This window comes from Enhydra lutris, unplaced genomic scaffold (genome assembly GCF_002288905.1).
Source record: "Enhydra lutris kenyoni isolate GAN:26980312 unplaced genomic scaffold, ASM228890v2 scaffoldscaffold14, whole genome shotgun sequence".
NCBI classification, from domain to species: Eukaryota; Metazoa; Chordata; class Mammalia; order Carnivora; family Mustelidae; genus Enhydra; species Enhydra lutris.
In genome coordinates, this window is record NW_019154098.1 from 43,832,611 (window position 1) to 43,976,789 (window position 144,179).

The 144,179-nt window shown below is 35.1% G+C and overlaps 1 protein-coding gene across 2 annotated transcripts; it reads left to right on the forward strand.

Moving 5' to 3' along the window:
• The first annotated feature begins 12,063 nt into the window (after positions 1–12,063).
• LOC111146803 (triple QxxK/R motif containing) lies at positions 12,064–112,103 on the forward strand. 2 transcript variants are annotated; one of them, XM_022502490.1, is made up of 5 exons: positions 12,093–12,182; positions 22,534–22,693; positions 64,040–64,121; positions 105,193–105,278; positions 110,997–112,103. In XM_022502490.1, exons 3-5 carry the CDS (start codon positions 64,061–64,063, stop codon positions 111,108–111,110), a joined length of 261 nt encoding a protein of 86 aa, XP_022358198.1. In that variant the 5' UTR covers positions 12,093–12,182; positions 22,534–22,693; positions 64,040–64,060; the 3' UTR covers positions 111,111–112,103. The 2 variants fall into 2 exon arrangements, with proteins under 2 accessions (XP_022358199.1, XP_022358198.1); XM_022502491.1 differs by lacking the exon at positions 22,534–22,693 and having other exon boundaries at positions 12,064–12,182.
• The last annotated feature ends 32,076 nt before the right edge of the window (positions 112,104–144,179 follow it).

Here is a 144,179-nt window from a genome sequence, read left to right on the forward strand (position 1 = left end):
ATTTGCCAGGTATTCCAAGAAATAGGAAAATATGACTCATACAATGAAAAAAAAATATCAGTCAATAGTAACAGATCCAGAAGGGACACAGATGATAAAGTTAGTAGAAAAGAATGATGAAAGTTCTTATAATTATCTTCTAAATAATAAAGAAAGTAGAGGAAAGGAGGAATCTGTGAGGAAAAGAAATGAATGATATAGAAGAAGTTATCAAATTGAACTTCTAGATATAGGAAGAAATTTCTGATATGAAAAATATATTGGATGGGATTAACAACAAAAAAAATAAATGACTTGAATATAATGGAATGGAGCAATACAAACAAAGGTATATAAGAGAGAAAAAATATAGAAAAATATAAACAGGTCAAATAATCTAATGTGTATGTGTTTTGGGTCCTTCAAGGCGACAAAGAGTGGGAGGATAGAAAAAATATTTGAAGCAAAAATGACTGAAAATTTTCCAAATTTAACAAAAATAATTAAAAAAAATATATAGGTCCAAGAAACTCAACAAACCACAAACAAAAGAAACATGAAGAAATCTACATCATAACATATAATCAAATTGCTTAAAGGGACTGATAAAGGGAAAATCTTAAAAGCAATCAAAGAGAAAAGAATCGTAACTTATAGAAGAACAGATATAAAATCATAGTGGATAGCAGACTTCTTATTGTAAATAACACAAAGGAGAAGAAAGTGGGGTAATATCCTTGAAATACTGAAATGAAAATCACCAACCTGGACTTCTATACCCAGCAACAATGCCTTAAAACGTGAAGACAAAATAAAGGCTTACTCAGTCATACAAAAGAAATCATTACTAGAGGCACCATAAAAAATGTTCAAGGAAGTCCTTCAAGCAGAAAGAAAATAATACGCAGTGGAAACATGCATCCACAAAAGGAGTAAACAACACCATAAATTATAAATATGTAAGTAAAGATAAAAGACCTTTTTTCATGCTTTAAAATTATTTCTAAAGGAAAATTAGTATAGAAAAAGAGTAACATAGGGATGCACTCATAACATATATAGAAGTAAAGTGCATGACCATTACAAAAGGCCTGAGAAATGGAAGTACATTGTTTTAAGTTTCTTTTACTTTATGTAAAATAATATAATTTCCTATCGGCAGAAATTGAGGAGGCCATAAGAGCAAACCACTTGGAGCAATACATGTTGTATAACCAGGTATCCTTGGTCAGTTGCTGATAAGCACCCACTGAAATTATACAATTCATATGTCATAGCTCATACATGCATATGCATTTTGTTCTTGCCAAAACAGTAGTAACACAGCACAAAACTAACTCAATTGTTCTTATTTCACTCCTTTATTTTTTTTTAAAGATATTATTTATTTGATAGAGACAGACATAAAGAGAGGAAACACAAGCAGAGAGAGAGGGAGAGTGAAAAACAGGCTTCCTGCCGAGCAGGGAGCCCTATGCGGGGCTCTATCCCAGGACCCTGGGATCATGACTTGAGCCAAAGGCAGACACTTCACTACTAAACCACAGACACCCCTGTTTCACTTCTTTATATGTGATCATTCTACCAATACACTATTGGTATTGCTAGTGACTTTCATAACATACTTACCTTGTATTTTGTGTCATGTTGAACTCCCACACATCATAATCCACTAGAATTCTGTGCTCACAGGGCATCCTGAACTCTACATGCAATGGGATGCCAATATGGTGGCAAATTCGTCTACTGTGTACATCTCTGTTCATGCACATCCTCTGTTATCCAATAAGACTCCCTTTACAAAAGACAAGTTCAAAGATAAAATTATTAAGAATCTCGTGGTGGCAACAGTATAGCATTTACCAAACACAGGGCCCTTCTGAGCCTGGGGTCCTTTGGACTCACATAGTTCTCATGCCATGAAGCTGACCTTGAGTGATACATTCTAGAGCTCAATAAAAATTAAGGGGAAATATTGGGTTTTGCTTGAGTTTTTGGACTGCTTGGCTTACCACTTGTTGGGACAGGCCTTATCCATTCTCTTAGTTCATTTCCCTGTCTCTTTGGCCCAGGGATAGAAGATGGTGTTGTTACCCTCCTGTTTGGGGTCATTATCATGTGGCCTGGTGCCAAAAGATGAAGAAAGTTTTTGGTTCCCAATGACCCACTGAAGCCCTGTGCATGGCCCACTGTTTACCTGGGCCAGAAGCCAGGGCTTTGGCTGCACCTGGTAGGATAGTGGGAAAGTCCCTGGGGTTAATGTCAATACTGAAAATTATCTAATTCATTACACCAATAGGAAAAGTTGAAAAACATGATCATTTCTAATATGCAGAAATATATTTGATAAAGCCAATATTCACCTAGGATTTTTTTTTTTTTTTTTAATCTTTAAAACCTAGATGTAAAAGGGAACTTCCTTATCCTGGTAGAGAATGCCATAAAAAAAGTTCACAGCTAAGAAATACTTAATGATAAAATTGATATAAAAATGTTGGGGTTCAGAGTAAATGGTCAAGAAAGAATTCTTGAGGTGTTTTCAGTGCAAAAAGGTGGTTTTATGAAAGCATGGGGACAGGATGCGTGGGCAAAAAAAAATGCACCAGGGTTGTGAGGAGTGTCTTGTGTTGTATAGTTTCTAGTTAGGAGGAGGTTAGGGATAGGGTAAGTCTCCAAGGAATCTGGAAACAAAGTTTCTAGGACCTTGAGGGGCTAGCTGTTGTTTAGAAAAAGGTCATTTACTACTGTCTAATGAAACCTTAGTCATGAGATCCTTCAGATAAATATCAGCTTGGAGAATGATTGCTAACATATATCTTAGGAGATACAAAAAAGGAAGCTTCCAAAGGAATTTGTTATGTTAAAGGAGACTTAAAGGATACTGGAGGCTGAACTAATGCTAAGCTAGAGTATTAGCATTGAGGCAGTTGATTTCCTAGAGCAAGGCCACTCTGCCTGTCTCAAGGATTTGTCAATGGGCTATAAGTTGTAAGGAAATTTATTTTTTTTTCTTTTTCCTTTGCTCCCCACATCAAAAATGTTTAAAGATTTCCTTAGAATACAGAGAAGATAAGAATGCCAACCATCATCACTTCTATTCAACATTGTAGCATAATAAATAATAAATATTGAAAAGAAGAAACAGTCATTATGTACCAAATGATTATTTAAGACAAAATAAAAATTCACATATCAATATGAACTTCTGCTTCCTGCCATGACAGAATAATCAGTGCCAGACTAGTCCTTCTACCTTACAGCTGGACAAAATATAGGAAGTAATATTTTTCAGGCTTGGGCAAGAGTTAGCACATGTCTGTGATTCCTTAAAGAAGGGAAACACTGAACATGAGCCCCAGGTTCACTGCAGTTCTCTGTCTGAAGCCAATTTTCTGATCACAGCATAAGGAGTTGAAGCACAAGCAAAGTACATCAGTTTCACAGATCAGTAGAGGCAGATGTTAGTGTCTGAGGTTGTCAAAACAGCTGGAATCTGCAGGGCAGGATATTGGCGAGCAGAAAGATGCTAATTAGGAAGGATCCAAAAGTCTGTTTGGGGGTTTCCTACAAAGTCCTTGGCCAAGGAATAGGCTGGGCATATGTAACAAAAGACATTGCAAGGCTTACCAAAGACCAGTGGCTATGAGACTGGGAGAAGAATAAAGCTATTACAGATTGATGAGAGCTGAGAGATGAAATTTCAGCCCAAGTAGAATGAAGAAACCTCAGTAATACTTCAGGAATAAAACTGAGACAGCAGAACAACCCCAACTTAGGTACAAGGGCCATATCCTAAAGTAAGAACGATTCTGGATCTATGCAAACAGAGCTTAAAACCAAGCCTAGACAAGAACAGGAGGGGAAATAGAGTTTGGAATTTGAGGATAGCCAATGCAAAGGGTCTTGGGAATCATCTTGGAATTTTCACTAATCCACCTTCACATAGTATAAAACTAAGCTTAGACAAATGCAAGGTGATTGGATATAACTGAACTTGCTGCTAATAAAAAACAAACAAACAAACAAACAAAAAACCACTTTTCAGAGGAATTTAACATCCTACAGGCCCCTACATTGTATCATCCACAATGTTCAGTATTCAATAAAAAGTTACCAGATATGCAAAGAAACAGGAAAATATGACCAACAGCGAAGAAAATAGCAGTCAATAAAAACTGATCCTGAGAAGGCCTAGATGTTTTAATTATTAGGTAAAGTGTTTGAAACAAATATTATAAACATGTTCAAGGACTTAAAGGGAAATGCAGCTTTAATGAGTGAAGAGTTAAGGAATCTCAGTAGGTAGAAATATAACAAATATAAATAGAAATATAACAAACATTTAAATGGGTATTCTAAAAATTTTGTAATAACTGAATTGAAAAAGTAACTGAATAAGCTTAAGGGCATATTAAAAACAACAGAAGTGGGGGCGCCTGGGTGGCTCAGTGGGTTAAACGTATGCCTTTAGCTCAGGTCACGGTCTCAAAGTCCTGGGAGCAAGTCCCATATCAGGCTCTCTGCTTAGGAGGGAGCCTGCTTCCCCTTCTCTCTCTGCCTGCCTCTCTGCCTACTTGTGATCTCTCTCTGTCAAATAAATAAATAAAATCTTAAAACAAAACAACACACACAACAAGAACAAGGAGTAAAGTTTTAAACATCACCAGAGCCCCAGTGATCTCGGTGATACATTATCATTCATGTAACTGGGATTAAAGAATGAAAGAGGAGATGGTAAGTACTCTTATCGGGTGAGCACTGCATACTGTATATAATTGTCAAATCGCTATGTTATATACCTGAGACCAATATAATATTGTCTATCAACTGTACTTCAATAAAAGATAAAAATAAGAATGAAAGAAGAATTACAATGGGCCAGAAAAGTTAATTGAAAAATTATAGCCGAAAACTTCCCAAATAATACAAAGCCTTTGCTTATAAATCCCAGTTCAGCAAAATCAAATTAAGATAAATACAAAGGGAAACACATGTACACATCTAGACACACAATAGTCACAAGGCTGAAAAACAAGGATAGCATCTTGAAAGCAGTCAGGTGGGGGGACAAAAGACAGATTGCAAACAGGTACAGTAAGATAAATAATAACCTCACAAAAGGAACCTGGTGGCAAGAGGACAACTGAATGACATATTTAAAGTGTTCAAAGAAAAATTACTTTTACCCTGAATTCTAAGTAATATTCAAAAAGGAGAGAGGAGACAGACATTTTCAGATAAACAAAAACTGAGAAAAAAATATCACCAATTAACCTGAACTACTAAAAAATACTAATTCTTAATACCATTTATTGAAAAGGCTTCTTTCCCCATTGCATATTCTTGACTCCTTTGTTGTAAATTAATTGACCTAATACACATGGTGTTTTTATGTCTGGATCTCTATGTTGTTCCTTTGATCTATGTATCTGTTTTTATAACAATTGTTTTAATTATTATAGCTTTGTAATATAGTTTGAATTCAGGGAGCATGATGCTTTCAGCTTTGTTTTTCTTTCTCAAGATTGCTTTGGCTAAATGTAAATTGGTGTAGTCACTATGGAAAACACCATGCAATGTTCCTCAAAAACCTAAAAATAGAACTACCATACGATCCAGCAATTCCACTTTTGGGTATTTATCTGAAGAAAATGAAAACACTAATTCAAAAAGATATATACACCCCAATGTTCATTGCAGCATTATTTATAATAATCAAGATATGGAAACAACCTAAGTGTCCATTGATGAAAGGATAAAGAAATTGTGATATATATATATACACACACACACACACACACATACATACATATATTATACATAATATATATAATGTGCATATATATACATATATATGTGCATATATAATGCATTATATTATATATAAAATATATAGTGGAATATTACTCAACCATAAAAAAGAATGAAATGTTGCCATTTGTGAAAACATGGATGGACCTTAAGGGCATTATGCTAAGTGAAATAAGTTGGAGAAAGACAAATACCATATTATCTCTCTTATATCTGATATCTAAAAAGAGAAAAGAACAAAGAAAAACAAAACAAACAAACAACCCCTGCTCCCAAAATAAAACAATACGAAAACAAGCTCATAGATACGGAGAACAGTTTGGTGGTTGCCAGAGGCAGGGTCGGGGGTAGGAAAAAATGTGCTCTAATTGCATTTTTGATCCAGCATCTATATCTATACCTATATCTCTATCTAAAAATTGGATTTTCTCTTTTATTTATTCATTACCATTTTTGAAGTTCTACCTAGGAGCTTCCCAACAGTGAGCTAAGCACTATACAGTATTGAAGAGGGATGAATCTTACAGTATTAGATTAGGGAAGATGGATGCTAATTAAAACACAAAAATATACAATAAGCTTTAATGGCTTTTTAAGATAATTGTTAAAAATTTAATCTCTCTGAGCCTCAATTTCTTTATTTCTGAAGATGATGCAGGATAAGATAGTAAATGTAACTTCAGATTAATGTTGCAAGGAATAATTGAAATGTGTAGACATGTTTGTTGAGTCCAAAGAAAATGTTCAAAAGTAAAAATGAATATATGCATATGTATGTGTTTATTTGTATTCATTCTTATTTGAAGTATATGCACATATATATGTGTGCAATAACAGAATCATTTATAATCTCATACTTTGTGTGAAAGGAAACTTGAAAGTTGTAGAGGATAGAAAAAACTACTAATTCTATAATACAAAGGGAATTGATATTATTGGTGACATAGAAAAGAAAAGTGCTAGAGATGGTAAATACATAAGTAAATATAAAAGACAATTCTCTTTGTTTTCTTTAAAAAAAGCTAACTATTTAGGTCAAAAGCAAATACTTTTTAAGTTGAGGTTTTATAATGTATTTAAAAGAAACATATATAACAATAATACTAAAGATGAAGTGGGAGCAGATGAATGGAATTATACTGTCATAAGGTTCTGGCATCTGCGAAGTGTGATGTATGAATGGGAATGTGTGCGAAATGTGCAATTGTGAACTCCAGCTCTCGGGTGCTTGGAGGAGAGGAGAAAACTAGGGACAGTGTGAAGGAGGGGGATAGAGGGATCACTCTTAAATATATAATACTGTATGGATATAATACTGATGAATCTTAGCAATAATTTAAGGATACATATTATTAATTCAAAAATTATAGAACACTACATCAAACAATTGCAGAAAACACATTCTGCTCAAGTACGCTGGGAACAATCATTGAGATAAACCATATGGCCAGCTATAAAATAAGTCTTTATAGTAATTTTATTCAGTAATTTTCAGAAGTTTGAAATCTTAGAGTATGTTCTTTAACAACAATGGAATTAAATTAAATGTCAATAATAAATAAGATATTTGGAAAACCCCCAAATACTTGGACTCAAAAAACACATTCAAAATAAATAACCCAATGATAAAACTCACAGAAATTTAAAAATATTTTCACATGAATGCTAATTAAAACACAACATGTCAAAATTTATGGGCTATTACTAAAGCAGTCTTTAGAAGTAATTTCCTAGCTTTAAATGCCTACAATTTTAAAGGATAACAATTTAAATCAATGATCTTACTTTCTACTAAGTATACAGAAGAATAAAATTAAGTTGGTAGAAAAAAGAAATAATGAAGAAAAACAGAAATTGTTGAAATAGAAAGCAAATATGAGAAAGTTAACAAAGTCGAAATTTGGTTTTCTGGAAAGATCAATACATTTGAATCTCACAAATACTTCTGTTAGGAGGGCAAAATAGTACAACACCTTGGGGAAAAAATTTAGCATTATATTTTCATTTAGAATGTGCCATGCTTTACAAATCTGTGATGCTACTCATAGTCATAAACCAAAGAGAAAGTCTTATAAAATCTACACCAGGAAACTTACATAAGACGGTTTATAACCACCTTATTTATTATAGAACAAACCTAGGAAGAGCCCCAAAGCCCTACAATAGAAGAAGAGATTGTGGCATATTCATACATTAGAATATTACATGGAACTAAATTAATCACAACTATGCAGAACAATTAATTTAATCAAAAATTTCTTGAGTGTACATTAGGTGCTTGGCACTGATCTCAGCACTTGGCATACATAAGTTAAAAACTGACAGGATCTCTACCCTTGAGCAATTCACATTCTTGAGGTAGAGAAAGATAATAAGTAGATCATACAGCAAATAGGTAAATTATGTATAAAGTACAATAAAAAGTGATGAATGACAATAAGCAAAAGAACATGTTAAGTATTGGTAAGTGGGCTCTGGAATACTTGAGTTAGAGAAGCTGGGGGTTAAGATATAGGGGGAGCATAGGAAGATTGCTGTTATCAGTGTGACATTAAATAAATATAATATTGATAAGTCTTAGCAATGGTGAGTGACAAGAGTACATTGAAATGCTGTGCCTCAATTCTGTCCTGTAGCAGTGAAAACTATGAAACCTTCATTTGCTCCATTCTCTGGATGTGAGGAATTCAGAAGCCTTGTTTTGAGAGTGAGGGGGCATGAGATCAAAGCAGTTTTGATTAATGATTCACCTCCTGAATTATAAGGGGGCTATCAACTGAAAAAAGTTCGTTACTATTATGTGTACACTTAAGAAGAGAAAAAAAAATGCTGTCAGTGAATTATTTGTAAACTATCTTGTTTTTAGAATGTTTACAGTCATTATCACATTGGATTAAATTTCAATAAACTGAAAAAAAAAGTAAATCTGAACATTTTCAACTGGCTACCTTTTATCTACATGTTTCTACATCTTCATTTGCCAGTTAAAGAAATAGCTAGCAGCTATACGTTTGAAATTATATCCTCAAAATATTTGTAATATGTGATCCATCTTTCTTCCATGCGCATGAAATAATTCTTGTATCATCTGAAGAATATTTTGAGATATAATTTTATTTCAGATTTCAGAGACAATCTTGCATTGAAGTAATCAAAAATCAAACAAATACAGAAATATGTATTTAATAATGTATGTCAGTTCTTCCCAGGGAGTTCATTCTATATATGTGCTATATAGCTATAATTTCAAATATTATACAAATTAATGAAAAAAATTTTTTTGATTATTAATTTTCTGAATTTTGCAAAGGAAGTTTTTCCTTAAGAAAAGCATATCCATTTTCAAGGTTTTATTAAGTGGTTTCAATATAGTACTATGGGCTAAAACCAATATTTTTAGGCACAGACTTTGGGGATCACAGGGATTTCTTAAAAGAATTCACATGAAAAATAATTTCTTTACATGTTTTAAACAAAATTCACCCTAAATGCCTCCTTATATTCTAAGATGACTGAACAGAAAGAGTAATATGCATATTTGACCTATTACACAGTCATTTTCCAGTTACCAAGAGAGCTAATTTGGATATTTAAACTTAAAAATTTAAGGCAAAGGACTGCTGAAAAATATTAAATAATTTGATATTATATTTCTTATTTTAATATACCCAGTGAATTTCATATATTTTGACAGAATCGTAATTTCTGCAAATGATCCAAATTGGTACCCCCAAATTTCAAGCTATATGCATATTCATCTAGACCAAAGTGTTAGAACATATAATTATTAGATTCTAATTTACATTTCAACTTATCGCAAATTTAAATATAGCACGCCTGTCATTACATGGTAAAGAACTCTGAGAAACAAACTGAGGGTTTCAGAGGGGAGGAGCGTGGGGGGTTGGGTAAGCCTGGTGGTGGGTATTACAGAAGGCACATACTGCATGGAGCACTGAGTGTGGTGCATAAACAATGAATCTTGGAACACTGAAAAAAAAATTATAAAATAAAACTAAAAAAAAAAAAAAGAAATAAGCATATTCATAACATACATATGGATGCTTTAATTTTACATTAGTCACTGACTTCTTGTTCAATATCCCTAAGATACATTTTATTTCATATTAGGTTAGTTTGTACTTCATAATTTCTTCTAATGTATATTGGTGCCTATGGGGAAATTTCAAATTATATATGTTCCAAGTATTGGAGCAGAAGCATAAGTTAAAAAATAAACAACTGAAGCATGGATAACATGAGGCTCTCCTACTCCAAAGTGGAGAAGTTAACTAGAAAATTATTTTTTGGAGTTTAACTATTTGGATAAATACTTGCAAAACTACTTTGTAATAGTCTTACTCATATAGGGTAAGTTGGCTACTGCTCATTTTATAAAATAGTAAAGTGCTTGCAGAACAACTCACCAGGACAAGCTATTTCAAAAGAAAATGTTCAAGATAAGAAATTGAGTGGCAGAGACTCATTATTCATTGTTCTAACCTTATTTCCTCATTGCAGACAGAGTTTTGATATGTATTCTTATGTATATGTAGCACAGTAATTTCTACTGGGTGTTTAACTAGATACCAAGGTGTAGAGTTCCATAAATTTGAATGTATGCTTCAAACATCTGGAGCTATACATATGGGAAATATACAGCTGTGTTTATTTCAATGATTACACATTTACATGCATACAATACATTTATTTAAATGTATAATCTCCTATATATGTGAGAATATTTAAACAAATGCATTTGCTGTACTTACTTGAATATGCAATTGAAAAAGGATTCAAATAAATAATTCACCACTTTTATTTAAATCTTACAGTATTTATTTATATAACATACTTATTAATATACAATCATAGCTCTTTCTTTTTAGTCTAAAACAAATATTTTTAAAAGATTAAAGAAACATAATGGTGATCATGAGTCATACAAATCAAGAAATTTTGTGGAGAGTTATTTATAGTTAGTGAGCTTTCAGAAGAATTTGAAAATTCAGCAGGACAAGAGAATAAAATCATTTGCAATTGGAATGTGTCTTTTATCCCAACAATTTTATCATAGTATAGTGGACATTTTTAATTGAATCTCAAAGCACTTGTCCAGAAATACCGTTTTGTTTTTTCTGTTATTATGACTACTGTATCGGACAAGATAAACACTTCTGGGTATTGGCTTAATATAGAAGGAAAAAAGAGTTGCACTATTTTAAAACCACACGCATACAAATCTGGTTAAGAGTATTAAGATAATCTCATTTAACTCTACCTTTATTTCTAGGAGAGGAACTGGAGACCAGCAAATGATTTAGGAGAAAAGAAAATAAAATTACATTTTGGATTCAATTCCTGGTCCTGATATCCTGAGAGATTTCAGAGACCTTCTAGTTAGTCTATTTATACTTGTCTCAGTCCTTCTTTATTCTGTGTGCTATTTCCCTTCTCAAGGGCTTTTTTTTTTTTTTTTTTTTTTGGAAACTAGGATGGGCTGGCCTACAGGAAAATGACTTACACTAGAGCAAGGGAAAAATTGAAAAATTAAATTGGAAATCGCCTAATTTTAAGAAAGAATTTTATATTCAATTCGCCACAGTAAAAAATAATGACTACAGGCACTTTTCATTTGTTGAATGATTGAATAAATGTAACCTATCTGAGCCTCAGTTTCATTGTTCATAGGCCTTGGATAATAACAGCTCTGTTGGGTGTTGAGAGGAGTAAGGGATTATAAGGTATAAATCATTCAACTGTTAAATGCTTTCCAAAAATATTATCTTAATATTTCATTCCCATTTCGTAGACGTGAAAACTGAATACCTGGACATACCTCCAAAGTTTTATTGTTGCTCATGATTCAGGAATCACTTTTCCTAGGTTAATTAATCTGTGAAAAACTTCAATCTGCAAACAACGTTGTTTTCAGAGATAGTTCATGCTTCCTTCCTCCAAGGTATGCTTCCCGGAGAGTGGGGATGGGGAATGTGTGTATTAGGTGAGAAGCCTTCAACAATCAAAAGAACGTACTCTCGTGTTTTATATTTCTCAAACGAGTTATAGTCCTTATTTCTAATTTCTGGGGTCACCTCGTAAATCAAGTATGGGAGTTTGGGACTCCACGCTGGAGGAAGAAGAGGCCGCAGGGCGGGCTCCTCGGCGTCCGAGATCCGCGCACAGGCGGGAGAGAGACTGACCAATCGGAGCGCGGGCTGGGGACTGGTCGCGTCCTTTTCCTCCGAGCCCCGCCTCTTTTCGTACAGCCCGTTGGGATTAGGGGTGTGCGGCCGGCTCGTCCCGCCCCTGCCTCTGAGTGACAGGACCGTGGACAGCAACATTTCCAGCTAGACCCGAAGTTTGTCGGCCCTTGCCTTGGCTGAGCTGAGGTGTGTGTGTCCGGCGAGGGCGAGGGGGCTGGGGAGGCCCTGCCAGGGAAGCTCGGGGTCAGGGACTGAAAGCGGGCGCACGGCCTTAGCGAGCCCCCAAAGCGTTTAGGAGATGGTAGTTCCGCTCCTGAGAGCGGCACTTGGGCGGGCCGTGTGGAGGGAGGCTCTGGAAGAGGGGGAACCCGAAGCCCGGGAAACCCAGTAGGTACGGTAATAACTTAAGGACCCCTTCTGGCGAACAGGACGCTCGCGGTGGGGGTGGGGATGGCGGGTCTGGTGTTGGGGTGCGGGGTGGGCGTGGCCGCCGCTGTTGCTAAGGAACGCGCGGTTCCCGCCCTGCCAGCGTGTCCGGCTGGGGCACTGGGCCCTGGAAATTTTAGTCCCGCCCACCTCCCTAGACCGACCTCTCACTTGGCTAGGGATTGGCTCCCTTGTGCTGTCAGTTAATTAGCGTTCGTTTATTTTACTGTCTAGCTCTCCCGCTCGGTAGTTGTCTGGCGTCCCTCCCCAGTATTACCCTTCTCCGTACTTTCCCCGCCTTTCCTTCTTAATAAGCATCTGCAGACCAAAACAGGCAGCGTGAGGTGGCTTTATTTGCACGGAGGAGGGGGCGCCGGAGTGGGATGGGGAGAGGATCTTTGCTTGGTTCTTGGTGAATCCCTGAACCCACAAAGTGTTGGTGTCCATGTGGATGGCTAGGGAAAGGTGGATAGGAGATCTAGTCTTTTCCACCTAGAATTCTTTTTCTCACTGGTGCCCGTTTGAGCACAATGAGCAGCTCAGGAAGTTTAGGCTGTTCATTTTTGGACAGGCTTCAATACATGATCTCCATGTCTTCTGTGGAGAGTGGGTAATATTAAGCTTTATGTAAAGCCCCTTGGCTTCACTGACCCACCTTCAATGATTAACTGTAAGATGGTAACCACAGAAAACCACTTCAGATCTCTTTGCTCATACCAGTTGGCCCCAAATGATTCAGCAGAACAAACATTCCAGAGAGAAAACACAAAAGGAGCTAAAAATCTGCTTTTACTTCCTTCTGCTAGGTTTACTGTATAAATCCCCAAGAAGGAAGCTTGTACTGCTTGATAACACTGGGGAGAACGTTGACCTATAAGTCAGAAAACAGGCAGGGTTAGGAAATACTGTCCTTGGGCAATAACTTTCATAACTTTTCTCATCTATAAAGTGGGGCTTCTGTGCCCTTTGTTCCTAAAGAGTAAGAAGGGATAATTGATTATGAAAGTATTATTAATGATCTACACAGATATAAAATGTTACTGATTACATTTTATCTTTTTGTCTGTATAATCTGAATTTGTAAACACAGAAGTATGATTATTCAGCTTAAATATTTTCAGACATCCTTTGTAACTTATCATTGGAACTACTCTGGGTCTGTAGTTCCCTCCTTTATGTTAATGATTCTGTAATAGTTCTGGTTACATAGCACCTTAAATGTTTTGTGTGACATCCCTCTCCCCCCTTACTTGACATCACTGGTTTTTCAAAGTATACACATAGCCTGAAAGGATTGGGAAAGATTACCTTCTAATCCAAAGATAAATGACCTCTTTGGTGCCATATACCACTTTGAGAAGCCAAGGAAAGCTGTTGACTCTCCCCTTAGAGAAAGACACAGTTGGAAGCCCAAGTGGTCCTGGATTAAGATCCTATTTTGGATCAACTTCTTGAGGGATAAGGAAATTACTCTCCTCCTTGCCTCATCTCAAAGAGAGAGTGAGTATATAGTTGGGAAAAAAATTGGGTCTTTTTCCTTTCTTCCACAATGCATTTACCATAGTTTAATTCAGAATCTTAAGCCAATCCTTTCTTTTTTTAAACTATTTAATAAACAGGAACTACCAATAGATTGTTGCTGTCGTTTCAAAACCATGTAAGCTGTAATTTTTTTCAAATACCTTTTGATCATTCTCTTAAAGGATATTCTTGTACTTACACCAGTGGAAAGAGAAATTATTGTCAAATATTTTGAGAAAATGTGAAATGGTATTTTTGAGATTAACATTAAATACATAAACTTTCTCTTCTATCAAAGTCCATTTTGGACAAAGAAAAACTGATTATGTTTAGCATATGCCACTTGAATACCATAACCTGACTCCTAGACTCCTTTCTACAACTTAAGTGAGTCATCTTTTGTACTATTTTAATTTCTTGTGGCTAAAAAATATTGTGGTTGGTTCCACTGTGGCTCTTTTCTTGATTTCTGTATTTAAATAAAAGGCTATAAATGAGGTTACTTTGTTTGCTGAATTTTCTTATCGAGGTTTATCAATAAAGTGGACATCTGTAGTAGATATTTTCATTAGGGAAAACACTGGAAAAAGAAAATATATATTGCTTTTGTAATAAACATAAGAGTATATAGGAGCACTTGTTTTCTTTATTAGCATTTATAATTTCATTTGAATTGTTCAGTATTTGATTATCCTTTCTTAACTCCATTTCTGGTGGAGAAGCTGGTATAAAGACAAATGGATTAGAGAAAGCATTCTAATGAAATTAAAGTTTTTAGGGCCTCAGTAAATAATAGCTTTTTTTCTCTCTTGAATTTGTTAACAGGTGGAGTTTACAATATCAGCTTCATTACTAAATAGCTGATTGGGCATAATAATTTCAATAGGAGAATAGAAATGAATACTAGTACTTCCTGTCCCTTTCTACCTCCGCTTCTTTTCTCAGAACCTAGACTTCAATGAGAGAAAATTTCAGTTTGCAGAAAAGATGCACTTACCCAGAATTACTGATAGGCATGGCCCAGGGAGGAGAGTGAAGTAAAAGAAGGAAAACCTCTAGCATTTACAGATTTGCAGTAGTTACTATCTACCCATTGGAGTAATATGGACCAATGGATTTGAGTCATCAATCAGATAACTCTCCTCTTGGGAAGCTGCAAGTAGGGAGTGGGATCTGAGGCCAGGACTGTTAACCTAGTGTTCTGATTTTCTACCCTGGGTGATCCCTTTGGGTCATTTGAAATACGCAGAGGTGTTTTTAAATTATTACTATGTGTTTGAAAGCTCCTGGCTTTTGGGACCCTGTGTAATATAGAGGTACAGCTCAATGAAGAATTTTCTTCCTCCCCTCCAATGCCAGAAATACCTCCTTTGAGAACCACTGTTCCAGTGAAGTTCCTCCACATGGAAACATGAGGCTAGGCCAGATTTCTCCCGAGTCTTTGTTCCTCTGTATTCACATTTTTGATATCAATAGATTTAGCTCTAAGTGTGAAGGTTTTAATAAAAATATTGCTTAGAAATTGTCATTTTTTGGTATTCTCCCAGAATGTCCAAAACAATATTAATGCAAAGTAGTGATGCATATTTTATAATATTTGATATCCTCAAGACATATCTAACTGAACAAATAAGGATCATAGATTCCTAGAGCTAATTCTTTTCACACCTCTTACATCCATACCTGTTAAGTATCTTTGCAACAACAGAGTGAAATAGGTATACAGTTTCATGAAAAAGAAAAAATGATTTCTTAGCCTCCTAATTTGGGAATGTTAAACAATAGAAAGATAAATACTCTGTACTCAGAGGTTTAACAAATTCTGTTTTGTTGAATCAGAAGGTGGAGACAGTTGCATAAGTGAGAGGATCTTATCAGTTTCATGGTTTTCAAGCCACTGAACATGGAGAATGACAACAGGATTAAAAAGATGCTTAGTTCTTCTATAGAAGTATTATGTAGTGGATGCTTGGGTGGCTCAGTTGGTTAAGCGACTGCCTTCGGCTCAGGTCATGATCCCAGAGTTCTGGGATCAAGTCCTATGTCAGGCTTCCACCTCCATGGGCAGTCTGCTTCTCTGTCTGACCTTCTCCCTTCTCGTGCTTCTCTCACTCTCTTTCAAATAAATAAAGAAAATTTTTTTTAAAAAAGGAGTATTATATAGTGATATAGTTGCAAAATTAGCAGACCAATTAGACTGATCAACTTAAAATTTTGGCAAAGAAAAAAGGAAGATGGTTAAACCGAAAAAACATTTTATCATAGATATTAAAAATATTCGAATATTCTAGGATGTAGAATAATAAATTATATGGGTACCTGTGACAAAGTCCTACTTGTGGATTATAGTTTATATCTACACTAGATAGAAGGTACACTGGACTGAAAGGTTTTGGCTTAGCTCCAGCAGTAGAAACATTATTTTGGATGGAGTGGGGGGTGGTTTATAATGTTTCAGGCATCAAGTTCCTTATAACTGAATATATACAGTTGAAGATTTATGAGGTTCTTCCATTTTTATGAAGAATGTGCTTGAACATTATAATACATTCTCATTATTCACAGTGGTTCAGTATAGCACTGAATCTCTCTGGGCAGGGGCATATCAGATTTTTTTAAGGATGGAAAAGTATAATTTTAAAAAGAACCAGTTTCTGATTCCATTTTGTCATTTCCTAGGTGTCCATTCTCTGCCTCCTCTCCTCTCCTCAACATCTCCACCCCACCCCCCATACATACATATATACATTTGGAAAAGACTCGACTAGGTAGAAATGATCTGTATAGTCTCATTCAATGCCAAAATATTCTGGATAGATTTAGCATTTGAAATGAATAGAGTAGAATATAAAAGCCCCACAAATCCAAGGAAGAGTTAATCATAAGATTCAGTGAAATACCTGTGAAAATCAAGAATTTTAAGCTACAGAAGAACATTTGAGGAAATTCTTTGACATCTAATACAAGAATTCATGGCCTCTATGGATAGGAGAACTCCATATAAAAAGGACAGACAATGATTAAGTGACAGTAGAAAGATAAAAAGGTAAAACAAAAAGATGAGGAAGAAACTAAAAATGAGAACTCTATTAATTTATATTCTTGCTTTAACAAACTGCCACAAACTTAGTGACTTTAAAAAGCACAAATTCGGGGCACCTGGGTAGCTCAGTGGTTAAAGCCTCTGCCTTCGGCTCAGGTCATGATCTCCGGGTCCTGGGATCAAGCCCCACATTGGGCTCTCTGCTCAGCGGGGAGCCTGCTTCCCCTTCTCTCTCTCTCTGCCTACCTCTCTGCCTACTTGTGATCTCTGTCAAATAAATACATGAAATCTTAAAAAAAAAAAAAACAAAACCAAAAAAAACCCCCAAAACCCCCACAAATTCATTATCTTATAGATCTGTGTAGTTCAGAAGTCTGACATAGTTCTCAATGGGCTGAAATCAAGGTATCACTAGGGCTGCATTCCTTTCTGGAGGCTCTGGGAGGGGATCTGTTTACTCGGAAAAAATATATACTTAAACCATTCATCAGCTGACTATGATCCATGGGCTACCCAAATCTGGCTCACTGCTGTTTTTTATGACCCGTGAACTAAGAATAGTTTTTGCTTTTAAATGGTTGGAAAAAACAAACAATATTTTGTGGTGTAAACATGGATTTTAAATTTTGTTTACAAATAAAGTTTTATTGGGACACACCTACACATATGTTTACATATTGTATGTGGTGCTTAAACTGCAGTGTTGAGTAGTTGCAGCAGATAAGCAAATGTGTGGGTGTGTTGCTTTGTATTGCTCAGAGCACTACAAATTGATGCGACACAGTTATAATTTGATTTTCCCTCAACCTTCAAAGCCTAAAAATTTATGATCTGGTGTTTTATAGGAAAAGTTTGCAATTCTTGCCCTAAACTATAAACTTTAGTGTATAAGATTGGAATTTTCTTTTTATTTCAAGGTACCCAAATTTACTTAGTAATTGCTTTGCAGTGTTCTACTCCCCCCTCCCCGCCCCCGCTTTTCTTGGTCTTATATGGACTGGGGTTAAAAATAAGTCTATTATTCTTTATATTTAATCATACAAAATTTCTTTTCTTCATCTCTGTGCCATAAATGAAGCATACTCATGTAAAGATTTTAGAATTTCATTTCCAAAGACTTTCAGTTAATTATTGCAGTATTGTAAGAAATAGTAATACTTTATGTATACCAAAAATCTGTGTATAGAGATAAGCATGTACTGTATTAAGTTACGTATCAATCAGTTAATCAGCAAAGATCTGTTTGTCAGACATAGGTGAATTATATAGGGGGAGTGGCTTTGAAAGGTTTTGAAGGATGCCTGTGAATTTAAGGTAGGTAAGGCTGGGGCTAAAGTAACATCAAGGCAAAGAGAACAAGATTTGTAAAGCTACTAAGCTGTCAATAGGATCACATAGATGGGAAATGAAAGAAATTCAGTGGCTGGAACACAGAAAAGTGGCTGGAGTGGAGGCAATAAAGACCTGCTGGCCCAGGCCGAGATGGCTGTTTTATATGCCATACAAAGCAATTTTCATCTTATAGGCAGTGAGGATCCATTTTAGATTTTTATACTGTAAAGCCCATGTGATTGGATCGGTATTTTAGAATAATGATTCTTAAATTTTCAAATATAGCACTCCCTAAATTTTTTTAATGCTATGAATATACCATCATGGAACAGAAGTTGCATTGGGATATACCCTCGCATGTCGTATTTATAACAACATTTTCCTTGAGGGAGGATATATAGATAATCCTCTAATTATTGTAGAAACTTAAATGGTACATAAATTTTGTGAGCAGACTCTTAAATAAACTGAAATAATTTTAAGATTTCAAAAGATTAAGAAGTTACCTATAATGTAAAAAATATAATCTGGCCTCTCCTGGGTACACAGAACTACTTTAAAACCAAACACAATATATATGTTTGCACACTGCACCAGTGTTATATATGGCTTATAAAAAGTTGAGATAGACGTTTAGTTATGGACCACTTTAACACATTTGGATTTTCTTTTCTTAGATATTTAAAAAACAATGTTTAATGCTTAGTGTTTCTTCAAATAAAATTAGTGTATTTTGAATGCCTCTAAAGAATTGGACTAAAACTGTATCTCACTTTAAACATTGATTTAGATATATAATAAAAATAGTATTCCAGGTAATATTTTCTCACATTTATATAGACTTTTATATTTGCCACATTATTTTCATAAAAATGATCTCATTTCATTCTTACAATAATCTCTGATATATATGAGTTCTTTACTCCATTTTATAGATTTGAAGTCTATATCTCAGAGGGATGATCTGAACATACTCTTCACTGTAGAGGAAAGTGAGTATGCTCTATGATTAGATAGATTTGCATTCAAATCTGTGCCCTTTTCTTTGTTAACTGTGTGTGCTTAGAAAAGTCACTTAATTGTTAGGAAACTCAGCTTTACCAGTTGGAGTTAATTGTACTTGTCCCACAGGAATGTTATGAGCATTTCTTTCTGATAATACATGTGACATGTAATGCACAGTAAATGGAAACTGCTGATATGATTATTGTTGCTAATATTAATCATCATCATTAATAAGGGCCCAATACCCATTATTCACATTTTCAAAACCCAAAACTTATTTAAAAAAAAAGGTTTTGCAAAATAAATTTTTCTCCAAGTATTACATAAACTCAGTTGAGACAAAACTGCATTTAAAATGACATGGAACTATTTATGTAGTGTTTACTTTTCTAGTCATTGTCAATAGTGATAAGATTCTGCTATGAAGTATTAATATGCTGTCCCTACATTCCTCTAGGATTGTTTTGTAATTACAGTAAATGAGACATATTACCTCTCTGTAATCTAAAAACCTTTAAGACACAACTGGCCCAAACATTTTAGATAAGGACTACAGATATATATTATTATAATTCTTTTATTTTAATAACCTTATTGAGATGTAGTTTACAACCATTAAATTTATTATTTTAAAATGTACAATTCAGAAGTTTTGTAGCATATTCACAAAGCTGTACAACCATCACCACTATGTAATTTTAGAATATTTTCATAACCTCAAGAAAGAAACCCTGTACCCATTATCAGTCATGCCCCATCTCTTCTGCTCTCACTCCCAGCCTTACCTAACTGTTAACCTGTTTTCTGTCTCTATAGATTTTCTCATTCTGGACATTTCATATAAAGAGAACAATAAGAATGGTGTATTAACTGGACTTTTGTGACTGGCTTCTTTCATTTAGAATAATGTTTTCAAGGTTCACCCATGGTGTCACATGTATCAATATTTCATTCCTTTTTTGGTGGAATAATACTCTATGGAATGGTTATATCACATTTTATTTATCTGTTTTTTGGCTAGAAGAATATGCTGCTATGAACATTTATGTGCAAGTTTTTATGTGGACATGTGTTTTCATTTCTCTTGGGTAAATACCTAGGAGTGGAAATGCTGGGTCATATGGTTACTCTATGATTTTGGGGGGAACTGCCAAAGTATTTTGAAGATGGCTGTGCACCATTTTACTTTTCCACCAGCAGGGTATGAAGATTCTAGTTTCTCTACATCCTCACTAACACGTCTTATTGTCTGTCTAGTGAAGTGGTATCTCACTGTGGTTTTGATTTGAATTTCCCTAGTGACGAATGAAATCTACTGTCTTTTCATGTGCTTATTGGCAATTTGTTTTTATTCTTTGAAGAAATATCTATTTAAGTCCTTTGCCTTCTAAAATTTGGATTATTTGCATTTTTTACTGTTGAATTGTAGGAGTTCTTCATTCTGGGTATAAAACCCATATCAGATATGTGATTTGCAAATATTTTCTCCTGTTCTCTGGGTTGTCTTTTCACTTCCTTGGTCATGTACTTTGGAGCACTAAGGTTTTTCTTAATTCTGATGAAGTCCAATGTACCTATTTTTTCTTTTGTTGCTTGTATGTTTGGTGTTATGTCTAAGAAACTATTGCCTAACCCAAGGTCATGAAGTTTTACTCCTCCATTTTCTTCTAAGCCTTTTATAATTTCAGTATTTACCTCTAGGTCTGTGATTCATTTAAGTTAAATTTTGTGTATGGTAAAACAGGACTTTGATGTAGGAAAGATGTTAAGGTTCAGAGCCAACAGCCAAGAAAGAATTCTTGAGATGTCTTTGGTCCAAAAAGGTGGTTTCATTAAAGCACAGGGATAAGGAACTGTGTTTTCAGAAATGGCTGCACTGGGGTCATGAAGAGTGGCTGATTATATACCAACTTTCAAGTTGGGAGGGGTTCGGGATAATGTTATCCCTTTTTGGATTTCCAGGACCTTGAGGGGACTAGCTGTTGTTGGGAAGAGGTCATTTATTATTGTCTGTCAGTGGGTAATAAGCTTGGGGGATGATTGCCAACATGCATCTTGGAGGGGGAGGCGATGATAGAGAGAAAAGATGTTTCCAAAGAGATTTTTATGTGTTAAAGTAGACTTGCAGGATCCTGAGGGTCAGATTAAGATTGCCTTTAGCCCTTAGCAAAGTATTAACATCGAGGCAGTTGAGTCCTTAGAGGAATGTCACTCTGCCTTTTTCAAGGACTTGGCAGTGGGCTGTAGATAGTAAGGAAATTTAGTTTTTCTTTTTGCCTTTGTTTCCCATGTCAGACTTCAATTTTATTCTTTTGCAGCACCATTTTTAAAAGACTATGCTTTTGTATTATCACGCTTTAGCTGGATTATTATCACTATTTAAAAACAGCCTAAAGGTTGCAAGCTATTTTTAATGATATGATTAGAATTAGTGAAACTTGTGTTCTCAAATGCTTGGGGTTAAATTTTGAGTTGGTGTTACTATTATGAGACAATGGTTTGGAACCATTGTCTTACATAGATAAGAGTATCTATATAAGGGCAATTGCAATATAAAACTAGAGATAAGTTCAGTGCCTGGCACATAATAGGTATTCAGTAAATATTTGTTGAACAAAAATGAATAAATCATCTATTATCTGATTGTTTCCTTTCTTGCTTTTTAATGGCATTTAGTTTAGAAAGTAACATATTTAAGCAATTATGGTTAAATAAAATTATTTTTATAGGTTGACCCTGTATAAATTACTAACAGAGAACAAATTCAAATTGGTCTCTTTATATTCCTATTCAATTCTAAAATATAGTGAATACATCTCTAACTACCTTTTAGATAATTACTATACAATGAACCATTCTTAAAGTGTGATCTGCAGAAATAATGTTACTATTTATTACAGTGGAAAGGGGGTCTTTAATTAAATAAATTTTAGACACATTGGGTCAAGTAAATTTAAATAGGCTTCTCTATTACAGGATTTCTCAGAGCCTTGTTTTTGAAGGTATGCTTTGTGAAAAAAGAGCATGATATGCAACATTTTCTGAGTATATTTGACCAGAGAAACTTAATTCAAGTGAATGTGTAACAGACTTAGCAAACCAAGAAACACCTCTTAGAAAATGCTACCACAGTGATTTTATTTTGTAGGCATTAGGGCACTGGAGATCATCCATTTATAATGTTTCTATATACTCTACTTTGAATTCCAGTAAGAAAAAGCAACCAAGAGCATTGTTATTGGTATCTGGAATTGAATTTGCCAGGAATGCAAGTGCAGCTTCCTCGGTAAAGATCTTGCCTTTGGAAACGTCTTACCCCTTGGCAGCTCTCCAGAGTTCAGACTTGGCAGCATCAAGGACACAACACAAGGTGTGTTTATTTGATTTAACATTTGGCAAAAGGTGTTTTGACTTGTGTTTTTTTTTTTTTCACTTGTTTTTTTTTTTTTTTTTTTGGGTTTTGTTTTGTTTTGGTTTGTTTGCTTCTGGCAATGAACTTGAGTTTGGAATGTAGTTTTTATAGAAGGCAGTATTACAATGGGAGGATGATTTTATTTTTATTTGTTTTGTATTTGGGCAAATCCAAATAAAGAGAGCAAGATCCCTAGAGCTATAAATCTATATCTGATTTTTTAAATCATTTAGTTTTATTGTCTACTAGGATTTGTTTCTACTTTAAGCACTTGATCTCTCTCTCTCTCTCTCTTTTTGTACTTGATCTCTCTTATGTTTGATACACTATGATACTTTGGCACATTACTATATTTTGGTAGTTATATATGGATTATAATCAATATCTCTGTATAGTAAGTAATAAGCAGATTGAGATCATCATAAAATGTCATTCAATGTCATTTTTAACCTTTCTTGATTAATTGGTGTATCTGTGTTTCACCTGTTTTGTGGGAGAGGAAATATGTTATATAATCAAAGAATATGGGCCCCCATTATATCTCTGACCTTATCCTCTGCTATCCTCTTCCACCTCTTCCTCCACGCAGAACTTTTCAATGGCTTTCTGTTTCATTCAAGATAAAAGCTAAAAGCTCTTAAACTGGCCTCTTCAAGAGATGGTTCCTTGTTACTGCTCTAATTTCATCTCTAATCACTCACTTGCCCAACCATACTGGCTCCTTTGTTGTTCTTTGAACATGCTAGGCATGTTTCCCCTCAGGATTTTTATACCATTCTCTCTACTGAATGCTCTTCCCTAGATATCTGTATAGCACATTGTTTACTTTCCTTTGGGTCTTTATTACAAGATCACCTCGTCACCATCCACATATCTCTGCTCTATATTTTCTACTTAGCATTTATCGCTATATAATAAACTATATATTTTATACTTACTTGTCTTGCTTATTGTCATTATCCTTCACAGGAAAATCATGTCCTATGAGGGCAGATGGCTTTTTTTTTTTTTTTTTTTTTTTTTTTGCTTTGGTATTACTCTATCTCTAGCAACTAGAGTAGTTCTTGGTTCTTGATAAGTGAATGAATGAATTACCAGTTAACTTAGCAAACGTCTCAGTGTTTCACTTACCATGAGTGAGGCACTTGTGCTAATTGGTAACCCTACATGTGGTGTCCAAATGGAGCATCTCTTCATTGGATGGGGGGTAATGATCAGGTAGAAGCTGTAGTGCAGGGGGTGAAAGAGTTCACCTGAGGCGGAACAAAGGAGACAGAAGTTTATTGAATATACTGCAAGGGAGAGAGATGGGCAGAATGGTAGAGGAAAGGCTGTCTGCAATGAGGTGGTGGGTGGAGGCTGTTTATTTAAAGGGGGAAGGTGAGGCGGTATAATCACCTATGGAATTCTCCTTTTTGGTTATCTGTGCCTAATTGTAAGTAGCCTATTGTTCAGTTAGGGCCTATGGATATTTTGAGGTAGGCTCTTGATGGGCCTTTTTCTATATTCCATTGCTCAAGCCTGTTTGCCTAAAAGCTGCCTCTGCAATACAGAGATGAAAAACACAGTTCCTGCCCTTCTAAGGACTGTTTGAAGGGAGATGGATGGTTATAGCAGCCATCTTACTACAGTGTTGTGCTGTAATGAGGTATGAATACAAAGCTATCATCATTTGGAGAAACAGCATTTGAGTCAGACTGTGTTGGGCTCATGGAAGCCTTCCTGAGAAAGGTAACCTATTTTTTTTTTTTTTTTTTTTTTTAATCAGCTGGAATAGCCTAGGTTATGCTGTAGGAACAAACAAGCCCAATTCACAGTGTCCTAACACAACAAATGTTTATTTCTCACAGAGACTACATGTCTAAAATCTGTTAGTAGGAAAGCTCATATACTTCCATGATCCAGATGCAGCAATGGGAAGAGAGTGGTTAATTATGCACTGGCATTTAGAGTTTTATTGGTCAAAACAAATTTCAAAAGGGGGACTGTGAAGTGCAATATCGTCTCTACCCAGAGGGAGAGGAAAACTGGAAGATATGTGAGTAGAATTAATGACTACTGTTATACTTTTCTACTGTCTTAAAGGAGTATAAGATAATCCAGGTAAAGAGAAAGTATTTCAGAGAAAGGAAGAGCATGGGCAAAGGCAGTAAGCTGTTACGTAGTGTGGTAATTTCAGGGAACTGTATGTAATTCAAAGTAGTTAAAGCACAGTGTTGGTGTGGGATAAAGATAGGTTAAAGAGATTGGGGGGAGAATGGGGGTTTGATTACACCAAACTATGGAATTAGAACTCCATCCTGAAGCACATAAGGAAACACTGAAGGATATAATATACTTCAGGGGAGTTTTCTTGATTAAACTTAATTGACAAAAGATTATTCTGGAAGCAGTATGGGGGATGGTTTGAGGGGAGCAAGACCAGAGACAGTAAGACCAATTATGATACTAACGCAATAATGCTGGTGAGACTGCAGATGAATGCAATGACAGAGAAAATGGTAAAGGAGCGGAACAAAGGGTAAAAGGGCAGGAAAAGTGTATATACATGGAGGTGGACTCCAGGGCAGAGGGGAGCCTTGGTGGAAGACAGGACACTTCATCCACTGAGATTATAGTAGAGGTAATGGCATGAACAGTGTTTGTACCTTAGCGTATGTGTGGATTTATGTGTGTTTAATGTGTGTGAGAGAGTAAGTTAGAATAAGCTAGCAAGTGAGCAATTCTTACCTAGTGATCTATATATTCTTTGTGACTTGGGAAACCAGCTCATATGCCTAGAATAGAATGAAGGTGGGTGGAAGACTTCAGGAGAGCCCTACAAATTGTAATGGCTACTGAGTCAAATGGGACATACAGCCAACTTGAGGCAGAGATGTTGCTGGGAAGTGTTATGCACTTGTTAAAAATCAGATTATACACTTTACTACAGAAATTGCTTTGGGAAGCTCGGTTGCTTTTTCTTTAAATTGTTTAGAATTCAGTAATAATTTAAAAATATACACTTGAAAAAGCTTTTGTGTATGCAGCTTCCATTAGAGGGACTCAAGAGATACAATCTAGTTCCAGTCCCCAAATTTTGGTTAATGTGATAATAAGGACCCAATTATTTCATAACAGAAGGAATACAAATTTCTAAAACTAGTGAGGTAGTTATCCAGTGCTTTTATAAAATCATTCTTTTATGATATGCTTTCAAATAAAGTAGTAAATGTGACAGTAAAGTTTAATTTTTTTAAAGAAGACCGAGAAATGATTGGAATACCTGTGATATTTTTCTTAAAGGTTTTAGAAGACATTGCTTGGAAAGTTCTATGATTTAAAGGATATTCTAAAATCATGTTTCTTGTTTCCCATGTATATTAGGACCATGGTTAAAATATTTGGGATGCTGGGATGCCTGGGTGACTCCCAGTCAGTTGAGCATCTGACTTTGGCTTGGGTCATGATCTTGGGGTCCTGGGATGGAGCCCCAGAGTGGGCTCCCTGCTCGGCTGGGAGCCTGCTTCTCCTTTTCCCTGTGCCTCTACTCCTGCTTGTGCTCTCTCTCTTTGTGTCAAATGAATAGGTAAATAAATCTCCAAAAAAAAAAAAAAAAAGAAAATATTTAGGATGCTACATTTATTATTACAAATTGAAGTTTTGAGACCTTGATGAAAGAATCAGTTTTATCTAATATCATACTATTTCCCTAGAGAACCATACTGACCTGCTCAATGCATGTGGTGGGAATACAGATACATATGGATATAGATATATAAAATTTTTTTTAGATATATAAATTTTATATATGTAAACTTGTACAACTTAGTACAACTCCTGAGGAGAGAATAACAAAGAATTGATGGGAATGTTGACCTGAGAAGATTTTTTTCTTAGATTGGAGGGTAATTAGGAACTCTTGACAAAGATTAGAGATAACAGTTATTAGTTTTAAAACTGGGGACTAGTGTTTAAGCCTATTTGTTTGTTTGTTTGTTTGTTTAGGAGCCTGCCATTTTCCAAAGTATTTTTTTTTTTTTAAGATTTTATTTATTTGTCAGAGAGAGAGAGTACACACAAGCAGGCAGAGAGGCAGGCAGAGAGAGAGGAGGAAGCAGGCTCCCTGCCAAGCAAGGAGCCCGATGCAGGACTCGATCCCAGGACCCCAGGATCATGATCTGAGCCGAAGGCAGCGGCCCTACCAACTGAGCCACCCAGACATCCCTCCAAAGTATTTTTGAGTACTTATACTGTAAGCATGAAAGTGGTACTATCTTACTCCAGAATTTCCAATACTTGCTAACAGTAAGGGGCACCTGGGTGGCTCAGTGGGTTAAAGCCTCTGCCTTCGGCTCAGGTCATGATCCCAGGGTCCTGGGATCGAGCCCCATATCAGGCTCTCTGCCTGGCAGGGAGCCTGCTTCCTTCTCTCTCTCTGCCTGCTTCTCTGCCTACTTGTGATCTCTCTCTGTCAAATAAATAAATAAAATCTTCAAAAAAAAAAAGTGCATATGTAATTTGGCATCTTAAAAGTAAATCCAAAGATACTTTTGTTGAAGCCACTTAGCTGATAGTAGAGGATAGTTAGGAGACCAAATAGTAGCAGAAAAGTATACAATTTATATGTAATTAAGTTAATACAGAAAAGTATACAATTTATATGTAATTAATAGTATATTCTGAGATCATTCTTATACTCTAAGAACCTTAACTATAAAGGAGCTCATTTACTTTTTAAATGAATGTAAGGTCATCAAGTTCAGATTGTTTTTGTTTGTTTATTTGTTTATAAAAGCCATTTGGACTGTGTGGCCCCTCAGCAATGAGTAACTGATTAAACCAGCATGATGTAATGATACTAATAATATTTAATGAACACTTACTATGTGAGAAGCACCATGTTAAGTACTTAATATATTTAGCTATTTAATTTAGTGCTCACAATAGCAGTATGGGATAGGTATTCTTACTGTGCCCATTTAAAAAATGGCGAATGAGCTTAGCTTGGTAAACAACTAAAAAGTGATAGAACCAGAAAGGAAGTGAATTAAAATAGAGAAGAGTTAACCCACCTTTTATCAGTCTCATATTCCTATAAGAGAGAATTTATAGTAATATTTTAAAACTCAAAGCATTTTTAATTGTCTATGATAATGAACCATAAAATATGGATGATTTAACTTAATGTAACTGTCTTCTGAAAAATGTTTGCTCAAAAACATGTGTGCCACCATTTTCTAATTGTTTTGGATTCTTAATATATAAAAACAAAGATCCCTACTCTTGTGGTACTATGTTCTAGTGGATGGAATTCAGAAAATAAACAATAGACTACATTTAATATGAAAAAGCCTTTTTAATATTTTTAAATAGTTGGTAGATCTAAAGTAAAATAACTTTTCTTTTGCAACACTGATAATCTAATTGTTCACATCATTTGTAGTGCCTACATCAAATCATGAAAAGGATGAAATATTGATATAAAATGGTCATTTATGTTAAATAATTAATTTGAGATTAAATATTATTGACCATTATTTTGAAGACATCTCTTCCTCTCCTCCCTTCTTATACACTGAAGATGCAGCATTCCAAGAAAGCAATTAATTGTCTTTTGTCATTTGTAAAAGAACTTTGTTTTGTGTAATTAAAGATCTGGGTGGTCTATGGCTAAAATGGAATGAAAGTGAATTAAAAAAAGTCTTTGGACATATTTTTCCTATGAAGGACACAGTTAAGTGTAGTCTTAGTACCTTAAAATAACAGGAAATGCTCATGATTGAAGATTCAATTTTGCTCTTTTTGTTCAGCTATATCAGGGTGTCTTTATATGTGTATGAGAAAAAGAGGAATGGAGAGAATAAATATGGGAATGAATTATGTCAGGGCTTCCTAGGTGCCTTTGTTACAGTAGCTTTTCAGAATCCTACCACTGTAATTCCAGAAATTGACTAAACATTTACATATATTGTTAAAATAGAGGACGCTATTTCTCTCTGTCTTGGGTTTCTTCTACTTTCTCTTAAGTGATCTTAGTATCCTATACAGGATCTTCCTTTATGTATGCATCTCCGGTAGACCACTCTGCACTGCTTTGTTTGGTAGGCTATCTTTCATTAATTCTCTCTTATGAATGCTTTAAGGAGTTAAATAATGGATACGGTTTATGGACTTCATTATTGAAGTAGTAATGATGTGGTACAGTGAAAAATTAAAATGTTCAATCACAAGGTCATTAACAAAGAATGAAAAATAATTAAGGGCAAAAGAATAAAGACAGTTTTAAGATAAAATCCAAACTCGCATATAAGACCACTGTGTTGAGAAAGACATTGGAAAGATTTTTGCAGAGGATAGAATCTGTATTAAAAGAAAAGTCCAGTTCTGTTAGTAACTAGATTTTTGTATAGAAGAGATAACAAAAGTCTTTGGCATAGGCTGTAAAAAGGTTTTGGAAAAAAGTAGAGGTAACAAAAGTGACAAGTGTAATTAAAAAATGAACAGTAAGGAGTATGATGCATTAAGGAGAAATATGGTCCTATCAGAAATTATGATTATGGCCAATAAATGTGAAAAAGTTTGAGAACGTTTGTTTCTTTATTAATTGCTTTAGATACTTTATTCATAGATTAAGAGTTGCTTACTTTCATGAAATCCCATTTCCTGATCTGAGCTAAACAGGGCAAGTTTAAAGGCAGGGCTCAGAAGAGTTCATAGCCTTTTTACTACATTCATTTTTAAATGCCTTATTTGAAAGAGGATGTCCTAGTTTATGATTTTCATATTTTTTTCCCTTTTAGAAAGAGGCAGATGGTATGAAAACTGGACTCCCTTATTTAAAGGGAATGTTGATATTTATAACCAAGCTTATCTCCAGCAAGATTTGTTTTTTGCAGCTGTTCCAGGTTGGAAAAAAATATTATATTAAAGCCCTGGCTTGTTTTTCTTTCCATATTTGGGGGGGGAATCTTCAGAATGTGAAAAAGTGATGTTTGATTTTAAACATGAATGCAATGTAAACTGTGATTTTTTCCTTCTATATGTGAATTTTCTGTTTGTATGCTGTGATGATATTACTCTTTTTGTTTCACTGATCTTTTTCCTAGATACATCACACTTGAAAAATAATTTACTCATCGTTTTCATATCATCAAAGTATTCTAGGAAGTATAGTAGATTTTTATTGAGAGTTAGCCTATTTTATTAAACAAACCATTTTCTAACTTTGTATTTTGGTATTTTAGTCATTTTCTTTCTGCCCAGAGCATCTTTTTCACTGGGAAGTTAAGGGTTTTTTGTTTTGTTTTGTTTTGTTTTAATAGTTATGTTATTTAATATCAGACATATATTTTTCTTTTTAATTTTCTGTTCTTTGCTTCTGTTTTTAATAGAAGCTGCTGGACATTTCTGTGGACGTAGTTTAGTAAGGTTTTTAAAAATAATTTAATTGAAAATTAATTTTATTTTATACTTAAACTTAATACATGGAGCTATTTGGGTGCATGATAACACTAGAATGAATATCTATGCTTGTACACACATAAAGTCTTTGTACATATTTATTCTGTATATGCACCCACACATACACGTTTTTTCATAAAGAAGGGTGTTTTTGTAGTAAATATATTGATTTATTGTGAATAAATGTGATTACTGATTTATGTAGAGATAATTTATACATCCTGCTTGTCAAATTAAAGCAAACCCCACTATTTATCTTGAATATGAAATTTTATGCAAATTATGATTGTCAGACTTGTATATTTTTTCTTTTTAATAATTGAAACCAACATTTTTATTTAAAAGTTTTTATTGCTTGGGGCACCTGGGTGGCTCAGTTGGTTAAGCATTGGACTCTAGATTTGGGCTCAGCTCATGATCTCAGGATGGTAGGATAGAGCCCTGTACCAGGCTTTGTGCTCAGCATGGAGTCTGCTTGTCCGTCTCCCTCTTCTCCTCTATCCCTCACCCCTTGGTCGTTCTCTCTCTCTCAAATAAATAAATAAAGTAATAAAGTAAATCTTTAAAAAAAATTTTATTTCCTGTCTTTCAGCACTTACAATTAAACTATTTTAACATCATGAAGACTAGCATATTGCTAAATCTTTGAAATAAACCATTATTAGTATAGTTTATTTCCAGAGATTATCTGTTTTTCTGAGTAAACCCTTTAAACTTCAATCTTTTTTTTTTTTTTTAAGATTTTATTTATTTATTTGTCAGGGACAGAGGGAGAGCACACAGGCAGACAGAGAGGCAGGCAGAGGCAGAGGGAGAAGCAGGCTCCCTGCCGAGCAAGGAGCCTAATGTGGGACTCGATCCCAGGACGCTGGGGTCATGACCTGAGCCGGAGGCAGCCGCTTAACCAACTGAGCCACCCAGGCGTCCCTAAACTTCAATCTTTAATTCAAAAAATTATCACTCTCTCTCTCTTTAATTACATAGAACATGAATACCTTTAATTGATTTTATCCGTTCAGTTTATTACACATCTTTTATTATTCCCTTAGTCTTTATAATGATACTCAGAGTTAAAAGTGTAAAGTGAAGGATATGGGAATTTTTTGTTGGTTATCGCTTCTATCTTTTTTATAAGGAATGCTTTTCATGTTCATTGCACAAACGTCATTCTTTCCTTGCTTGAGTGTTTGCCTAAGGTAGGTTTAGTAAAAATTTAAATGCAATTCTCAAAACAAAAACAAATCAACATGAAGCACTTAATGAAAGGTGCTAGCATTCTGTTGCTCTGTCTTCTCACCATGTAACAAAGCAAGTGATTCTATAGAAGGTATGAAACTGTGCAAGTAAAAATCATGCACATTACTGTTCCCTGTTTTCTTGTGATTGCTGCATGTTCTCAGTGGATACCTATATGAGTGAGCATTTAAGGACCATGTGACTGGAGTCATCTATATTCATTTTCTATTTCTTTAGCCAAGAGATCCAAAGTATGTTTTTCAAATTATTTAAAAATAATAAAGATGAAAAGATATTTTTTCAATCAATACCTTACATATCTGAAGACATATAAGTTCAGATATAAAGATCTGGGGCAGAAATAAAATGAACTTTTTTATTATATGACATGGCTGAAGGAGATGCTGTGTTTAGTAATTTAAATGTAGATGTAATGGTGTATAAAAGAAAATGAAATAAAATATATTTATAAACTATATTAAAATAATTTAATTTTTAATCAGAAAACATTTATGTATTTCCTGTGCTTGTGACCTTTTATTATGAACATCAGTGATCATTATTCTATTTGTTCACAGGGGCAAATAGCAAATTACTGACAATAATCATTCTCTTTTGGAAATATCTTCTAGAGGACCTGATTCAGAGGTAAAATGTTAACTTACTGAAGGAGGATTTTATCAACACTGTTGAAAATTAGCCAGTGGGAAAGAGAGAAAACTTGCAGACTACTAATGCCATTTTATAGGAGAATAAAAATTGATTCTAAAATAGAAGCCTCTAAGACATATGTTAAAATAGTGACATTTTAACTTACTAATAAGAATATCGTTTAAGAAAGGATTTAACATTCTTTTGTCTTTAAAAATAATTGCTAGTAATAGCCTGCATAGCTATGTTTAACTGATTCAATAATTAGATATCAGATGACCCATTTCCAGGTATATATTAATTAATTTTTTATTGCTGCATAGCCGATTACCATGAACTTGGGGACTTAAAGCAACAATCATTTATTAGCTCCCAGTTTTGTAGGTCAGAAGTCCAGTGTGGCCTGGCTGGGTTCTCTGCTCAGGGTCTTACAAACCTGAAATCATACCAGGGTGTTCAAGGATCTGTGAAAGAATCTTCATCTAAAATCAGATATGTCGTTGGCTGAATCTAGTTTCTTGTGGTTGTAGGACTGAAATCCTCCTTTCCTCTTAGCTCCTTTAAGCCACTCATATGTCTTGCCACATGGCCCTATCCAGCAGTGGAGAATTTCTCAGGCATCAAATCCCTTTTAGTTTGAATCTCTCTAACTTCTCTGACCTCTAAACCAAGATTTAAAGTGCTCTTATTATTAGATGAGTCCCAGTTTGAAAATATCCCTATTTTAAAGTCAGCTGATATAGACATTAATTAAATCTGTGAAACTTCTTTTGGTATTTAATTTAACATAATCATAGAAGTTATATTTCATCATATTCACAGATTCTGCCCATACTCAAACTTTGATTTACTCTGTTCTCAAGATCACCTCATTATTTTTGTAGCTAATATGAGGTCTTTCTTGCTATACCCACTTAACATTTTTGTATTTACATTTGACATACGGCTTCCTCATCTCTGCAACTATTATCATAGGTTTTTTTTTTTAAGATTTTATTTATTTATTTGACAGACAGAGATCACAAGTAGGCAGAAAGGCAGGCAGAGAGAGAGGAAGGGAAGTAGGCCCCCTGTTGAGCAGAGAGCCTGACACCACCGGGCTCAATCCCAGGACCCCGGGATCATGACCTGAGCCTAAGGCAGAGGCTTTAACCCACTGAGCCACCCAGGTGCCCCATCATAGTTTTTTCTTATCTGCATTTAGAACAGGATAGACATAGGGAATCCACACACTGAGACTCCTATTTTTGAAAAGCAGCTTGTGAATTTCTAGGCAAAGTTACTGTGGGTCTCTGACATTCACAACTGTTTTTAAGAAATCACACAGTATCCCAGTTAATCACAAGAAGCTGTAATATATTTAGGAATTGATGTGACAGGAATATAATAATGAATTATAAGGTCATCAGATTTCGATGTATAAGTTAAGCTTGGGTACAATACTAGGGGGATATAACAAACAAACAAACAAACAAACACAAAAAACCAGTATAAAGAAAGACAAATACAAGGTGGTTACTGGGCTGGCCACAGCTGCATCAGAAAACATAGACTTTTGTTTAGTCAAGTGGGAAATCTCCAGACGTGCTGTACAGAACCAATTACAGCTGATTCTTGAACAACATAGGTTTGAACTGTGTATTTAAAATATGTGGATTTTTTTTTCAATAAATATAGTATTTTTTGTAGCTTTATGGTAAGAATACAGTATATAACACATATAACATAGAAAATATGTGTTAATTGACTGTTTATACTGTTTATTTTATTGGCAAGGCTTCCATTCAACTATTAACTCTTAGTAGTTAAGTTTTGGGGGAATTAAAAGTTATACATGGATTTTTGACTGTGGGTTGGCATCCCTAACCCCTGTGTTGTTCAAAGGTCAATGTATCTGAACTGAGAAAGAAAGAAATTTATCTACCTGCATCTTCCTATCTTTTGTTTCCCATTGGTCAAAGCTCATCTCATGGTATGTTATTGTCCTTGTACTTTTCAGATCATTGTTGGGGAAGTCAAATCTCACAATGTGTACTCTGTGGCTTCATTAGACTCTTGGAAGTGGTGGGAGGAGCCAGGCTTCCTGTGGGTGTAGGATTATGAATGTCTGTGACCGTGGAGGTAGTAGTGGAAGCTGTAATTTACCATTACACCTAGAGGAATTCAAGACAGACAGTGGTGTTAGAAGATGAGTTGAAGGTAATGGCTGGTGTTGACCATTGAGCAAGGACTGAGGCTATAGTAGGCAGTGAATATGGAGAAGTATGTAAGTTGGGTCTAAGGATAATTTATAGCAATTGCATCTGGATAACATCTTTAACAATTCTTTATCATGTAAAGGTGACTTTGATAGAACCTAAGCCACAGTTTGAACTCATTGAATGTTTGTAAAGTTTAATCTTTAGGTAATGTATTCTCCTTGGTTCTTAGAGTCTCTTCAAAATTTGGAATTTTTTTTTTTTTTTTTACTGACAGGGAAATAACTCAATCAAAATTAACATAAGAAACAATAGCTATCCTTCCTTTGGATACCTTTGTTAATTGAGTCTTAGAGTTGTACTGAAGAGCATTGATCATATGGATGTGTTGCTTTTCAAATGTGAGTATTCAACCAGGTCAGTATTCTTTACTAGTGTAGACAAAAGCCAGTTGTCTATATTTCACAGTTACAGCAGAATTCAGATTAGAATTATATTACAAATATTACAAAAATATTTTCTTACTGTCATTTATTTTGTTGTCATTGTTAGCAAGATCAGGGTAGGGTGGAACTCAGGTTCTCTGATAAGGCTAGTTGAACTGTCCAAAGAACCCCGTCTAGGATAAAACATAAACAGACACCTAAGCACATCAAAATTAAATTGTTGAAAACAGGGATAAAAGAAATCTAAAATAGTCACAGCAGGGGATTTATGTGAAGTAAAGAAAAAAATTAATTTAAAGAATGTTCAATACTATGCCAACTAGAAGACAAAGGAGTGACATTTTTCAAATACCAAGAAAAAAATAGAGTTCTATACCCAGCAAAAATATTCTTCAAACATGAAAGACAAAACAAATACTTATGTATCTAAAAAAACAGCTGAGAGAATTTGTTGCCAAAAACTTACACTGCAAGAAATGTTAAAGGAAGTTCTTCAGAAAAAAGGAAAATTAAACATCAATCTATAAATGAATAAAGAGAACTGGAAATAGAAAATATGTTTTGATAAATATGAAAAACATTTTTCTCATTTTTAAAAATTTGGAAAAATATATTTGTTTGTTTAAAGCAAATATATTGGCTATGGCTTATTTATTATACATGTAGATGTAACATGTGACATGATAATGTCCCAAAGGATTGGGGAAGGGAAATGGAAGTTTACTGTAGTAGTAGCAGATTATTTGAAGATAGACTGTGACAAGCAATATATGGACATTATAAATTCTAGAGTGACCATTAAAAATACAAAACAAAAAGGAATAACTGCAAATTAAAAGGGAAAATAGAATAGAATACTAAAATATGTTCAATTAATTGCAAAGCAGAAAGTAAAGAACAAGGAAAAGAATAGAACAAATAGAAAATAAATTACATGATAGTAGATATAAACACAAACACAATTCCATTAAATAAAGTGATTCTCACACTCCATTTATATATATATTTATTTATTTATGAATAAATAAAATGATTTATTTATTTAATTGAGAGGGGAAAGGGGCAGAGGGAGAGAGAAACTCAAATAGACTCTGTGCCAAGTGAGGAGCTTGATGTGAGACTCAAGTTCATGACCCTGAGATAATGAGCTGAGCCAAACCACTCAGTTGCTTAACCAACTGTGCCACCCAGGTTCCCCCTTAACACTCTGTTTAAGCCAAATATTTTCAGACTGGGTAAAAAAGCAAGACCCAACTGTATGCTATGTACAGATCGATCCAATTAAATACCTCTGTGCAAGCAATCTCAGTTGTATGTCTTTCTTGTTTCCACCAGATAACCAAAGAATTTGATATTTTGATGTTTATTATTAGGAAGCATGAAAATGTATATTATATATATTGTATATTTTCCCTAAGTAGTATCAGCTATTAATTTGAATTTTTTTTTTTTTATCCATTTGAGAGAGAGAGAGAGAGAGAGAGCATGGGCAGTGGGGTGGGGCAGTGGGAGAGGGAGAAGTAGACTCCCCACTGAGCAGGGAGCCCTACTTGGGGTTCTATCCAAGGACACTGAGATCATGACCTGAGCCGAAGCAGATCCTTAACTGACTGAGCCACCTGGGCGCCCCTTGAATGTTTTAAAACCTTATGTAATTTATCTCTGTCCACAGATTTTTTAAAAAGATTTTATTTATTTATTTATTTTAGAGAGAAAGAGAGAGTGAATGGGAAGTGAGGGGAGCAGAGAGGGAGGGAGAGGTAGGGAGAAAGAATCCCAAGCAGACCCTGTACTGAATGCAGAGCCCCAAGTGGGATAGATCCCACAACCTGAGCCAAAATCAAGAAGGGGGGGCTCAACACACTGAACCATCCAACCATCCAAGTGCCCTTCATTGCCTACACTTTTTTTTTTTTTAAAGATTTTATTTATTTATTTGACAGGCAGAGATCACAAGTAGGCAGAGAGGCAGGCAGAGAGAGAGAGGAGGAAGCAGGCTCCCTGTTGAGCAGGAAGCCCGACGTGGGGCTCGATCCTAGGACCCTGGGATCATGACCTGAGCCAAAGGCAGTGGCTTTAACCCACTGAGCCACCCAGGCGCCCCATCATTGCCTACACATTTTAACCTCATTATATTTCACTGATGAATGAATTGTGATGTACATACAGGACTTTGGATTTTTTTTCCAAGTTTTTAAAATTTTTGCTATCATTAAATAGCTTTTTGAATGTTTTGTTTACATAGAGGATGTTTCACTAGTTCATATAACTAGCAGTGAAACTGATGTTTTTGACACATACATATTTTAGATTTTATTGCATATTTTGTAGCTCTCCTCAAAATGCCCATTAACTACTGCTCTTATTTTATTGTAATAATCTATTCTCTTAAAAAAGTTATGCATATATTTTATATGTATTCATGGTATTTATAGATGTTTAAACATTTTTATTGCTATAGTAATTTATGATTTTTGTATATAGACTTTATAAATTGTAACTTTGCTGAGCTCTTATGAAAAAATCTTATACTGATTCTAATAATTTGTTTGTGTCATATTATTTGTGATATATTATTTGTGAATCATAGTCATAACTTTTTTTTTTCTTTCAATTCCTATGTCCTGTCTCCCCTTGTCTTACTATATTACCTGGATTTCTGATTATAGTGATTGTCTTGTTCATGATTTTTCACAATTAAGGATAATCTTTTCTTTTTCTGTTTGCTACCATCAACAATGTAAGAAGGATCTTTTCTATTGCTATTTCCCTCCTGCTTTGTCTCTTTTCTCTCCTCCTTCCCTTCTTTTCTACTTGGTCTCACTCTTTAAGAATCAATGGATATTGCATATAACTTTTTTCATGTATCTGTTGAGGACTTCCAGTTTTTTTCAGCTGAAATCAGTTAACATGGAGAATATTACTAATGTATTATCTAGTGTTAAACTATCTTTCCATTTTTGCTATTAGCCCAGCTCTATTGTGGTAAACATTGTTATATGATTATATGCACATATTGTATTTATTTTCCAATATTATACTTAGGATTTTTATCTCTCTGTTTATAAGTGAGTTTGACCTATGATTTCTCGTTCTCATAATGTCCTTGCCTTGGTGTCATTGTAAGGATTTGTTAGCCTCATGAAATGAGTTGAGCAGTGTTGTACCTATTTGTATTTTTCAAAATAGCTTATCATTCTATGTGTCTGATACAGCTTGTTTATATGGATTATCTGTCTCTTGAATGGTTAATAGAATTTACCTTTAAAACTATCTAGGGGCACCTTGGTGGCTCAGTGGGTTAATTAAGCTTCTGCCTTTAGTTCAGGTCATGATCTCAGATCTCATGATCTCAGGTCCTGGGACTGAGACCTGAATCCAGCTCTCTGCTGGGCGGGGAGCCTGCTTTCCCCTTTCTCTCTGCCTGCCTCTCTGCCTACTTGTGATCTCTGTCTGTCAAATAAATAAATAAAATCTTTAAAGAAAAAACAAACAAACAAACAGACAAAACCCTATCTAGTCTTGTTGCTTTTGTTTTATGTGTATATCTTTTAATTTTTAAGGGTAGATTTTAAACACTGATTGATTCTTTTAAATGACTTTTATTCTATTCAATTTTATGCTACCTTGACCTTCTTGAACTGGTATTAGTGATATTTTATCTTAATTTTTAAATTTATTTACAAGAAATTTTTTTACAGTATCCTCTTCTTAATTAATAGTAATAGTTGCTGAATGTTTAGCCATGTTCCCTTATATATTTCTAATACTTTTGTATCTTTTTTCTTGTTCTATCACAAGAGTTTGTTTCATGTTTTTATTTTTCGAAAGCTTTTGTCTATGTGGATCATCTTATCTCTTTTGTGTCTTTGTTTCATTGTTTATTGGTCTTAGCTTATTTTATCACTTGTTGTAATTTGGGAGACTTTTTTACTCCTTTTTTTCCCTAATATTTTCTTTTTAGTTCTCTTTTTTCAGTCTCTTGTCTATTTAAAGTTCTTTCTTCTTAAGTATTATATTAGCTGAATCCTTTATGTTTTGTATAAAACATTTCATTGATGTATAATACATAAATTATAAATACATAATATATAAAGCAACACAGCACAAGAGTGTTAGATGTTCAGTTTTCATAAAGACTCATGTAAACAAAACCCTATGAATGTTTTTATTTTATTTTAATTTTAGTTTTTCTTTTCAGTGTTCCAGAATTCATTGTTTATGCACCACACCCAGTGCTCCATGCAATGTATGCCCTCCATAATACCTACCACCAGTCTCACCCACCCTCCCCGCCCCTGTCCCCTCCAAAACTCTCAGTTTGTTTCTCAGAGTTCACAATCTCATGGTTTTCTCCCCTTCCAATTTCCCCCAACTCACTTCTCTCTATCTACCAATGTCTTCCATGTTATTCCTTATGCGCCACAAGTGAGTGAAACCATATGATAATTGACTCTCAGAACCCTATAAATGTTTAATCTCAATAATCTATAACATTGCTGGAATGTAAAGTCTTTTATTGCTTTTTAACCATTCTAAATCTATATCTTCCATATTTTCACTTTGATAGCTTTTCTTTATTTCTTTTTTGTGAAACTGAATGCTCTTAGGTCAACTATCAAGCAACACTTTAACATCTTTTTTTTTTTTTTAAAGATTTTATTTATTTATTTGTCAGAGAGAGAGAGAGAGAGAATGAGCACAGGCAGACAGAGTGGCAGAGGGAGAAGCAGGCTCCCCACAGAGCAAAGAGCCCGATGCAGGACTCGATCCTAGGATGCTGGGGTCATGACCTGAGCCAAAGGCAGCCGCTCAACCAACTGAGCCACCCCGGCATCCCACTTTAACATCTTTTTAAATGAAATGCTTTATAAAAGGCAATACAGGGACACCTGGATAGCTCAGTCAGTTAAGCCTTGAGCTCTTGGTTTTGGTTCAGGTCATAATCTCATGGGTCATGGGCTAGAGCTCTGTGGTGTGGCTCCACATTCAGCAGGAAGTCTGCCTCGGGGGTTCTTTCCTTCTGCCCCCACTCTCATTCTCTCTCTCTCTCTCTCTGGAATAAATAAGTTAATCTTTTTTTTTTTTTTTAAAGATTTTATTTATTTATTTGAGACAGAGATCACAAGTAGGCAGAGAGGCAGGCGGAGAGAAAGGTGGAGGCAGGCTCCCTGCGGAGCAGAGAGCCCGATGCGGGGCTCGATCCCAGGACCCTGGGATCATGACCTGAGCTGAAGGCAGTGGCTTAACCCACTGAGCCACCCAGATGCCCCAATAAGTTAATCTTAAAAGAAAAACAAAGTATTATGTACTTGATAGAATAGGAATTAAGGAATAAGCAGTGGAAGATAGATCCCAGTACAAAGTAGAATTTATGATTTTCTTATTTGTGTTTTGATTCATATCTGGGGTATTTTTTCTCTATCAATAGATTGCTATAAAAACATATAAATGTACTTTTAGGGGTATCTGGGTGGCACAGTTGGTTAAGCATCCAGCTCTTGGTTTTGGCTCAGGTCATGATCTCACTGTCATGAGATTGAGCCCCACATTGTGCTCTGCGCTCAGCATGGAATCTGCTTAAGATTCTCCCTCCCTTTGTCTCCCCCCCATCTCTCTTTCTCTAAATCTCTCAAAATTTAAAATAAATCTTTTAAAAAGAATAAATTTACTTTTGCATTTTTGTAAAATGCATACTTGTTTCTATGTAGCAGAATTATATTAGTTAATAACCCAGTGCTTCTCCCCATTAACCTATTTTCTCAGTTTTTAAACTCAATTCTTTTTATTGTATTTTTCTGGCAGTATAGTTTGGTGGTTTTAAAAATGAGCAATTTGCATCATTGTTTATAAATACAAGTTTTAATAATACAATCTGTTTGGAAACTACCAGTCTGAGAAATCCTTATATTAGTAAAATGGTAATGATATAATCACGTGAGACATCAATATAATGAATGCATTTAATGCAACTTCTATGAAATTGGGTGTGTACTAGTTATTTTTATACTTTTGACACTTATTTACTAATAAAGCTATTTTTTAGTAAGTCATACAGAATTATGAAACTATTAGAAACAAAAAAACCATAAAGAGCATTCTGATGGTTGCCTTGAGATGTTTATTTCCTCTTATATACTCAGATAAACTTTACCTCAGTGAACATATCTTTCATTGGTTTTAAAAGATATGTTTAAAAATATGTAGTATTATTATTGGGCCTCTCTAATTTGTTTGTTTCTAAGATTTGTTTCTAGGCATGAAAATGATTATCCTTAACCTGATACATATGATCATGTACACTAGTTTGTCTTAATTTGAAGGAAATTTAGGAATCATTTAAGAAGGGAAATAGCATGGTTTTGTCAAGGCCATGCAATTTTTTTTTTTTTTAAAAGACTGGGCTCAACTCAAGTTTTGTTTGTTCTGGTCTGGTATATTAACATTGATGTTTCTTAGAAACTATCCATGTAGCAAACTAGAATTTTCTTTTCCAGTTTGCTTTTCCTAAAGTAGTTAGCCAAAGAGAAGGAGAGAGAAAGAAAAATCTAGGTGATTTTTTTTGAAGTTTTTAAAACCTTTCTATTTTTGAAATATAGTTAACATACAATGTTATGTTAGTTTTACTTGTACAATATAGTGATTTGGCAGTTCTATGCAATATATAGTACTCACTATGATAAGTGTAGGTACTGTCTGTCACCATATACTGTTATTATAATGCTATGGACTATATTCCCTATGCTGTATTTTCCTCCTCATGACTTAATTATTTTATAATTGGATGTTTGTATCTCTCAATTTCCTCTATCTATTTTGCCCGTGCCCCCTTTTCTCTGCAAATAACTGTTTGTTCTCTTTATCTATGAGCTGGTTTCTGTTTTTTTTTTTTTTTTTTTTTTGTTTTTTTTGTTTCTTTTGTTTGTTTTTTTTTTAGATTCTACATATAAGTGAAGTCATATTTTTGCTCTTAAGTGACTTTTCCCAGGATGTTTTTCTTGAATTTGAAAACCTAATTACTTGAAATAGGTAATATACATGGAAATGACTAATAATTAGCATAAGTGATAATTGCCAAAAATAATTGCCACAAACTAAAAGAAAACTTAATAAATGGGAGAAGATATTTGCCAATGACATATCCAATAAAGTGTTAGTATCCAAAATATATAAAGAACTTATACAACTCAACACCCAAAAAACAAATAAGACATAAACAGACATTTCTCCAAAGAAGACATATAGATGGCCAACGGACGTATGAAAAGATGCTTAACATCACTCATAATCAGAGAAATGCCAATCAATACTACAGTGAGATATCACCTCACACCTATCAGAGTGGCTAAAATAAAAAACACAAAAAACAAGTGTTGGTAAGGATGGGGAGAAATAGGAACCCTCTTGTACTGTTGGTGGGAATGTAAAGTGGTATAGCCACTGTGGAAAACAGTATGGAGATTCCTCAAAAAATTAAAAATAGAACTACCCTATGATTCAGTGATTGTACTACTGGATAGTTAACAAAAAAAGTATAAAAACGCTAATTCAAAGGATGGTATGCACCCCTATGTTTATAGTAGCTTTATTTACAATAGCCAAATTATGGAAGCAGCTCAGATATCCATGAATAAATGAATGGATAATGAAGAAGTGGTATGTATATACAAATGGGACATTATTCAGCCATAAAAAAAGAAAGAGATCTTGCCATTTGCAATAATATGGATGGAACTACAGATTATAATGCTAAGAAAAGTAAGTCATTCGGGGAAAGAAATACCATATGATTTCACTCATATGTGGAATTTAAGCAACTAAACAAGTGAGCAAAGGGAAAAAAGAGAGAGAGAAACCAAAAATCAGACTCTGAATTATAAAGCACAAACTGATGGTTACCGGAGGAGAGGTGGTTAGGAGCGTGGGTAAAATAGGTGATGGGGATTAAAAAGTACATTTTTGATGAGCACTGACTATCAGTAGGGGATTGTTGAATCACTATATTATACACCTAAAATAATATAGCACTGTATGTTAACTATACTGAAATTAAAATAAAAGACTTAATGAAAAGAAGTATGAAAACTATCATTTTCCAATTTTAGAATAAGTGATGAATCCATATATATACAAGTAATTGCACAATGTAGATCTTTATAGATCTTGAATGTTAGCAATTCAATATATGCAATCTATTTCTTTTTTTATGGTGAATCTTATATGTACATTGAAATAACACTTTTAGTTGTCTATTTAGAATTCCATTAATCCTTATCTTCAAAGAACCTTGATTTTATTACACTAACTATTTCTCCCATATGCAAACATATGCTTATGAGAAGATGGCCATCTTTAGGGATAAGCCTAGTTGTTTTAAGAGCAGTCTCATTTTTCTTGCCATAGAGTGGAGCACTTGTCTGTAAGGCATAAAGTAATGTGACTGACATCTGTGGGGTATTTGATATTTGAGATTACTATTACTCTCAAGTTGGTCTACATTAGCATAGGTTAGTTACTTATTAGATTTAGTTCAAATGAGCTTTTGTATATTGTTTCTTAGGTGATCTACAAGTTAAAAATCTTAGGTATTAACTTTTTATTATAAAATGTTAAACAAAAAATTAAATATGACAAATTTCCTTGATAGTAATGCTGATAGGTTTGTCACTGTTAGAAAAGAAAGTTACAAATATAAATGTAGAAAGGGAAAAACTACAATGAATTGTGCGGCATTGGGTTGGAAGTTGGAAGCACTGACTTCATGCCAATATGTATGTTCCCTAGCTCTGTGCACTGACAAGCTTAGAAACGGTATCACTCGTTAGCAAGGAACATATCCTGTCCCCAGATCTTGATGTCTAAATACTGTTCTTCACTGAAAGGTAACTGGGCTCATGGGAGAAATGACAGATTCCAGGGCAGGATCAAGGAGAGTATATAAGATGAACCTTGAATATTTTCTTGTGCCAGAAAATAACAGGTGTTTAAAAAATGATGGCAATATGTCAAAACGATATAAACCACTTAAAGGACCTTTCATTGGCTAAACCCAGGACAACCTGAGCATCAAAATAAACAAATGATATATATGAATTTTGACCTGTTGAACAAAATAGCAATTTACAAGTGAATATATACTGCTATAAACACAGAAATGAATAAATAAATAGGGAGAAGGAAATACTTTTTAATACCATAGAATATGAGCTAATAAATGTAGAAGGAATGATGAAATTAGAAAATCATTTGACAACTCTATGAGTATAATTAATTCAGCATGAAGCATCAATAAATCCTAAACTAGTAGTTGCAAATTTGAGGAAGAACAGGATATTTATATAATTTCAAAGTACTCCCAACCAAATACTTATTAATTACAGAGAGGAAAAAACTAAATTCACAGTGGGGAAATCAGGCAGATTATCACCTTAATCAAGTGATCAAAGTTAACACTACCAATTGAGGAAAAGATGCAATGAGAAGAAAACAACACTGCTTCTGTGACATTCCTTGAGTTTAGTTAAAAAATAAAATAAATAATAAATAAATTTTTTAGTTAAAAAATGTTTTTTCTAGAACATAGGAAAAAACAAGTCAGTCATTGGGACAAATGAGAAATTCACATTGGTCATACTCAGAAGAATGCTGGATGTATGATCAAAGAAGCCAGGGCTAGGGATATAGGTCCTTGATACATATATTCAAAGGAATGAGGTACCCAAGGTGAACACATGTGGAATGGATGAACTATGGGGAGCACCAGTGTTTAATAGGCAAACTGAGGAAGAGTGCATATGAAGATGGTCAAGAGGAAATTAAGATGGAAAGGGGGAGAATTGGGACAGTGCTAGTTGGGAAATCAACAACTTAGTTTCAAGACCAAATACTCAGTAGTGCCATATGTCACAGAGAGATTCATAAATGAGGACAGTTTGTCTCACAGTATAATCCGATATGTGGTATTGCCGTATCTGCAGCAAGTATTGTCTAAAATAATAATTTGTTTCCTTAAATGGAAGTTTTCCAGAAGATGTCCCTTTCCTTCCTTCTACTGCAACACCTAATGAATGACAAAATTAGTTGAGGTACAGTGTGTTGTGAATTGTACTTGTGTTCTTTGTAGTTAGGGCAAGAGTATATTGGGGCAGGAGTTGGCCCAGAGCAGTCCTGGTTTATACTTGCTGTCCTGGTGTCACAGGATACTTTCACTCTCGAAGTGTTCTGGCTTGGATGGTGAATTATATGATCATCCTATACTAGGTCTCTGTTGCCAGAATATTCCTTTCCTATCTGAAGCTGGGGAGCTGATAAGCATGTCTCTTAGCCAGTTCTTAACATCTTTTATTCATCAACCATATGCTTGCTTATTCATTTCCCTTAAAATTCTTCTAAATCAGCTTTCTAATAAACCTTCTCTTTCACCAAACTTTACATGAAATGGAGGCTTCATGAGATGATAATATGCAAAATGTGAAAAGTTGGTCAAGTAACAATGGAAATGACATATTCAAGTTCTATTTAAGAGATCGATAAGGCACATGTAGAGACTCAGAAAAGCTTTTCAGTAGACTTCCCAAAGTTGTTATATATTGTCCTAAAATGACCATATTTGGGGAACTTGGTTCACATTTGCTTCAATGTAAAATACATGCAAACTAAGAAAAATAAAAACTTTTAACTTCAAATAACTCAGACTTGGTTATTGTGATTTTGTTAGAGTTAGAGTGTATTAGAACGTTTCATCTACACTGAACACAGGTATATTATTTGGATGTTCCCAGTGAAATGTGTTTAAACATTTGGGCTAAATAGAAAAAAATATATACTTTTTGTCAGTAAACCTTTGTCTCTGGTAACTTATTGAAAGTTCTGAATCATAAGAATTCACTAATATCACTTGAGAACCAAGAAAAGGGAGTTTGTATTGAGAAATTATGATAAAATAGATAATATCTGTTTACTTAGGAATTACAGAGATAAGAATAGATGCCATCTGAGATGTTTGCATCTAGAAATTATTGTTTTCCTTCATCCTTTAGCCACCAGTTTTTGGTACCATCTGGATAGAATAAAACTTTTTATTATCTGTATGATAATTGAAACAATCTTGGGTTTCATATAATTCTCTTAAAATAACCAGTTTAAAGGGATTATAAGTATTGAAATATCAAGGCTTGTGACCTTTAGATCTATAATCCTATTTTCAATTACTCTTTGTCTCATCAGAAGAAACAGTCTGAAGGTGTATTAGTTAGCAGCCAAAATAGACACGAAACTGCCTTTTCTCTACCTCAGGATCATTGAAGCCAAACATAAACTTTCTCCTTCTCATTCCTCGTGACTCATTAAGCTCTTAGCGTGCAGTAGTACATGCTGCCGGCCTTACTGGTTTTATACTAGAATTGTAGATGTCTTGGCTTTTTCAGTATGGTTGGATATGTGTCTCTTCTTCTGCCATCACTTTGTAATTAGTAAAACAGGGTTTGCTGTTCTATTTATTTGATACCATATTATTGTAACCTTAGAAATTTTTGACAGTGCAGTTGACATAATAAAATCCTTTATTTCACTTGATCTTAGCTGAAATGCTGAGAAAGGATTATATAAAATTTTTTATTTGAAAGATACTTTAATTTTTATTACTAATGACCCTTTATTGACCATTAAAAGTTATATTGTAGATCAATCCTTGTTTAATTAACCTATCTCCTTTTGCAAATATAATGCAAAAAATTAACTGAAGTACGTTTCCCATTTTGCTGAATTTAAACTCTGTAAAAGTAATGATCATTTTCCAATTAGGAACATGGTCACTTACTTGGTAGAAATTCTCTCCTTCTCACATTTGAAGTGTTTATTCCTTTGATATTCATGCAAAGTTCAGAATTTAAAAAATAATAATTCCATGGGACCCTGCTACTGTAGCACCCCTTCCCCCAGGGATGAGCATTGTTGATGGTACACGCAAGGCAGCTTTTTGTCTATTCTGGGCTGTATAAATTTAATGTGTTGTTTTCAAGTATGTCATGTGTCCAGATGCCACAACAATCTGTGCATTAAAAATGCATTAAAATAAAAGTAAGTAAAATATTTGTGGGTATTTTTTGATGGAGGCCAGGGAATTAGTGATACAATTATGTTTAGATAAACCAATTCTTTGAGGTTTCAGGAAAAACAAGAGCCTTGATTTCTTTTTCTTTCTTTCTTTCTTTTTTTGTAAAGATGTTATTTATTTATTTGACAGACAGAGATCAGGAAGGCAGAGAGGCAGGCAGAGAGAGAGAGAGAAGCAGGCTCCCCACTGAGCAGAGAGCCTGATATGGGGCTCCATCCCAGGACCCTGAGATCATGACCTGAGCCGAAGGCAGAGGCTTAACAAACCCAGTCACCCAGGTGCCCCAAATCCTTGTTTTCTTACAGCAATTATAAACATTTTATAATGTATATTTATAACACTCCCCTACCCTCATCACTTACCCCTTATTTTTTTCTCCCTATTATTACTGCTTATATTACCTATTTCTGCTAATGACATACCATGTTTCTAGCTGAATATTTTGCCAAGTGTGGTTCATGTACCACCTGAGATTGAAAATGTTGGCAGGGGGTTGGTGCTTGTTAAAAATTCAGTTTCTTTGGTCTTTCCCCAACCTTACCGACTGGGTATCTTTGAATAATGAGTCCTAGGACTTTGTATCTTAATTATCATTGTAGTTTAAAAGCACTGTTATCTTCAGCTTTTCCTCTGCCTCATACCCTGTTTCTGCTCTTCCCAAATTCTGAAACGTCAATCACCAAATGTCTCTTCCTTTCTACTAAGTATTGCTCTCTTAGTAGATTGCCTTTGGAAAGTACCTAGATTTGTTTTAAGCTTGTTAATTACCTTCTAACCTTCTAGTCTTTCATAAACATACTAAAAAGTATCTGATTTGATTACCTCATTGCCCAATACCCTCTATGGTTTCCTGTTGAATTTAGAAAAAGTCTGCAGTTTCAGCTGATTTTTTTAAATCTTTTTTTTTTAATTTATTTTCAGCATAACAGTATTCATTGTTTTTGTACCACACCCAGTGCTCCATGCAATCCGTGCCCTCTCTAATACCCACCACCTGGTTCCCCCAACCTCCCACCCCACCACCTCTTCAAACCCTTCAGATTGTTTTTCAGAGTCCATAGTCTCTCATTGTTCACCTCCCCTTCCAATTTCCCCCAACTCCCTTCTCCTAACTCCCCATGTCCTCCATGCTATTTGTTATGCTCCACAAATAAGTGAAACCATATGATAGTTGACTCTCTCTGCTTGACTTATTTCACTCAGCATAATCTCTTCCAGTCCCGTCCATGTTGCTACAAAAGTTGGGTATTCATCCTTTCTCATGGAGGCACAATACTCCATAGTGTATATGGACCACATCTTCCTTATCCATTCGTCCGTTGAAGGGCATCTTGGTTCTTTCCACAGTTTGGCAACCGTGGCCATTGCTGCTATAAACATTGGGGTACAGATGGCCCTTCTTTTCACTACATCTGTATCTTTGGGGTAAATACCCAGTAGTGCAATTGCAGGGTCATAGAGAAGCTCTATTTTTAATTTCTTGAGAAATCTCCACACTGTTCTCCAAAGAGGCTGCACCAACTTGCATTCCCACCAACAGTGTAAGAGGGTTCCCCTTTCTCCACATCCCCTCCAACACATGTTGTTTCCTGTCTTGCTAATTTTGGCCATTCTAACTGGTGTAAGGTGGTATCTCAATGTGGTTTTAATTTGAATCTCCCTGATGGCTAGTGATGATGAACATTTTTTCATGTGTCTGATAGCCATTTGTATGTCTTCATTGGAGAAGTGTCTGTTCATATCTTCTGCCCATTTTTTGATATGATTATCTGTTTTGTGTATGTTGAGTTTGAGGAGTTCTTTATAGATCCTGGATATCAATCTTTTGTCTGTACTGTCATTTGCAAATATCTTCTCCCATTCCGTGGGTTGCCTCTTTGTTTTCTTGACTGTTTCCTTTGCTGTGCAGAAGCTTTTGATTTTGATGAAGTCCCAAAAGTTTATTTTGGCTTTTGTTTCCTTTGCCTTTGGAGACATATCTTGAAAGAAGTTGCTGTGGCTGATATCGAAGAGATTACTGCCTATGTTCTCCTCTAGGATTCTGATGGATTCCTGTCTCACGTTGAGGTCTTTTATCCATTTTGAGTTTATCTTTATGTACAGTGTAAGAGAAAGGGCGAGTTTCATTCTTCTACATATAGCTGCCCAGTTTTCCCAGCACCATTTATTGAAGAGACTGTCTTTTTTCCACTGTATATTTTTTCCTGTTTTGTCAAAGATTAACTGACCATAGAGTTGAGGGTCCATATCTGGGCTCTCTACTCTGTTCCACTGGTCTATGTGTCTGTTTTTATGCCAGTACCATGCTGTCTTGGTGATCACAGCTTTGTAGTAAAGCTTGAAATCAGGTAACATGATGCCCCCAGTTTTATTTTTGTTTTTCAACATTTCCTTAGCGATTCGGGGTCTCTTCTGGTTCCATACAAATTTTTGGATTATTTGCTCCAGCTCTTTGAAGAATACCGGTGGAATTTGGATCGGAATGGCATTAAAAGTATAGATTGCTCTAGGCAGTATAGACATTTTAACAATGTTTATTCTTCCGATCCAAGAGCATGGAATGGTCTTCCATCTTTTTGTGTCTTCTCCAATTTCTTTCATGAGTGTTCTGTAGTTCCTCAAGTACAGATCCTTTACCTCTTTGGTTAGGTTTATTCCCAGGTATCTTATGGTTCTTGGTGCTATAGTAAATGGAATTGATTCTCTAATTTCCCTTTCTGTATTTTCATTGTTAGTGTATAAGAAAGCCACTGATTTCTGTACATTGACTTTGTATCCTGCCACGTTACTGAATTGCTGTATGAGTTCTAGTAGTTTTGGGGTGGAGTCTTTTGGGTTTTCCATATAAAGAATCATGTCATCTGACGAAGAGAGAGAGTTTGACTTCTTCATTGACAATTTGGATACCTTTTATTTCTCTTTGTTGTCTGATTGCCGTTGCTAGGACTTCTAATACTATGTTGAACAAGAGTGGTGAGAGTGGGCATCCTTGTCGTGTTCCTGATCTCAACGGGAAGGCTGCAAGCTTTTTCCCATTGAGAATGATATTTGCTGTGGGTTTTTCATAGATAGATTTGATGAAGTTCAGGAATGTTCCCTCTATACCTATACTTGGAAGTGTTTTAATCAGGAACGGATGCTGGATTTTGTCAAATGCTTTTTCTGCATTAATTGAGAGGACCGTGTGGTTCTTCTCTCTTCTCTTATTGATTTGTTCTATCACATTGATTGATTTGCGAATGTTGAACCATCCTTGTAGCCCAGGAATGAATCCTACCTGGTCATGGTGGATAATCTTTTTAATGTGCTGTTGGATCCTGTTTGCTAGGATCTTGTTGAGAATCTTAGCATCCATATTCATCAGTGATATTGGTCTGAAATTCTCCTTTTTGGTAGGGTCTTTGCCTGGTTTAGGGATCAGGGTAATGCTGGCTTCATAGAAAGAGTCTGGAAGTTTTCCTTCTGCTTCAATTTTTTGAAACAGCTTCAGGAGAATAGGTGTTATTTCTTCTTTGAAAGTTTGGTAGAATTCCCCAGGGAATCTTTCACGTCCTGGGCTCTTGTTTTTTGGGAGGTTTTTGATCACTGCTTCAATCTCGTTACTAGATATCGGTCTATTTAGGTTGTTGATTTCTTCCTGGTTCAATTTTGGGAGTTTATAGTTTTTCAGGAATGCATCCATTTCATCTAGGTTGCTTAGCTTATTGGCATATAACTGTTGATAATAACTTCTGATGATTGTTTTTACTTCCTTGGTGTTAGTTGTGATCTCCCCCTTTTCATTCATAATTTTATTAATTTGGGCTTTCTCTCTTTTCTTTTGGATTAGTGTGGCCAATGGTTTATTGATCTTATTGATTCTTTCAAAAAACCAGCTTCTAGTTTCATTGATACGTTCTACTGTATCTCTGGTTTCTACCTCATTGATCTCAGCTCTAATCTTGATTATTTCCCTTCTTATGTGTGGAGTTGGTTTGATTTGTTGTTGATTCTCCAGTTCTTTAAGGTGTAGAGACAGCTGCTGTGTTCTGGATTTTTCAATTTTTTTGAGGGAGGCTTGGATGGCTATGTATTTCCCCCTTAGGACCGCCTTTGCTGTATCCCATAGGTTTTGGACCGAGGTGTCTTCATTTTCATTGGTTTCCATGAATTGTTTGAGTTCTTCTTTGATATCCTGGTTGATCCAAGCATTCTTAAGCAAGGTGGTCTTTAGCTTCCAGGTGTTTGAGTTCCTTCTGAACTTTTACTTGTGATTGAGCTCCATTTTCAAAGCATTGTGATCTGAGAATATGCAGGGAATAATCTCAGTCTTTTGGTATCAGTTGAGTCCTGATTTGTGACCCAGTATGTGGTCTATTCTTGAGAAGGTTCCATGTGCACTTGAGAAGAATGAGTATTCTGTTGTTTTAGGGTGGAATGTTCTGTATATATCAATGAGGTCCATCTGGTCCAATGTATCATTTGATGCTCTTGTTTCTTTTTTTTTTTTTTTTTTTTAAAGATTTTTTATTTATTTGACAGACAGATCACAAGTAGGCAGAAAGGCAGGCAGAGAGAGAGAGGAGGAGGAGGCAGGCTCTCTGCTGAGCAGAGAGCCCGATGTGAGGCTCGATCCCAGGACCCTGGGATCATGACCTGAGCCGAAGGCAGAGGCTTTAACCACTGAGCCACCCAGGTGCCCCAATGCTCTTGTTTCTTTATTGATTTTCTGCTTCGATGATCTATTTCTGAGAGAGGCGTGTTAAGATCTCCTACTATTAATGTATTCATATCAATATGACTCTTTATTTTGATTAACAGTTTTCTTATGTAATTGGCTGCTCCCATATTGGGGGCATAGATATTTACAGTTGTTAGATCATCTTGTTGGATAGTCCCTTTAAGAATTATGTAGTGTCCTTCTGTATCTCTGACTATAGTCTTTAGTTTAAAATCTAATTTATCTGATATGAGAATCGCTACCCCAGCCTTCTTTTGAGGCCCATTGGCATGAAAGATGCTTCTCCATCCCTTCACTTTCAGTCTGGGTGTAACTTGAGGTTCGAAATGGGTCTCTTGTAGACAACATATGGATGGGTCCTGTCGTTTTATCCAATCTGCAACCCTGTGCCATTTTATGGGCGCATTTAGGCCATTCACATTGAGAGTGATTATTGATAGATACGTTTTTATTGACATCGTGTTACCTTTGAAGTCTTTCTTTCTGTAGATTGTCTCTATATTTCTGTTCAATGCTATTCTTAGGATTTTTCCTCTTTTATAGAACCCCCCTTAATATTTCCTGCAGTGTTGGCTTGGTGGTTGCATAGTCTTTTAAGCCTTGCCGGTCTTGGAAACTCTTTATCTCTCCACCTATTTTGAATGTCAGTCTTGCTGGATAAAGTATTCTTGGCTGCATGTTCTTCTCATTTAGTGCCCTGAATATATCTTGCCAGTCCTTCTGGCTTGCCAGGTCTCTGTGGACAGGTCTGACGTTATTCTGATGGGCTTTCCTCTGTACGTAAGGAGCTTCTTTGTCCTAGCAGCTTTCAAGAGATTATACCTACAATTATGATTCCTCAATTTGACTATCAGGTGCCTTGATGTTTTTCTGGAATCTATAATCTTGGGTGGAGACCGTTCGGCCTCTAGTACACGAGTGCTGGTTCCATTCGCGAGATTGGGAAAATTTTCATGAAGAACTTGTTCCATTATATCTTCTAGACTTCTTTCTTTCTCCTCCCCTTCAGGGATTCCAATAATTCTGACATTGGAACGTTTCATGATGTCATTTATTTCCCTGATTCTGTTTTCATGGTTTCTAAGCTGTTTGTTCCAGGCTTCCTCTTGATCCTTTCTCTCTATCTGTTTGTCCTCCAGATCACTAATTCTAACTTCTGTCTCAGTTACCCTATCTTTGAGAGAATTTAGATTAAATTGGAACTCATTGAGAGCATTGTGAACCTCAGCCCTGGTAACTTTTAGCTCTGCCCTAACATTGTGAACATCCTGTCTGGTCACTTTCAGCTCAGCCCTAATCAATTCCGTTTGGTCATCCATGGCTTTCTCCTACCTAGCTATTGCCTGGATAATTGTTAGCCTGAATTCTCTTTCCTACATATTGTCTATGTTGATAGCCATTAGCTCTGTTGCAGAAGGTCCATCTTCTGTATTTTTCTTCTGTTGGGCATTCCTCCTCCTAGTCATTTTGGTGAGAGATGACTGAACAGATGTAGCTGGTTGTATCGACCGTGGTGCAGTCTGGGTGCACCCTGGAACACTTCTGAGCAATCAGGATTCCCCACCCAAATGAGAGAAAAAAGAAAAGAAAAAGAAAAAAAAAAAAGAGAGAGAGAGAGAGACAGGAAAGACAGGGAAGATGAAAGAGAAGGCTCAGCCCAAATGGGCCCCCAGGTAAGATTTATGAGGTATACAAACAAAAACAGACAAACAAAAAGACTGATAAAAGTATATAACAAGAGGAAAAAAAAATATATGCAAATGAAGGAAGAACCTTGTCGAAAAGAACCCCAAGTGTAAGATTTATATACTAATCAGGACAAACACAAAAACACAGAAACACTGGTGGAAGAAAAAGATGGAAGATTGGTTATAATTTCTCAGTGTGGGCGAGGAAGGTTGTTTTGATTCTTCCTGGATGTATCTTGATATCTTTGTTAAAGGACTCAACTTTCCTAGGCTAAAGGGGGATTAAAAATTGGTTTACCGGGCGCCTGGGTGGCTCAGTGGGTTGAGCCTCTGCCTTCGGCTCAGGTCGTGATCTCAGGGTCCTGGGATCGAGCCCCGCGTGGGGCTCTCTGCTCGGCGGGGAGCCTGCTTCCTCCTCTCTCTCTGCCTGCCTCTCTGCCTACTTGTGATCTGTCAAATAAATAAATAAAATCTTTAAAAAAAATTGGTTTACCTATAGGGGTAGTATTGATTGGGGAAAGGGGATTACTTTGAATTTTAACTCTATATGAATATTAGAAAATAAAAATAAAAAAGGAATAAACTAGACTAAACTAAACTAAAATTAAAAAAAATTCAAAAAATAGAAATGCAAAAGAAAAACACAGGTGCATGGATCAAAAAGTTCAGGTTAGAAGGTTATTATGGAATTTGATGTACTGGACAGCTCGCTGTGATGGTAAATAGATTAAAAAATTATCTATATAAAAAAATGAGCCAGAATAGTGGGAACAAATTAAAAATAAAAGTTGTCCTATGAAGTAGTGGTGGTGGTTCTCTTGTAGTCTTTTTTTTTTTTTTTGCCTTTCCTGGTTGTTTTTCTGGGGGAGGGGCCTGCCACGTGGGTTTTCAGTCAATGATGTTCCCTGAGTTAAGTCCTCCAGTCCCCCTCAAGGGGGTGGGCTCTGAGGAAACCGGTTTTTTCAGGCTTTTGTTCTCTGGAGGTTTTTATGTTTGTTCACCTTTTTTTTTTTCCCTCTCGCCTTGACCACTTTTGATGGTTTTTGGAGGTTTAGAGGAAAGCAAACTGTACCCTGACCTCCCTCTCAGAGAGAAACCTCAGTCTGTTCTTCTGTGGGTGTTGCAGAGCCCATATAAATCCCCCCTTGGCCGCTGGCAGAGCAGGTTCCGAGTCGCGGTCCCTGGGGACACAGGATCTTCTGCTTGTACCCGAAACCAAAGCAGCGGCAGCTGTTTGGGCAGCTCCAGACCACCAGAGAGGTTACAAGCCCCGATCGCACACTGAGATTTTCCCGCTGGCCCGGGCTGGGAGTGCCTGGTCTTTCTGTGTCTAAGAGCACTCGGCTTGCGCACGCCTCTTTCAGGGGAGGCTGTGGGTCACGCGCACGTCTCAGGCTCTGAGAACGGGGTGCAGGTCCGAAAGCACCAGCCTGGGCCTTCGCGCACCTCTCTCAGGGGAGAGTTTGGGGCATGCATCTTAGGCTCTGAAACAATGGTGCATGTCAAAGAGCGCCGGCTGGGCCTTTGTACCTCTCTCAGGGGAGGAGGAGGGGCACGCGCTTCTCAGGCTCTGTAGCAGGGCTCGCGTGTTCTGCCATCCGGCGTGGCTCCCATCCCCTCACAGGGGCCAGAACCCACGCAGTCTCGTGCGCTGGCGGCTCAGGGACCAAGACCTGGTTTCTCCACTGCACTCTCTCTAGCTCAGCGTCAGGGGAGGCTGTCCTGGGACCGGGGACTTAAGCCCCTGTCCCTAGCCGCCCCGATTCCCACAATTTCCCCCCGCGATCTTTTGCTCTTTTGGAGTGCTTTCAACCAGTCTCCAAGTTAATGCTGGTCCCCAGACGCAGGGCACTCTCGCTCGTATTAGGGGTGTTACTTTCCAACCGGTCACCTCTGGTGGCTCCCTCCCCCTTTTGTTTATCTTCTGATATCAGTCCACCTTTCCCACTCCACTTTACCTGCCCACTGGCGTCTTCTGTCCCTGTAGAGATCCAGATGTGTGTAATTCTGATCTCAGGCTGATTTCATGGGTGATCGGAGTTCTTTGGTAGGTAATCAGCTCACTTTAGGGTACAGGTTGAAAAGGCGCCTCCTCCTACTTCCCCGCCATCTTGTCCCCCCTTCAGCTGATTTTTTAAAAACTTCTTCAGCTTTGTCATACCGCCTTATTCATTTTCCACCAAAGAGGCTGAAGGATCTCACAGCCCCTGCTGAGGCCTTCCATCTACTTCCAGCAACGTTTCTCAAATGCTAGTGCACAGAATTACCTATAAGCTGATTTAAAATAAAAGTAGTGATTCTTAAACATTAAAGGCCAAAAAAACAAAAACAAGAACAACAACAACAACAACAAAAAAAAACCACCAAAAACCCCTGGAGATTCGTGGACCTGAGTCCTTGAGCTTTTGATTCAGTAGGACTATGATGGGGAAGTCTGCATTTTGATCCCACACAACTCCTTATGTTGGTGTTAGATGGACAGCATTTTTGACAAGTCCTGACCTGGAGCCTCTAGTTGCTCCTGGTAAGTTGGTACCTAAGTAGATTTTACAGACCTGGGTCTTTCTTCCAAAGTGTTCAGATCCAGCCAGCTGAACCTTCCTAGAGGGAGTGGGATTTCCTCATTTTACCCAGGCCGCAGCTGACTCCTGAAGAGGCCTGAGTACTCGAAGCAGTTTTGAGATAACCTAATTCAAGATACTGCACATTTCTGTTATCTTTATTTGCTGTCCAAAATGACACATTTAACTCTTTGTTCTCCCCTGAACACATATGCCCATGCTTTTCTGTGGTTTATTTTTATTCTTTTACCAGACCAGTCTATTGCTATTCTTTCTTCTATTTTTCTTTGTATCCCTCTTGAACTGTATCCATCCTCAAGCACTTCATTGATTATCACTTTTACCTCTTGGCATTAATACACTATTTCCATAAAGCCTTCTTAAGTCTCTACTTAAGTCTCTTCTTTCTTTAATTCTCCACATACCTGTGGATTAAAAGTCTGGTATCTTTTAATTTTCTTATTGTCGCTCCTAGTGCATTTACTTTTCCTAGTATATAAAAACAAACAAGACAAATGAAACAAGAAACCCAGCTCCTTTGTAGTTGATTCCATTTGACTGTAGTCACCTCAACCTCCTTATTGCTGTTAAGTGTGGATATCCAGGTCACTCCTCCATCTTCCTAACTTAGAGTCTTTCTGCCTTAGCCCAAACCCTTCAACCATCCCGGGTGCCTTCACTATCCACAGGTGTGATGTTTGTATTATCCTGGCCCTCATTTCCTTGTCCGTCGTGCTGTTTTCCTATTACTTTAGTCACTCTGGATCATAACCTGCTCCATCGCAGTAATAGCATCAATCACACGATACTGTTAACAACCTTTAGTTTTCCAGTCAAAGAAAGTCTAGTTCTTTTCTTCCCCAAACTGGTTATTTGACCTCATCCAAATTTTTAAGCCCCAAAATTGGCTCACTTTCTGCTTAACTCTACACCTTCTGCTGTCTTCACTTCCTTCTCTGGCTTTAGACGCCATGGCACAACACTTTATCCACTTTATAGAGTACCCTAAACTTTTTTCCCCTACTGCGCTTCTGTCATGCCTCTTCGGGAAAACCTAAACTTTACTTAATCTAGCTATCTATCCCTTCCCAAAGCCAGAAGTGAGCAGCCGAACACTCAGGAAAACCAAACCAAATGAAACCAAAGCATGCTATTTTCAATCATGTAGTTTAATGCTACCATGGATTCATAGTTACCAAATTAATTTGGTCTCATAGTGTTTCTCATTAATCCTGTTTTCCCTGGACAGCCCTTTCTATTCTGCTCCTGCGTAAATTTTCCCCAGCGTAAATTCTAGCCTCTGCACTCAAATTTCTGAAGTCTCTACCTTTCATATCACTCTTAGAAGACAATCATGCCTCCTACTTCATAGTGAACATGCAGCTGCCAGGTGGAACTTATTCTTCTTTGGACTACCAAACCTGAAAACTGAATTAATCTTACCCATCCTTTTTTCCTCTCTACTGTTAAAGTGAAAGAAGTAGTTTGCTGTGATTACTACTTCCATTGTGCACTGAATTCTATCCCTTCCTACTGACTTAAAAATCATTTTTTATTTTTTTTTTCTGTCTTCCCACCCCCTCACTTTTTATTGGCTCCCACTTATTTAGATTGAATCCAGTTTCCATCTGCATTCAAAAACAAGCCCTCAAGAGTAAAACCAAAGTATAACAAAAAGTCTTCCTTAACCTCTCCCTTCCTTTGAGTAATATCCTCTTTCCCCTTCCCTTTACTTATTTTGTAATAGATTTATCTATGCTTTCCATCTCTGCTTTCTTACCTCTTATATATTCCTTCACCCATGGGAAGTAAGTGTTTTAATGAGTGTTTCAACAAAGAGGCAGGTATCACCATTGTTAAATATGTTACAAGGGCACATAAAACTGATAAATACTCACTCGATTTAGTTCTAAAGGAGCCATTGCTTCTTTCCCTCAGCACACTGTTTTTGAGATTTATCTCCATTGTTGCATATTATCAGTATTATTATTAATAGTATTTTGCTGAGTGATATTACACCCTATGAATAAACCAGTTTATCAGTTCTTCTGTTGATCAACATGAGGGTTATTTCCAATTTTTGGCTATTATGAATAAAAATACTATGAACATACTTGTACAAAGCTTTTTTGTGGGTGTGTGTACTTATCTCTCTTAGATAAATACCTAGGAGTGGAATTGCTAGCAGTTAACTTTAAGAAATTGCCAATTTTCCAAAGTGGTTGTGATTTTACACTCCCATCAGCAATGTACTAGAAGTTCAGTTGCTCCACATCCTCCCAATATTTTGTATAGGAAAGCTTTATTTGAACCATTCTAATGGGTGTGGTGATATTTTAATTCTTATTTTAATTTGCATTTTGCGGACTAATAATGGTATTGAGCTTTTTCATGTGCTTATTTGTCATCTGTGTATTTTCTTTGATGAAGTTGCTGTTCAAGTCTTTCATTTAAATTGGGTTGTATGTTGTATATTACTGAGTTGTTCTTTATACATCCTGGGTGCAATTTCTTTTTTCAGATACAGCTATTATGAATATTTACAAACTGTCTATAAATTACATATTTATTTTCCTTTTTCTTCCTTGTATCTTTGGTGAACAAAAACTAATTTTGATGAAGTTCAGTACATCCTCTTTTTTTTTTCCTTTAGAGTCTATACTGTTTGTTTTCTGAGAAATATTTGCCTACACTAAGGTCATAAAGATAATCTCTTTTTTTCCTAGTAACTTTATTGTTTTAGCTCTTTTGTTTAGGTCTATGATCTATCCTCAATTGATTTTTATTTATTTATTTGAGGGAGAGAGAGTGAGCGTGAGCAGTGGGAGGGGGCAGAAGTAGAGGGAGAAACAGGCTCTGCACTGAGTAGGGAGCCAGACATGGGATTTGATCCCAGGACCCTGAGATCATGACCTGAGCCAAAGGCAGATGGTTAACCACCTAAGCCATCCAGGTGCCCCTATCCTCAATTGATTTTTATATGTGGTGTGAGATAGGGGTCTAATTTTGGCTTTGTTTTCCCGTAAGGATATACAGTTGTTCCAGCACTGTTTGTTAATACTGTATTCATTTTAGTTCCCTCATATGGCTGAAGGATGAGTCCCAACAACTAAGATTCCTTTCCTGGTATATGACTTTTGGGGGTTACATAGCTAACTATTTTGTTGTTTCTTTTCTTATGAATTTTTATATCATAAAAATTGGATAGTTATCAGGATCTTAGGAATCACTTTTTCACATATTCAAGTTTTGACATATTTTTTTTTTCTGCAGCTATAAAGGAAATTAATAAAGTGAAGATGAGGTAGTCACTTTGATCCCTGAAAACATTAAGAAGACCACTGGTTAGCTCTCCAGTTTTACACAACAGGAATTTGTTCCTTCTTGTAATAATTTATTTCGATATTATACTTATGTCAAAGTGTACATTGTCTACTGTGTCACACTTAGATTGTCTCCTAAACTACTTATTTTTTTCATTTCCTTAAGTGTGGAGAATTATCTCTGGAGATCTGAAGCATGTGCTTTTGCTTGAAATATTAAAATATATATTCCACAAGTGGGGGAATATGGAAATGACACTTAAAGTACATAGTAGAGCATGAGTAAATTCATAAAAATGTGAATGAACTTGTCAAAATCATGGAACTAAAAGCTTAATTTGATAGTGCACCAGAACATGAGTAAGGAACACATGACAAAGTTGTGTTATTAATGGTCCTGTATATTAAGAGTTTTATCTGGGAAATGGGCCATTATTTGGATGACTTAAATATGTTGCTTTTGTGACCAGCTTTGAGTTCTTAAACCATCAGTCTGGGAATAATGAGTGCATCAGATCAGGGACAAGTACCTTCTTTATTTATTCACTACTTTGTTCATCCTAACATCGGCATAATATTTTATTTTCATGATTGGTTCTCAATTCTCATCCAGTCATAAACAAATAGGCATATCTTCTGCCTATTTATAACTTTATACTAAAGTAAGAATTTTTTTAAGGAAGGGTCTTTTAGCCTTAAAAACTGAGATGATTATGTTTTCTGTGGTCATGGGTTGAATTTTTTAATAACCTGTGTTTTGATCTGTATTTAAATGTCACAGTGTGGATTGAATGCTTTTTCTGGAAGCAGAGACATATGTGGAGGCTTCAGGTTTCTTATTTCTTTACTTGTTCTTTCTGGATTTCATAAAAAAGGTATAAATGAGCAATAAAATAACTTGGTCAGAATGTGATAGGATATTGCATTACCTTTGTTTGTTTTTAAAGGTCACATATTGTATTTAAAAATACGTGAGGCAAATTGCTGTGTAAAATTCAGGTTAAGAAAGGATATTAAAAACAAAAACACTCTCTTTAATCTGAAAAGTCCTGAAGAGTGTAAAGTTTTAATTAAATAAAAATTAATTATGAAATATTTTAATATGCAATTTAGGCATTAAATAAAATGAGCATTTTTTTCTTCCTTAGGTATGTGTTACCAAGTTTCAAGAATGTTAAAAACTTCTCTGATGATTTAATCTGAAATCATTCCTACAGCGAAATTCATAAATAATAAATATTATCTTATTAATCCATATTTTAGTTTAGCTGGGTCTCAGAGCAACTTAGTTCCTCAGGGAATGCGGTGTTCTTTATAAAAGAAGGTGATGAGATGTAATCTCCAAGGAATTAAATTGTGAAAACAATCTTGGTATTGTACATGCTAATATAGATCTGTTATTCCCTTTCCGCATCTATCACAACACATTTTAAATTGTGGCTGATCTTGTATGCAAATAGCTGCATTATTAGAAATTGCGGCTCTACGTGCTAATGTCTCCCTGGATTTCTTGGGAGTTTGCTATCTCACCATCAAAGCAATAGAAATGAATGATGATTACTGCAAGGCTTTGAAGAACAAAGAGAAGTCAGAACATTTTAGAGGTTCTAGATGTCTGAGGCACTGACAGTTTGCAACATACAAATGAATGGGAATCTCCTTAAATAGTTTAAAATAGCCTCAATGTGTTTATTAGGAAAGTAAAATATTTTCTACATTTTTGTATTTGTTACAGCTAATAAAATGTAAGTCATTTGTGCATGGGTGTGTTCTTTAGACTTTTTTTTGTTTCATCATTTGGTAAAAATTGTATTTTGCTTAAAAAATAGAACAGATTGAATAAAGAATAGAGTAGAATAATTTCAGAGAACAAAGTTTAAATTTTTGAAATTTTGGTTAAGAATTATCAGTCACCAAAATCATTGGGAACAAAAATTCAAGGCTAGTTCCTCCTTAGTGTATCTCTTAGGTTGAAATTCTTTTAAAGATTTTATAGTCACAGGTTATATACATATAAAATGTATCAATTCATAGAGTATAAGCTTTTATAAAAATATAGGTTCTTTAGCTTTTTTGGTATCACTTTATTTAAAGTACATTTTAAAATAAGTAAAATCTAATTCCTTTTGTTGAAAAAATATTCTCAATGGAGCTCTTCCTTTTTTATTTACTACAGGTAAGGAATGAATAAAATACTGGCCTTTGAAGTATTATCTCTGTTAGGATTTTGGTTTAAATGACCAAGCAGGAATTGAGGGAAGCATAGTAGGTGGCCTTAGTAATTTTCTTCTTAAAAAATTTTCCGTAAAGGCAACAGACAAAACTAAATTGAAGAGGGAATAATGTCTTTGTATTTATTTATTTAAACTAACTTCTCTCCTAAAATGGAGTGATATTTTTTCTAGCCCTACATAATCAAGATTAAAATAACTTGACTCCCTTTTACTATTAGTAGATGCAAAACACTATGCAAATGGTTGCTACATGAATAAATTATATCATATCTATTGATATTTTTTGTGATGCTTATATTAATGTTCTAAATAATAACAAGTGAGAATATAGGATTAGGTGATGTCTTGGTTTCATTTCTGAGATTTTAAGGTTGTATTATCTTAGAGTGATAGCTACATGGTTTATGAGGTGAAGATTTAATTTATTTGATTTTTTTGTCTTACTTTGCACATTTCTAAATATTACCATAATATTAAATGTGAAGATTATTATGAATAGAAAAATAGGTTTTTAGCAGAATTTATAGTTTTCTTAAACGTAAGTAGTAATTGTTAATTTGGGGGTGCCTTTTACTGTGTTAGGTGGTATCGTTGTTAGGATTGTTCTGTGTGACCATATATATAAATAAACAATACAGTTTGAACTGAACAGATTTCAAAGACATTTGGCATTTGAGAACCTTAATAATGTTCTTTAGGAAAATTACAGCTTAATAATTTATATGGAGACATCTATACATACTTAAGTTAGGGTGATACTACCTACTGTAACAGATAAATATAAAGTGTATAAAGGCTCAAATGCTACAAGTTATTTCTTGTTCTCACAGCGGCGTGAAAGAGAAAAAACAAGTTGGTTGAGTGGGTTTCCTTTGCGTAGCCATTCAGAATCCAGGATGTCACAGGCTCTGCCATCCTCATCAGATTATTTTCAGCATCGCTTGGGGAGTCATCTCCATTTTATCCAGATGAATAGGTACATATGGAAAGTTTTTGTAGGTTGATTCTAGAAGTAGCAAGCTCTAATTTATTCATACTCTGTTGGCTGAAACTCAGTCACATGCCCACAGCTAACATCAAAGGAGGCTGGAAAAGTTGTCAGGTGAGCTCAGGAACAAAACAAAACCAAAGACCCTAAAAAATGGAGGAGAACATGTATTCTAGTAAGTAACTAGGAATTTTTCCTATAGTCTACCTTTCTAGTCATGAAATAGCCATGCACATCCTTTTCCCTGACTCTTTGGTAGGAAGATCCTAAAGTTCCCCACTTATCATGGCCAGGACAAGCCAAAGATCCCTCTTAGGTTGGAATGTGTGTCCCTGAAGTTTACGGACTATTAAATTTTGCTAATGGTGAACCAGAAGATGACTGCTTCATATCTTCCAATTAAAGAAGGAAGAATGGGAAGAATGGGAAACATACCAGGAAGCACTGATGCAGCATGATAATGAAGCCTGCTGTGCACGAGGCCACTGATAAGGCCCCTTGTGCAGGCAGAAGTTTCTTCCTTGGACCCTCAATTATGGTTTTTTAGAGAAGTTTCCTTGTCCATTGTTCTTTATGGCCCTCACCTTCTGGATGGTTCTCCTTTCCGGTCACATATGAAGTGGATATTCCAAATCTACAGAGTTTGCTTTCCTTGGGGGCTGCAATCTGCTGGTTTAAGTTTAGAGGTCCAAGGATTCGTTTTAATTCACTTATTTTTTTAGACAAAGTTGTAAATAAAATTTCCTCAGATTTTAGTATCCTTCTTAACTGTTTCTGATTAGTTCCATGTGACAGTGCGTTTCTGCCACATATAATTTTTTAAAGTTTTTATTTCAATTCCAGTTAGTTGGCAGTGTAATATTAGTTTCAGATGAATAATACAGTAATTCAGCTCTTCCATACAATACCTGTGCCCATCACAAGTGTCCTCCTTAATCCCTACCACCTACCTCATCCATCCCCTCACCCACTTCCCCTCTGGTAGCCATCAGTGTGGTCTCTGTAGTTAAGAGTCTTTTTCTTGGTTTGCCTCTCTCTCCTGTCCTTCTCCCTCTCCCCCCTTGCCCATTTGTTTTGTTTCTTAAATTCCACACATGTCTGCCACATATTTAAATTCAATAAAAATAGTAAGATTTGAAAGATGTGTTGTGGATTAAATCAAACAGTGCATGTAATCAGTAAGCATGAGAATATTAGTAAATGGTAGTCATTTATACTGTTTACAGAAGGAGAGACAGAACTAGAAGTCATATTTATGCACCTTTCTTACCTGTCATACTTTTTAAAACAAGATTCAAAGTATTTGAGATTCAAACTTTTTGTGTAACAGAATGGGTAATTAGAAAGAAACATACTGCCAAGAGCATGCCTACAACCCTAACCCATCTGAGTCAACGGTACATGGTTTTCACATTTACAGATAATACTTTTAACAGTTTGGTTTAATTGAGTATTTATAGTACTTGATAAAATGAATGTTACCAAGAACAAATAATTGGGAAATTTAATTACCAGCAATTGTATCCTTGATAATTTATTTGAAAGAATTTGTGTTCTTTACTGATATCTAATGGGAATAATCAAAGACATTTTTACCCATTGCTTTAAAAATGGGTTTTATGGAATAAATTATTCCTGAAGGTTTTAGATAGTCCTTTTGATTTTTTAGGACTTTATCATAATTATTTTCTTTTTTTGCAGCAGGCATTTTGGAGATCAAAGATGGGTAGAAAAGATGCCTCTACTATAAAACTTCCTGTTGATCAGTACAGAAAGCAAATTGGTAAGCAATGGATTCCCTTTGATACATTTCTGTGAATTAAGATAAATAAAAAAGAATGATGTGTGATATTAAGAAAATAACTTTTCCTTAATACAAATGATACACAGAGTATGAATAATGAAGGACTATATATTTTTAAAGAGCAAAAAATAAGTGTAGCCTGCTTACCAGTAGAGAAATATACTTTGTGTACTTGTGATTTTCAAAGCTCTTATAATTTTTATTAATTTAATACAAGCAAAAATGCATTTTATTATTTTTCTTAAGGCCAGATGTTTTTATATAGTATTTTTAGTGTTATTATCTATTAAATCATTTATTTTTATCCATGTAAAAACTTAATTTTGTTGACTCAATGACAATAATTTGATAAGCCTGAAATTCTTCTTCAAAATTTTACTTTAGTAAGATAGTGGGCTAGAGAAAAGTACACTAGTCAACACAAAAAAAAAAACAGGAAGCTTATCTATTTTAGACTATTCTCTAAGTACAAGATTTTCTACCCATTCTTTTCAAGAGCACATGAAGTATTTATAAAAAATTACCCACATACAAAATCACAAACCAAGTTCCCCCAATTTTAAAGAATCTGTATCCTATAGCTACAACTTTGAGCAAAGTGTAGTAAATCAGAAATCGTTTAGAAGCAAAAAAGGTAACCTACCCTTTCCCATCTTGCACCCTCTCTTTTTACATATTCCTACTCACTTCCATCCATTCCTACTTTGGAAATAAAAAAAATAGCAGTTAGTAAAAAACCTCTTCTAAAAAACTGAAGGATAAAAAGAGAAGTTACAATAGAAGTCAGAAAATAAGTAGAAATTATTAATACCAAAAGAGTATACACCTATTTTATAAATGTGATTTATAAGGTGCACACCATAAAGATATTTCTGTAAAACAAAAGAGGTGCAAAATGAAAGAAATATTAAATAATATTTAGAATATATATAAGCAATTAAAGATTTATATGTAGAAAAATAAAATCCTACTATAAATAAATAAACAAAGTAGTCTGGAAATCCAATAGTAAAACGGGTACAAAACATGAAGAAGCAATTCATGAAAGAAGAAATCTGAATAAACAAAAATAAAAACAAAACAAACAACTATTACAATAAAAAAATGAAATTGAAAGAGTCTTACAAAATGACCTAACTCATCTAACTGGTAGTCAGATAAAAGCAAATTTAAAAAAGTATTTCTAACTGGATTAAATTTCTTGAGGGATGGTTTATGATGCTTGAGTTTTTTCAGGGGGTATATTCCTCCCTCTTTCCTTCACTTAGAGGATGTCTGATGAATAAATAGTGTGGGTTGCTATGTTATTTTTGTGTTTAAACAGGACTGATTTATCAGATTAAAGTCTCTGATCAAATAAGATATGCTAACCACATAAATAATAGCCATATCGTGAATCAATTCACAATCCAACTCTTAAATATACAATTCTTAGAATTTTGACAAATGTACATACCCATGTAACCAGAAATGCCAGTCAAAATAGAAACATTTCCATTTTCTCAGGCAATTCATATCTGCTTCCAGTCAGTCTCTACCCACCTTCATATGCAACTACCGTTCAGATTTCTATCACCACAGATGAACTTTTTCTAAAACAAAAAAATAAGTAGCCTGCAAAGTTTTTATTGAAATTGACTTTTACCTATCAATTTTGGAGATTAGATATTAAAATCTAAATTCTTCTCTTTTATAGACATGGCATATCTTTTATTTACTTCTATTCATATTTATTAGAGCCAAGAAAGGACGAGACAAAGTAATATAATTATGAGGCCTCCACCCTTTTCTTATACTAAACTATTCAGAGAGTGCTGTGATATGCATTATATTCCCATACAAAGTTCTCTTTCCTGTTTTACTTCCTCTTGAAAATATTAGCTGCACAAGATCCACCTGTCTCACAAGGTTCTTTAGAGATCCATGAGAAGTGTCAGACCAGTTTGTAAACTAGAGTGTTGCATGGATATGAGTTATCCTGTGTGTATTTTACAAATAGAGTAATCATAATCAAACACAGTATATTAAAAGTAAAAGAGTGATGATGTTTTTGTTCACTACTTTTAAGGATAATGGACTGAGTTAAGATTCTTATGCATATACCATAGAATATTATGATATATATAAGTTTTTTGTAAAGATAGAAAAATGGAATAGAAAAGATACTGACTAGTTAATTAATAAAAACTAATTAAGATATTAACTAATTCAAGGATTTTCTCAAGGAAAGATTATCTGATTTTCTGTATCACAGTTAGAAAATACCACAAGACTGAGCTCATACTCATGATGATAGATTTATCTTCAGCACTGTCTCCCTTAAATGGAGTCCTATGCAGATGTTTCCCAGATCTGATAAAAAATGTGAGGAGGGAATAAATCAGCCATAATTATCTTGAAGAGATATTTTAGTATTGGTGGTAAGAAAAAATATATAAATATATAAATAAATATATATAATAAATATAACACATTTATTATATATTATATAAAATATATAAAATAAATATATATAAATATATATATAAAATATATAAATATAATAGTATCATAGTGTTTTTTTTTACTATTAAAGTTATTGGTAAGCTAATTCAATTGCTACTTAACGAACATTCACAAAGAGTAGTGGTATTACATGTGTACAATGTCCTCTTGTTATGAAATCTCACTTATTTATATAATTTTTGTATGGTCAGTCAATAACTATATTTGGTAATACCAATACCAGTGCCATTTTTTGAATGATGATTTTAATATCACTGTTTAATTTATCTTCTGCTAAAAGTTTTGCCTTTTCAATTATGTACTAAATGACAATGATTAATGGCTTTCATAAAAGCTTTCTTTATAATATTCTTCGCTCAGGTAAGAATCAAATAGGCTAATGCTGTGACTGGAAACACCTTGTAGATACAGAATCCTCATATTAAATGGACACTGTTTTAATTACTCTAGCGTGATCTTGAAATGTGTAGTAAGATGAAGTACCTTCTCGATTTCAAGGCAGTGCACCTAAGAAAAATAATATTCTGAAATATTTCTGGCTTAAAGGAGAAATAAATTGGTTTGGGTCTTTTCTTCAGATATAATATCATATGAATAGAGAGTAAGATTGCCCAATATTGCATGTATTATTCTAGGGATAAATTATTTCAAGATTGGAAGAGAATTTTAAAAACTGCTTTAACATAATTAAGATGTATTCTAAGTATATGTCATCAAGTATATCAGGCTAAACAATATTTATATGTATGAGGTTATTCATTATAAAACACAACTAATTTACCTGTAAATCTCTATTTTCTTACATAATATAAGTTGCTAACATTATTAAGCATCTTGTGTGAGGCACATCTTATTTTATCTTCATAATAGGTAAAAAAGCAACTACTATTTATAACTCCATTATACATATCAGGAAGATTTGGCACAGATGGGTTAAAGAAGTTTCCCAAGGTTCTACAATTGGTAGAAAGTACAGCCAGGACTCAATTCCAAGCAATGACCACATAATCCCTTTACTATACTACTTTTCTAGGGTTGAAGACTATATTAGGTACTGGCAGATGCAAAGATAATTGAATCACAAGATTTGAGTTCATGGAATTGACAGAATAACAGCACTTTGGCTGTCAGGAGAGTTTGAGGGACCTCTCTCTGCCCCTAATTCAGAAATACCAAAATATGAAGCTTCCATTTCTTAATTCTATTTTTAAGACTCCTAAGACATTTCTATTATAGTTCATTCAGTCAAAGCTCATACAATTATATGCATATTTACCACCACCCTGCTCTTAATTCATATTTACATCCCAGACCTTAAATCTGAAATCATGTTCTTTGTGCCTGGTGAACATTTTTTGGAATTTCTTAGAGTGTATGTCTACTTGTGACAAGTTCTGTTTCTTTCTTTTATGATATTAACATATCATTTTTAAAAGTTTTTATTGAAATTCCAGTTAGTTAACATACACTGTAGTATTAGTTTTGGGTGTACAATTTAGTGATTTAACACTTCCATGCAACACCTAGTGCTCATCACAGCAAGTATACCTATTAACTCCCATCACCTATTTAACCTATCCCCCACCCATCTCTCGCTGGTAACCGTGTTTGTTCTCTATAGTTAAGAATCAGTTTCTTGGTTCCCCCCCACCATTTTGTTTCTTAAATTAATTCCACACATCAGTAAAATCATATATTTGTCTTTCTCTGACTGACTTATTTCGCTTAGCATAATACCCTCTAGCTCTATCCACATCATTGCAAATGGCAAGATTTCATTCTTTTTGATGCCTGAGTAATTAAATAATATACCATTGTGTGTGTGTGTGTGTGTGTGTGTGTGTGTGTGTGTATACATAATAGAAATGGAATTTTCTTTGGAAAAATGTCTATTCATGTCTTCTGCCCATTTCTTAACTGGATTATTTATTTTTTGCATGTTGAGTTTGATAAGTTCTTTATAGATTTTGGATACTAACCCTTTATCTGATATGTCATTTGCATATCAAATTCTCCCATTCCATAGGTTGCCTTTTAGTTTTGTTGATTGTTTCCTTCTCTGTGCAGAAGCTTTTTATCTAGATGGATTCCCAGTAGTTCATTTTTGCTTTTCTTTTCCTTGTCTAGTAAGTAGTTGCTACAGCCAGTGTCAACATTTCAACAATATTTGTTCTTCCAATCCGTGAGGATGGAATGTTTTTTCATTTCTTTGTATCCTCCTCAATTTCTTTCGTGAGTACTTTATAGTTTTCTGTGTACAGATTCTTTGCCTCTTTGGTTAGGTTTATGCCTAAGTATTTTATGGTTTTGAGTGTAATTGTAAATGAGATCGACCCCTTAATTTCTCTTTCTTCTGTGTTGTTGTTGGTGTATAGAAATGCAACTGATTTCTATGCATTGATTTTATATCCTGACACTTCACTGAATTCCTTTATGAGTTCTAACAGTTTTGGAGTAGAGTCTTTTGGATTTTCCACATAAAGTATCATGTCATCTTCAAAGACAGAGAGTTTTACTTCTTCTGTGCTGATTTGGATGCCTTTTATTTCTTTTTGTTGTCTGAATGCTGAGGCTAAGACCTCTAGTACTATGTTGAATAGCAGTGGTGATAGTGGACAGCCCTGCTGTGTTCCTGATCTTAGGAGAAAAGCTTTCAGTTTTTCCCCATTGAGAATATTTGCTGTTGACTTTCATAGATGGCTTTGATGGTATTGAGGTAATGTACCCTCTATCCCTGCACTTTGAAGAGTTTTGATCAAGAAATGATGCTGTGCTGTGTTAAATTCTTTTTCAGCATCTATTGAGAGTATCATATGGTTCTTGTGCTTTCTTTTATTAATGTATTGTATAACATTGATTGATTTGTAGATGTTGAACCATCCTTGCAGCCCAGGAATCAATTCCATTTGGTCATGGTGAATAATCTTTTTAATGTACAGTTGGATCCTATTGGCTAGTATTTTGGTGAGAATTATTGTATCCATGTTCATCAAGGATATTGGTCTGTAATTCTCCTTTTTGATAGGGTCTTTGGATTTGGAATCAAGGTAATGCTGGCCTCATGAAATGAGTTTGGAAATTTTCCTTCCATTTCTATTTTTTGGAACAGTTTCAGGGGAATAGGTAGTAATTCTTTAAGTGTTTGGTAGAATTCCCCCAGGAAGCCATCTGGCCCTGGGCTCTTGTTTTTGGTAGATTTTTGATGACTGCTTCAATCTCCTTACTGGTTATTGGTTTGTTCAGGTTTTCTATTTCTTCCTGGTTCAGTTGTGGTAGTTTATATGTCTCTAGGAATGCATCCATTTCTTCCAGATTGTCAAATTTGCTGGTGTATAGTTGCTCATAATATGTTCTTATAATTGCTTGTATTTCTTTGGTGTTGGTTGTGATCTCTCCTCTTTCATTCATGATTGTATTAATTTGGGTCCTTTCTCTTTTCTTTTGGATAAGTCTGGCCAGGGGCTTATCAATCTTATTAATTCTTTCAAAGAACCAGCTCCTAGTTTTGTTGATTTGTTCTACTGTTTCTTTTGGTTTCTATTTCATTGATTTCTACTCTGATCTTTACGATTTCTCTTCTCCTGCTGGGTTTAGGTTTTCTTTGCTGTTCTTTCTTTGCTGTGCTTTAGGTTTTCTTTGCTGTTCTTTCTTTGCTGTGCTTTAGGTGCAGGGTTGGTTGTATACTTGAGACCTTTCTTGTTTCTTGAGAAAGGCTTGTATCGCTATATACTTTCCTCTCAGGGTCACCTTTGCTGTGTCCTAAAGATTTTGAAAAGTTGTGTTTTCATCTTTGTTTGTTTCCATGAATTTTTTCAATTCTTCTTTAATTTCCTGGTTGACCCATTCATTCTTCAGTAGGATGCTCTTTAGCCTCTATGTATTTGAGTTCTTTCCAACTTTCCTCTGGTGATTGAGTTCTAGCTTCAGAACATTGTGGTCTGAAAATATGCAGGGAATGATCCCAGTCTTTTGGTACCGGTTGAGACCTGATTTGTGACTAGGATGTAATCTCTTCTGGAGAATTTTCCATGTGCACTAGAGAGGAACGTGTATTCTGTTGCTTTGGGATGGAATGTTTTGAATATATCTGTGATGTTCATCTGGTCCACTTTGTCATTTAAAGCCTTTATTTCCTTGTTGATCTTTTGCTTAACTGATCTGTCTGTTTCATTGAGGGGGTGTTAAAATCCCCTACTATTATTTTATTACTACTACTGTGTTTCTTTGATTTTGTTATTGCTTCATGTAGTTGGCTACTCCTGTATTAGGGACATAGATATTTAAAATTGTTAGATCTTCTTGTTGGACAGACCCTTTAAATATGATATAGTGTCCTTCCTCATCTCTTATTACAGTCTTTGGCTTAAAATCTAATTTATCTGATATAAGGATTGCCACCCCAACTTTCTTTTGATGTCCATTAGGATGGTAAATTGTTTTCCACCCCCTCTCTTTAAATTTGGGGGTGTCTTTGGGTCTAAAATGAGTTTCTTGTAGACAGCATATAGGTGGGTCTTATTTTTTATCCATTCTGATACCCTGTATCTTTTGATTGGGGCATTTAGCCCATTTACATTCAGGGTAACTATTGAAAGATGTGAATTTAGTGCCATTGTATTGCCTGTAAGGTGACTGTTACTGTATATTGTCTCTGTTCCTTTCTGGTCTCTTACTTTTAGGCTCTCTCTCTTTGCTTAGAAGACTCCTTTCAATATTTTCTGTAGGATTGTTTTGGTGTTTGCAAATTCTTTTAATTTTTGTTTGTCCTGGAAGCTTTTTATCTCTCCTTCTATTTTCAATGACAACTAGCTCGATATAGTATTCTTGGCTGCATATTTTTAATGTTTAGTGCTCTGAATATATCAGGTCCTTTCTGGCCTGCCAAGTCTCTGTGGATAAGTCTGCTGTCAATCTAATATTTCTACCATTGTATGTTACAGACCTCTTGTCCCATGCTGCTTTCAGGATTTTCTCTTTGTCACTAAGACTTATAAGTTTTACTATTAGATGATGTGGTGTGGACCTATTTTTATTGATTTTGAGGGGGATTCTCTGCGCCTCCTGGATTTTGATGCTTGTTCCCTTTGCCGTATTAGGGAAATTCTCTATTTTAATTTGCTCCAATAAACCTTCTGCCCCTCTCTCTGTTTCTTCTTCTTCTGGGATCCCAATAATTCTAATATTTGTTTCATCCTATGGTATCACTTCTCTCTCATATTCTTCCCTCATGGTCCAGTAGTTGTTTGTCTCTCTTTTGCTTAGCTTCTTTATTCTCTGTCATTTTGTCTTCTGTAGCACTAATTCTCTCTTCTGCCCCATTTATCCTTGCATTAAGAGCCTTCATTTTTTTAATTACACCTCATTAATAGCTTTTTAAATTTTAACTTGGTTAGATTTTAGTTCTTTTATTTCTCCAGAAAGGGATTCTCTAATATCTTCCATGTCTTTTTCAAGCCCAGCTAGCACCTTGATAATTGTCCTGAATGCTAGTTCTGACATATTATCAATATCCTTATTGATGAAGTCCCTAGCCATTGGTACTGCCTCTTGGTCTTTTTTTTTGTGGTGAGTTTTTCTGCTTTGTCATTTTATCCAGATAAGAATATATGAACGATTGAGTATCTTTTCTTGTTAGTTGTAATAATTTGTAATTTCTCTTTGATTTTCTATATAGATAGTTTTCTAATAGGTATACTTTAAAAAATTTTAATTCTTGCATTTAATCTTTTGTATCTTGTTGTGTTTTTCAGTTAGAAATAGAGATATTCATATTCTATTCCTAACTTTGAAGGATATGTTTCAGTCATTTTGCCATTATATGTGATGTTATTTCTAGGTTTTTGGTATATACTTGCTGTTGAGCTAAGGAAATTCCCCTTTGTTCTTAGTTTATCAAGAGTTGTTTTTTTTCCCCCATTTTTTAAAGTAATGAAGTAAGTGGTATTTTATTGAAGATTTTTTCTATCAGAAGAATATTTATTTTGTCAAATTTTATTAATAGGTTTTCTACACTCTCTTTTCATTGCTGATATAAATCTTATTTTGTTTTGATTTCTTAAAAATACGCAGTTGATTTCAGTTTATTGGTATTTTATGACTTTTTACACTTTGTTTTTTATTTATGAAATTGACATATGTCTCTCCATTCTCTTACCATCTTTGTTCAGTTTTAGTTTGAATGTCATATAAGATTTATATAATGAATTGGAAATAATACCCTTCTTTAATATGCTCTGAGATAGGTTATACAAATATGTAAAAATAACCTTCTAGAATGTTTCTAAAAGTCCCTAAAAAAACTTCTGTATTGCTTTATATTTAAGTGGATCTTTAATGATTTTCTCTCTTTTTTTTTAATTGATTAATAGATCTATATTTTTGAGCAACTCTAGGTAACATATTCAGTGATAAAGCTGAATAAAAAAATTTCAAATGTATTCATAAAGTTGTGTGTAAATTTTTTTAGTATTTTTAAAATATCTACTATGTTTCTATTTTTAGTTGATGTTATTTAACTATGTCTTTATCAATATTAACTGAGATGTCTAATTTTTTACACATTTTAAAGAATTAGCTTTGGTACTATATATTCTACTGTTTATTTTTCCATAATTTTACTCTTTATGATTTCCTTCATTGACATTTCTTAACTTTTTCTTTGGTAATTATTTGAGATGAGTGTTTTTCTATTTGTTTTTTAAACTTTTTAAAAATAATGTGTTCATTTAATGAATCTTTTTTTATTTAATTATTGGCAACATTACATTATTTAGAGCTTTTCTGAACTTTTAAATATACTTTTTTCATGTATAGGTACTTCATATATATTTATACATTTACGTAATTTGAATTGATTATTAAACATATTTTTTTTTAAGAGTTTATTTATTTGAAGAGTGAGAGATGGAGAGAGAGAGTATGAGTGGGAGGAGGAGTCATGGAATGGGAGAAGCAGGCTGAGCAGGGAGCCCCATGTGGGACTCAGCCCCTGAGTCATGACCTGAGTTGAAGGCAGAGGCTTAATCAACTGAGCCCCAACTTACTGTTTTTTGTTCAGAGACTTTCAAGAGTCAGTTTGTGATATTAAGCTTTTCTCTATTGCTTAGTATGTGGTCAATTTCATTTATGTTCTTATGTCCATGCTTGAAAGGAATAAGTATTCTCTAACATTAGGATACTGTACTGCTTCTGTTACTTGTGGTGTTCAAATCTATTTTGTACTTTATATGAATGTTTAAGCTGTCATTCTGTGAGAAAGGAGAATTAAAATACTCTCATAAGACGATGGAGATGTTAATTTTTGTAATTCTATTGGTTTTTGTTTTGTATATTTTAAAGCTATGTTTTTGTTGTGTAGCATTTCTAAATTTGTATATATTTCTGATTTTTTTTCTTTTTTCTATTAAATGATGGTCTTTTTATTTCTAAAAATGAATTTAAGTTTTTCCTTAGAGCTTTTTTTTGGTCTTACATTAATATTGGTGAATACCTTGCTCTTGTTTAGTATTCTGAATTTCTTTCCTGCTGCTTTACTTTTGTCTCAACTTTAGCATTATGTTTTATGTTTTTGATATAGCCTAAGAATCCTTATTTTTGAGCAAGCAGATTTAATTCTATATCATTTCTTGTGAATGAAAAATCTAGATATATTTCCATGATTTCATTTTGTAATTTTTAATTGTGGTGGATTTTGCTAATCTCTACCCTAAATCTTCTTACCTGAGAAATTTGGAGTTTTTTTAATTGTTCAAATTTGGAAATGTTTTTTGAAATGTTTTCATTTCATTTCATTTCATTTCTTCTCTCCTTCCTCATTCCCTCCCTGTCTCTCTCTTTTCTTTTTCTATTTTTACCTTCCTGCCTTCCCTTCTCCTCCTCCCCTACTTACCTCCTTCCCCTCCTCCTCCTTTTTGTTTCTCCTCTTCTTCCTCTTCATTTTCTTCCTCTTCTTGGATTCCTCAAATTTCATTCATGATGTATTTGACTTAATGAAATTTAAAGCCTATTAATATATTTATCCAAAACAATATAAAGATTTTTAACTCTATATATGATTACTCCTTCCTGTTGCTCATGTTATTGTGTGTATTACTTTATTTCTTTCTTGTTTTTAACAACACAAACTCAATTGTTACAGCTCTTTTTTAGTTTTAGTCATCAGTAATTACTTAGATCTAACTTCATATTTGTTTTTTTTTTTTTACTTTTTGTGTTTCACATCTGCCTTCCAGTGAAGTTTCCTTGTTATTTTGCCTTCATGCAAGTATCTATTAGTGGCAAAATTTCTTGATCTTTGTTTATAAGACAGTATTATATTGCACTTATTTTTGAATTATAGTTTAGCTGGATACATAATTTTAGGTTGATATTATTTGTATCTGGTCAGAACTTTGACAGCATTGTTTTATTCATTTCTTGTTTCTGGTATTTCTGATGAGACATTTTTCAATAATGTAATTATCACTTCTTTTAATTTTCATTCCTGTTTTTAAGGTTTTTCTTTTTATCTTAAATGTTTTTCAGCTTTAATTCAATGCAAATGCTTATTTTTATTTAGTAAAAAGAAAAAAACCTTGAAATCTTGTTTTCTCCTTCATATTAAATATTCTTGTCTTTCTAAGTCCTGGAAGTACTTAATATCTGATTTTTTTTTTTTTTTGGGTCTTTTGAATAATGGCTTTCCCCCTTCTCTCTAATTTCTCTTTCTAGCATTACTATTATATATAAATTGAGACTTCATATTACAACATTCGTAATTCTTAAAATCATAGTTATATATTTTCTCTCTTAAAACTTCTATTGCAGGGATGCCGCAGTGGCTTAGTTGTTTAAGTGCCTGACTTTGGCTCGGGTCATTATCCCAGGGTCCTGGAATTGAGTCCCACACTGGGCTCCTTGCTCAGTGGGGAGCTTGCTTCTCCCTCTGCAGGCAGTTCCCCCTGCTTGTATGTGTTTTCTCTCTCTCTCTCTCTCTCTCTCTCTCTCTCTGACAAATAAATAAATAAATAAATAAATAAATAAATAAACTCTTAAAAAAAATTTTCTCTCATATTTGGGTTTGTTATTTCTCTGACTTATCTTCCCTTAGATTAAATTTACAAATTCTTTTTCTTTCTCAGTCATTTATTTACTATGTCTAAGTTGGGTCCACGGATATATAATCTCAGTGACCTTTTTTGTCATGTGTAAAAGGTCGATTTGGTCACTTTAAAATCATTCATTTTTATTCTGTTTCTTTCCTCTTTATTTTAAATACCAATTTTATATATTCTTTGAGATTCTTCCACTATTCCTTCTTATGGTGCCAATTTTCCCATTTGTTATATTGGTTTATTGTATCTCATGCTATTTTCTTTTTCTTTCTTTCTTTTTTTCAGTCCTTTTATGGTTTATTCTCTCCCACCCCCGCCCCGTGTGTGTGTATGTGTGTGTGTGTATTCATCTTCAACAGAGGGTCATTTGTTTTTGTTTCTGTTTTCTCCCTCTGTAGGGGGTTCAAGCAGTCTAAATTGTGAAATATACTTGCAGAGCAGTGTTTAATTTATTTATTGACAGTAGGGATTTTTGGACCATTAATCTAGACTTATTTCTTGGCCGAAGATGTCTGCAATTTGGACCTCACACCTTCTTTTTGGGTCTTACAGGCTTACGATTTGTATTTCCCATAGGTGACACAACTTTTCTACACACCCAGAATTTAGAGGCAGTAGAAACATTCCTTGTTATTTCTCCAAATAAGTACAGTGTCTTTTGTATGGTTGGGTCAATCCTTTGAGGATCTCAATTTTATCCATATATTTCAGTTTCAGCTCCTTTCTCATAGCAGTGCTGCCCATGCCTGGGCCTTAAAAGCCAATGTACAATCCTCTTGATATCTACAACCGGGCACAGGTTTTAGATGTACCACCTCCCTCCCAACTCCCCACCCAAGGCCACCCAAGGATATCTAGGATATCAGCTAGAACTAGCTGTTTTGCTTTGAGTTTTATCTTTGCTTCTGCCACTTGAACATTTCTATTTTTCCTTTTATTATCATGTATGTATGTTTATTTAAAATATATATACATTCAATATTTATAGGTTTATAGGATGAGCGTTTCACTACCATTTCTATGTGTTTATATAAAAAAAGAGTCCACCTCAGCTCTGTCTACCATATTTTCAAAACTGGAAGTCTTTTGAGCATTTTATTGGCTGATAGCACATATAACTCTCTTTCTTCCTTGTTTTCAGTATTTATATATGTATTTTATTTGTACCTACTGGAATTTAAACATTCTTGAAGACAGAAGTTCTATCTAATTTTATTTTTCATCCCTGATGATCACCTCTAATGATAGAAAGTACTTATAAATATTCAATAAAAAATCTCCCTAATTCTAAGGTAATTAAATTCTATACAGTCTTTGTTTAATCTACTCTGTTCATATTAGTCTTGAGTGTTCTATTATATCTCTTGAAATAATGAGTGTCTTTGATATGCTGTTATTTAATTTTTCTGCAAGTTTTTGTTTTATCTTCCCTGTGATACTTTTTTAATGTTTTCTATTGATTTTTATCTCTGTATCCCCAAGGATACATTACACATAGCAGTTACTTAAAAAATTGTTCATTTACTTGTTTGTTTTGGCTAGGTGCAAACTAAAGTTTGATATGCTTGATGATATCTTCTATTCAGCCACATTTCTCTCCATATCTAAGTTGTTGCTTGGTCAGCATTTTTAATGTGATTTTCTGAGAAATTAATTTATATCTCATGAATAAGTTGTTGGTTTATCTTTCTAACAGCCCAAAGCATAGTACTTGTTTCTTAGTACTTAATGTTATTCAAGGATGGTGGAGCCTCTGCAATATATGATTAATATCAAGCTGTTTTGTCCAAGTATTTAAAAAAACTGGCTTGAGTTGCCTTTATAACATAATTTTTAAAGTTTGAATGAATTTTAATTTTTAACGATTAGCTTACTTATTTCCTCTCCTTAGTTCAAATATACCTAAATAATTTTTTAAAAGATTTTATTTATTTATTTGATGGTGAGAAAGAGAGAGAGCACAAGCAGGGGGAGCAGCAGGAAGAAGTAGAGGAAGAAGCGGGTTTGCTGCTGAGCAGGGAACCTGATGCTGGGCTTGATCCCAGGACCCTGGGATCATGACCTGAGCTGACGGCAGACACTTAACTGACTGAGCCACCCAGGTGCCCCAAATATCCCTAAATAATTTTGAGAAAAATACTTTTTTGCAAATTTTACATCATTTTATATGACTGGCTAAATATAAAAGTGTACTATACCAGTGATAATCCACTCGATCTGTATTGTTTATTCTTTATCTGTATTTTATTGTGTTTATGGTTTTGTAATAAGATTTTAATCAATTTGATTAACATTTAAATTATTTTTTTTGCCTGTGATCATGCCATTTCTGATTTTGTTCATCTTGTAGCTATCAAAATGCTGATCATTTGTTTATTGACATTGTTACTGGAGTTTGCTATAGGATTCCATAGGAAAGACTATAGACCCTTGTTTTTATAATGACTTTTCCACAGTTATTTGTAGTTTACAATATAGTAACTAAAATCTGTGTTCATATGGCAGGGAGATTACTTTATATGCCAAATTCCATTGCTCTTTTATATGTAATACAAGTAATATGATATGGTAATACCATATGGTAATCATATGGTAAGATGAGAAAAGTAAGATTTCAAATAGTGTTTTGCTTTTCGAGGAAGAGGGGAGGGATTTAAAGCAGTTGATAAGAAATTATTCTAAAAATGCTGAAGGAAATCTAAGTCTTTGATTAACAAATATTATTATTTGTCAGTATTTTTGGCATGCTGTAAATAACTCATCTTCCAATAATTCGTTTGAGTAATTAAATTTAGATTGCAAATTTTTCTTTTCAAATATTTTGACTCTTATCTCTTTGCTTTTCTATTGTATCTTAATTGGTGTGGTCTCTATAAATGGACAATAAATTATATATCTTTGTTATAGAGATCAGACAGTGAATAGAACTTGGTATTCATCCCAGACAGAATTATGATTGAATGTATTTGCAAGATTAAAGCACTGAATTTACTTTTTTCTAATTAAAGGCAATTAAAGATTTCCAGACACAAATAAAAGACAATGAATTGAGGAATAAGTGTAGGAGCAAGTCCATTTGCAGGTGAAAAGATGTGCCTTTGAAGCAGAACCAGCTGTATTTTCATTGAAAGAATAACAGTTTAGGAAGCTTTTCTGCATGTGCTTGCTTGATAGCATAATGTACTCATAAGCAGCTTATGCAGTATTCAGAAAATAACAGTGCATTAATTTTTAAAGCAGCAAAGGCAGAGGAAGAGCAGTACTGCCACATGATGATAATGAGTGTGGCTAGTGTAATGTTGACTGTTGAGAAAGAAAAAAACAGCGAGCTTCTGAAAAATGAACATTTATAAAACAATAACCAGATATTCACATGATAATGAGCTTAGACAGCAATATCAACAAAGGGCAAAGATTCAGTCTTGTTTCTGGACAAAGTAAAGGAAGGGAAAAGCAAAAAGCCAAAAGCAGTTAAGTCACCTGTTTTTTTCATTAAACTAAGGAAACTCAGTGAAAGTACAGCAGAGTTAATGCCATGTCTTTAAATATGAAATAATTTATGACATAAATGTGTTTTTATGTTGAATTAAATAAAGCATAAAAATTACTCTATTCTTTTCTAAATTAGTGTAATACAAGGAATAGTATATGACAATATTAAGGTACCAAAATATTTATGATTTTTGTTAAATATGTTTTTGTATCTACTTGTGATTTTTTTTATAGAAATGGTGCTCATGCTAGAGTTAAATGTATTTTAACATATTGAATAAGAAAGAAAACATTACATAGACAATATCTGCTGATTAGAAATTATAACTGAAAATGACTTTTTAAATTATTCTGTTTTAAAAACAGATACTACACAAATTATCTGCAAAGTATATATAAATAAAAATTATGAATATGTGTAGATAAACTTTGCTATTAAAAATTCAGGTGTAATTCAAAAATTATTTTGTTTCAATGTTTACTTTTTAGTTACAATTTTGCTTTTACTTCATACTCAGAAGCCCTGTTTAAGACTTGGAACAGGAAATTCTGTTGATTATGTTGATTATTAGTTTTCATGTATGTATTTTCAACCCATATTTAACAGGAGAAATCAGGGACAGTCTAGTTTGATTTGTTAAAGCTGATGGAATTGGGAACTAGACCCATATTATCAGGTGAATCTTAACTCTTTTGTAATTGGAAGAAACGAGATAGTTTTTTTGAGTTTAAGAATGATTAAAATTATCCCAAGTTAAAGTATTCATCCCACTTTGCTTTTCATTTTGTAAGACTGTGAACCAGAGTGGGAAATAGCCATGATTATAGAGAGAAGCAAGAAATACAAACTGGTGGTGTAAAGTCCTTCAGAGTCAAGACTGGAGTTCAAGTCAATCCCAGCTGAACTCATTCTTCTCCTTGGAAGAACTCTTCCTCATTCTCCTGGAATAACTAAAAAATCCATTAATCTTTTGCTCTCCCCCTCTCCCTCCATCTATCCTATTTTCCCATTACTTCAGGTTGGATTTCTGCCCTTTATCACTAAAATAATCTTGAAAGGATCTAGAAAGATCTTCAGCAACTACCCACATATTTTCCAACCAAGACTGGGACTACTGTTCTCTAAGTACAGGATCTTCAATGATATAGATAGATAGATAGATAGATGAGCATATATCTATCTAACTATATATTGTGACTCAGCCTAAAGGGAGAGGAAGAAATATTTTTAAAATTTTGATAATGCCAATCTTACAGAGAAACTGGCTATGTAGAGAGGATGAGCAAAGAAATAAAAGTTCAGGTTACCATTCTCATTTCTCTTGCTGGTTGTAATTGTTACAATTTATGACCTACCTCCTCCAAAATTCATTCTGGATCTTGTCCCTAGCCAGCATCTTAGTTTGATGAACTTTTTTCTTTAGTGCATAACCCACATGTTTATTCCTGAAGGTTCTAGGTGATTCTTCTATTTATAAAATTATGTAAAAAAGTCATGAAATTTTATTATTGGTCATAATAGCACATGAGATAACCCCAGAAGTTCCCTAACATCTTTCCATAATTCTTTTGATCTTCACTGTGTGTTAACAAATCATTTTATCCTTGATAATCAGCATCAATTACCCTAGCCAATACTGTGATTCTCCATGTTACCTGTTTACCTACAGGCATAAATAACCCAAACTGACCAGATGACAGACTTGGTATCCACTTCAGGAAAACTAATATTGTGTCTTTTTTAGGTTACCTCTTTTCCTAACTAAAATGCGTAACCAAATGTACTACTCAAACTTTGGCCACTGGGAGGATCTCCTTTGTAGGTTGTGTTTTAGGGCTATCTCCAAGGATAGAAGTCTACTTCCAGCTGGTGTCAGCATGTTATAAAGAGCCATCTATAAACATTTTTTTAACTGCTAAAATGGTATACCCAATTTTATGCTTTGTTGAATTAGATAACCTTCAATTCATAACTGGTAGCTCTGGCCAGATGGTCCCTGAGTCTTATGACCAGGTAGTCAGTCTCCATCAGAGCTTGGTAGCAATCCAGGAGTTGTTTCTTAGCAGCTGTTACCTGCTGAAGGATGTATGGCACTATTCCAAAACCCTAGAGACTGCCACTTCTTTTTGGGGGGGACCTGCTAAAGGCTTATTTCTATGTCACAGCTAAAAGCATTTCAAGCTTCATTTATTCTGCCATGCCATAGGCTCTAAGAGGTAGAGTAGCTTGCACAGCAATCTGCTGGAGAACTTTTGATTGTCCCATGTCCCACACAACAGTAGCAGCTTGTCAGGTTCTCTACCTTTATAAAACATATATGCAGAATTTAAAAACACAATTATAGCATGGGCAACCATGCATCCCTCATCCAGGTTAAAAACTAGACATATACCAGTATCTTAGAACCCTCTTTATGCTTCCTAGTTGCAACACTCTCTAAGCCTCTGAGAGAGAAATCACTATCTTGATTTTGCAATAATTCTGTTTATGAATTTCCATCTAGATTCATGTTTTATGCTTTATAGCATTTCATTGTATGTGTATACCAGTATTGTTTTTTGTCTGTTCTCCTGGTTTTGACATTGGATCATTCACAGTTTCTTTTTTTCCTTGAAAGTTTTTTCTACGAATGTTGTTATAAGCGTTCATTGCACATTTCTGGACATGTCTGTTCTTTGGTCATATGTATGAGAGTTTCTCTATAATATATACCTAGCAGAAAAATGTTGGATCATAGATCATAGAAGAATGTTATCAAGTAATGCTGGTAAGTTAGACCTATGTTCCTTTCTTAATGGTAGATATAGTGTGAAGTAGAACAAGTTGGACCTTTCTTCTTGGAAACAATCCTGACATGCTCTAAATCAATGGATTCCCATGAATCAGATTTAGATGCCAAGTTTCTGTATTTAAAAGAATGTTTTCTTTTCTCTTTCTTATACATGTATTTGAATGAGGCATATCAGGCAGTTGCCCTGCCTTCTCCAAGGCTTACAACAAATCATTGTTATTGTGATGTATCATGTAGTAGTGAGGCAGTTAAATTCTCTTAGAATGAGACCATAGCACTAAGACAGTTGTTCTGGTTCTTGAGCAGGATTATAAGTATACTGCTGTTTCTTTCCAGTAAAGGCAGATAGTACTTGTGATTGGAACTGAGAAAAAAACATTGGCTAGAATAATTAGCTACTTGTGACCATGTGTGATGGACTTTTTATATTCTGCTACTGTAAGAACAACAAGAAAATTCTACCATAAGTATGAATTTAATAGTGCTCAGTTGGCCTCTCAAGACCAACAATACACAGTGAGAAAATAAATAAGTCTCTGGAAATAAACAGTGTGACTGTATGTTTAGTTTTGATGATATAATGAATCTATGAATCTTCTCCAGGAATGTACATTCCCTTTGATTTACCATTTTAGTAAGGTAGGAGAGTAATATTTCTACCTCACTTTTACTTTCAAAATAGCTCTCATAGCACATATCAGAGAACCAAGGTGAAGGTTCTGCCTATCATTTTAACCCATATGCTCAGAAACTGTGAATATTCATTGGGTCTGTTCTGGACCTCTGAGCTTACCATCAGGAACTGAACTTTTTAATTTTAAATTTACTTAATTTTTAAAATTGAATAACTGGCATGTAACATTGTATAAGTTTAAGGTATACAATGTATCATTTTGATACAGTTATGTTTTGTAATTGCTGATGTAGCAAAGTTTATCACATTACATAATTAAAGTATAACATTTGGTCTATATTGATTATACTGTGCATTCGATCTCTATGGCTTATTTATTATTTGTTACAAGTTTATACCCTTAAACACCATCACTCTTCTCCCTCTCCTCTTTTTTACTGTTAACTACCATTTTACTGTTTTGGTTTTTTTTAAAAACAGGTTTAACTTTTTAGTGATATCATATAGTATTTGTCTCCTCTATATGACTTATTTGGTTCAGCATAATGTTCTCAAGACCCATCCATTTATAGCCGATAGGAAGATATCCTTCTTTCTCCTAGCTGAACAATATTCCATTGTGTTTATTTACCATATCTTCTAAAATTCATTTATCCATTGATGGGCATTCAGGTTGTTTTCACATCTTGGCTATTGTGATTAATGCTCTGATAAAAGTGGGAATGCAAAAATCTCATTGCAATCATGATTTCATTTCCTTTGGGTCTATAAACAAAAAAGGAATTGCTGGATCATGTGGTACATATATATATTTTTTTAATTTTTGAGAGCCCTCCGTATTGTTTTTCATCATGGTTGGACCAATTTATGTTCCCACCAAAAATGTATATAGGTTCTCTTTTCACCACATTCTTTTTTAAAATTTTTACTCCAGTGTAGTTAACATACAGTGTTATATTATTTTCTGGTGTATAGTGTAGTGATTCAACAATTCCATATATTACTTCCATATATAGTGCTCATCAAAATGAGAGCACTCTTAATTCCCTTCACCACATTCTTGCCAGCTCCTGTTGTCTCTCATCTTTCTGGTGATAGCCATTCCAATAAGCATGAGATATCACATAGTTGTTTTGATTTGCATTTCACTGATTAGTGATGTTGAACATCTTTTCATGTGTCTGTTGGCCATTTTGATGTTCTCTTTGGAAAATTTTATTTAGTTCTGCCCATTTTGTATTGGATTGTTTGAATTTTTTGTTATTAAGTTAGCTGAGTTCTTTATTTGCTTTGGCATTAACCCATTATCCAATATATGATCTGCAAAAATTTTCTTCCATTCTATAGCTTGTCATTTCATTTTGTTTCTTTTGCTGTGCAGAAGCTTTTTTCCCCCCCTAGGATTTTATTTATTTTTTGACAGAGAGAGAGGGAGAACAAGTAGGGAGAGGAGGTGGAGGAAGAGGGAGAAGCAGGCTCCTAGCTGAGTGGGGAGCCCAATGTGGGGCTCAGTCCCAGGACCCTGGGATCATGACCTGATGCTTAACCAACTGAGCCACCCAGGCACTCCTGTGCAGAAGCTCTAGAGTTTAATGTAGATTTGTTGATTTTTGCTATTGTTGTTTGTGGTTTGGTGTATGTTAAAAATATCATTGTCAAGATCAATATTGACCAATATCTTCCCTATGTTTTCTTCTACAGTTTTATAGTGTCAAGTCTTGTGTTTAAGTCTTTGATCTATTTTGAGTTAAGGTTGTGAGTGGTGTAAGATAGGGGCCCAATTTTATTGTTCTGCATATCTTTCTCCAGTTTTCTCAGCACCATTTGTTAAAGAAACTATACTTTCTCTATTGGGTATTCTTGGCTCCCTTTTCAAATACTAGTTGACCAAATATATCAAGATTTAATTCTGGGCTCTCTATTCTGTTCCACTGGTTGATGGGTCTGTTTTTGTGCCAGTATCATACTGTTTTTATTATTATGGCTTTATACTACAATTTGAAATTGGGAAGAATGATACCTCTGGCTTTGTTCTTTTTTCTCAGGACTGATTTAGCTGTTTAGGGTCTTTTGTGATTCCATACAGATTTTAGGACTTTTCCCTTCTATTTCTGTGAAGAATGCCTTTGGTATTTTGATGAGGATTGCATTAAATCTGTAGATGCCTTTAGGTAGTATGGCCATTTTAACTATTAATTCTTCTGAACCATGCATGGGATGTCTTTCAATTTGTTTGTGTCTTCTTCAGTTTCTTTCAGCCAAGTCTTATAATTTTCATTGTATAGATATTTTACTTTGTGTGAATGTGTTCTTAAATATTTTATTATTTTGATGCTATTATGAGTGGGATAGTTTTTTTTTTAGATGCATCATAATTAGTGTAAAGAAATACAATTGTTTTCTGTACATTGATTTTTTATCCTGCCACTTTACTAAAGTTGTTGATTCTACATATACGATCAGCAACTAAAGAGTTTACTTTTTCCCTTCCTGATTTGGATGTCTTTAGTTTCTCTGTCATGCCTAATTGCACTAACTAGGATGTCCAATACTGTATTGAATAGGAGTGGTGAGTCTATGGCCATTACCACCCTGAACACGCCCGATCTCGTCTGATCTCGGAAGCTAAGCAGGGTTGGGCCTGGTTAGTACTTGGATGGGAATAGGAGTGGTGAGAATAGGCATCCTTGTCTTATTCCTAATATTAGAAGAAATGCTTTCAGTTTTTCTCCATTAAGTATAATGTTAAATGTAGGTTTGTCACATTTGTCCCTTATTATGTTGAAGTATGTTCCTTCTATACCCAATCTGTTAAGGATTTTTTATCATCAAATGGTGTTATATTTTGTCAAATGTTTTTTCTGCATCTATTGAGATGATCGTATGATTTTTATCTTTAATTTTATAGGTGCGATGTATTACATTGATTGATTTGCATATGTTGAACCATCCTTGCATCCCAGGGATAAGTTCCACTTGGCCATAGTGTATAATTCTTTTAATGAATTTCTGAAATCAGTTTGCCAGTATGTTGTTAAGAATGTTTGCATCTATATTCTTCAGGGATATTAGTGTATAATTTTCTTTTACTGTGGTATCCTTATCTGGCTTTACAAGCTAATTAATGCTGGCTTCATAGAATGAGTTGGGAAGAGTGTGAAAGAGTTTGAGGAGGATTGGTGTTGATTCTTTAAATGTTCTGTAGAATTTTCCAGTGAACCTATCTGGTCTTTGAGTTTTCTGTGTTGGGATTTTTTGATTATGGATTCAGTCTCTTTATTCATTAATTTGTCCATATTTTCTACTTCTTCCTGAGTTAGTCTTGGTAGGTTGTGTGTTTGTAGAAATGTATCCATTCCTTCTAGGTTATGTAACTTGTTGGCAAATCATTGTGCATAGAGGTCTTCATATTTCTGTAGTATCAGTTTAATGTCTCCTCTTCCATTTCTTATGGATTTATGGATCTTCTCACTTTCTTTTTGTTGTTGATTTCTAGTTTCATTCCACTGTGATCAGTGAAGATAGTTGGTATTATTTTAATCTTTTTAAATCTGCTAAGATTTGTTTTGTGATTTATCATATGATCTATGCTGGAGAATGTTCTATGTGCACTTGAGAAGAATGTTTATTTTGATACTATTGGATGGAATGTTCTGTATATGCCTATTAAGTCCACTTGTTGTAAAGTGTGCTTCATTGCAAAGTTTCTTTGTTGATTTTCTGTCTGCATGATTTACCCATTGCTATATAATGGGGTATTGAAGTCCCCTGCAATTGTTACATTATCATCTATTTCTCCTTTAAGATCTGTTATTATTTACTTAATATTATATCTTGGTGCTCAGATGTTGAGAGCATATACATTTAGCTGTTACATCTTCATGGGGTACTGATCTCTTTATCATCATATAATGATCTCCTTTGTGTCTTACTACATTTATTTTTCTTTTTTTTTTAAGATTTTATTTATTTATTTGACAGACAAGGATCACAAGTAGGCAGAGAGGCAGGCAAAGAGAGAGGAGGAAGCAGGTTCCCTGCTGAGCAGAGAGCCTGATGCAGGGCTCCATCCCAGGACCCTGGGATCATGACCTGAGCTGAAGGCAGAGGCTTTAACCCACTGAGCCACCCAGGTGCCCCTACATTTGTTTTTCTTGAAGTTTTTCTTGTCTGATGTAAGTATGGTCACACCTACTTTCTTTAGGTATCTATTTGCTTGGAATATCATCTTCCACACTTTCACTTTGAACCTATGTGTGTTTTTAGAGCTGAGATGAGTATTATCTAGGTAGCATATAGTTGGGACTTGTGTGTGTGTGTGTGTGTGTGTGTGTGTGTGTGTGTGTGTGTGCGCGTGTGTTTGTGTGTGTGTGTGTGTTTTTTAAACCTCTACAGCCACCCTGCTTTTAATTGGTGAGTTCAATCCCTTTACATTTAGAGTGATTATTTCTAGGTAAGGATTTGCTACTATCATTTTATTTTTTGCCTTCTGGTTATTTTGTCTTTCCATTGTTTATTTTATCTTTTTTTTCTATTTTTTTAAGTTAGTTTTCTGTGCTGATTTGCTTTGTCTCCCCTGTCTTTGTTTTCTGTCTCTCTAAATTTTTGCTTTGTGGTTACCACAAGGTTTAAAATAATAAAATGATAAAAAAAATGATGAAATAAAAAATGATGATATAAATAAATAATTAATAAAATAGCCTTTTTTTCTGCTGATAACTTATCTTCATTTGCTGTAAGGGTTCTGTCATTTTGTTCTTCCCTTTTTATATTTCTGATGACACAAAGGATCTTTTTTACACTGCGACTTTCTTACCAAGTTGTAGTAGCTATATTTTTAATGTTCTCTTCCTTTTACCTTTATGTTATAATTAGGAGTTTAACATGCTATTCTAAAAGAGATACTTTTTTTTTAAAAAGACATATATTTGGGGCACCTGGGTGGCTCAGTGGGTTAAAGCCTCTGCCTTCAGCTCAGGTCATGATCCCAGGGTCCTGGGATTGAGCCCCACATCGGGCTCTCTGCTCCGCAGGGAGCCTGCTTTCTCCTCTCTCTCTCTGCCTGCCTCTCTGCCTACTTGTGATCTCTATCTGTCAAGTAAATGAATAAAATCTTAAAAAAAAAAAAAAGACATATATTTGACAGAGACAGAGACTGAGAGAGAGAAAACTTGAGCAGGGGGAGGAGCAGAGGAAGAGAGATAGAGAATCCTCAGGTAGACTCTCTGCTGAGTATGGAGCCCCAATGCAAAACTGATCCCCAGACCCTGAGATCATGACCTGAGCTGAAATCAAGAGTCGGCACACTCAATGAACTGAGTCACCCAGGTGCACCTATTCTAAAAAAAGATTCTAATTTTAATTTTGACTGACATCTTATCACCTTAATCAGAGTTTTGTGTACTTTTGTCCTTTCTTCTCAGCTTGAAGTGATTATTTCAACATTTCTTGTATGGCAGGTCTAGTGGCAATGAACTTCCTCAGTTTTAATTGTCTGAGAAAGCCTTTATTTCTCCTTTATATATGAAGGATAAATTTGTCAGAGAGGGTATTCTTGGGTGGCAGTTTTTATCTTTCAGTATTTTAGTATTCCATTCTCTCCTGACCTGTAGAGTTTTTGCTGAGAAATCCACTCATAATCTAATAGGCATTCCTTTATGGGTTACTGTCTTTTTTTTTCCCTGTCATTAAAATTCTTTATCATTGATTTTTAACAGTTTAAATAAAATGTGTCTTGGAGTTTTTTTGTTTTTGTTTTGCTTCATTTTTTTTTGTTTTGTTTTTGCATTGAGTAATAAGGTGTTCAGTAAGCTTCATGGAATTATATCCAGTTCCTTCCCTGGATTTGGGAAGTTGTCAGCTATTAGTTATTTAATTAAACTCTCTGTCCTCTTTCCCCCCTCCTCTCCTTCTGGAATATCCATTATTCTTACCTTGACTTTTTTTTTTTTTAAGATTTTATTTATTTATTTATTTATTTGTCAGAGAGAGAGAGAGAGAGCACACAAGCAGGTAGAGACAGAGAGAGAAGCAGGCTCCCTGCTGAGCAAGGAGCCTGATGTGGGACTTGATCCCAGAATCCCGGGATCATGACCCAAGCCAAAGGCAGTGGCTTAATGAACTGAGCCACCCAGGCATCCCTTACATTAGCTTTTCTTTCTTTTTTTTTTTTTTAATTTTTTTTTTATTTGACAGACAGAGATCACAAGTAGGCAGAGAGGCAGGCAGAGAGAGAGGAAGGGAAGCAGGCTCCCTGCTGAGCAGAGAGCCCCATGTGGGGCTCGATCCCAGGACCCTGAGATCATGACCTGAGCTGAAGGCAGAGGCTTAACCCACTGAGCCACCCAGGTGCCCCTACATTGGCTTTTCTAATGGAGTCTGATAACTCCTGTAGAATTTCATCATTTTTAAAAAGTCTTTGTTCTTTTTCATCTTCTACCTGAATTATTTCTAGATGCCTATCTTCTAGCTTGTGAATTCTCTCTTTCATCTGATCTGCTCTACTTCCAATGCATTTTAATGCATTATCTCATTTATTGAGTTCTTTACCTGCAGAATTTCTGTTTGGTTCTTATTTAGAATTTCAATACTTTTGGTAAAGTACTCATTTTGTTTGTTAATTTTATTCCTGAGATCTTTTTATGGTCTTTCTGAGTTTTCTTACAGCTCATTGAATGTCTTCATAACAACTATTTTGAATTCTTTTATCCATTAGATTGCAATATTTCATGTCTTTGGGTTCAGTTGCTGGGAAGTTGTCATTTTCTTTTAGTAATTTAAGTATGTTACCATGATTTCTCTCTCTCTCTCTCTCTCTCTCTCTCTCTTCTTTTTTGATTTCTCATTTTTGGTGAAAAGTGTTTCTGCCACCACATTGAAAGTAATGTACACCTTTCTTATTTAGTTAAGATTTTGTTTAATGTGATTCTAATAGATCAACATGTTGGTAATTAGGAGCCTTCCTTTTGCCTTCCAGAAGGTGGTGATATCACATAATCTTTTGGTTTTTCTTATCAAAGCTGATTGGTGCTAAGTTTGGGAGTCCAGGCATTTAAAAAAAAAAAAAAAAGGTGGCAGACTTGGTGTAGGTGTGTATTTAGCTCCTGGGTCTGTGGATGTGCGCACAGCTCTATTGAGGGTTCCATGATTGTGGGGGAAGTAGTCTCAGAGGAATATGGGTGATTCTATTGCCAGAACCCTGAGGCAGACAGCAGGAGACACTTCCCTTCAGTTCTCTTTGTCTGCTACTTCCCTCCTAAGAGAAAGCAATGGATTCCCCAGCTGCAGAACACAAAACTGGGCACACCTCACTTACTACCTTCACCCTCCACCTCCTTTGCCAGAAAGATTGTGCTGTTCCATAACCAGACTTGCAGCAGTCTTCTCTGTAGCTACCACCTCTGGTGCAACTCCCCTTGCTCCGCTGCCCCCTCTGCTATCCAGTCCACCCACTTTTGGGTGCATGAATAAATTGGTCTCTTGAGTGCCTTGGTATGTGCTGCAGAGGGGCTTTTCTTTGGTTATGGATGTCTGATTAGTTGTGAAATGAAAGGGCAGGGGAAAAAGGAACAACTCATGCTGCTGTGATGCTAACCTCACTCTCAGACTTTTATTTTATTACTTATAAAGCTCTTTTTTCTGACTTGAGAGACTTTAGTGACATTTTGACCCTCTACGGGTTCTTGTCTCCTGAGTCTTTGAACTTTGATATTCCCAATATTTGGAATTGCTTCTACGAGATATCCATATGACTTCCTCCCTAAACTCATTTAAGTATCTGGTCAAGTGCAATCAAGTAATAATGTCGAGTGGCATTATCAAGGAGGCCTCCCTGGACCACTCTATCTGAAATAGTACTTCTCTCCCTTTTATTTTCTGCCCCTCACCAGCTCTATTTTTCTTTTTAGTGCTTTTTATCACCTAGAAAACTGAATATTTTTTTCCTTATTATTTATCTTTTAACAAGGATAATAGGCGATTGGTCTGTTTTGCTCACACTGCTGTATATTTAGTACCTTGAACATTGTTTGTTACATGGTAAGTGCTCAATAAATAATTTTTGAAAAAGATTTAAAGTAATCTCCACACCCAGTGTAGGACTTGAACTTACAACCCTGATATCAAGAGTCATGTGCTCTACTGACTGAGCCAGCCAGGCATCCCACAGTAAATAATTTTTAATGAGTGAATGAATGAATGAATGAATGAGTTGTTTAGAAAACAGACTATAAAAATACTTATGACCGTAAGGGAACAATTTCAGTTACGCTTAATTAGGTACAAAGTTAACTAGGAAAACTAATAGTGATATGTTCTAATGTCACACTATTCTCAGAGGTTCTGGCAATTCTATCTACTAACCTTTAAAAATAATGACTCATGTAATTAAAATTTTGGATGCAGGTGAAAATAGTAAACTGTTATATATATTTTTTCATATATTTTTCTTTTTTTTCCTGATGGACAATAGTTAATATTTTTTTACTTGATAACCAAAATAACCATACTTCAGAGATCTCACCATCTACTCATTAACTATATGCATATACTAATAATTTGAGAATCAGTGTTAATATTAGTTCAAACAGCAATCTTATGACAAATTTTTCTATGTGAAAATGCAAGCTTTAATATTTCTTAATTATGAAATGTTCATTTTTCAGCATTAAATCTTGATTCATTTTGGGAAATAAAAAAGAAAGCTAGAATCTCTTATGGAATAAATACTAAGGGTCACACATCTTAAGTGTATTTTTGCCTTATATGTAAGTTCATGTAAATCCAGGCATTCATATAAAAACAAATTTGTTTTGTTGTTCTAAGTGTATTATTTAGCTGTATCATTATTATATTGGGGAGGACTTTTTCACTTTCTCTCTAAGAATGATCTAGGATTTTACATGCAAAAGGAGTTTTGTAATGAAAAATTCACATTGACGCACTCTCTTTTTTAAGAATTCAGGTTGATTTGAAGGAATTTCAACTCAATGTCATGATTTTTAGAGAAATATTCTGTTTGGATTGGTAATTTAAAGATGCAATTATTTAAATGTATTTTACTTATTAAGAACCATAAATAATGGATAATAGAATCTGTATTCATACTAGGCCATAAAAGCAGTTTCCCATATTATAGTATTTTCTACTAGAATATTAATTTTACAACTTTAAACATATAAAAATGGCATTTTGCTAGTATAAATATATCTCACAAGTTTAAATTATAATATGTAGTTATTTTAGAGAGAATTAAAGAGAATATTATGACTGTTTTGATGATGGTCATTGAGATTGGGGATTAAGAATGGCATTTGTCATCATGTATCATCCTGAACATTACATGTGTTTCTGTATTTTGTTTTGGTTTCACAATATCAAGAAAATTCTATTAACATGAATAGTTAAAAATAATAATGTAACTTTTTAATAGCACAGATCTTGCAACTTCAGGATACTATTCAATTTAAACTAGTCACACACACACAAAAAAATAAACTAGTCACAAAACTGGAGAGAAGAGTAGTAGGAAATTTTATTTCACGACTGTATCACAGATATTATTTAAGGATAAACTGTAGTTTTATCATGAATCTAAAGTTTCAGTAACAAGAGTATAATAATCCTTCTAACTATGCATGTGTCTTTCACATTTTATTGCAAAACTGTTAAGCTATAATAAGAACATACATCCAATACAAACAACAGTGTCTTGCCTGGCATTTTTAAGGAAACCAAGCATGTGCTACAGTACTCTATTCACTTTTTTTTTTTTAAGATTTTATTTATTTATTTGACAGACAGAGATCACAAGTAGGCAAAGAGGCAGGCAGAGAGAGGGGGAGAAGCAGGCTTCCTGCTGAGCAGAGAGCTGATGCGGGGCTTGATCCCAGGATCCTGGAATCATGACCTGAGCCAAAGACAGAGGCTTAACCCACTGAGCCACCCAGGTGCCCCTCTATTCACTTTTATAAATCTTTCCTTGCAGACATTTAAAGGCTTGAATTAGTAGAAGTCCACTGTGTACATAACTTTCCAAACCTATGACACATGTCCAAGAAGTTCAAATATAAGCACAGAAAAGTCAAAAGATAGAAACTACAGCTAGTGGAACTAGCTCTACAAAGCACTATAGTGCTTATTTCCATCAACTGGAATATGAAATTTATTGAAGTGTGTATTTTAAAATTTTTGTAATGTAGATTATGTTTAAAAATAGGGAATTGGGGGCACCTGGGTGGCTCAGCGGGTTAAAGCTTCTGCCTTCAGCTCAGGTCATGATCCCAGGGTCCTGGGATCGAGCCCCGCATCGGGCTCTCTGCTCGGCGGGGAGTCTGCTTCCCTTCCTCTCTCTGCCTGCCTCTCTGCCTGCCTGTGATCTCTGTCTGTCAAATAAATAAATAAAAAAAATCTTTAAAAAAAAATAAAATAAAAATAGGGAATTGAACAAAATATTGATTTGAATTAGAATCTGAAGAGTTAAATATATATTTTATAATCTCTAGGACAATTTTTAAAAATACTAAAAATATATCAAAATCATAATAACTTAAATCAAATACTAAGAAATGTTTAAACAATTCAAAAAAATGACAGGAAAAGTGAAACAGGAACAAATCAAAGGGAGCAAAAAGAAAGCAATAATAAAATAATAGACCTAAATAAAAATGTATTAATAGTTTCTTTAAGTGTTAATAGTCTAAACATACCAATTAAAAGACAATAGATTTTCAGGTTGAAATTTTATAAAATAACCCAAATATATGCTGTATAAAAGAAATAAACTTCAAATATAATGCCATTAAAAGTAAAGGGATGGAGACGTACTTCTTGAATAAAAAGGAAGGATCTCAAAATCTGCTCTTCTATAAAAGCAATAAGAACAATGACAAAAAAAAAGTCAAAATCAACTTTTTCAGAAATCTGGAAATTAATGGACCTCTTAACAACAGTCCAAGGAGTGTTTACTTGAGAAAAACTGACTTTCAATTAGAACATTAGACTTTTTGGGGTTTTAACTGGTCTTACTTCCATCTTTCTCTGCTCATCCTTGCAACTATAGTAGTTGTGAAAAGCATCATCCTGCAACTAACGGAGAAGGCAGAATGAGTTTGGGAACTATGCCACACTCTATCTTCAGAGAATTGTCCCTATCTGACCTGTCTGGTAACTCCCTGAAAAGCCTCATTCTCAAAACTTGTCCTTATTTGACTAGACTTAGAGCTCACTCTGTGCGAAGGTCCCTCTCCCAGAATTTGACCCAGTCAGTGGCAAGTTTTTAACATCACAACTACTTGAGGTAGCATTACTAGTTGGGACTAGTAGGAGGTTCTCCTAAAAATATTAAAAAACTGGGCAATGAGATTTCCATAGGGTCTTTAAGAATCTCCAACATAGATTTCTGGGAATCTAGAAAGTCACAAGCCTATGGAGAGCTATGCCATGTCCGATGAAGATCTGAAAAGGCTGTAAAATTTCTCACCTCTTGCTGACCTTGAAGAAGCTAGCAGGAAGTGAAGGCTAAGGCAGGACTATAAACTACTGTCAGAGTATGGAAAATATATACCAACACACACACACACACACACACATACACACACGCATACACACACACACCTGCCCCACCATACACAGCTCCTGAGCAAAGCTGGAAGATATTGATTCAGAGCATTTAAGAAAATATTTGTCCAGTCTTTAGGTGAACATTAAGCTAAGTGGCTGCACATGACAAGAATACAGACTTTACAGAATTAGAACATAAAAGTCATTAAAAAAACAAACAATAAACCCAACAAAAGAAAAACAAATAGTAGCAACAACATCATAGGGGAGATATGATTTGTAGGGTTGCCACATTACATTACTTGATATGTCCAGTTTTTACAAGAATTATAAAATGCACAAAGAATCAGCAAAGTGTGTTGCATACACAGAAAAAGAATAGTGAAACTTGTCTCTAAGAAAGTTAACATCTTGGACTTATTGAACAGAGACTTTAAGTCAGCCTTTTAAAATATGTTCAAAAACTAAAAACCATGTTTAAAGAATTGAAATTAAGAATGATGCCTCATCAAATAAATCACCTTATTATAGAAATGTAAATTATGTATATTTAAAAAAGCAAATAGAAATTCTGGAGTTGAAAAATACAATAATTATAAAAATTTCACTAGAGGGACCTCACAGCAGATGTGATCTGACAGAAGAATCAGAGAACATGAAGAGAAGTTAATTGAGATTATACTTTCTGAGGAACATGAAGAAAAAAGAATAAATGAAGAATGACCAAAAAATGGGCAGAGACACAAAGACCTGTAGGATACCATCCATCATACCAACTATGTACAGCAATAGTTCCAGAATAAGAGGAGGAAGAGAGCGGCTCAGAAAGGGTATTTGAAGAAATCATATCCGAAAGCTTCCCTAATTTGATGAAACATTTTGATTTTTTTAATCCAAAAACCTCGATAAATTTCAAGCAGGATAAACTCAAAGAGATACACACTGGTCTACATTATAGTCAAACTGTTGAAAGTCAAACATAAAAAACGATTGTTGAAAGCAGCAAGAGAAAAGTAATAGATTACATATGATATGCTAAAAGCAATAGACAGTCAGCCAAGAGATCTATATCCAGCACAATTGTCCTTTAAAAAGGGAGAAATTGGGAGAAGTAGCAGGCTGAGACTACATCAGGTAGCAGGAGATCAGTTAGATAGCTTATCAAACCATTGCAAACACCTAAAAACCCAATGGGAGATGGAAGAGAAGAATAACAGCAATTCTAAAAACAGAAAATTGACCACATTCTGAAAGGTAGGACTAGCGGAGAAGTGAATCCAAAGCGACGGGAAAATAGACTGCGGGGGGAGGGGCCGGCTGCCGGCAAGCGGCGGAGCAACGGAGCACAAAATCAGGACTTTTAAAAGTCTGCTCCACTGAGGGACATTGCTCCAGAGGCAAAACTGGGGTCAAGCCCATGTGGGGCCAGCGTGGCCCTAGGTCCCACAAGGTCACAGAAGGATTGGGGGTGTCTGAGTGTCACAGAGCTCACAGGTATTAGACTGGAGAAGCTGGCTACAGAGACAGAGCCAAGGAGTTGGCTCTCAGCTCGGGGTTACCTTGAACCGGTCGCAAGCTGGGTGAGCTCGGAGCGTGGCCAGAGGCCAGGGAGACGGGAGTGATTGGGCTCTTTTCTCTGAGGCGCACTGAGGAGTGGGGCCCCGAGCCCTCGGCTCCTCCGGGCCGGAGACTGGGAAGCTGCCATTTTCATTCCCGTCCTCAGGAACTCTACGGAAAGTGTTCAGGGGACAAAAGCTCCTGAAAGTGAACCCGAGCAGATTACTTAGCCCGGCTGCTGGTAAGGGTGATGCAGTTTCGCCTGGGGCAAAGACACTTGAGAATCATTACAACAGGATCCTCCAAGAAATCCAGCCAAGACAAAGTTCACCTACCAAGGAGAACAGCAGAATTCCAGTGGAGGAGAAAGCAAAGCACGGAACTAATGGCTTTCTCCCCATGATTCCTTAATCTTACAGTTAATTTAATTTTTTTTATTTTTTTTCTGCTAAAATTTTTTTAACTTTTACCCTTTTCTTTTTTAATGTTTTTTAACTAGTTTATCTAATATATATATATATATTTTTTTCTTTTTTATATTTTTTCTTTATTAGTTTTCTTCTTCTAATTTTTTTTTTCCCTGAACTTCTTTTTATCCCCTTTCTCCCTCCCATGATTTGGGGTCTCTTCTGATTTGGTTAAAGCACATTTTCCTGGGGTCGTTGCCACCCTTTCAGTATTTTATTTGCTCCTTCATATACTCTTATCTGGACAAAATGACAAAGTGTAAAAACCCACCACAAAAAAAAAAAAAAAAAAGAACAAGAGGCAGTATTGAAGGCTAGGGACCTAATCAATACAGACATTGATAATATGTCAGATATAGAATTCAGAATGACAATTCTCAAGGTTCTAGCCGGGCTCAAAAAAGGCATGAAGGATATTAGAGAAACCCTCTCTGGAGAGAGAAAAGCCCTTTCTGGAGAAATAAAAGAACTAAAATCTAACCAAATTGAAATAAAAAAAGCTATTAATGAGGTGCAATAAAAAATGGAGGCTCTTACTGCTAGGATTAATGAGGCAGAAGAAAGAATTAGGGATATAGAAGACCAAATGACAGAGAATAAAGAAGCTGAGCAAAAGAGGGCCAAACAGCTACTGGACCATGAGGGGAGAATTTGAGAGATAAGTGACACCATAAGACAAAACAACATTAGAATAATTGGGATTCCAGAAGAAGAACAAAGAGAGAGGGGAGCAGAAGATATTTTGGAGAGAATTCTTGTAGAGAATTTCCCTAATATGGCAAAGGAAACAAGCATCAAAATCCAGGAGGTGCAGAGAACCCCCCTCAAAATCAACAAGAATAGGTCCATACCCCATCACCTAATAATAAAATTTACAAGTCTTAGCAACGAAGAGAAAATCCTGAAAGCAGCCTGGGAAAAGAAGTCTGTAACATACAATGGTAAAAATATTAGATTGGCAGCAGACTTATCTACAGAGACCTGGCAGGCCATAAAGAACTGGCATGATATATTCAGAGCACTAAACGAGAAAAACATGCAGCCAAGAATACTATATCCAGCTAGGCTATCATTGAAAATAGAAGGAGAGATAAAAAGCTTCCAGGACAAACAAAAACTGAAAGAATTTGCAAACACCAAACCAGCTCTACAGGAAATATTGAAAGGGGTCTTCTAAGCAAAGAGAGACCCTAAAAGTAGTAGATCAGAAAGGAACAGAGACCATATACAGTAACAGTCACCTTACAGGCAATACAATGGCACTAAATTCACATCTCTCAGTAGTTACCCTGAATGTAAATGGGCTAAATGCCCCAATCAAAAGACACAGGGTATCAGAATGGATAAAAAAACCAAAACCCATCAATATATTGCCTACAAGAAGCTCATTTTAGACCCAAAGACACCTCCAGATTTAAAGTGAGGCAGTGGAAAAGAATTTACCATGATAATGGACATCAGAAGAAAGCTGGTGTGGCAATCTTTATATCAGATAAATCAGATTTTAAGCCAAAGACTGTAATAAGAGATGAGGAAGGACACTATATCATACTCAAAGGGTCTGCCCAACAAGAAGATCTAACAATTTTAAATATCTATGCCCCTAACATGGGAGCAGCCAACTATATAAGCCAATTAATACCATAATCAAAGAAACACATCGACAATAATACAGTAATAGTAGGGGACTTTAGCACTCCCCTCACGGAAATGGACAGATCATCCAAGCAAAAGATCAACAAGGAAATAAAGGCCTTAAATGACACACTGGACCAGATAGACATCACAGATATATTCAGAACATTTCATCCCAAAGCAACAGAATACACATTCTTCTCTAGTGCACATGGAACATTCTCCAGAATAGATCACATCCTGGGTCATAAATCAGGTCTCAACCAGTATCAAAAGATTGGGATCATTCCCTGCATATTTTCAGACCACAATGCTCTGAAGCTAGAACTCAATCACAAGAGGAAATTTGGAAAGAACCCAAATACATGGAGACTAAACAGCATCCTTCTAAACAATGAATGGGTCAACCAGGAAATTAAAGAAGAATTGAAAAAATTCATGGAAACAAATGATAATGAAAACACAACAGTTCAAAATCTGTGGCACACAACAAAGGCAGTCCTGAGAGGAAAATATATAGCAGTGCAAGCCTTTCTCAAGAAACAAGAAAGGTCTCAAATACACAACCTAACCCTACACCTAAAGGAGCTGGAGAAAGAACAAGAAAGAAAGCCTAAACTCAGCAGAAGAGAAATCATAAAGATCAGAGCAGAAATCAATGAAATAGAAACCAAAAAAACAATAGAACAAATCAACGAAACTAGGAGCTGGTTCTTTGAAAGAATTAATAAGATTGCTAAACCCCTGGCCAGACTTATCAAAAATAAAAGAGAAAGGACCCAAATAAATAAAATCATGAATGAAAGAAGAGAGATCACAACCAACACCAAAGAAATACAGACAATTATAAGAACATACTATGAGCAACTCTACGCCAACAAATTTGACAATCTGGAAGAAATGGATGCATTCCTAGAGACATATAAACTACCACAACTGAACCAGGAAGAAATAGAAAACCTGAACAGACCCATAACCAGTAAGGAGATTGAAACAGTCATCAAAATTCTCCAAACAAACAGAAGCCCAGGGCCAGACGGCTTCCCAGGGGAATTCTATGAAACATTTAAAGAAGAATTAATTCCTATTCTCCTGAAACTGTTCCAAAAAATAGAAATGGAAGGAAAACTTCCAAACTCATTTTATGAGGCCAGCATCACCTTGATCCCAAAACCAGACAAGGATCCCATCAAAAAAGAGAATTACAGACCAATATCCTTAATGAACACAGATGGGAAAATTCTCACCAAAATACTAGCCAGTAGGATTCAACAGTACATTAAAAGGATTATTCACCACAACCAAGTGGGATTTATTCCAGGGCTGTAAGGTTGGTTCAACATCCACAAATCAATCAATGTGATACAACACATTAATAAAAGAAAGAACAAGAAGCATATGGTACTCTCAATAGATGCTGAAAAAGCATTTAACAAAAGTACAGCATCCCTTCCTGATTGAAACTCTTCACAGTGTAGGGGTAGAGGGCACATACCTCAATATCATCAAAGCCATCTATGAAAAACCCACCGCAAATATCATTCTCAATGGAGAAAAACTGAAAGCTTTTCTGCTAAGGTCAGGAACACGGCAGGGATGTCCATTATCACCACTGCTATTCAACATAGTACTAGAAGTCCTAGCCTCAGCAATCAGGCAACAAAAAGAAATTAAAGACATCCAAATCAGCAAAGAAGTCAAACAATCACTCTTTGCAGATGATATGATACTATGTGTGGAAAACCCAAAAGACTCCACTCCAAATCTGCTAGAACTTGTACAGGAATTCAGTCAAGTGTCAGGATATAAAATCAATGCACAGAAATCAGTTGCATTTCTCTACACCAACAACAAGACAGAAGAAAGAGAAATTAAGGAGTCAATCCCATTTACAATTGCACCCAATACCGTAAGATACCTAGGAATAAACTTAACCAAAGAGGCTGAGAATCTATACTCAGAAAACTATAAAGTACTCATGAAAGAAATTGAGGAAGACACAAAGAAATGGAAAAATGTTCCATGCTCCTGGATTGGAAGAATAATTATTGTGAAAATGTCTATGCTACTTCTAGCGATCTACACATTTAATGCAATTCCTATCAAAGTACCATCCATTTTTTTCAAAGAAATGGAACAAATAATCCTAAAATTTATATGGAACCAGAAAAGACCTCGAATAGCCAAAGGAATATTGAAAAAGAAAGCCAAAGTTGGCATCACAATTCCGGACTTCAATCTCTATTACAAAGCTGTCATCATCAAGACAGCATGGTACTGGCACAAAAACAGACACATAGATCAATGGAACGGAATAGAGAGCCCAGAAATAGACCCTCAACTCTATGGTCAACTAATCTTTGACAAAGCAGGAAACAATGTCCAATGGAAAAAAGACAGCCTCTTCAATAAATGGTGTTGGGAACACTGGACAGCCAGATGCAGAAAAATGAAATTGGACCATTTCCTTACACCACACACGAAAATAGACTCAAAATGGATGAAGGACCTCAATGTGAGAAAGGAATCCATCAAAATCCTTGAGGAGAACACAGGCAGCAACCTCTTAGACCTCAGCCGCAGCACCTTCTTCCTAGGAACATCGCCAAAGGCAAGGGAAGCAAGGGCAAAAATGAACTATTGGGATTTCATCAAGATCAAAGGTTTTGCACAGCAAAGGAAACAGTTAACAAAACCAAAAGACAACTGACAGAATGGGAGAAGATATTTGCAAACGACATATCAGATAAAGGGCTAGTATCCAAAATCTATAAAGAGCTTAGCAAACTCAACACCCAAAGAACAAATAATCCAATCAAGAAATTGGCAGAAGACATGAACAGACATTTCTGCAAAGAAGACATCCAGATGGTCGACAGACACATGAAAAAGTGCTGCACATCACTCAGCATCAGGGAAATACAAATCAAAACCACAGATACCACCTCACACCAGTCAGAATGGCTAAAATTAACAAGTCAGGAAATGACAGATGCTGGCAAGGATGTGGAGAAAGGGTAACCCTCCTACATTGTTGGTGGGAATGCAAGCTGGTACAACCACTCTGGAAAACAGCATGGAGGTTCCTCAAAAAGTTGAAAATAGAGCTACCTTATGACCCAGCAGTTGCACTACTGGGTATTTACCCTAAAGATACAAACATAGTAATCCAGAGGGGCACATGCACCCGAATGTTTATAGCAGCAATGTCCACAATAGCCAAACTATGGAAAGAACCTAGATGTCCATCCACAGATGAATGGATAAAGAAGATGTGGTATATATATACAATGGAATACTATGCAGCCATCAAAAGAAATGAAATCTTGCCATTTGCGACGACGTGGATGGAACTAGAGGGTATCATGCTTAGTGAAATAAGTCAATCGGAGAAAGACAACTATCATATGATCTCCCTGATATGAGGAAGTGGAGATGCAATGTGGGGTGTTAGGGGGGTAGGAGAAGAATAAATGAAACAAGATGGGATTGGGAGGGAGACAAACCACAAGTGACTCTTAATCTCACAAAACAAACTGAGGGTTGCTGGGGGGAGGGGGGTCGGGAGAGGGGGTTGGGGATATAGACATTGGGGAGGGTATGTGCTATGGTGAGTGCTGTGAAATGTGTAAACCTGGCGATTCACAGACCTGTACCTCTGGGGATAAAAATACATTATATGTTTATAAAAAATTAAAAAATTAAAAAATAAAGATGGAAAAAAAAATTAAAAAAAGAGAAATTAAGATGTTTTTGGATAAACAAAACCAGGTAATTTGTAATAGCACACCTGTCCCGCAAGAAAACAAGGAAGTCCTTGAAGTTGGAATGAAAACACACAAGACGGTAATTCAAATCCATATAAAGAAAAAATAAACAAACAACAACAACAAAAACTCAAAAAATTAACACTTGTAAAGGTAAGTGCATAGATAAATATAATAGAAATCTACATATATGTTTTATGTCTAACTTTTTTCTTCTTCATGCTAATGTATGAGGTGCTGCTAAAGAGTACTTAGATGGCATTTTGCACCTATTAAACAGTACATTTATGAAGAGGAAATATTTCAAATCAATAACCTAACTTTCTGTCTAGACAAGTTAGAATATGAAAAGAGCAAACTAAACCCAAAGCTGAAGAAAAGGAAATAATAAGGTTTAAAGTGGAAAAAACATAGAGAAGATAAAAATAATAAAAAACATAACAAAACCAATAGTTTATTTAAAAAGATCAACACAATTGAAAAACTTAGTTACACTGTTAAAAGCAAAAAAACCACAAAGATATCATTAATGAAACAGGGCACCTTACTGTTGACCTTATGGATATAAAATGGATTATAAAGGAATAGTATAAACAATTGTATGTTAAAAATTAGATAATGTAGATGAAACTAATACACATCTGATGCAAAACTACCAGAACTCTGATCCATTGCTGGTGGGAATATGAAACGATATAGCCACTCTGGAAAATGGTTTGGCAGTTTCTTACAAAGTTAAATATATACTTACCATATGACTCAGCAGTCCTACTCTAATAAATTGAAAACTTGTGTTCATATAAAAACCCATACACCTGTGTTTATAGGTAGCTCTTGTAGTACTTGCAAAGTACTAGACAAAGTACTTTGCAAGTACTGGCAAAAGAGCCCTTAAAAACTATCTCCTGTTTTGGGGTGCCTGGGTGGCTCAGTTTCTTCTCATATAAAAGGTAATGAGTAATTGTCAAACAGCTACTTTGGTTATTGTATTATCGATATAACCAAAATCGGAACCAACTATGTCTAGAAAGCCATCTACATATAAAATCTAAATTATTATATATGTGTTTACATACATATGTAAGTGTATTTGTATGTGTATATATACATATATAATGTATATAAATGTACATATATAAAAATGTATATAAATGTACATATATATGTATGTGGTTTTCTAAGTTAAGTACTCAGAATGTAGGGGCTTCTGAATTTAACATTTTTACAATTGTGTAGGCATAGGTATCCTTCTTGAAGCCATACAAAATTTAAATGTTGAAAACCCCCCTTTGATATAGTAGAAATATCTAGTTTTAGTTGTAAAGAACTTAACAGATGCCCCTGTAAACGCTTTCACTTAGTAGACTGAAACCTCGTTTTTCAGTATATACTTTTGGATATCATAGTTAGCAAGCAGAATGCTAAACTACTGACAGATGCACTATTTGGAGAAGTACCAGGTGTAAATAATTTTTTAAAACCATCTATTTGTTATAAATACAGTTTCAAATGTTCATATTAACTTTAATATGAATCTAGAGGTATTATTCTCTAAGAGATACAGAAGTTGAATTGAAATGGAACACATTATTTAACTAATAAGTTACATGGCAAGTGAAGTAGAGTGATAAATTCTCACTTTAACCTTGACTCTTTGAAGTATATTTGAATCTGTTTTATGACAGACACATCATCCAGAATAATGCATATGTGTATGTAAAACATTTGGGTTAAGACGATCCTTTTTCCATTTATTTTCCCCCTTGCACCCAGAGATTATTATAGGGCATATATAAGATAAAAAGAAATGACTTTTTGGTCTCAGATCTATAATCTTCAAATTTCTCTTTAGATTCTCCTTAGAAATTTGCTTTGTAACCCTGAGTGAGGCATTTGATGTGTCACCATTTTCATTGTTCTGACCTGTTTATATCTCAGCAGGAATAATGACATGAATAGTTTGACTGTTGAGATGTGAAATCAGAGTGAACACTTGTCAAGGCTTTTGCAGCAAAATTAAATGTTGCTAATTTAAACTGGGTCAGAGTAATATTTTTCTGTAGTTTATTCATTCCATAATTTAAATTTAGATCATTTGATGTACATTTTTACAATTGGTTCATTTCTGGATCATTAAACCTTATCATCAAATAATATTTATTAAGCTTCCACATGTTCATAGATCCAGAATGACTGCTATGTGATAGCAGTTAAGGAAATAGCATACACTGGTTCTTTAAAAAAAAGCAACAACAACAACAAAAAATCACATATCTCTTCAGCCAAACAAGCACTTTTATGGCCTAATGAACACAAATAGAGCATTTCTTCATTACTCCCATCCATTTGACTCACTTCTCCCTGCCATTTCTAATTCTAAAAATCTATATGGAATTTTAAAGGCACTTTTGAATCATTAGCAAAGAATTATTTTATTGCACATTAACTTTTTATGATACACTACAGTGTAGATCAACTGCATTCAGATTTATTTCAGTGCAAGGAAGATGTGGAAATTAAAGTTAGAAGTTGTATTATTTACATAAAGGAGATATAGGGGTAAGTCTGGAAAGGAACTGATCATAAAGGAAAGGGAATAAGATAGAAACCAGGCAAACTATAAGAATATAAAAGAGAGATTACGTGGATTTATGCTAACTCCCACACAGAGTGACATACTGTATTTGAGACCCATTGACCCAGTTCTTAGTTAAAAGTTCTTTTGGTTAACAAAAGAATATATTATTCTAGTCAATGTTTTTATTACTCTTGTTTTGTTTTGTTTTTGTATTGTTAAATCTATTTTCTTCAGAGGTTATGTAATTCATTAGTTACATACAGACTCAGGTTTGTTATTCATTAGTTGTCAAATGGTATACAAAAAAGGAAATTTGGTGATGTTAACTAACTTAGTTTTGTTCATCTTTGGCTGTGAAAGGTGGTAGAGAAGACTGGGACTAATATTTAAATACAGCTTTCCTACATCTTTTATTTGGCTGTATTTATTCTGTCCTCTATTAAGAGCAAATAAAGTTAAATATGTATTTTTCTAATGAATTCAGCGACTGAAAGTTTTTACAGATCCTCTTTAGTTTCTTATACAAAACTTGAGGATATTCCTCAAATTGATTATTTGGTTATTTTATATATCCCTAATAAAATAAATTTATAATGAGCTTTTATTCTTCATGTAGGAAGATGAAGTTAACTTACCTATTAATGGGACCTTAGGTATACTCACTTACACATTTGTTTTTAAATGTTTCCAAAAGGTTTACTTTCTTTACTCTGAATATTCCCTAAAATAACTTTTTAGCTTTTTACTGCACACCAAATTGAAGATGTCTGTCAGATCTTCTTCCTGCAAAAAATTAAGAGAGGAGAAGTTGACCTTAGGGTGATAATGTTTATGGTTTCCAAAACTGGGAGCTCCTTTGCAACTCTGTGTCCCAGGCTTACTGTATTTAAACATTCCTTGACATTTCAGTTGGCTGTTAAACTTGAATTATATATTAAGCGTAGCTCATTGCCTGAAATTATCTTTTTCTAGGTAAACAAGATTATAAAAAAACCAAACCTATTTTACGAGCAACCAAATTAAAAGCAGAAGCAAAGAAAACAGCAATAGGGATAAAGGTACCTGTATTTGGTAACTTTAAAATTTGATATATGCATGCCATTTCATTTTCTAAAACTGGATTGCATAAATGTTGAATGCTAAATGTTTTATGACATTTCAAAATCAAAGTCAATGCCAGAATTGAAGGTACTTATAAAGAATTTACTTAATGGGAAGCATCATTCTGATCCTGAGATTTTTACCAGGTCTTAAAATAAAACACAATGTCACATAAGAAAACCAGTTATACTTAAAGTTGCAGCTTATTTTTTCCTCTAGCTGCTGTATATATTGCTCAAACATTTCAGTGATTTATGTGGCCCAAATAAGAAACTTTTTTTATTTTCAATAAATTTAATTTTATGGTTATTGCAATTTTAGTTATAATTATGTATCTTAGATGATTAATATATATAATTTTATTCTGTGTTTTATTATTGTTGTCAGTACTCTCTATGATGAAATTCTAGTGATGTCCCCAAACTTGTTCTTTTAGAAAACCAGTGTTTTAACTGCTTAAGAGGGATAAGCACATCTGAGAATGATGTTAGCAGATAATAATCCAATATGCTAGCACAATGAAGTTCAACAAAATTACATTTATATTACTACTCATGTCAATTTTTTGCCAAGTATTTAGAGGTGACTCAAACTATAAATAAAAAAATTAGCTTGATGGTTCTACTGTCAAATGTATAAAATTAAAGTGAATAGTGTATATACTTTATTTAAATATTAAAATGTTAAAAGGAGATTTTGGTTTTTATCTGGCAGATGAAAAATCAATTTTTCTAAGTTATAGCTTATAGCAAATGCCAAGGTATTACTACCAGGCTGTAACAGCTGTTGAACTGCCAGATGATATATTTGGTTGTCTTCCAGAATTTGCTATTATGATCACCAAATACTGCCTTCGTTTTACTCTTGATTGCTGATTTTGATCAAGTATTGCCGTGTGATACGGTATGTTTTCACAACACAATCCCCTCAGTTAGTGCTGTGTGTCAGTTTTTAATGAAAAAAAAAAAAGGTTAATTGTCTTTTTGTTTAAAAGAGAAATGATTAATCTTTTGAAATTTTCTTCTAATTTCACATGAAATTTTGTTCATCTTTTAAATTATCTCCATGACATGATATTTCTAAAAGCATTAGTTAGGGGTTATTTTCTTTCTTTATTTTACAGTTAGTTACCTGATGATTGTCTCTTTTTGTGAGAGCATTATCTGTAATTTTCCACCAAGGCATTATGTCAGTCACTTTTATCTCTTCCAAAGTGGTGTTTTGGTTTTGGGGTTTTTTAAAGAAAGATATTGGGTAGCAAAATCCTCTTGTGGCACAATATAACGAGCAACTATAAATTAGAATTTGAGAAATGTGCAGCCATTCATTTTTTAATATATACACATTCTCTTCATTTGCCCTTATAATTTTTGTTATTTTAATTTGAGGAAATGATTGTCTTAGTATCAGATAAATCTATCTTATAACACAATTACTTAGTATCTTTTTATAAACAATGCAGAACTTGCTTATCTTTTTTTTGAGAAAAAAGTTTTTCTTAGATTTCATTTATGATTTAATGTATGTACAGAAGTGTTTCTGACATCTGAACATAGCTCCTTTTGAATAAGCTCGCATATCATTTTGATTTGTATACCTGTGAAAAACAAAAACCTTGACTTTAAACATTGGTTATTTTGCTTGAAAAATTATATGAAGAGCCCATTAAAATGATATGAAACTTTTTAGAATCAGAACCATGGATGTGTTTTACATTTCAAATCTGGCATACTAATTAGTTTGCCCTGTTAAACTTTGATTGCCTTGTCATTTTAGCATAGAATTTTAAATAACGAAGTTTCTTTCAGCAATTGCCATTTAATGCTGTTTAATTTCCCCAGTGAGTGATTTTATCCATATTGATAATGTCAGAGAAGCAACTAAGGACTAATGAACATCAAACATGTTTGACTCTTATCTAGTTGATTCAGGATGACCATAATATTATAGTATTTTATCACTTTATTGCTTATTTTTAGAATGAATCATAGTTATGCTCTTAAAATAATTTAAATCTATAGAAAATATGAACAGCTGGATGGAATAGAAAAATACCAGCCATGACAACACTGAACAGAGAAGAAAGAGGTCTGGGATTACATTCCTCTTTCCTCTTCCTGTTGCCATGATCTAGCAAAGTCTAAGCTGACATATTTGCAAAAGCAATTATAACATTACCTCATAGGGTTTTCAGAAGAGTTAAATAATACCACAAAAACAGTTGACATTGAACCGAGGACATTGAATTCATTTATTAATTGTTAGCTGATTGAGAAAACACTTCTTTGAATTGGCCATTACTGGTTTATACAAATAAGACTCCCCTTGGTTGTTTGTCATTGGCCTTAAGATCCCCCACTTCAACTTAGCCAGCATTGTATTATTATATTGCATATTATAAAATGTTCTCAGTTTACTGTGGAGATACTAATATTGCTGTTGTAAAGTTTTCAAAGTATTATCTAATTTTTTAAAAAGATTTTATTTATTTATTTGATGGACAGAGATCATAAGTAGGCAGGGAGGCAGGCATTGAGAGAGGAGGAAGCAGGCTCTCTGCGGAGCAGAGAGCCAGATGCGGGGCTCGATCACAGGAGCCTGGGATCATGACCTGAGCCAAAGGCAGAGGTTTTAACCCACTGAGCCACCCAGGCGCCCCCAAAGTATTATCTAATTTTAATATACTTCTTATATAGGTTATCTAAATCTTAATCCTTCATTATCTGTTTAGAAATGCTTTAAATATTACAATGTTGTAGAACCTATAGAAAGAATATTACAATGTTCTAGAACCTATAGAAAGAAAGATGACCAAGACATGATCACCTGGGAGCAATTTATACAAGAAATAACTTCCAGATTTCAATACCATAAAAATCAACAATATTGACTGGGATATCTAGGACTGGAGAGGTAAGGAATACACAATATATTCTTTATGCTCAAAGACTTTTAGTGCCTTTTTGTAAACATATGTTTAGTAATTAAAAATGTTTTGAGAGAACAGTGCTGATTCAGAATAAGATGTGAATATCAGGGGCGCCTGGGTGGCTCAGTGGGTTAAAGCCTCTGCCTTTGGCTCAGGTCATGATCCCAGGATCCTGGGATCGAGCCCCGCATTGGGCTCTCTGCACGGTGGGGAGCCTGCTTTCTCCTCTCCCTCTCTCTCTGCCTACTTGTGATCTCTGTCTGTCAAATAAACAAATCTTTAAAAAAAAAAAAAGATGTGAATATCATTGTTTCAAAATTTAGAACTAATTTCTGGTTATTGAAGGTATTTTATTTCCTATGTCTTACTAATGTAAACAAAATCTTGTATTTTAAGACCCAGTAATGAGTGCTACCTAAAAAATATTTGCATAACCAATATTTCCTATTTGGTTGCTGTTCAGTTAGATTATTTTTGAAGAATTATGACTTCATTAAACATTTTTTAGAATGTAAATACCCATGTTTCCTAGTATTTAGAAGAAAAAAGATAATTCATATTTGTTAATTAATTAGTTATTTGAAAGGTTTATTTGAAAGGTATAATCTAATAAAAGAATAAATATAAAAAATTTAATTTATCTGTTACATAAGTAAAATATTTAAGTGTCAAACAGATCTTGCTAACAACCTCTTGGGATGAGCCATCTGGATATGTTATTTTTCTTCTTTTTTGTGATTTTGGATATAAAACTAAAAATGGCCAGGGAGTGAGGGGTCATAAATGCCTAGAGCTCTCTAAGTTATGGTTAGTGTTACCAGCATCCTGAAAGCAGTATTTTCAAATTCTGTCATTGTTTTAACCCTCTGTACATGTGGTCCCACAATGTTCATCTCCTCAACAGAACAAGGATTTTTTTTAAATGATGCTGTTCCTCCCCATTCAATACTCCTTAGCCCTACCCCCTCCACCATATATTCAGCAAACCTAATTGAATTAATGGATCCTCTGAAGTTGTATTCTATGAGTGTTCTCTGCTTTCTACCCTTAAAACCCATTTTCATGCCTCCGGATATCCTGAAAATGTATAGTGAAGATGATAGTTTTTTGAAGGGACAAGGAGCAGTTGAAAAGCAGCAGTTAGAGGTGATTATCAAATGAGATGTGGATGATGGCCTCCAATCAAGAGTAAAAACTTTATTCCTGCCTTAAGCTTGTATGAATGGTGACTGCTGTTGAACAGTTTTGTTGTCCACTATACAGAACAGATGGAGTTTGCAGTTGTGTGTCACTTGTTTATTACATCCTCTTAAAATTAGTAGCTGTGTAACCAGATGGGTCTGGGAGCACAGCTGTGGATATAAGAATATAAATGAAACCTGTCTGATGCTGCCATGCCCTTTTGAGATGCCAAAGTGTTCCAAATGCAACAAAGAAAAACTCACTTTCATTGACATTATATTGATGTATTAGATTTAAAAAAAAATCTTATAAAAATGGTTGACACTGAATCTATCAACCCCCTGATTTTTATCAATATTTACTTCTGTAGTTTGGAAATCTAAATAAATGTACATTTGATGCTAAATATCTATATAAATTGCCCATTTGTAATTTCAACATCCAGGAAAAAATTTCTTGTTGCTTATAAACCAAATTCATTTTAATGTCTTTTAAAGTTTATTAGATGGCATATGTTGAATTAGTAACTTTACATTCTGATGAAATGTAAAATATATTCATATATACAAATAAATTGCTTCTCCATAAAACAATGCCAGGAATGAGTGTGATACACAATTGAAAATTAGAAAGACATATTAGCCTCTTTAGGATATGGAACTGGCACTAGTTGCTCTTTTTTATTTTAAATTTCTTTAGCCAAATGATATGTTAATATTGAGAATACTTCTATTGGTGTGTGTGTATACTACATACTATATACTATGTACTTCATTTATATATGAAGCTTATGGACTTCTTAGGAGATAATAGGATTTTTGCCATAATATATGTAGTAAATTTTTTGGCTACTAGTTTAACATAATTAATATAACCTATATCAAATAACCAAATGAAATATTCAGAATAACCCTTCACAATTCTGATAAATTATACTATGTCTTGCTTCATGAACTGAGAGTCCTCAGTTTTGTTCCCCCACATTATAAACTATAGAATTTAGAGTTTAAATTTAGTTTTAACAAAATAATATTTAATAGAGACTTACAGAGACATAATTTAGAAACTGGCTATAATAGCAGTTTCTTCCTATAGAAAAAGAAAGATAAATGTTTTAAAATCTGTGTCCTAAAGCTGTAACTAATAACAAACGAATTGAAGCAACAAATAAAGTTAAACATACTCAAATAGAGAGCAGAGGAACTGTGTAGGCACAAACTACACTGCTTGCACCCAACATCTTGATATCCAAACTATGCAAATATATCAAAATTGTAAAGTTAAATTTTATTACTAGAAATTTTAGTATTACAAATTATATAGAAATAATAATAGAAATGAGTCATCCACTGATGTCCTTATTGCAGTCGGTATTGTCAAGTACAAAATAAATTGCTTTACTAAATGACAAGAGGAGTTAAACAAAAAAATGTGATTAATTAGGTTCAAATTATTATTCTAGATGATGGAATTATATAGCTATTTTCTCTGATGAAACTTATAACATCAACCAATCTCTTTTCATCAATTTCAAACATACCTTTTTTTTTTTCCCCCTCCTTAGGAAGTTGGCCTCGTACTAGCAGCTATATTGGCCCTCCTACTGGCTTTCTATGCTTTCTTTTATCTCAGACTGTCCACAGATGTTGACCCTGATCTGGAACGAGATGAAGATTAGCTGAACAGCAATCAATGCATTAAAGGGAAATAATTTTATAAAAGCACCCCTTGGGACCAACACTTTCTAAAGTACTGAAACTGGAACATCTTGAATTCTTTCTGCTGGTATTTTCAGTTTTGAGAAATATCTTTTTAAATAGTTGCATAGGATATCAAAAAAAGAACCTTACCTAGCAATGTAGTATAATGTATGCTACCGGATACTTTTATAAATCTTTCTACTTTGACAGGCAACCTATTCATGGTGCGTTTAGATTAAATGGAAAATAGATCCTAAATTCTTCGGATGTCTTAGTCAGTTTATGTGTATAACTCCGTCACTTCAGATTACTAAATCTATTTTTGTTCCATATACATCGTAAGTAAAAGTATATATCCTCATTTACAGAAACATTCTCAAATCACATTCAGAGCCTAAGAAGGAATGAAAAGTCATGGGAAATTTTTCATTATACAAAGAAGCCCTGCTTTCTTTCCAGACATATTTTATATCATTAGAGAGACTATCTGCCATACATCTACAGTAATCTTTTTCCTTCTTTGCCAACTGTTCAGCGCACATGTGCTCCATCAGAAATGGCACCTGGATGACAGAAGCTCAAAGAGTCACATATGTCTGTAAAATAGAGTTCCTTTCCTCTTGGGCTGTCTGAACTGGTGTAAATAGAAAGTTCAGTTGATCTTGATTTTAATTAACTTATTATTGTATTAATATAAACTTGGAATTCTATTTTAATTATGTTCAGGCTGCTTGCAGTATCAGTTTGCCCTTCTTGTTAGGGAGGTATGTAACAATCTGTCATTTAGTTGTGCAGTTGTTTTTTTTTTTTTTTCACACAACAGTAACGGAAGTCCTACCTACTCAGAATAATTTTCTTGGGTTGCCTCCTAACCCTAAACAATACAAAGTTGGTTTACAAAATTACATTTTGTCTCTTGAGAGTTAATCAATTACAACTGTTTTGTGAAAAATAAATAATAGAAGAAAATACATGTCTCACATTACTTGCATTTCTAATTTTTTTGTTTACATAAGTTTTTAAGATATTTTGCATTTGTTGGAGTATAACAATCAATATATTCAATATTTTTACCAGTAATGGATTTTTTAAAAATATTTTTAGAACACATGAATACATAAAGCTTAGAAAATGGGAAAATATGTGTCCACATCAGAGTTGTTAGCTAATATCTTATATAAAGAAGTATAAAAAATTAATAGTTAGAAACAAATGCACAAAGTGCTTTATATCATATACATTTTATTTATGAAGAGCAAATAAAATGTAAAGATTGTTTCCATATTTTTCCAGAGAAGAAAGCTTTGATGAATACACTCAATGTTCTGTGAGACTTTTGCAAAGAGTTGAATATGACTGTGTAGCTTTATGTTCTGTAGAATTTTTCCAAGTAGCATAATTTATTTCATCAATGTGAAAACAGCCCAAAGTTCCCATATCCTCACAGATCATTTATGCCAAACATCTGAGGGCAAAATTTAGCCAGTGTTATTTACTGGATTCTACCCCTTGAAATCACAAACTCATGAGACAGACCAAGAGTTCTTATGCACTCACCACAGCAGACCAATCCAAGTGGCATTTTTAGGAAAGGTTGCAGCATTTAATGCCATGTGGTATGTCTGTTCGTGAAGTGGGTGGCAAGGGAATATCCAAGCTGGCATTTTGGATATGATGGGCCTTTTCCTTTCCTGAGTGACATGCCACATGTCAAGAAATACTGCTTTTCCCCCACTCCTATCACATTTACGTGAACGATTTTCATTTAGTTATTTTACCTCCCATATGGTGTTAAAAACAGTCATATTAAATAAAGATTATTTCTAATTTCAGTAGTAATTTAAATGAGAAGATATGTAATAATTGTTTATTAGATACCTATCCAAGTGAAATATAACAGAATTTATAGTATTTAAAATAAATGAATATACTCTTGGAAATGTCTGAAAATTCATTACCCTGAGAAAAAAATGTTACTGTTCCCTTCTGTTCTTGAGGTGTTCTCTTGAGGAAAAAGGTTGTTTCTGATAGTAGTAAGTATTAATCTATACATAGTATAATTACAAGCTAGTTTGATTACCTATGTTATCGATACCTTCAGTATCTGGCTAGTCCATTTGCGTAATTCACTTATGGTGGCTCCAGAAAACCATAAGTCCCAAAGGTCCAACTCTGATTTTAATAAATTCTGGGTAAACTGAGACAATATATGTTTATACAACACTGTTTTCATGAAATGCAAATTTTTCAAATTCACATTGACTGGGAAGCGGCCTGTAGAGAAATTCCAGATTGAAATCTGGTTTGAATCTTTGAAGCTAGAGAGGTGATATCTGGCCTACATTTTCAGGGGACCACACTTCTAAATAGTGAGTGGTGTTTGGCATACATCTAAGATTAGCACCAGACACAAATTTTAGGCGTGGGTTTTTCTCCTCCAATAATTCACTGCTCAGAGTAATTCAGAAGACAAAAACAGAAAAATTATAATGACTTTTCAGAATGTTAGAATCTATTTGCTAACTATACTCTGCAGGATAAATTTCAGCTAATGCAGCAGACTCTACATACAATGTATGGAATACTGTGAATGAAGCTTGAAGAGTTGCTGGTTCTTATTTTGAATGCAAAATAAACATATAAAGATTTATTGAGAGGAGATATTGTAAAACTATAACCTCATGCAGGATTTCTTTTAAAACAAATGAACAAAAAGCCTATCATTGTGCCAGTATAGAGTTTGTTGTTTTAAGGTGACAAGTACTTGAAGATTTTCTGTCTTTTCAATTTTTCCAAAATACTTCTACCCCAACCAATGATTGCAAGATCATGAAAGTATTTTCTTATTCATTTCTGTAATTTCAGTAGTGTAGTGATCTGCACATATTTAATAAATGCATGTCAAAATTTAAGTTAATTTCTTTTAATATTCTCAGAGTCTGGTACAGTTGCTGCATGTAACAGATGATCAAAAATTATTTGCGTTTAATAAATAAAACTTAGAAATCACTATATTGATCAACTCAACATTTAGCATTTATGATCATTGAATGTCCTGGGACAAATATATGTTTCATCCTGTTCCTTTTTAAGATCAAGACAACTAGTGTTAAATTTGCTGTAGAGCAGAAACATTGCTGTTTTCTGGGTAATCAAATATGTTATTTTTATCTTAGTATTGTTAAAAACCACACTCAGTGTTTTTAATTTAACTTATTATACATTCTCACTCCCAATAAAAATAAAACTAAATTTTCATTATAAGGCTTACATTTATGTGAATACTAAAGCACTGTATTTTCCAGATTCTAAAATGATATTGTTGGTGATAATTCAGTAGAGTAAGTTTTGATTTATTTAGATGGGCTTCAGAAATAAAACTTCCAGAAATTAAACTTAGAGAATTTTCATGTATTTCATCCCTAAGGTAAGGTTGTTGAGCCAGAGACTAGACTATCTAAGGTATGTACACTTACCTTGGGCTTCTCTGGGGAGATTCCTACCATTTCACCCTTAGCTGCACTGCCTTCCTTTATTAGAATTGCTCCAATGCAGCCTGGATAGAATGTATGTTTGCTAGATTTTGTTCCACTGACATCATATCAAGAATCAGTGCAACCCACAGTAAAACAAAACCAAACAAACAAACAAACAAAAAACCAAAAAAAACCTAGCGGAAGAATTCAGTGCCAACAGAAACATTCTTAGTATTTTATTTTGTATTTTAGCGATGCAGGTAGGTATAAAGGGAACTGGGAGAGTCACTCAAAGAACTATAACAGTGTGGAAATATCCATAGTGGGCCAGTAAATTCATTTAAAACAATTGAACTGCTGCCCTATTCAGCAGAGTGCCTCATTCTTAAATAATTTTTTTTTATCCTTAGCAACAGACATGAAATCCTTATTTCAAGAAAAATAAGATGCTTTACATGCCAAAAGATTTTTTGATGACAGTACTCCCTCCTATTCTTCATTTTTTAAAACAACAACCAAATTGGTGGGGAGGCAGCCAAAATTTGAGGTACCAATGCCTCTCGAACAGATGTCGCACCATTATTTTTTAGCTCGTTTAGATGAATAAACATGTTAAACTGTGAAGTATTACATTTTAGATTTTTTCATTAAAAAAAGAGACAATCTGTTTACTGTCCTAATTGAGACAACAATCCTTGTGGTTGCCAGTTTTGGCAGTCATAACAATGAACTATAAATATTTGAACCAACCAAGTAAATGGTGACTATAAAGGCTATAGCATGTGTAAAGTTCTGTTTTCATGGGCACCCATCTTAGTATGCCTTTTTTTTTTTTCTGACTTCTTCAAATACAATTGTGTAAATCTGAAGTTTCATGGTAAGCCTAAAAGAAATTGATTTCAATATCTAATTTCGTTCTAGTTTATTATCCTTTTTAGCGTTCAACTACCCATCTGCTTGTAACAAATTGCTTCTGCAGTTGCTCTACTGAATGTGACAAGGCAGGTCTTCATTGCATTGCCTTCTCTGTACCTCCTAGGATAACACAAAAAATCAGGGCTTTTTTTCCTGTTTTGTTTTGTTTTGTTTTGTTTTAATAAAGTGAGGTTAAAGACATTGCAAGTCTCTTAAATTGCAGCAACTAGTTTTTTAAGAGAAGGTTTTATAAATAAACCATGTCGAGATAGAATTCTGGCTGTAATGTCCATGAGAAGGAGGTCACAGTCTTAGCTGCAATAGGATGTTTTGCATGAAGCACTGGCATGTGAGAAGTTGATAGACCAAAGAGAAGTAATCTAGACACAAACAATCATTTATTACACTAGTTCCCAAACATTGGTGATCCAGATAGTGAACGCCCTTGTAGGCATTTTCGAGTACCATTGCTTCCTTTTCTACCCTTCACATTCTCCTTTATCTGCCCCAATTCTAAACTCTAGGCAATCTCTAACATTTCCTTTTTCAGTTTGTATGAACCTCACTTGTATGTTAAGTCGCACTTAACTATGTACTTACCATATTAACTGCCTCCACTCTTTTTACTTAGAATCAAGACTATTTTCCCACTCTCACTCCTCACCCCTTTCTTTTTCTTAATCACTGGCCACATGCATTACACAAAACTAGAGATAAGAGTGTAATGAACCCCAGTGTACCCATCACCTAGAGTCAACAATTACCAATATTTTCCCACTCTTTTGTTTCCCCATTTTTTTTGGTAACCTGAGATATTTTAAAACAAACCTCAAATAAGGTGACATTTTACCTATAAATATCTCAGTATACATCTCTGACAAGAACTTTCATTTTTTTGTTTGTTATTTGTTGTTTTTTTCTTGCATTACCAAGAAGCTATTATTACAGTTAATAGGACTAGTTATTTCTTCAAATCATTTAATACCAAGTCCATATTAGAATGTCCCAGATTTCTTCAAGATACCTATTTATAACAGGCTTTGAATCAAGATCTCTACCACATTTTATTGTAAGCCTCTTAAATTTCTTTTATTCTATAGCAAACCTCTTTTTCTTTAATTCCATTGATTTGCTGAAGAAAACATAATATTTGTCCTCTTGGATTTCTAATATTTTAGACTTGGCTATTTTCATTTTGTTATGTATTTTATACCTCTATTTTTCATATTTTTTGTAAAGTAAGAATTAGATCTTAGGCTAGATTAGGTCCAGGTAATTCCATTATTGTTATTTGTTTATTTTTAAGGCAACAGTATTTCATAATACCTAACGAGATACATCACTTCTGGTTGTCTGATTTATAATGATGGTGAAATTTACCAATGGGTTCATGTGCTAGTAACCCCTTTCCCTCCAAAATCAACATTTTGCCTGGGGCTTTTAGCATCTGTTTATAATTATTCCCTAGATCTATTATTTCATTTGACAATTTTTGACATTATAAAATGACAATTTTTAAAAATTTTACTTATTTTTTTTTCAAGAGAGAGTAAGAGAGCATGTGCGCAAGTGAGATGGAGGGGTCAACAGGAGAGGGAGAGAGAGAATCATAAGCAGACTCCATGCCCAGCACAGAGCTTGCCCTAGGACTTTGTCTCAGGACCCCGAGATCAGGCAGATGCTTAACTGACTGAACCACCCAGGAGCCCCAGAATGACAATTTTTCTATCAGTCCTTCAGCATTTAAGTGAAATTATTAAAACAAAACAAAACAAAAAACCAAGAAACTTGATCAACTATTCAGTTACCTTAGAATATGGCTCATAACAGGAAAGGAAGGATAAATACTTGAATCTTTGCCTTTACCAAATTTCAGAGTAATAGGTTAGCACTCTCTAATAATGACCAATGGAGATTTGCCATTGTTGTTCCTGTTGTAGCTTTTATTACCACTATAAAGCCATAGATTTTATATATGTAATGTGTGTTTCAACCCATTGCAATCATCATCCTTTTTAGTACTAAAATACAAATTCCAGTACCATGCTCTATATTAAAGGTATTATCATTAAAATCATGAAAGTTTTATGCTTTTATATGATTTTATATTTTTCCAAAAATAATAGCCAATGCAATCAGACTTTTTAAAACAGTTGGAATAAGTAGGAAATGTGGAAAAAGACTATAGATTGCAGATTATATGATTAACTGGAAAACTAATAAGATATTGAGTAAGATTTATATAACATGGCCCATTAGAAAACTATGTGAAAATTAATAGCTCTATATAATAATTACAATAGTTAGCTAAATATCATAAGAATATATCTTATAATCACAATCAAAACTATGAATTGTCTAGAAAAAAATCAGCAAGAACTATCAAGAGTCTTCATTGGAAAAAAGACCTTACAGAGTAAGATAATCAAACTTTAATAAAAAAGAGACCAACTGTCTCCCTGGATGAGATGATTTGATATTGTACAAATTTAAACTTTTTTCTAAATTGGAAACAGAAAAGATAACCTTAATCCACCAGATATTAAAGTGTATTATAAAGTTATAATAATTAAAATAATCCTACAGTCAGGGAAAGTAGACAAAGCAATAAAATGTGCAGCCTGGAAATAGATCCAAATATAAATATCCACTTAATGTAGCCTGTAAGTCATGAAGATGGAAAGATAAAAAGATTACTTATTAAATATATTAAAACAATTGAGTATCCATTTGGAAATTAAAAGATGCGTATACCATGACTTAAAACAAGATTAATTTCTGATGGAATTTATTATTTCTAAATGAAAAAAAAACCATAAAAATTATTAGAAGAAACTACAGCATTTTAAAAATCTCTTCGTATAGAAATTATTTCTAGGCATTGATTCATGAGTCAGAAATCATAAAGGAAATACTGTTGGATTATAACACATTAAATTAAAATCTAACACAAACCCAGCACTCAGTGTTAATTAAAGATGTGAGGAAACAGTCTCTTTCATACACTGCTTCGGGGAATGGTAATCTCACACACTTTCTGGAAGGCACTTTTGCAGTGTACTTTAAAAGTCTAAAATTCCACATATACTTTAGTTGCTTCTGTATCTCTTTAGAAATTCTTTCAAGATAATAATGCCTGTCGTGTGCAGAGGTGCACAAAGTATTTTAACCATAGCTTTGTTCATAACCTCAAAAAACCTGAAATTGATGAGAGTGACCAACCTAAGGGTCTTTTTAAACAAGTTGTGTTACATATATTAAATAAAGTGTGATCGAATCATTAAAATAATATATAGTTATACCTATTGATATGGAGAAAGGTGAAGAAGCATTAAAAATAGGATACTCATAGGATTCTGTTTTGCTTGAATGTATGTGTGTGTGTGTTTATGTCGTGTGGACAAGTGAATGCACATGTGTATAATTGAGGAATATTTAGGAAGAAGTAAAAACTATTTCTGGATATTAGATTATAAGTGATTTTTACTTATTTCTATTGAGTGAATCAATCTCCATTCTACAGAGAGGACTAGAAAGACAAGTGTTTTAGTGAGCTATATCATGAGCCCAGACAACTGGTAAATTTGTCCATTTTTTCCCATTATGTTCTTCTATTTTTCATTCACTTAATAACCACTAAATAATAACCACTAAAGACCTTTATCAGGTATTGATAAGTCATCTTTCAAATTCCTCATCTATACACAATGTAAGTAGTATAGAAAAAGGCAGTTCAGCTTTTTTCATAGTGAGAAATTCAGAATGTTTCAGAAAGGAACTGGTATTTAAGTTTATTCATTTTCATTCAAAAAATATTTATTGAGCATTTGCCACATGGCAGAACTGTACTTTACCCTTGCAAAAAAAATCCATGAACATTTCGAACAAAAAAGAAAAAATAGTACCCTTGCCCTTATGACATATGACTTGAGAGATGGTGATAGTTTCATCAAAGAAAAAAAGAGGGTGAAAAAGGTATTCCAAGTGAGAGAAAAGCCAATGAAAGCGTACAAAGACGACATATTAGTTCTTGGCCCATATGTGGTATAGTGGTATAGGAAGGTTGTTAGGTCCCTTTGTGCTCATTGTTAACATTCTTTCCTTCCTCTGCCTAAAACCATTCTCTCTTATTTAATCTGGAAAATGCCTTCATATCTATCCTTCGAGATTTATTTATTCCCAGATAAATCCCCAGACTTTCCCCACAGAAGCCCCCCAACCCTGCCCACCCAAGACTGAGTCAGGTGATTCTTCTCTTACATAGAATCTATTCCATGATTATCCATTTATGTGTCTCTTAACTGGAATCTGAGGTCTTTAAGGAAGGAACTTTGGGTTTTTTTGCTTTATCTCAAATGCCAAGTGCTGCACTAGACTCATGGTTTATTCCACAGTAAATATGTTTGAATAAGTACTACACCTCATTCCCATAGAATAGGCTTTCTCAACTTCAGCGTTATTGACATTTTGGGCCAGCTAATTCTTTGTGCGGCAATCTTGCAAGTTGCAGGATATTTAGATGCTGATATGCAACTAGATGCCGGTAGCACCTCCTCCTGCCCTAGTTATAGCTGGAGGAGGTCATCAAGGGGATGTGACCCATGGTTGACCCTTGAGCTGCGGGGAGGGGTGGTGGTGTTGGATAATAAGTGGAGGCCCCTCAGGCCAGCCCCTGTCTTTGGAATGTACTTCTGCCCCCAATAACTTTTCACCACTGGAAGCCTTCGTTTTCAAGGTGGTAACTTCGACAGAGCCATGTGGGCAGTATACTGACTGAATCCAGGTAAGGCCTCTTTATAAATTTTGTAGATTTCGTACCACTGCCCAGATAAGCCTTGTGTTTATTCCCTTGCTTATTAAACCCGCATTTTTCCTCCAGCTCCCCTTGCCAGCTGTGTCTGGGGGTCTGTTTCAGATTTCACCGGAGAAGCTGCAGAGTTATGACAACCAAAAATGTCTCCAGACATAGCAAAGTGTTCCCTGGGGTCAGAAGTATTCCCAGCTGTACCCATGAGAACCACCACTGCCCTAGAACTATGAAAAACACAGTTGCATCGAGAACAGGGTGGAAACGGGGAGGTATGGGACGGGACTTCCGAGTTACTTCAAGTCTTTTTCCAGAGGCATTTATTTTTTAACTCCAAACACTCCTAGCTGTATACAAATTGTTGACTCAAATCTTGTAGTCATTCTGGTGGGTGGCTGGCGGGGGGAGGACACAAGAGATGTCTGAACTTGAGCCACCCATCTGCTGCTCAAATCCCTGGTGCGTTTGTTTTCTCAAAGGAAAGGGAGAAGGACTTTAAGATATCTATGTTATCAAACAATCTAGAATTCTTTAAAATATTTTATTTATTTGACAGAGACACAGCTAGAGAGGGAACACAAGCAGCAGAAGTGGGAGAGAGAGAAACAGGCTTCCCACAGGGCTGGGAGCCCAATATGGGGCTCGATCCCAGGACCTGGGATCATGACCTGAGCTGAAGGCACACAATGACTGAGCCACCCAGGCGCCCCACAATCTAGAATTTCTTTTTTTCAAGAAATTTTAAACACATTGTAAGACAAAACTCCTAAAGCAGAAAAGGATGGCTCTTCCACCTCCTATTATTTATTTATTTATTTATTTATTTACTACTAACAAAACACATTTGGTGCAGTTAGACATTTTATATGTAGGTAATAGCTAAATAATGAGCCTTAGAAACAGGTACATAATTCTTGGGAGTAATCAGAAACTTTCAATGTATAAATTCTTTTTCATGGAAGCAGGGTTTGATCCCCATTTTCTCTATTTTTGAATGTGAAATGACTCCTAATTTTAAAAAAGCACTTATATGTACATGTATATTTTGAGAGATATGAATGGAATAAATGCCCATATAACTAGTGCCTAGGTTACTGACATTTCATATTGTCTGGCTATTGTACATTTTGCTTTTTTGAAGAGTGTATGAAGATGTTTCACTTTAAAATTTTCATGATCATTTTTATTGTTTCACCATTAGTTTTACTGTTGATTCTCTTAAGCTATCTAAGGATTCTCTGCTGTCTATAAGTGGATACTTTATGCTGTTCTTATCCAATCCTTATTGTTTGGGTTTTCCCTCTAAACCAAGAATTATTTAATAGAAATTTTAAAAATATATGTGTCTACAGGTAGAATAGCCTGCTATTTAAATTTTAATTTTTAAGTTCAAATTTTACTGCACAGTAATTGGTGTTGCTTGCGTTATTTCTATTTTATGGAACTTGCTCCTGTTTTCTATTTGACCTAATATATACTTACTTTTTGTGAGGGATTCATGTACACTTTAAAAAGTGGTATATTCTATTATAGTATTATGTTCAATATTAGTACACAAAATCTACTTTATGCTGTACGTATCTTCAACTTACTTGTTTTCCATCCATTTGACTTGCCTTATGCTGAGACTGGTACATAAAAGGGTTATTTATTTATTTATTTATTTTTATGAGGTATTTATTTGTTCTTGCATCTGCTGTAGTATTTACTTTTGAACATGGTTGCTGTTATTTAGCATATTGATATCATAGCTACTATATCTTTATTGTGAGTTTTGGCTTTTAGCATTATAGAGTATTTTTGGTACTTTTTGGCCTGAGTTCTACTTTTTTTTTTTTTTTTAATATCCATACTGATGTGGGAAACAAAGGCAGAAGGAAATGTAGATAAAATTAAATGTCCTTATAACCTGCTGCCTGTTGACAAATACTTGAGGCAGGCAAAATATTATCTTCCTCCAGGAAGCTCCCAATTTGTCTTAATGTTAATGCCTTGCTAGAGGGAAAAACAACTTGGTTTGACAATAGCAAGGCCTCTAGTATCTGGTGAGTCTTCTTTACACATGAAAATCCCTTTGGAACTTCCCTTATCTTTACGTTCCCCCCACCCCAAAATATATAATCAGTTGCCACTCCTAACCCTAGTGCAGCAGGGAGCAGCAGCCTCTGCCTAGTTCTTTCTGCCCTCAGATCCTGTCCCTGTGCTTTAATTAAACCACCATTTTGCACTGAAGATGTCTCAAGAATTCTTTCTTGGCCTTTGGCTCCAGACCTCACCATCAGACCTCATATACATTCAAAAACTACATCACACTTCCTGCCTTGTCATAGTTTTGTTTTCCTGATTTGTCTTTTCCCACACCTCTGATTTCAACCCTTTGAATCCCTGTATGTGAGGTGGGACCCTTGCATAGAACCACAGAGGTGATATTTGCTTCATGAGCCAATTAGGAATATTTTTCTTGTAGTGAATGAGTCAAGCCCATTCACAGTTTTTGATGTGACTAATATATTGGTATCAATTCTGTATATAATTTTATATAATAGTAACCCTATTAATTCTGTCATATATGCTGTGTTTCTCTGATATAGCTCTGCTTTAAAAAAAAGATTATTTTGGTATTTTTGAACATTGGTATTTTTATTTAGAGGTTTCTCTTATACTTTTTTTTTTGCACTTGAAAACATTTTTATAAAAAACTCTTTTAATCTGTGGATTAAAATGTCCATCTTACATGATATCCTTGATTTTCATTCACTGCCAATAAAACAATCCATAATCTTACTTTATTTTCTTCTTTGTCTTTTCCTTCAACTTCAAGGTGTTTTCTTTTTAATTTGTCAGAGTATATCATAGGTAACACATAATACGCACATACTACTCTTCCTTCCAGTCTTGCCACTACCTTCCTTTTAGGCATTTAATTCTTACGTTTAATTCTAAAATTAAATCTATGGAATGCTTATCATCTGTTCTTTTGCCAGAATTCTTCAGGTTAGGTCCTAGTTTAATGAAGCTCATCCAAACAAGGAAAGGCTCATGTGTAAAGTATTCTGTGGATTCATAAAACTTTAAAAGTGTTCTTCTGTTGCCTTGACACTTGAAGGGAAGTTGGCTGTTTCTAAAATACTTGGCTTGCAAGTTCTTTCCTTGAATTCCTTTAAAATGTTGTTTTCCACTGTTGCTTTGTTTTGTATGTTGCACCCAAGAACTTTGATGCCTATTTTTTTTTAAATAGTGATTGCAAGTAATTTGATCTTAGTCTGTATACCCTGGATGTTTTTCTTTGTCTTTAAATTCATACTGTTTCTCTAGGATATGCCTTAGAGTTTGTTTTTGAGTTTTTAAAGACACACAGTGGGCCCTTTGAATGTGTAAAAATGATTACTTTGTCCTGAGAAGTTTTCTTTGATTTTAGTTTTACATATCAGTTATAGTATGTTTTGTTTACCTCCTTCAAAGACTTCAATTCTATGTATGTTGAACACTCTTTGCATATCTTCTCTTTCAGCCATTTTCTCTTTGACCATTATACTTGTTACCTTATCTCATTTTTATCCTCTTGGTTTTCTTGCTTTTCTTCAAAGTACCTTATTCAGTTTCACTAGAATCTATTATACCTTGGATTCCTTTTAATTTATTCTTTATTTCTGAGGTGGACTTTTTTTTTTTTTAGTTTCTTTACTGATCTCAATTTAACTCTTAATGATTTACTTTCTTTTTTACCTACTTATGCGCTTAGTTTAAAATTTCTGATTCTTATTTATATCTATATCTACACCTATGCCTATCTTCATATTTACATCTAATCTCCAAATGCTTATTTGAGGATTTCCAAATCAGTGAAAAATTTTGTTAGAGTGCTCTTCTGTTTTGTAGATTTTTCTTTCTTTTCTTCTTCGGTAGGGAACATTTCAACAGCTGAAGTATTTCAATTGAATTTTTTGTTTCCTTCCCTTCGTCCATTAACTTTGTGTGGAGTTAGCTTTTCTTTTTTTTTTTTTTTTTTCTTTTTTTTTTTTTCCACCTATTCCTAGTCATTTTGGGGGTAGAGTCTATAGTCTAGGAGTGCTTTCTTCTGTTACTATGGTAAGGCCAGTTTTTTATATGAATGCACTAGTGGTGGGGGAGATGGAGAATTGGCATTTTTGTGTCTCTTTTATTTCTGAATTCCCCTCTTACTTTCTTCTTTCTCTCTTCTGCTACATCCTCAAGAGCATTATCTTTTCTCTACTTTTAGGGTTGTTTCCAGGAAGCAATGTTTTTTGAAGCTTCTGACTTTTTTGACATAACTCATTTCCTAAACTCTTTCCTATAACTGATACTGTGGACTGACTACCAAATAACAGATGCCAAATTTTGCCACTTAGCATTGTACTCTTTTTCTGGGGCCTTTGCTTTGTCTATGTATTATACTTTTTAATAGTATCTCTTAAGCTCCCTTTTCCCTGTGTTTGTCATCTACAGGCTCAAGAGGTCATTTGGATGTGGTATTTATATCTCTTTTTATAGGTAACTTGATATTCATGATATTTTCTACTTCCTAGTAAAGCTAGAGGCTCGAGTCATTTGGGATTTTATTTGTACTGGTTTTTGATATTATCATTTTGGGGGAAGACTTGAGGAGAGATTTGGTTTCAGGAGGACACCATTATTTCCAGTCCCAGAATTTCCTTGGAAATAGTTTGAAATTGACTATTTTCTAGGTTAAATATATAAGATCACCTTGGATTTGTTTTCAACAGGTTTTATTATATTTTGAATTTAAATTTTTCTATGTATTTTACATATCCCTAACTGGACTCCATAATTTGAGGGAAGGGGTCTTGTAGTTTTGATTTTTACCACAGTACCTAGTATATTAATGTATACATAATGGTTTCTCAATAAATATTAATTACTTATTAAGACTATCATTTATTAATATAAGAAAATGTTATTATATATGATATTTAAAGCAAAACATTTGGGTTATTTATAGATCTTTTAAAAAATGTTTTCTTACCTCAGAGTAAATGTTGAGAAATATCTTCTGAAACAACTAAAATATAGTTCAGTTTCTTAAAAAGAAGCCATGTTTTAAGGGAAACACCCATCTGAAGACACATTCTCATGAAATAATAGAGACTGAGTAATTTCTCCAATTCATATTTTTCTCAATACGTTCTCTGCAAAAACACAAAAGAAAATTTATACATTTTGTTTCCTTATTTTAGCATGTGTAAAAATTAAAGCAGCAAACAATAAGGAAATATAACACATTATTGTAATCTCTGCTATTTATTAATTCATTTAATTTATATGCAAATTATATGTTTTAATAATCATAAATTGCTTGGCATCAGGTTGTTCTTAGTAATGAGCAGTTCGAGAGATGGCACTTTTTTGAAATTCTAATAAAGCATTCCACAGAGCCCTCTTCCTTTGTGAACATTACTACCCCTTGAAACATCCTGAAATACAGAGCTGAAATGATTTAAAACCTCAGAAGAAGGTTTTTAAGGTTGGAATAGGAAACCACTCTTGGCTTCATGGCTAGATCTAAACATTGAAGTTAAGAAGCAATTTCAAATCAATCTGTAGAAAGATTTTACCTCTGATCATGAGCAAACAGAGGCCCTCTCTCCAGTAGGTGTCAGGAGTCATGTGATGGACACTAATGATGTCTGCTGGCTTTTATCATCTGTCAGGGACAAGTCACATTTATTTCCACACAGACAGTGAGAACATTTAATGAAACAAAACAGCATTATCGAGCTCCAGGTTTCCCAATCCTCTTTGGTCCTAGAAATGAGGCCTCAGGTTCATTAAATTGTGGCTTGTGGAGGGATACCACAATTATAGTCTACTGAACAAAAATTATAATAAGATCCCAAAGCAAAGCTTTAAGATACACTAACCTCCTCTCTCTATTTCAAAAGTTCAAATCAATACCGGAAATATCACAGGTTTAGGATATATATATATATATATATACATATATATATATATATATAATCGTTCTCTAATACATATGTTTATTAGAGAAAAAATATGAAAACTAATTTAAAAACTCAATCCAAATCATATTATCCAGAAATATTCCTTAATAATATTTCTATATTTGTGCTTTTCCTTTTAGTCTTCTAGGTCTTATGGCACATTGATATTCTTACAAAAATATGTAATTTATCTTTCCCAGACCTCAAAAGCCTGTGAGCAAAGCAATACTCAGATTTTTGCTGTATTTAATCAAAAGATACATAAATGTAAGCAAATACAGGTCTACCATATTGCCATATTCTTTCTAATTTATTAATTCACTCAAACACTGCATTTGTACTACAGGCAAGGTACTTTTAGCAACTGGGAATATAGTAGTGAACTAAAAGGAGTTAAGTCCCTGTATACACAGAGCTCACATTCTGGATGAGTAGGTAAGCAGAAATATGAAATAGACAAATGAAAAAATAGATAAAAATGTATAAACACAGTATGCCAGGAGATGAGAACTGTTTTGGAGAAGGGAAGGTAGAGAGGTGGAGAATGAGGGTCCCCATTCTCCCACTTGCTCTGGCACAGCCACAGCTCACACCTATCTTGATTTCCCCAGACATGCTTTCACCTGAGGGCCTTTGCACTCACTGTTCTTTCTTTGTGATTCATTCTTCCTCCTCTTTCTCATCTTCATTCAAATGTCACCTTCTCATTTAGGCCTACCCTAACTACCCTATATTAAATTGAAACCTGATGACACCTCTCCTGCCTCCAGCATCCCCCAGCCACTTAGCATAGTCCTTTTTCTTCACATTGAACACTTTCTACTTTTGAACATTATGCATCTTTTACATGATTATTCTGCGTAGTATCTATTTCTCCATCTTTCTCCACTGGAATGTAAGGTCTTTAAGGGTGGAGGTTTTTTGTGTTTTTTTTTTTTTGGTCTGGTCAGTCATGTATTTCAAGTGCTGAAACTAGTGCCTAGCATACAGTAGGTGTTCAAAAATATATGTGAGATAGTTAAAGTGGAGATGTTGAATAAGTGGTTGAATATCCAAAACTTGAGTTTTGAAGGCAAAGTCCAGGGCAGAAATACAAACATGAAAGTCATGTAGGCAGACATGTTAAGTCATAAAATCAGAAGAGATCTCCTAGGGAATGAATTAAAATGGAGAAAAAGAGAGGTTGTTGGAATGCCAATATTAAGAAATCAGCAAGATGAGGAAGCTCCAGGGAGAAAAGTGGGAACTAAACTAGGAACACCAATTGAGCATGACCTTCTGTGATCTGAGCAAAGAACATGTTTTAATAAAGAAAAGGCCAGCAAATTTGGAGTATCTATCTTTTTGTAAAAGGTATACAACATCTCTTAAGTTTTACTGCTCTTAAAAGTACTATACTACAAGAGAAGCTCTGTAATTCTGTGTAGTGAAACAATTTTTATAGTCACTCCAATCTCCAAATGTTATAGAGATTCTAATTTTTGTAAAATTAAGCACATGTAGTACATGCATAAACTGCAGTATGGCCCCAAAAATGAATAGCGAATGTCTTAAAATGCACCTACTCTACTTTAGAGATTGTTGATCTACAAAACAAGACTCAAAGGGACCTCAGATTGAAATTATCCCAAGGAGGATTCATCACCTTCTTTCTCAGTTATCTTGATCTTCTATTTCCACATAGCACATCTTTTCCATAGAAACTTAGCTATCCCACTTGATTCTTCTTCCCTTTTTCAGCCAAGGGTCTAGCTCTGTTGGCTTCACATCTGCCAAATTCACCCATGCTCATTCCCAACTCCTGTCCTCTCTTTCTCTACAGTGGCATCTTCTTCCGGCGCCATTAATACTGTGCTTTCAGTTTTCTCTACATAACCAAGTGTCATAAAAGCAATCTCTCTCAAGGCTCATTGGCGTTCACTACCTCTCCTGTCCTCTCTTTCTCTACAGTGGCATCTTCTTCCACGCCATTAATACTGTGCTTTCAGTTTTCTCTACATAACCAAGTGTCATAAAAGCAATCTTTCTCAAGGCTCATTGGCGTTCACTACCTCTCCCTTTCATTTTCCACCTATTGCACTTTGACTTAGGTCCTCATATCTCCATATCTGTTCTAGCTGAGATTACTGATAATGGCCTAACTTTCCAGTTCAATGGACACTCTTCAGTTATTATTTTGCCTGTCTGGAGATTTGACCTTGTTGGAAGCTCTCTTCTGCTTGACATCTTTTCTTCTCCTAGTTCTGTCACCACTGTATTATCCTTCTTTTCCAATTTTCCTTATGATTCTTTGTAGCCTCCTCTGTGACTTCTCTTTTCTCTCTCTGGCCTTAAATTTCAGTATCCCTTGGGGTTCGGTCTATGGTCCTTAAGCATTCCTCAGGCTTTAATCTACATGGACCCCTTGTTCCAATCTAATTAAATCTAAATAAACTGATTCATTCCCCAATGCTCACCTATGTTTCCTTTCTCTGCTTTTTGCTGGTGCTCTATCTACTTTCCAGGTTCTTTCCCTGTCACTGCTTGCTCCCTTACAGGTCTATATAGTACTGGCGCTTCAGGATTCAACTAAAATGGCATTTTCTCTTCATCCCTAGAGCACTTCAGCTGTCCCTTTCATAAGGCACTTAACCACAGCTCATCAAGCATTAGAATTATTTATGTAGCCCATTATCCCCCTGCAGGCTGGCCCCATATTGAATGCTTCCTTTTCTACCCTGGCCTTGGATTGCTGAAACTCAATAAATGGACTGAATACAGAATAAATAAATGGGAATGTCCTAATGTTAGAATGACACAGTAGAGTCATAGGAAAAGGTCATTTGGTTAGCAACTAGTAGAATTGCCTACCACACTTCCAAATTAAGGACTGAGCAAACTCAGTCCTGTTGGATTCCTGTCCTGTTGAAAATACTGTGGTTGCAAAGCATCTCAGTGAGTGATGGTTGTGGTAATGATTTAGTAGGAATCTTTCTCACAGTTCTGAATAACTGGACACTAAAATATAGAAACGCATTTACAAATATTGCAAATTACAGTGGTTATCTTCAGTTATTTTCAATGAAACATTTATATGTACATCAATACTATTATTTCACAAGTTTTTATAATGTTTTAGACATTTATTATGTATGACTTCACAGTTCTCTGAGTACCTTGGCAGAGTTCACTCTGAAATACAATTAACATTAATGATTATTAATAACATTTTAATGGAGCACTATATTAACATGTGAAGAGATTAGGGCTTATTACACTTATTACTAATATCCCTCATACAATAATTTCTTTAAGAGTTCTGAAATTTATTATGCCATTATATGGGCCCCTTTTCCTTAAGCATTGCTTGTGCTTATAACTACCAAAACTAGTACATTTAATTAGCTAGGAATAAAAATAGCAACAGAAGTTACCACTTACTGAGCATTATGCCGGCCTAGGCCCACTGGTAAGCACTTCATGTGTATCATTTTCTTTGATCCTACCTACCCTGGGAGGTAGATAACGTTGTTACTCCCATTTTATATTGAAACTGAAGCTTCGATAAGTGCAGTGACTTTTTCAAGGTCATAATCTAGAAATAATGGTTCTAGGTCTCCAAAATAAAAATGTCTGATTCCAGGACCAGTCTTTTAACCATGCTTATTCAGCTTCTATGTCTCTTTGCTTTCAGTAAGATGGATGTTTGAATAGGTGACACTACTTCCATCTAGTCAGCCATTTCCCATATTTAACATTGATAAGGTCATGTTTCACTTGGCTCTAGGAAAAAAAAAAGTTCCAAATAGGGAATTTATTAAATATCCTATGGGGAATGCAGTATGTTTACTGCATTTTCATCTCCATAATCTTTTATTTGAGAAACTCTAGCTTAAAAGAAAATGAGCCTGGCTTCATTTTACGTGCTCACAAAAATACATTTTAAATAATCCATTTTCTGCCTTTGACTGCAGTCAAGTTGTCTGACCTGTTTTAGAACATCAGAGTGAAGTTTGCCCACCTCCAGTCTTTCAAAATTTTGAATTTTAATGATTCCATAAGGATATCTAACTTAGATGGATGAACTGATATTGTTTCCTTGAAGTTCTAAACAAGGAATATTTGAAAGCTAAGAGACCAGTGCAATTGAGACATAGAAATTCTTACAGTTTTCATATGGATTGCAGACTTCGATTTCCTCTTACCAGCATTTACCCTACTTTTCCTATCTGAAGATCACTATCCTTGACAACCAAGGCAGAAAAATCATCAGACCTTATCAGATCTGTTCTCTACTTGTCATCTGTCAGCATTATACAATTGGACCTGAGCCACAAGCAAACCTAGACCTTCCCTGCTCTTATTTGGAATATAGGTAAGTGAGACTTTTTTTATGTTTGTCCTTAATAATTTTCACTCACTTCAGTTCACTTAGGGGCTGAGACTTCCTGATGCTATTCCTTAGACATTTCTGATATGTCTACGGCCATATCACCCTGAATGCGCCCAATCTCATCTGATCTCAGAAGCTAAGCAGAGTCGGACCTGGTTAGTACTTGGATGGGAGAAATGTCTGATACTATGTGTTCTTTAATACACCCTTGTACAGTGAAATCTATTGGAAAGCCCCCTTTGGGGATATATGTAACTTCTGAAGTGATGATTCTAGACCATTTTGAATGAACAGACTTTTAGGAATCTGATGAAAGCTCTGGACACCCCTCCCTCAAATAGTGGTCCTAGACATTCAAATTTCCTATAATTTCAGGGAATTTATAAACCCAAGTCTTTCATCCATGAACCCTTGTAGACAAAATCCTGATTACAACCACCATTACTGAAGATTTTCTCATTTTCATTTTCATTAAGATTATCACAATTGTATCAAAACAATTGTAATTTTAACAATATTTGTTGTAGGGTCTCACAACACAAGTTTATAACTATCTTTACTCTGAATGTTTTGAAGACTGCTTTCATAAGATTTGGTTACTGCCTGCATTTTCTAACACAGCTGCTTTGTATTATTGGTTCATTTAAGGCAGTGTGTATAATAGCAAAAGTCAAGGCTTTGAGAAATAATGTTAATCAAGGTATTTAATATCTCTAAGTGACAGTATTCCCATCTGCTAAGTGTGATTAGGATCTACTTCATTGCTTGTTTGCTTGTTTGTTTTTTAATGGGTGAGAATTAAATGGGAACATCAGCTCCCCAACCCCGGAAATGTCACTGGTTTTTTAATTGCTTCCTGAGTTCTTGTCCAGAACAGTGCCTGGCCCATAGTAGGTAAATCATGAATATTTATTGAATGAATCAATAAAGCATACTTTATTCTTAGAAGATGGTATGTCCTTAGTAATGACTTTTTAACCACAATGATGAAAATAATGTTTTGGAATTGAAATAATCCCCAGACAGGTCAAGAAGTCTTTGGAATATGCCATTTAACTGTATGCCACATGCAGCAGGTGTTCGACTGGTTGTAAGTTCCCATTGCTACTTTATATTTAAATAAATGAGTACAAGAATAAGAGAGAAATAATATACATAAAGACCAGCTAACTGAAAAGCCCTAACTCTATACTATTTTCCAAGAGGATGAGGAAATAAAAAATGACTCTTCTATTGAGTGGGCAGCAAGAAGCTTCCTGTAGAAGCAGAAAATTCAAAATGGATTTTTCTACCTGCCGCTTGCCATTGAATGACTAGGTAATAAGTTTTTATTCTATTTCTTAGATTATGTTGGAGACCTTACTCATGTCTTTTAATTACTTATGGATAGAGTTGAACAAACAAGTTACATCTTAACTATCCAGAATTCTGGATGTTATTTATTTATTTTTTTCCCCACAATTCTCAGCCTCTATTTGCATGACATCATTATACGCTCCCTGTGAAGAATGCCAAGGAACAGCCACAGGTGTCTGGCACACACTGACTGTGGCCAGGAGACCCATATCATTAGGGTAATGGCCACGAGTCATCTTGCTTGGCTATGTGTTTGAAATCAAAATACGAGGCAAAACCAACATAAGCGCAGTTAATTTAAGGCACTTTCTGTCTATTTATTAAAGCTAACTGCAAGTCTGGCTTACAATTAACAATCGCCCAAAGGATTAAAATGCCGTGTCACTTGACGTAACCGAGTGTCCATGGTACTGCCCCCCTGGATTTAATATTTCCAGGAAGGGATCTCATTTCCTGTGCTGTTGTGGCTGGAAAGAGTCCTGCTGTAAAACGAGGATCAACAATATCTTGGCAATGCTGAAACAATTTATGATCTTTATGACCATCTATAGTGGTGTATCAAAGCAATACAGCTGGAGGCTAATTAACGGATGCAGGTAGGATGTTCCCTCCTGTAAGAAAGAGGTTGCCGGTTTCCTCCCTGGCTGCGGCTGCGGCTCTCATACCGATATCATGTTGTTGCCAGTGTTGCCGCCTCATTAGAAAATTAGCTTTTAATTAACTTTGGAAGCTGTTGCATGGGTTTCGATAGGAGGCACACATTTGTACACATCTTGTTGCAGAATTAAACCGCCCCTTCGTGTTTCTAATGGGCCTCTCCTGCCTTGTGGAAAAGCAGCAGTCTCGCCAGCTTGCAGGCAGCCGCTCCATGGGTAGCAATGGCCACACAGCTCAGCCTGCTCCCAGTTACAAAGAGATGTCCTCTCATGCCCTCGTGGGCAGCCCCGTACTCCAAGGCCGCTTGAGATATTAAGCGGCAACAGAGAAGACCACAATCCCAGATGCTCCCCTTTCATGCTTCTGACCCCCAACCTAGCTTTAATGGCACATAGTCTGGCAAGAACGTGCCTTACCTCATTTTTATATTTAAACATCTCTGCCTGAGCACAGTGGTGATAAACCTACAGACAAGATAAATAGCTAGATTATCACTCTTCTCTCCAGGGGAAAGTCATGCTGTCAATTAGGCTAATGGGGGTTCCGGGTGCAGCTTTGGCATGCCCTAACACTAGGGAAGGCTTTTTGCCCTGCATAGCTGCAAAGCCCAAAGATGGATCTGAAAAGTGGCTACGACCCTAGGGTGGCCAATCAGCAAAGAGGGAAGTCAAGAACCTGATGATTAATCATCTGCCACAACAATGGGAGGGCAAGGAAGATGAGGCCCATGAGACCAGATCTTTGGAGCTTTATTCTAATTATACGTTGCCTCTTCAATTCTATCCGGTGGCTTGAAAGGAGATATGGGTGCTTTCTGTTGAAGAAGTGAGGCTCCATCCTTTACTAAAAATAAGCGTTCTTTTGTCATCCTTTTTCAAAGCACTTACACTGACATCTCATTTGATCTTATTACCAGTCTCTGAGGGACTTAGGGCAGGTGGCATTTTTCTCATTTTGCAGCTGATGGAACTGCGACACAGTGGAGTTTAGTAATTTCCCTATGATCACACAGCCAGCCGGTGATGGCACCAGAATGAGCGTGCAGATAATATGACTAACCTAAATATTTACTTATGCTTCACCACTGCATCATCCCTCGCCTTCCAGCCACAGAAATTAAATTGTGACCTGATAACGAAAGTATTGGGTAATGCTATCCCTTATGTTATCTGTTACGTATAGGAGACAAATTTAAAAAGTAACTCCTGGCAAATACAGCCTGCTAAACAATGAAATTATTTAATGCATAATTTGGAGGCATAATGTTACCCCTGATTTGTTCTATAATTTGGACAAGAGAGGGATCACATGTTTTAGATACCAGCAGCAAATGACCAACTGTGCAATACTGGGATTTTTCCATCCCAAAGACAGGCCCTTTGTAGTGTGAAGGTTGGACTGTAAGGAGGGCGACAGCACATTTCCCTGATTCACGTGGGTGGATACCAGTTTCCAGGTATTGTCCATCGTTTTTTAGCATTTGTCCTGAGCAAAAATGAACTAGCTGTATAGTAAATTTTCTGGCACCCCAATTTTAAGTCGAAGACTTATCTTCTAGTTACATTGTTTCACTGAGGAACCAACCCTGCCACACAGCCTCACTGTTGTGATTTTCAAGAAAATCGTTACTGAATGTACACTTTCAGTCCTCAGAGAGCAGAGGACAGTGATAAGGAAGATGCCAACTTTCCCAGGCCCTCACTCTATGCTCGGAGCATTATTATCTGCCTGCATTATTATCCTCTTTAATCTTCGCAAAGCCTTGGTGGTAGTTACCGAGGTCACATGTATTTCAGGGAGGAGGAAACTGAGGCTCGTGGTGATTGAGTGACCTGCTGAAGACCCAACAAAAAGTACATGGCAAGGCTAAGGTTTGAGTTCAAGTCTCTCTGGCTTCAAAGCCCAGTCTCTTCACAGCTGAGACATTTCAAAATGGGCAAATTATCAGTGTGGGTCTCTTCACGGGATGCTTGACTCCCACAAATGGAGAAAATGGCCTGGGTGTCAGGCCTCCCAGGCCACACTTCCTAACTTCGCCTAAATGACTGGTTTCTTGAGCTTTAGCAAGAACAAGAGTCACATGAGGTGTTTTATTGAAATGGGTATTCTAGGACCCCTTCTCAAAGACTGGTTGAGTAGAGTGTAGGAATTTCCCTTTTTAATAAACCCCCTTTATGATTCTGATGTTCATGATTTCTCAACCACAATTTGAGAAACACACTGATCTCTTTATTTCAAAGTATTAGAAAATGTGGGTCTGAGTAAAGATGACCAAGTAGGCTGGTTGAGTCATGGATAGATCTTCCATTTCATTGAAAATCCCTGAAACGAAGAATAAAAATGGTGGATATTGGGCACCTGTGTTGCACCACACACTTTCACATATTTTATTACATTTAATTTTTTGCAACAATTCTCTGTGTGTGTGTCTGTCTGCCTCTGTGTCTGTCTGTGTGTCTATGTGTCTGTGTGTGTCTCTGAATACATAGTTTACTAATAAAAAATGGAGACAAACAGAAATAAAATAGCTGTTGATAAATTATACTTCTTGGTAGTGGTATAGGGATTCAAACTTGGATAGTGAACACAATTCAGATGCTTTATATTTATTTATATGGATTAAAATACATAAAAATTTTAATTTTATAACTATATCTACTATGTTATGTTTTAATAGTTATTGTTTTCTTCTTTATACCTCTTTATTTTTCAAATTGCCCTCAGTGGACAACTATTATTTTTATTATCAGAAAAGAGTAGCAATATAAAAATATTTTTATTTTTCCTTAGTTGGCTTTCCCAGCAGTGAACTCTGAAATAAGGATTGAGTTTATGATGATTTTACTTGGGAGGTAACCACTGGGAGCCCTGATGGAGAATAGAGACAAGAAGGAGGATGATGGGGCACCTGGGTGGCTCAGTTGGTTAAACATCTCCCTTCTGCTCAGGTCACAATCCCGGGGTCCTGGGATTGAGTCCCGCATAGGGCTCCCTGCTCAACAGGAAGTCTGCTTCTCCCTCTGCCCCTCCCCACACTCGTGTGCTCTCTCTCCCATTCTTTTTCTCTCACACTCTCTCACAAAAATAAATAAGTAAAAAATATTAGGGGCAAAAAAAAAAAAAAAAAAAAAAAAACGCCATTAATACTGTGCTTTCAGTTTTCTCTACATAACCAAGTGTCATAAAAGCAATCTCTCTCAAGGCTCATTGGCGTTCACTACCTCTCCTGTCCTCTCTTTCTCTACAGTGGCATCTTCTTCCACGCCATTAATACTGTGCTTTCAGTTTTCTCTACATAACCAAGTGTCATAAAAGCAATCTTTCTCAAGGCTCATTGGCGTTCACTACCTCTCCCTTTCATTTTCCACCTATTGCACTTTGACTTAGGTCCTCATATCTCCATATCTGTTCTAGCTGAGATTACTGATAATGGCCTAACTTTCCAGTTCAATGGACACTCTTCAGTTATTATTTTGCCTGTCTGGAGATTTGACCTTGTTGGAAGCTCTCTTCTGCTTGACATCTTTTCTTCTCCTAGTTCTGTCACCACTGTATTATCCTTCTTTTCCAATTTTCCTTATGATTCTTTGTAGCCTCCTCTGTGACTTCTCTTTTCTCTCTCTGGCCTTAAATTTCAGTATCCCTTGGGGTTCGGTCTATGGTCCTTAAGCATTCCTCAGGCTTTAATCTACATGGACCCCTTGTTCCAATCTAATTAAATCTAAATAAACTGATTCATTCCCCAATGCTCACCTATGTTTCCTTTCTCTGCTTTTTGCTGGTGCTCTATCTACTTTCCAGGTTCTTTCCCTGTCACTGCTTGCTCCCTTACAGGTCTATATAGTACTGGCGCTTCAGGATTCAACTAAAATGGCATTTTCTCTTCATCCCTAGAGCACTTCAGCTGTCCCTTTCATAAGGCACTTAACCACAGCTCATCAAGCATTAGAATTATTTATGTAGCCCATTATCCCCCTGCAGGCTGGCCCCATATTGAATGCTTCCTTTTCTACCCTGGCCTTGGATTGCTGAAACTCAATAAATGGACTGAATACAGAATAAATAAATGGGAATGTCCTAATGTTAGAATGACACAGTAGAGTCATAGGAAAAGGTCATTTGGTTAGCAACTAGTAGAATTGCCTACCACACTTCCAAATTAAGGACTGAGCAAACTCAGTCCTGTTGGATTCCTGTCCTGTTGAAAATACTGTGGTTGCAAAGCATCTCAGTGAGTGATGGTTGTGGTAATGATTTAGTAGGAATCTTTCTCACAGTTCTGAATAACTGGACACTAAAATATAGAAACGCATTTACAAATATTGCAAATTACAGTGGTTATCTTCAGTTATTTTCAATGAAACATTTATATGTACATCAATACTATTATTTCACAAGTTTTTATAATGTTTTAGACATTTATTATGTATGACTTCACAGTTCTCTGAGTACCTTGGCAGAGTTCACTCTGAAATACAATTAACATTAATGATTATTAATAACATTTTAATGGAGCACTATATTAACATGTGAAGAGATTAGGGCTTATTACACTTATTACTAATATCCCTCATACAATAATTTCTTTAAGAGTTCTGAAATTTATTATGCCATTATATGGGCCCCTTTTCCTTAAGCATTGCTTGTGCTTATAACTACCAAAACTAGTACATTTAATTAGCTAGGAATAAAAATAGCAACAGAAGTTACCACTTACTGAGCATTATGCCGGCCTAGGCCCACTGGTAAGCACTTCATGTGTATCATTTTCTTTGATCCTACCTACCCTGGGAGGTAGATAACGTTGTTACTCCCATTTTATATTGAAACTGAAGCTTCGATAAGTGCAGTGACTTTTTCAAGGTCATAATCTAGAAATAATGGTTCTAGGTCTCCAAAATAAAAATGTCTGATTCCAGGACCAGTCTTTTAACCATGCTTATTCAGCTTCTATGTCTCTTTGCTTTCAGTAAGATGGATGTTTGAATAGGTGACACTACTTCCATCTAGTCAGCCATTTCCCATATTTAACATTGATAAGGTCATGTTTCACTTGGCTCTAGGAAAAAAAAAAGTTCCAAATAGGGAATTTATTAAATATCCTATGGGGAATGCAGTATGTTTACTGCATTTTCATCTCCATAATCTTTTATTTGAGAAACTCTAGCTTAAAAGAAAATGAGCCTGGCTTCATTTTACGTGCTCACAAAAATACATTTTAAATAATCCATTTTCTGCCTTTGACTGCAGTCAAGTTGTCTGACCTGTTTTAGAACATCAGAGTGAAGTTTGCCCACCTCCAGTCTTTCAAAATTTTGAATTTTAATGATTCCATAAGGATATCTAACTTAGATGGATGAACTGATATTGTTTCCTTGAAGTTCTAAACAAGGAATATTTGAAAGCTAAGAGACCAGTGCAATTGAGACATAGAAATTCTTACAGTTTTCATATGGATTGCAGACTTCGATTTCCTCTTACCAGCATTTACCCTACTTTTCCTATCTGAAGATCACTATCCTTGACAACCAAGGCAGAAAAATCATCAGACCTTATCAGATCTGTTCTCTACTTGTCATCTGTCAGCATTATACAATTGGACCTGAGCCACAAGCAAACCTAGACCTTCCCTGCTCTTATTTGGAATATAGGTAAGTGAGACTTTTTTTATGTTTGTCCTTAATAATTTTCACTCACTTCAGTTCACTTAGGGGCTGAGACTTCCTGATGCTATTCCTTAGACATTTCTGATATGTCTACGGCCATATCACCCTGAATGCGCCCAATCTCATCTGATCTCAGAAGCTAAGCAGAGTCGGACCTGGTTAGTACTTGGATGGGAGAAATGTCTGATACTATGTGTTCTTTAATACACCCTTGTACAGTGAAATCTATTGGAAAGCCCCCTTTGGGGATATATGTAACTTCTGAAGTGATGATTCTAGACCATTTTGAATGAACAGACTTTTAGGAATCTGATGAAAGCTCTGGACACCCCTCCCTCAAATAGTGGTCCTAGACATTCAAATTTCCTATAATTTCAGGGAATTTATAAACCCAAGTCTTTCATCCATGAACCCTTGTAGACAAAATCCTGATTACAACCACCATTACTGAAGATTTTCTCATTTTCATTTTCATTAAGATTATCACAATTGTATCAAAACAATTGTAATTTTAACAATATTTGTTGTAGGGTCTCACAACACAAGTTTATAACTATCTTTACTCTGAATGTTTTGAAGACTGCTTTCATAAGATTTGGTTACTGCCTGCATTTTCTAACACAGCTGCTTTGTATTATTGGTTCATTTAAGGCAGTGTGTATAATAGCAAAAGTCAAGGCTTTGAGAAATAATGTTAATCAAGGTATTTAATATCTCTAAGTGACAGTATTCCCATCTGCTAAGTGTGATTAGGATCTACTTCATTGCTTGTTTGCTTGTTTGTTTTTTAATGGGTGAGAATTAAATGGGAACATCAGCTCCCCAACCCCGGAAATGTCACTGGTTTTTTAATTGCTTCCTGAGTTCTTGTCCAGAACAGTGCCTGGCCCATAGTAGGTAAATCATGAATATTTATTGAATGAATCAATAAAGCATACTTTATTCTTAGAAGATGGTATGTCCTTAGTAATGACTTTTTAACCACAATGATGAAAATAATGTTTTGGAATTGAAATAATCCCCAGACAGGTCAAGAAGTCTTTGGAATATGCCATTTAACTGTATGCCACATGCAGCAGGTGTTCGACTGGTTGTAAGTTCCCATTGCTACTTTATATTTAAATAAATGAGTACAAGAATAAGAGAGAAATAATATACATAAAGACCAGCTAACTGAAAAGCCCTAACTCTATACTATTTTCCAAGAGGATGAGGAAATAAAAAATGACTCTTCTATTGAGTGGGCAGCAAGAAGCTTCCTGTAGAAGCAGAAAATTCAAAATGGATTTTTCTACCTGCCGCTTGCCATTGAATGACTAGGTAATAAGTTTTTATTCTATTTCTTAGATTATGTTGGAGACCTTACTCATGTCTTTTAATTACTTATGGATAGAGTTGAACAAACAAGTTACATCTTAACTATCCAGAATTCTGGATGTTATTTATTTATTTTTTTCCCCACAATTCTCAGCCTCTATTTGCATGACATCATTATACGCTCCCTGTGAAGAATGCCAAGGAACAGCCACAGGTGTCTGGCACACACTGACTGTGGCCAGGAGACCCATATCATTAGGGTAATGGCCACGAGTCATCTTGCTTGGCTATGTGTTTGAAATCAAAATACGAGGCAAAACCAACATAAGCGCAGTTAATTTAAGGCACTTTCTGTCTATTTATTAAAGCTAACTGCAAGTCTGGCTTACAATTAACAATCGCCCAAAGGATTAAAATGCCGTGTCACTTGACGTAACCGAGTGTCCATGGTACTGCCCCCCTGGATTTAATATTTCCAGGAAGGGATCTCATTTCCTGTGCTGTTGTGGCTGGAAAGAGTCCTGCTGTAAAACGAGGATCAACAATATCTTGGCAATGCTGAAACAATTTATGATCTTTATGACCATCTATAGTGGTGTATCAAAGCAATACAGCTGGAGGCTAATTAACGGATGCAGGTAGGATGTTCCCTCCTGTAAGAAAGAGGTTGCCGGTTTCCTCCCTGGCTGCGGCTGCGGCTCTCATACCGATATCATGTTGTTGCCAGTGTTGCCGCCTCATTAGAAAATTAGCTTTTAATTAACTTTGGAAGCTGTTGCATGGGTTTCGATAGGAGGCACACATTTGTACACATCTTGTTGCAGAATTAAACCGCCCCTTCGTGTTTCTAATGGGCCTCTCCTGCCTTGTGGAAAAGCAGCAGTCTCGCCAGCTTGCAGGCAGCCGCTCCATGGGTAGCAATGGCCACACAGCTCAGCCTGCTCCCAGTTACAAAGAGATGTCCTCTCATGCCCTCGTGGGCAGCCCCGTACTCCAAGGCCGCTTGAGATATTAAGCGGCAACAGAGAAGACCACAATCCCAGATGCTCCCCTTTCATGCTTCTGACCCCCAACCTAGCTTTAATGGCACATAGTCTGGCAAGAACGTGCCTTACCTCATTTTTATATTTAAACATCTCTGCCTGAGCACAGTGGTGATAAACCTACAGACAAGATAAATAGCTAGATTATCACTCTTCTCTCCAGGGGAAAGTCATGCTGTCAATTAGGCTAATGGGGGTTCCGGGTGCAGCTTTGGCATGCCCTAACACTAGGGAAGGCTTTTTGCCCTGCATAGCTGCAAAGCCCAAAGATGGATCTGAAAAGTGGCTACGACCCTAGGGTGGCCAATCAGCAAAGAGGGAAGTCAAGAACCTGATGATTAATCATCTGCCACAACAATGGGAGGGCAAGGAAGATGAGGCCCATGAGACCAGATCTTTGGAGCTTTATTCTAATTATACGTTGCCTCTTCAATTCTATCCGGTGGCTTGAAAGGAGATATGGGTGCTTTCTGTTGAAGAAGTGAGGCTCCATCCTTTACTAAAAATAAGCGTTCTTTTGTCATCCTTTTTCAAAGCACTTACACTGACATCTCATTTGATCTTATTACCAGTCTCTGAGGGACTTAGGGCAGGTGGCATTTTTCTCATTTTGCAGCTGATGGAACTGCGACACAGTGGAGTTTAGTAATTTCCCTATGATCACACAGCCAGCCGGTGATGGCACCAGAATGAGCGTGCAGATAATATGACTAACCTAAATATTTACTTATGCTTCACCACTGCATCATCCCTCGCCTTCCAGCCACAGAAATTAAATTGTGACCTGATAACGAAAGTATTGGGTAATGCTATCCCTTATGTTATCTGTTACGTATAGGAGACAAATTTAAAAAGTAACTCCTGGCAAATACAGCCTGCTAAACAATGAAATTATTTAATGCATAATTTGGAGGCATAATGTTACCCCTGATTTGTTCTATAATTTGGACAAGAGAGGGATCACATGTTTTAGATACCAGCAGCAAATGACCAACTGTGCAATACTGGGATTTTTCCATCCCAAAGACAGGCCCTTTGTAGTGTGAAGGTTGGACTGTAAGGAGGGCGACAGCACATTTCCCTGATTCACGTGGGTGGATACCAGTTTCCAGGTATTGTCCATCGTTTTTTAGCATTTGTCCTGAGCAAAAATGAACTAGCTGTATAGTAAATTTTCTGGCACCCCAATTTTAAGTCGAAGACTTATCTTCTAGTTACATTGTTTCACTGAGGAACCAACCCTGCCACACAGCCTCACTGTTGTGATTTTCAAGAAAATCGTTACTGAATGTACACTTTCAGTCCTCAGAGAGCAGAGGACAGTGATAAGGAAGATGCCAACTTTCCCAGGCCCTCACTCTATGCTCGGAGCATTATTATCTGCCTGCATTATTATCCTCTTTAATCTTCGCAAAGCCTTGGTGGTAGTTACCGAGGTCACATGTATTTCAGGGAGGAGGAAACTGAGGCTCGTGGTGATTGAGTGACCTGCTGAAGACCCAACAAAAAGTACATGGCAAGGCTAAGGTTTGAGTTCAAGTCTCTCTGGCTTCAAAGCCCAGTCTCTTCACAGCTGAGACATTTCAAAATGGGCAAATTATCAGTGTGGGTCTCTTCACGGGATGCTTGACTCCCACAAATGGAGAAAATGGCCTGGGTGTCAGGCCTCCCAGGCCACACTTCCTAACTTCGCCTAAATGACTGGTTTCTTGAGCTTTAGCAAGAACAAGAGTCACATGAGGTGTTTTATTGAAATGGGTATTCTAGGACCCCTTCTCAAAGACTGGTTGAGTAGAGTGTAGGAATTTCCCTTTTTAATAAACCCCCTTTATGATTCTGATGTTCATGATTTCTCAACCACAATTTGAGAAACACACTGATCTCTTTATTTCAAAGTATTAGAAAATGTGGGTCTGAGTAAAGATGACCAAGTAGGCTGGTTGAGTCATGGATAGATCTTCCATTTCATTGAAAATCCCTGAAACGAAGAATAAAAATGGTGGATATTGGGCACCTGTGTTGCACCACACACTTTCACATATTTTATTACATTTAATTTTTTGCAACAATTCTCTGTGTGTGTGTCTGTCTGCCTCTGTGTCTGTCTGTGTGTCTATGTGTCTGTGTGTGTCTCTGAATACATAGTTTACTAATAAAAAATGGAGACAAACAGAAATAAAATAGCTGTTGATAAATTATACTTCTTGGTAGTGGTATAGGGATTCAAACTTGGATAGTGAACACAATTCAGATGCTTTATATTTATTTATATGGATTAAAATACATAAAAATTTTAATTTTATAACTATATCTACTATGTTATGTTTTAATAGTTATTGTTTTCTTCTTTATACCTCTTTATTTTTCAAATTGCCCTCAGTGGACAACTATTATTTTTATTATCAGAAAAGAGTAGCAATATAAAAATATTTTTATTTTTCCTTAGTTGGCTTTCCCAGCAGTGAACTCTGAAATAAGGATTGAGTTTATGATGATTTTACTTGGGAGGTAACCACTGGGAGCCCTGATGGAGAATAGAGACAAGAAGGAGGATGATGGGGCACCTGGGTGGCTCAGTTGGTTAAACATCTCCCTTCTGCTCAGGTCACAATCCCGGGGTCCTGGGATTGAGTCCCGCATAGGGCTCCCTGCTCAACAGGAAGTCTGCTTCTCCCTCTGCCCCTCCCCACACTCGTGTGCTCTCTCTCCCATTCTTTTTCTCTCACACTCTCTCACAAAAATAAATAAGTAAAAAATATTAGGGGCAAAAAAAAAAAAAAAAAAAAAAAAGGAGGAGGAGGACGGCCACACAGGCTGTTCACGGACAGATTATCATTGTGGGCCACTGGGACTTGGCCCTGCCAGGGACTTTTGGAAAACTGCATAGAGCACTCAGCCTTCAGGTGTGTTGCAAAAATGGGGTGTTAATCCTCCAACTGCTCTTTATCATCATTCCCCACTATTTGATTTAAAGTGGTAAAAAAAAAAAAAATCATATTAACATGGGCAAAAAAGAACCATTCCTTCCCTCACAAAACTGAAGGATGATTAGGGATACATATAGTTAAATCTTCAGGGAAAATTGGAACCTTGAACTTCATTTCCCCCATCTTTCTCTTCTTTTGTCTTTTTCTTTATTCTCCTTCTCCTCCTCTCTCCTCTTTCTCTCATCTGCTTTTCCCACCATCTTAGTTTTTTGAGACCACTTCCTTTCACATATATAAAACAATTTGATCATCAATAAATTCATTCTCCGTATTTCACAGATTTACCCAGAAAGGGCTTATATTTCTTTTTGCACTTTATTTCAAAAAGTTCTACAGACAGATTCTCATTATTTTAGCCTCACAGTCCATTTGGAAATCAACTGTCTGGGGAGGGGATGGAAGAGTAATATGAATGGCAACTTCCACTAAACCCTGGGATTACGGTTGGGTGAGAAGAAGCTCCTCAGGAA

What these genes read in the sequence shown, in the direction of transcription:
- LOC111146803 (XM_022502491.1), top strand. Translation starts at nt 64,061, where the DNA reads ATGGGTAGAAAAGATGCCTCTACTATAAAACTTCCTGTTGATCAGTAC. An exon ending in TCAGTACAGAAAGCAAATTG is followed by an intron (nt 64,122 to 105,192) that starts GTAAGCAATGGA and finishes ATCTTTTTCTAG; the next exon opens with GTAAACAAGATTATAAAAAA. An exon ending in AAACAGCAATAGGGATAAAG is followed by an intron (nt 105,279 to 110,996) that starts GTACCTGTATTT and finishes CCCCCTCCTTAG; the next exon opens with GAAGTTGGCCTCGTACTAGC.